Below are 128,687 nucleotides of genomic sequence, written 5' to 3'. Positions count from 1 at the left end.
ATTATTATTCTAATTTCCATTATTAACATTGTCCGTAGGATCCTGGTGTGTATATATAGATTCCTAAATGGTGGCAATGTAGCATACATCACATGGTTTGTGGTTATACCTATTTTTAGCTTAATGATACGGCGTCCGAGAATTCGGTTTGATTAAAAACCTTGAGGCATGAGATTATGAAGAACTGTAGAACGGACATTAGCGTTATGGCTTGCCGATTGGAAATTACAAAACGAAACAAGAACACTGCCTCGTACGTTTTCCTACGCAAACATGGAACTTTAAAGTAATACTACGGCTCCTATAAATTACACGCAAGCTTACAGACGCTGATCAGACACCTCGTCCTAAGAGATTACGGATGCGGCAGGAAGGATGCTAGGTCAAACGGTTCTTCTTAAGGAATAACTGACCGGGAGTATGCAATCTGAAAATAACACGGTGAGGCGGTTTCATACCCTGCGATTCGTCTGTTGCGAAAAGAGCAGGGTCTCAGGACCCAGTGGAGCCTACGCGTCGTGTCACACGTGTCTCACCTCAAAACTCGGGAATGTACATTTACGGTAAACACTGGTTTACCGTTAAAAATGCATACAAGGGCTTTGTGGTTCTTTAACCCAGGATTTTGCTGGCCTTTTATGAATTTAGAATAAGCGTTTGAAAGGAAAACGACCCCCCAAAAAAAAATATTCGCGGTCCCAGCAGTATGTTAAGTAATCCGGGCTGTCACATCACATCCCTGACTGCCTGTCTTCGAAGTGAGGCCGCTGTATCTCCCATTCACTAAAGTGGAAGTGATTTTCTGGAACGTGCATTCGTACTTATCTTCCTTATTTCAAGAAAACACAGATAGCGAAAGAGAGTAGGCACCATCTCGTTTCCCGGACTGACTCGCCAGAGACTGGGGGCCTGGGAGCAGAATGGAAGGAGGGAGGGAGGGGGCAGCTGGGTTGGAGGTCACGACCTCCTCCATCTTCAAAAGCGCTGCCGCCTCTCGGCAGCTGTCGCGGTTCGCCCTGACCAGCCCCGCGGCAGGTCAGCACAAACCAACAATGGGGCTTTATAGGTCCTGCTCTGATGGTAACCGGGCATTACTTTGACCGGCAGTGCCCATTCCTGACATTGCTGACACTTGAAAGACCCTTTAACACCACAAAGCCCCGCGGAGAGGAGAGAGAATGGGAAGAAAACTGGAGCGCTGGGAGTGAGAAAGAAGGGAGGTTTATCGCGCGTCCTCGGCCCACCCAGGAGTCGGGTCACCTCAGGCCTAAAGAAGCGCTAACGCAAGGGGGAGTCAGAAAAGACCTACTGTCAAACAGAAATATATGACATTATAAAAAGCTGCTTAAATGGATACCTTTGAGTAGTAGGAGACAACAGGTTTAAGTGCAGTTGTAAGCAAATCTGTAACCCTCCCCCCAAGTAAACATGTGCGTTATAATTAATGGGAACAAGAACGTCTTTGGTCTTTGAGGAGGACTGGAGGCAGTGTATAACCGCTGTACGCGTTATACATGGGACACTCGATCGCTCAGCGGGGGCAAAGCATGGCGTCTGTCCATTTGTCAAAGAAAAGATGAGGTCCAACATTAGATCACGTATTGCATTTTTTATTTCATACGTCGGCAAGGGCACAGCACAATTTCTCAGAACAGTTCCCTTTACAACAATTCCTCCTCTTCTTTCTTCTGGCATCGTATGATCACATTTTCAACAGGGAATGGCGCTGTGAACATCCTAGTAATTTACACATATTCTGCCTACACAGTGGTGAGATCGTGATTCGTTTGCCTCCTTGACCGCCGACAAAACACGCTTTTAAATCTAAAGCAAGCCAGCGAAGTTGTCCCCGCTGCAATTGCGCAGTTTGACCTTTCCTCCAGCAAAAACCCCACACGATTCCAAACGCCCTTCAGCGCCACACACCGACTTCACGGGACAGGAACAGCGGGAATGGAGGCAGAACGGATTACACGTATTATGATTTTTTTTTAGGGACACTTTACCAATTCGTTCATCACGTCGGAGAAACCGGTGACACGTTTCTTGTCAACACAAAAATACAATTGCACGCAAAGATATCCACACTTTTATTTCAGATCAAGGGCCTCCCCACCCCCGTCTTCTCACGAACACGCCGGGTCCCATGGTGTTCACGCTGCGGCTCGGGGGAGGAGATAGCCGTGTGTCTGACGCCCTTTCGTTATTGCACTGCTAGCTGTAGCTGTCACAGTAGTGCAACAGGGAAAGAGTCTCAGACAACACGCTCGATTCCGTCCGCTGTAGCCCAAGACAGCGCGTCACATCCAACGAAGGTTCGAGAGAAGGATTCCCAACTTCCAATTCACACAAATAACCTCAAAGGCACCTGGCGATGTATCTGCTGTTACTAGGCAGGGCCCACCGCCACCACGAACAAACCTTTAAATCTCTTTATCATGCTAAGGGTGTTTTTTTCTCTCTCTCTCATTACGAGGACTAACACCGAAACCTTTGCCATCGGGCGGAGGGTCCTGTCAAGTTAACCGTCAAAAACTGAAACAAAGTTATATTATAAGACCGACACAGACTAAATGCAATAAAAGCAGGTTTGTCGCACACCGCTCCAAACACAAAAACCATCTCCCACCACCTTAAAGCGAGCTGTTAAGCGCATTCATCATCATCCGAACTACAGCCAGCTCCAGTGCACTAATAGGGATTTCAGTTCACTGCAGTCGATCTAAAAGCATGAAACTTTCAAAGGCGTAAGCATTGTTGGTCAGCTGACCTATCGACTTTTCCCCAATTTTCCTCACGCTACAAATTTGAATTATGCCTTATTATACGTAAAACCGAAAAAAACTTAAGCAGGATATGAACATTACATTGTGAAACAAAATACACCGATTATATAAATATACTGGTCAGTATTTTAGGACAGGCTGACCGGTCCTTAGCCATAGCTAAAAAGTTTACTATATCTTCTGTCGTTTGAGAAGCAGGTCTTTGCCGGGTCGCCGTCCGGAACCAAGAGACCCTCCTTGCTGTGGTACAGGGGGGCACCCACTCCCTCTCCCTGTCGCGTCAAAGTGAGATTCCTTCTGGATCGATTCGAAGCGATCCCCAATTTCGCCGTTAACGCAAAAGAAGAAAAAAAACTAATTTGTCCTGAAACAAAACAAGCGGGGTTGTCTTTTCCTCCTACTTTGTTTTAATTAAAACTCCACAGTACACTGCCGGTTTGCTAATTTGTTGATAGACCACAATGACCCAGGACAGACCCAGGTCGAGGGGAAAAAAAAACGTTTCCTCGCACTAGAAGCAAAGTGGGCCACAATGACGACGGACAGGCACTAAAAACGGTTCCAAACGCTGCCCATCTCCCTCAAGGCAAAAATGAATCAGAAGGGACCACATTGGGGTTAAATGTCTCGTTTTTCTTTCTCCAGGGCTCTCGGGGAAGCCTTGTGAAACTTGCTGCAGTTGACTCGGTAGTTATAGTCCCAGTGGTTCCGATTTCAAATTCCCATCGCCTAAGATGAGATGCTTGTTTTTAAGCCTTTGTAACAAATTCGTGTCCAGAATTTGCGTTGTGTTGAAAACGTCTGCAAGCAACTTTCACCCAGAACCCACCGCTTAGTACTCTACATTACGAAACCCCCGTGTGATCCATTCCGCAATTTCCTCCTACAGCCACTATCTGCAAAACCCCAGTCTGACACTGTGTGTTAAAGCACGTCTGTGACGCTTCAGCTAAATGTGCGTAGCTTCGCCAAATAGCAATTTACCACTAGAGACGGATTTCTTCAGGGCGCCGTCATTCGGCGTAAGTTATTACCATGCATGCAATAATTCAGAAGCCCCCACAAAATTAACTACTGCCACACTCGGAAGACATTCCTTCGAAACCAAGACCCTATAAGCAATATTGCACTACTCCACATATGCACAAAAAGCAGAGGCAATATTGATAGGGTCTCGTCTAGAAGGTGGATCGTGGTTATGCTGGTGGGAGGCCGTCTTCTTATCTTCCCGAGACACAGGGAGCGAGAGAAGAAGAGGGGGAAACGGAACAATGATAAAATACCTACCTGTGTAGCTTCGAATGATGAAGGCGTCCAATAGAAACGCACACGTCTTCCCAGCCCCGTCACGTGCTCGCTGCGCTGACGTCCGGCGAATTCCAGGCCCTGCTGGTGGGCACGGAAATGGCGCGTGCCTGAAAATCGGCCATTAGTCTGAATTCCCCACCAATGTGCATTTTGGATCTTAAAAGGAAAAGAAAACCCCACAATCCCATTCGTATTCTCGTGAAGCCCCCACGAGCGGCCAGATAAAACTGAAGGCACGAGGCGTTTTTGACGTTGCCCAGATGAATAAACTTATTAGTCAAATAATCCCTCCAACATTATTTCGCTAACAACGATACGAACCCATCTCTAATTTACAAACGTTTTAAAAAAAAAACAAAAGCACACCACTAATATGAATAAATGCACTGCTTAGTTTTGGTTTACAAAAACAAAACTGGTCAATCCTAAGCGAACGCTAGGTTAACATCTGTAAATATTTTTTTTTTTAAATCAGTTACACAAACACTTTCTGTCATCATCCGCGGCTATCAGCGCACTGGAAGTGTATATGTAGACGAGCAAAGCAACAACAGTAGCAGAAGTAATACAAAGTAAACAAGCAGATTGTCACAAACACTCTCCCTCTCCTTTCGTTGACACACACACACAGAAACTTCCCCTGCTAAGCTTCCAAAAGGATTAAAGGAACTGGAAGTACCGAGACAATCCCTTAATTCATGGATTCCTGGCTAATTTAAGAATTCCTCATTGATCTGCTCTATGCCACTCAGATCCCTCACGCTCCGCACGGCAGTGGTAGCACATTTCCGTCCTTTGATGTCTGCGTCACGTTCGAGGTGGGAGGGGGAGATCGACCGGACCTTGAGGCAAACAGAAGCTTTTTTTTTCCAAAGGTGATTTTTTTACACGTTTGTTAAAAGCTTAATAAAACCCTTACGTCTGCCTAGTTAACAGTCCCTCTTCTATTCCTGCTCTGTGCGTCTGTTCGATTAGCCTACATCCAGTGTCCCAAGTCGAGCTTCGCTTTTAATAACCTCTTTACTTTTCCCAACTTTTTTTTTCCTTCTTCCAGTTTTGCATTGCTTCTGAAAAAAAAAACATTTTCACCAGGCAGATCACACACTGGAAGAAAGCAGCATCTACGCCTCAGCGCGGTTTTTCCTTTCTGCGTTCAGTTTGCCTCCCTCGGTTAAAAAAAATACGCAGCCTCGAATGATTTTTAAGAACTTTTAAAGGGGTGGAAAGCTAGTGTCGTTTCTGGGTTTTGCAGCTACGCGTAAGAGCTCCGTGTGTTTCGAGTGAACAAAATACACACTAGCTCGAATGCCTGACAGCTTCCTGGGATCCGTGGTTTAATTCTGGCCTTGTTGTTGTATGTACCGGTGTTCGCCTGGAAGTCACAAGCTCAATTTTTCATTTTAAAGCTGAACTGCATCAGCTATTGGGAGCGTAGAAAAAAAAAACAGTTCAAATGTAATTCCACTATTTCATACGAGGTCTTAAACTTCGCCTTTCTCCATCGCCTCCTTTTTCAGAAACTTCAATAATGCTTCAAAAACCGACAAAATAGGTTATGTAGCGAGGTTAATGCATCTCCGCCATGTTGTTCTTATTTGAGAGAATGCGAGAGGCAGTCTCCACACAAACGGCTTCCAGAGGCCCCATTATTTTCAGTGGAAGAAACTCTGAACCTTGACCCTCATTAAAATAGAAACTTTGAGACGATTGGAGAAAAAACAGATGTGAGTGATACTACTGTTTTTAATTATTTGGGGGGGGTACAGAATATTTTAAAAGAGGCTTTCGCCCTCCCTCCCACCATCCTGTGTATTTTCTTGAAATATCTTGGAAGTACCTCTTAGATGGGGAACAGCGAGATACAAACAGTGCCCTTAAGTACAATGTCATCTTCGCAAATAAAACTAGAGATTTGCAGCACCGTATACCGAAGAAACAACACGAAAGCTAATGTCCGAGTACTATCCTCCGAGTTGCGCCCAGTTATTTTCTTCTAATTTCGCTGGATTCCCAGAATTTTTTTTTTTTAAACCGAAGGCCTATAGCATGAGAGCCTTAAGAACTCGTGTAAATGCATTCAACAGCAGGGGAAACTGCCCCTAGCTGTGTGTGCCTCGTGTTATTCGAGAAACACACATTCCCAAGTGTCCTACAGTCCCATGAGCGTGTGCGAGATCCCGGGTGCTCTTGCGCTGGTGAATTAGTACGGGGTACTGCGCTTTTTAATTCTTTGCATTCCACTAACGTTTGCCTGAGAGCATTCAGCAAGCTACCACAAGCTTCGTGCCTTCCCCTCGGATTCCACGCTACCGAACAAGATTTGACCTGTCCCAGAATTTATGGCATAATTCTAAAACACTAAAATGTGTTTATTTAAAATGGCGAGCACACCAGCAATAGCACGTTAATAACAAGAACAATAAATAGCAAATGCATGACTATACCAATTACATAGACAAAGCGACGTGCTCAAGGCGGAAGCCCTATCCAATAGATTTATACGTTTTAAATTTGTCCATGAGAATTTTTCTGTAGGCCTGTTAGTTATCACACAGCCCCTACCTATGTACGTGTGCAAGCCTGAGAGGAGAGCCGGTGAGCAGCCTTCTTTACAGACTCAATTTATTGTTTTATTGTGTTAAAAAGCTCATATACCACATAAACAAAGAACTAAGTGCCATTTGAGGCTGTATTCCACGTCTCCGTACACGGCTCGTCTTATTTTCAATACATGGACGGGCATCTAGAATGCAGAGTGGTGGTGTATTATGATGGTGATCACGTACGTACTAATACGTCAGAAATACTTCAGGAAAAGATACCCAGAAGAGGAGGGACACACTGAACAGAATGCTGTAGCAAACGTGAGGGCTATGGAAGAGACAACCAAGTCCAGAAACTCCTAAGCTCACAGGCCTACCCACACACTAAACCAAGGCCGGCCTGTGGGTTGAGATTTTAAAAACGCGGTGAGGTGGGGGGTAATTATCGATATGTTGCACCTTCAGAGCAAAATCTAAGCGCGTACCCAGTGCTGCGAGTGGCAGCGCTCATTGGCAGCTGTGATTCCCGATACAGGTTTTATTGCGGCCGAAGAGTAAAAAGTTGTACCCTGGCGTCACCCCTCCCCCCGCGCCCACTGTAGGACCTGCCTCCCGACATTCCACAAAACGCGCTCCCCTCCCCCCGCGACCTGTCACAAATTGGATGCTGCCTCCGCGCACACATTTCGCCTTCAGCCCCTTCTCTCTTTCTGACATTTGAACCTTTTGGGGGGTTTTGTGGCGTTATTGGCATTTTCTGTACAGAAATCAACTCTTCACAACACCCTTAAATACGGGAGTGCACAGCTGTGGCGTTTTAGTCTGTGTGTATTTTTTTTTAAAAAAATAACAGTTCCACAAAAGGCATTTTATACTCCCAGAGTTTTTATTTTCGTCAAGCCTAAATAGCTGGAAAATGGTTTATTAAGAGCTAGCCCCTCCTGTACAAACTGGTTTTGCTTTTCATGTCCTCTTTTTTAAAAAATATTATGCAATAAGTTGTTTTCGGTGCTGGCTAATTATTTGAATCTTTTCAGCTTAAAGGATCTGTGGGGTATTGTTCGATTTCTTTTCAAATCCTACAACTATAGGCCTATAACAAAATACAACCAAAAGACATGTTTAAATAACGTTTTTCCTCTGTCCGCGTTTCAATACGTGGCTTCCCGATTCAGAGACGCAAGAATATGGTTTCTTTGAAGTCTTTAGAAATATACGGATTGAAACATTATAAAATGGTCAGACAGAATTAGCCTGTGCTATTACGTCTCTCTGCATGCAGTCAGTAAGTGTGGAAATCATTTAAACTACATTGTGCTTTTAAATCCTAATAATATCTTATAATACTAACCTCAACAACTAAAAGCTAAAAGATCTTGCTTCTCTGACCATTTTAGTATATTCCCTGAAAATCAGAAAAGCACACACTATTATTAAATACGCGCACCCCATTTAAGACCCTGGTGTTTCGCGAATTTGCAAAATGGAGACTTACGTTCCTTACGCCGCCCTTTCAATTCAGAGGACAGGCAGAATTTCTCTTGTCACAAAGTTTAATAAGAGACCATTCTCTGAGTGAAACCAATACATTGGAATTGTTAATAAATTCGTTTCTGACGTGGGCCATTTTAGAGAAATCTGAAAACGTATTGCTCATGTCAGCATTTTCTCGGTGTCAAGATCCGAATTCAAACAGAAAAGCGAATTGGATCCCCTATCTGACAGCATTGAGTCAATGCATATATGGTGTGTGTATATATATATAATTATACAACAACGCCCTTAAGAGTTTCATTTAACAGATTAAGAACACCATTTCATCATCGGTTAAAGAAAACAACTTCAGATGCGAATAACTGAGGAGCAAACATCCAACCCGCATTCCAACCAGCAGCAAAAACTTTAAAACACGTGTCAAAATGAACTCGGAAATGTGTGGAGTTAAAGGTTTTGTTCAAATGTAACTCAATCCAACACGTGGTTTACAATGCAAATCAAGACTACTGTGGTAGAACAAAATGTTCCCTTTTCACAGAGGCGGGGTCTGTGGCTGTTTTTTCCCCCCTAAGGTTAAACCTATCAAGCTAGGTTGAACGAAAGGGACGATCACATAACTCACGTTCCCCCTGCGATTCCAAAGATCACTGCGAGGTGTCACGCATCATGTGGCGGAACAGGGCGAACCCCCAAATTCGCGTTTGATGCTTCCACACTTAGTGTAGGGGACTGGGGAGGAGAGGCCAGCGAAGGGAGTTATAGATTGCTCAGGGCCCAGCGGAAAGCAGGCCCGACCCTCACGTCGTTGAAAGCGCCAGAACTTCGCCTGTATTGTGCGCTCGGCTACTCGTTTTAATTATTTAGGAATAAAAATCGTTTTAGGCGGCTTAGGAACGGCTCGACCCGGTGTCGTGCGTGTCCGCGGAGACCGCATGCTATGACAATACTATTGCACTGCTTGAGTGAGTAGTACAGTAGTGCAACATTGTCATAGCAAATGGCCACAGCATAACTCGGAAAACCCCAGTCGAGGGATAATAGCAAAATATCAGGATACGGGGACTCATAACACTAGGAGCAGCAGCAGAAGGAGCTGGGTACCTGTCAACGATATCAAATAATTCCTTCCTTTATGTGACGGAAAAGCCACCAGACCCCTAAAAATGCTCCCTAAAAACAAAAGCTGACAAATGAATATTAATTTAAAAAAAAAAAGAAAGTGTTCTTTTTCAGTTGTCCATCTGGAATGTAGTGTTCGCTGTGTGGTACAGATGTCCCTGTTCCTCGCCGATGCTGGTTCAGCACTAGCGTTCGGACCGATCGAAGAGCTTTGCTTCAAATACATTTCCAATACAACGCTGGTTTTAGTTGCGCATCAAAGGTGTGAGCTAAAAGTGTAAACACGCTACAAAAGGGGGCATCATTCTCACACGTGACCCCGTAGTCCTGTTATTTAATTGGCGACTACATGTATTTTAGAAATGAGCTAGTCTATACGTTATGCTTCCAAATCAAACCGTGGCCTGTAAGGCCTTCCAGTAAATAGGCTCAAATTAAATGCCGTTTACCGATTTTGGAATAAATGTCGTGAAATCCATTTAAAGTTTAGTTTTCTAGGTTCTGAACAGTTCCCTGATTCTTACATTCTTCGGTGTGGGCTATTGAAATCTCTGGTCACAGATAAAATGCAGTTTCCAACGGCCCAAAATGGTAAAAAAAAAAACAAAACACACCTCAAACCACCAAGCAGCCGAGAATCAAGCAATAACCAGTCCATCATTAAATTATGGCTGGGGCTAAACCCGCCCCCTGTTAAAAAAAAAACAAATTCTCCAGCCCCCGTTAATCTGACGACTCGAGGAACAATTCTTGAGTTTGATCAAATAAAGAAAGAACACTTTTTCTTTATCTCTACACGTGGACAGAATAGTAAAATCGTCAGAAATAACTTTTCAGTAGGTTTGTTTGTCAATCCGAACAGGGTGGGAGGTTTTAGGAAGTGGGGTGGGGGGGTGCAGAAGGGGAGTTTAGGAAAGGGGGGGTCGCTTTTCTGTCAGCCAATGCCCTTTTAATATTGCACTGCTCATCTGTTTTTCACAGTAGTACAACAGAAAAAGAGCCGTGGACAACAAAACAGTAAAGCCATGTCAGTTAAAATGCACGGCGAGACGAAAAATTTAAAAAAAATGGATTAGCGTCACTGTTAATACAGTATTTTTTTTTTAAAAAAAGGCTACGTTTTAGTTTTGTTAACTTTTCCTTCTAACAAAATCCTCTGGCTGCGGTCAGCGATTGCAATTTCAATTTTAACGACACGACACCACGTTCGCCTCGAAAAACTTTTCATTGTCCTGCCCGCGATACTTAACCGTCAGGACAAGTCGTCAAGGCACAACAACAACAAAACCCCAATAAGTCGCTGGCCAAAATTCATTTCTCGTTACAAGAATGAAAACTGTCGATGATCACACTGACAAACATGAAATGCGTTCCCGTGTGTTCTACCAGTGCAGAAGCTAAGAAAAACAAGCCACATTTACAGATGTCAACTAAAATCTCGTTTCATTTATCGAAAACGCATTCATGGTTTTTTTTTACTATGGAGAAGTAACGATAAAAAATGCCCTTGTGTTAGTTACATAATAGCAAACATCACTGTGTATTTAATTAAAAAAAACAGCATTTGTATACAAGGCACACCATTACGTTACATAATTATAATTACGCTTAAAACTTGAAAGAGTTCAGATATTTCAATTCAGATATCAAGATATTGAAACGCACCTTTTTCAGCAAGGTCCAAGAGACACCGTGAAAAACACGCACATGCACCTTGGTAAATTCTTCCAAAACTGCATTCCAAGTCGCTTGAACAAATACACCGAGTCACCCTCTTCACGAAAAAAAAAACACATATCCCACGTACTGTATGAAAACCGCGTTATTCAAGAACAAAACATGAAGGGGAAAAAAATGGAGCAAAGTGCACACTGCCGCGACACAATACCAGAAACTTTCATTTAATGTGTACTATCTTTATCCCCTGTGCCAAAGTGGCAACTTAAAACTCTGCTATCACTTTGGGAGAGCAGACAAGGGCGGGGTATTCCTTATTCAGTATAGTGGTACTAAGCGACACTGTAGCTGTAATTACAGAGTACAATGAAAACCTCAATACTTTCAGTGTTTTATACGGCCATGTAGCCTACTTCCTAATCTTCAGCAATTTCAGAAATGTTTTTGGGGGGATACTAGGAGGATCTTTATGTGCAACATCTGCAAAAATTGAACTGTTTGATTTTGCGCGTCTATTCCGAGATTTGCAGCCTGATGTGACTGTCCACAAAAACTTCTCTCATCAGAAAAAAAAACACAAGTCCGACTCACTATCGACTCAATCCCAAATACGCTACTTGCTAAAAAAAAATCCCAAATTCCGTCCAGCCACCGGGAGAACAAGAAACATTTTTCGTCTGTTATTGCTCAATAAATCCACGATTTCACGTAGGGTTTCCAAACGAGAAGCCTGACGCCAGTGAAAGTTGTGTGCGTCTTCTCCTTAATCCAAGCTGGTTTTAAAAATACACTTGCACTACACAGACCGATCATTTCACAAAACAAAAACACCTCAGGAAAATAACTGCCCAGATGCACAGGGAGCACAACCCAACTGGCCAGTTCACACGCCGTGGAAAAACACGAGATCTTTCTCCGGGGAATTTTTTTTCTCTCCCCTTTTTCGCGTCGGTCCAGTCGGAGGTCTGTCACAAGCTACATTTTAATAACACGGCGCACATGTCTACGAAATAATGCGTTCAGTTACGAGTTCATCAGCTCTGAGCGGTTCCGCCGTCACCTCGGGTCGGCGGCGGCTGCAGACAGCCCCGGCTTCGCGGATAGGCAGGAATTCACTGTACTCGGCACGCGTAACATTTTTAGTCTTTTCTGCAAAAATCTTTTACTTCAGCTACACTGAAATGGTCCAGCAGTCTTTTGAAGACAACAACCTGCGCCTTACAGCGCTTTGACACCCCCCAATTAAATGCCCCTTAATTGCCACGGTACCTCACTCCCCCGCAGTTGGGTTAAATGCCTCCCGTCCTGAGCGACCCCCCCAGTTTAGCCGTGAGCTCCCGCCATTTCCGCCCAGTCGCCCGGATGCTACTCACAAACAGAAAGAGGACCCCCAAATTTTCATGAATGGTACCTGGGCCAAGAGAGAGGCAATCCGTAAGGAGGAGGGGGGAAAAGGGGGAAGAAAAGGGGGAAAAAGGAGAAAAGTTGGCGAAAGGACTAGGAAAGCAGGCTTCGGGAAAAAAAAAAAACTCCAACTTTTTTTTTCTCGCTCCCCGGTATTTTACTCCGTCTGGTGTTGCAGGAATTGCGGGGTTTTGTCCCTCAGCTGGTCAGATAAATCAAATTTGCAAACCTTCCATGGTCAGACTCGCGGCCTCCGCACTCCAGACTCCATCTTTGACTAGTTGACATTCAGATCCTGCCTGAGCAGATGCCTTATTTGCATGTCCTTTTCCGATTGGCCGCTTCCTGCGCTAGTCTTTGCCACGTGATACGCCATTGGCTAAATTTTGGGGTATTTAACAATCTTACCGGAGCGCGGATTGGTCACATACCAAGGCGCGTCATAGTATACTTTTATTTTAACAATGAATACACAAACACTCTCTTCCATTCACAAATTCCATATTACCCGCCTTTTCTCTCGTAGATCTCCATTGATTTTTTTTCCCCCTTCTTTATGGAGCTCCACTCTCACGGTTAGGAGATAAATCAATTAGCACATGCATGTATACACCACACTGATAATGAGTTGATCAAAAAGAACAGACCTTTTCTGTAAGAGAGTTATTACCTCGCCAAACTCTCTGACCAAATACCGTGCAGAAACGGGCCTGTTCGGTGCCTTACCTGCTAGGGTCAGTGGAGTCGAACTGCCGGTCAGTTACCTTTTGACATACCAGGGTGCGCGGATCACAGAGCGCACCGAGTCGCCCGCGCTGGGCCGCTGTAGTTTTACAGCTGATTACCACGCTAGCAATAAAAAAAAAAAAGAAACGTTTGAAGTAGCTCGATTTCGGGACGATCCAGACGAACGGTAAAGTTATAAAGGCACTTCTCGCCTGCCAACGTTGAATGCGTCGTTAAAGTTTGTATTCGCTGTTTCATGTATGGAAAGGCGTGCATGAGGTCGATAAACGTGGTCAGGCTGCGTCGGCGGTATTCTTGGACTGGAATGTATAGGCCTGACTGTCCGGAAATACTACAGATATCGATCCCTCTGGATTGACAGTTGTTCCGAAGGGAAAACGCCTGTTTAGATTCCCCTCCCGAAGTCCACCAAACATTTCGTTGGGGGGGGGATATTTATCCAGAAGAGGCAACTAAGAGTCAATTTCCAGTTACCATAACGATTCGCTAACTCGTGTTTACAACAAAGGCATTTACTCGAGTTTAATTGGAATGACCAAGAACAGAGCCGATACAGCCAGCCCGTTTCCACCTGAACTCGGAGGCGCCTGGAGTACCCACGGGCTTACAGCCACTCGGTAAAAAATAAAACTAAAATAAAAAGGGCAAACAAACTTTTGCACTATGGGTGGTATATGAAGGATCACGAAGTGTGTGTGTTAAAAGTGAAAAGTAAAGTTACGCTTCACCGTTGGGTTTGAAGTCGAAGTTTCTCCTCCGAGCAGCGCAATGATCGCGAAATAACAAACGTTCCTAGGAATGCAGTGACGTTTCCACACCCCTAAAGTGGGACCCGAGAGTGGAGCATTACGAAATTAATTCACTCGTGTGGTTGTTGTTGTTGTTGTTTTAGAATCCTGTTGTGTTATTGTTGACGGACAGTGATTTTCTCCAGTCCCAGTCTGATCTGCACTCCTTCTTAAACAAATTACTTGATATTTTCTTGGAGGAGGCGGCGGGGTGGGGGGGGGGGTGTTTTCTGCGGTTTTAGCTAGTGCGAGGCTGGAGAGCGGAGTGAGCGCTCGGGTGGCCGCTAGGCTGCTCGGAGGCGGCCGTCCTGTGGCAGATCTGTGGTGGCGCCCGGAGTGGAGGGAGCAGCGGGCTGTGAAATCTGGCATTCCTGCCCAATGGAGCTGAAATAATGGTATTGTCCAGCGGAAAGGAGCCCGCCTTTCTCTGCCCCACTCTCCCCCTGTTCTGCGGGAACCTGATTGTGCGGTTAATCGCCAAAAAGCGTTTGATGTAAGTCAGGGCGTGAATTCAAAAGGGCTTCAGGATTTGAAGAGGAATACTTCTTGTCTGTGAAGCAGAGAGTGTCTCTCTCCTATTCTGAGCGCGGGGCTTGCTGTTAGCGTGTAGGTTACCGTTTCTTTTTTTTCTCCCCAAACAGAACACAAAGATCGGTTTTACATTATTCAACTAAAACGTGACTCTTGATAAATAAAATGCACTGTCATTCTTTTCTGCATTTTTTTGGGGGGGTTTGGCTAAAAATAACACACCGTATTCTTATCCCTAATAAAATCAAAGACATTTTCTTTGGTGGTACGTCTCGATCTGTAGAATATTAGTTATAGGGGCTTCGGACTCAAAAGGTTGTGGGTTCAAATCCCAAGTGATGCACCGCTGTCGTGGGTACTTCACCCATTTCGCTCCAGTAAAACGCCTGGCTGTATTAATGGGTAGAAACGTGACCTTGGATAAGGTACCAACCAAATAAATGAATAACAAGAGCAACAGTGATTACTTTACGTGATGGACAGGTGAGGTAAGATCTGTAGAAGATATAGGGTGTATTGTGAGTGCGCGATTGAAAGATTAACAAATACAATCTACCGAGAAAACGTGTTAAAATAACATCGATCTCTTCTAATTGTAGCCGAAATAAAGGATATAGGGCTATATCGGTTTTTTTTTTAAAATCTGGAATAGTGTGTTCAAAGGACGCAAGTGATGTGGTAAAATGCATGGCGCTCGGGACCGAGGCCTTGTGGGACAAAAATCTGTCGAAAGCGAGTTTTACGAGGGTTCTGACACTGAGGGACTTAATTTCTAGATATTTTGCACTCTAGTGATGTTCATCAAAACACCCAGGGAACCCCTTTTATTGTTTTCATTTTTAAAAGTTTGCAAGTTGTTTTTTTTTTTGCAAGTTCATTCTCTGGAGTCACGTGTTAATTCTGGAAAACAATGCGCCGAAAAGACTGCTTTGCAAGCGTTTTAATGTATATTGGGTATAATCCGTGTTTTATCTGTGTTATAAAGCTCGGAAGGCACGTATTTCTTTGTAGTTTTCTGTGTAAAGTTGTATTCCAAAACAGGATTTAACGCGCTCAACATTTTTAGCCATGGCTAAATATGAATAGAAAAAACGACTTCATAATGTTAAAATACTTATTTTAAATGAAATATTTAATCAAGCTATAAAGGATCGATAAAGCAAACATCATTCCAACATAGAGTAGTGGCTGAAAGGAATTGTCTGCTCGTTAATTAAAACACATCTTGAATTTTTTGGACACAATAAATATAGGTAATAATTAAACGTACGCTATAGAAACACGCATTTTGAGAGACTACTAAAGATTTTAAATACAGCTGCCGTGTTTGTGTAACAAAACAATGCAGAAGATCGCTTATCAATGTTTCAAATTCAATATCACTCACCGAATTTAAATAGATTTAAAATAGAACACACCCACTTCATACAAATCCTTTAGTGAAATGTTCTTAAAACACGCTAACAATACAAACGAAAGATTTCTGCACACATTAGAAACTATTCTCCAGAACAAAATCTTTTGTTGAACCGTGACGAGAAAAAAAACAACAACAAACTTAAGGTATTTTGGGCTGAATGTTGGGGTTTGTTTTTTTACCAAGTCTCTAAAAGTTAACATTGAATTAGAGCCATTTCTATAATACAATGTTCACGAAATTGATGCAATCGCTTTTCATGGCGGTTGTCTGCTTTGGAGAAGGCTGGTGGTAGGGTTGCCTGTCTGTTTTGGGGTGAGAGTTGGGGGTATTTTTTGTTGTTGTTGTTGTTACGCGGGGGGGTCAAGGAAATGTGGGGAGGCGGGACATCCGTTTTCATACTGTGGGGTACCGTGTCAGTTTGTTCTCAGACATCCTGGATTTCCTCTGTGAACAAAATGGCGCAGAGAACCATCAGTCTGCAAGGAAGCCTGAGAATCACAGGCATGAAGCAGCGTTGATGTCACCTATTGTGGAGAATGTTCGAGGACTGAATGACACTTTGTCATAAAACCTAAGCTGGCTACACTACAGCATTGTGTAGCAAAACTTAGACTACAGTTTGTCTCACCATAAAGACAACTTCAGGTCTATTTCTAGTGCTGTTTTTGACTTTAACTAATTAATTAAAGATTAAAGATTAGTTGGTTTGAAAAGATCACGAGTTTTAAGATGAAACCAATGCAGTAAGTACAGTTGTTTCCTTTTCTTAAAGGAAAACCAAAACATCTACTTTGTTTCCTGAAAGGAAGAGGAGAGCTTAACTTTCTATACAATCCCCATCTCCAGCGATGCAAGGACAAATGTTTTAAGACGTTTTAAGATTTTATCGTAGGTATACAAGGAGGAATTGTACAAGGTTGTTTGTCTTTCGAGCTTCGGCATGGTACTTTTAAAATCAACATCATTATATCGTAGAAGGTGTGATAAAGTATTGAAAAATAAAAAGCCCAGGAGCTTCTGTGCACTGTCAAGAAGACTGGGCAGAGTTTACCCAGGCTAAGGCAAAGAGCAATTCGATTAAACCTTTTAACACATTTCAAATTAGCCAGAAAATACTGTTCTGCTCTTGTCTCTAGCTTGTTTCCGGCAACTTCAACTGAAGTTCTGGTCTTGCAACACCAACGTACAACTTTTGAGTCTCTTAAAACTTAAAAACTTTTAAAAGAGCAGCGTTTCACCTTCCGAATCCGCGTTACTTCTTGTCTGGTAATTCCTAATCTAGTTTTGTGTTTGGCCAACAAAACCGTGAACATAAATTTGATGTTTGGGTTTGCATTGAGTCAAACCTCAATAAACAAAATTCAAGAAAATAAAAAAAAAAGATCCAGCAAAATTAATTTGGAGAAAGGTATTAACTATACATAAAACACAATGATTATAATGCAATTTATTATAGTATAATGAAAATCTAAACGTTAATCTACCATCTACTTGATAATGCTTAATTCATATTAATATTAACATTACCGTCATTCACAGCAACTAAATTCTTCAACTAAAACAAAGAAAATGACAGATCTGTCATAATAACAGGAAGTATTGCGTCCATGAGTTTTATACTTAAATTGTAACTCACGGTATGTTTTTTTTTTAATAATGCAACGAAAAATTATTATTTTATAATAGCCAGAGATATCTTTTAATTTAGACAGCGGGTTGGTCTGGCCCTTTCCAGCTTAAAACAAAGATCCAAACGCTTGTGTTTTTACGTGACTTCGTCTTCAGTTGTGCTGGTGTGCGGTGTGTTTTTGAGAAAAAGAGAATCATCCATAATAATTCATAATCATTTTATGGATCCATAATCCATAAGCGTAAAAATATTTTTTAAACCGTTTTTTTTTTCCCCCAGTGAGCATATATTGGTTCACTAACTCACTTATTGGTTACAGCAGGAAAATCGAATTTAACATAAAGGCTCTGTAGTAAGTGGCCTATGCAGGCCATGTTTTCATACACATGAAACAAGAACTCTTCCGCCTCGTGTATTCATTGCATTGCGGGGAAGTGCAGAATAGTAAAATCTCGTTCTTTACCGCATGATGGGTGTTCTGGAGGGGAGTACCGTGACAACCTCCCTCCCTCCCTCCGACCCCACTCCGTCTTCCTCGCTGAACCCCCAGTCCTCTGCAACTCGGCCCACCCCCCGGTTTCCACTCCCCGTCACACTGATCTCAGCTTCCAGAGAAACATCAGCAATTCACACACCTCGCGGAGCGCCGGGACAGGAGGGTCTTCCCAAAACCCGTCCCCACAGCCTATTTCGAGGGGAAAACAAAACATCTGTAAAATTGGGGAAGATATATCCGATCAAAATGACGACAAAGTGGAATGATTGTTCTAGTATCTTTCTGTTTCCAGACGTCTTCGCTGCCTATTAGAATTGCCAGTGATAATGGTTAAATTCTTAATTCGGTATCACCCAGTTTGAAGCTCGGGTGAAACCTTAATTGCAACTTTTAAGTGACAGATTGAACAGCGATACTGTAAATATTTAGTCTGAGCTGAAGACAAAACTGCCTGTTTTACGAGCTGTATATTTTTCAAGTATTTGTTTCCCAAAACTTTCCTCGATATTTTCTCACAAACTGCTAAAAACTCAATAACTCGATACCATTTCATAATGTATGCAATGCTGAGACTGATACTTTTAGGAAGAATTAACAAAACATTTTTGAAATATGACATGAAAACATAAAATGAAATATTACCCGAGGAGGGAATTGAAATGCGACTGAGTACTAAAGTTTTATTTTAAAATGTTAATTAGTGAGTGCCTTTTAAATTTTATACATCAAATTAAAGTACCATGTATAGGGGATTTTAAAGTGATGTTATTTTTATGGATTAGGTCTGAGAGTACTTACATAATTTAATGCCAAAACATGTTCTGTAGAAACTAAATTTGCTATTCCTACAAATAATGTAACGTTTTTATTAACTACAATCCAGCTAGAAATCCACATCTTGCATAAAGAGTGAATGTGTAGTTTGACGCCTACATGTCTTAATTTATTTAGAACAACTGAATTAATTTTGAAACTTTTATTACATTTAATGATGGTTTATTAACGATTTTGTATTATTTTACTGGCAACAAAATTTAATTTTTTAATTTACTTTTATTATTTAATCTACAACTTCCATGAGGAGGAACATGAAAAAATCGCTGTCACTGAATACACTTGTTTCATTTATATATTTTTGTTTTCAAATATAATAATACATGCCATGTGAGTACTTTGCACATGCGTTCCCAAAGAGTACAGTTCTCTCAAAAAGCGAAACAATGCTCCCAATCATAAGAAACTGATATACTCCATGCCACAATTTACAAATCGTATAAGAATAATCCTAAATAATCTATTTAGAGCAGGATAAAGATGTAAATGGGGAAATAATTCCAGCTAATTCTCTTAAAGCGATGAACATTCAATTCTTCCAGCTCAGAACTCTGCCAATGTTATTACATCCAGAAGAGATTTTTTATTCTATATATATTCTGAAAAAGTAACTTTTACAATTATTTAAAATAATATTATTTTGTTTTAATTTATCTTCAATAAAAAAAACAAAACAAAACAAATCTTTTTCGTGCTTTTTAGCCCGGCCAAATCCTATTAAAAAATTTTCACTTACTATTTCACTTAAAACTAAACAAATGGGTTTGTGTAGAGTGGGTTGTGCATGGGACGTTTTACGTTTCCTTTCTTATTTCAAAATATCGATGATTGAATTGCTCGTAATCTAAAACACACTAGTAAAAGCAGCACTCTTCAGTTCAGAACCTCAGACTTTCAAGAAGCTTGTTGTGAAAGCCTGTGTTAAAACTCCTGTAAAGATAATGGTTAACAAAAGGTTTATTTATTGTAACAGCTCCAATTAATCATGTTTTTTCGTTATCATAAGATTTAATAGACTTGGACTGTTAGTCTTAAGATAAGACCAAGGTAATATGGAAATATAAGGTTTTGATCTTTATTGTTTTGTGCAAACATATGGACAATAAAATAGTGATATTTGCTGAATGGGAAATTTATTTTATTGATTTGCTTGCACTACATTTGTTGCCAGTTGCTTGACATTTGTCATCATCTCTACCCCCATGTGTGCAAAAGACGCCTTCCTTGTCCTTTAGACACTCACCCTCCCGTCTTGACTTTGGAAACACAAAAACCTTTCAGTTCGGGCAGCTCATAATTAAAACAAAATGGCTGCACCCTTTCCAAATTCCCGCAGGGTTAATGTTTACTGCCGATTGGTATTTGAGCAACTAAATGCATCTACACGTCATGATTTTACAATACACGATTTTGCAGCTGAAGATATTTGTGATGTTTGTGTTTGGGGGGGCGATTATTTTATTTGTCAACTCAGGATAATCAAGGTTTTATGATGCCCTCTCATTCATTCATTTCCTTCCTCCTTTCCTTGAATTTTACAGCGGGTGGGGGGTCCCTCACCCCTCCTCTCTCCCCAGCCAGCAGGAACAGTATTGATTACAGACCTATCATCATTGATAGGTATTGATGACTTTGGAAGGGTTTAATGGATTAGTTGTTTGTGGGAGGTGTGGAGTTCCCATTCCTTTCTTTTTTCCCCAATGTGAGCTGCAGTACGTCTCCCAGCCCCCACTGTCTGCTAGAACGTCTACTAATTGCATGCATGGCATTCCTTCTGGGTGGGTGGCTTGGTCTTTTACTGGTTCTCCTTTGCACAGGGAAGGCTTTAAGAAAAAAAACACACACACACTCACTCTCTTTCATGTACCTAGAGATCAACATGACAGAAGCTCCATGCACATTCTTAAATAAATAAAGTCAGGAAAGTTATGCTTTGTCCAACCAAACTTCTGTCTTCTATCCCTTATGACGGCTTGGGAGTCATTTCATTCTCTTAAACATCCTTTTTTATGGGGGGGAGACAGAGAAGTTCCAAGCTTTCCGACGAGAAACCTCATCAGCGCAAGAGGTGTCTCCCCTCAAGAGCCACTCCCGGACATTTTCCTCTCAAACACAAGTTCCTGACTGATTTTTAATTCTCGTTTGCTTGCTTTCTTCCAAACAGCTCCCCTCAAGGGCTGGTCCTTTCTGCAACAGTTCAGACGTGCTGGTTTCTTTGTTTCCACACGATTCTCCAACCAGAATTTTGCAATGATCTATAAAAATATAAAATGGTAAGTGGGACATAGAATAAAATACTCTTTGGGGCTTCCATAGCTGTTTGGTTATTTTCCAGATCACTCTCTGGAAAAAAAAGAGCTTGAGTGGCTCAGTAGTCTACATTACTAACAAAGGTGTTCCTGAGAGTCCTGAATATATGAAGATACAGGGCCAGAACAAGTTCATGGACACCATTGGAAGTCTTTATTTTAGCAAATTGAATTGTGTTTGTTTCTGCTGTGTTTTTGTTTTTAAACAACTTGCAGCACATGGGCAACTAAAAGCTCCAGAAAACCCCTGGATGACTCACGAATTGCTTGTGAAATGTGGGCATCTTCAGTGATGTGGGAATATTGCTCTAGAATGTGCTTGGCCATGGACAGGGGGTACGATCTGGTGGATGCAAAGTGCCCTCAGGTCTTTCCAGTTACAATCTTTCTTCACTTCTCCGGACATTTTCAAGAATGTATTGATCCTACATTTAGCAGCCAAATTCTGGGAATTGTGCTCCAGTGTAAGACTGCCCGTGTTGGGTGGCTGCCTGGTGGAGTGTTTTAAACCAGAAGATGTTGCAGAGAGATAAGGCAATCATCTCACACCTGCTCTATGCGTATCTCCTGATCACACCGCAGCTTGTGAACTTTGCCCACCAAATGTTTCAACATTTTGAAGGTAACAGGGGTTCCTCAAATTCTGATATAGATTTTTTTGGGATAAATATTAATGTTTTTCTTAACATTTGCATAACAAGCAGAAAGACACATTCCGACCATATTTACACCTACTTAAATTACAGGATGGTCATGCAGAATAGTATCTTTAAAAAGGTCCAAGGTGGTAATGTGTTTTTTTCCACAGCTCACAGATGTGTTTTGGAAGTTCAAAAGCTAGGTTATGGAGTTCACTGTTTTTCATTCACTCTAAAGGGGTCAAACATTGTGACCAGATATTGTCTCTCCTTAGTTTCGGAAGGATGCACCAACTCTCGAAGCCATCTGGATCCAATGTTTTTAAGGTTTTGCATCAGAAAAGAGGGTACTCACAGTGTGGATTTCAAAGGTCTTTGCCCTGGTATATAAAGGTTTAAGGCTCCTGTGCCGACAGAAATGGATTAGAATATTGTTATCTGACGTGGAGAAAAATCGAGTCCAGCAGAAAGGAAAACATCTTCCAAAGTCATTCTGTTGTTTCTGTTTCTAAATTGAATTGCCTTCAATTTATTTTGAAAAGCCTGGAGGTTCTTGTTCGAAGAAATGCTACAAATGAGAGGGGGCCACTCAACCCATCTAGTCCATTTGCTCGTTAGTAGTTAATTGACTAGAGAATCTCTTCCACCGAGTTCTGGAAAGGAGCTAGGGTGCCAGCTTCAACAACATGTTCCACACTCCCGCAAAGCTTTGTGTACAGAAGCACCTCCCCGTCCTCATTTTGAACGCACTTCCGTCTCGTTTCCACTTGTGTCCTCTCAATTCCAATTCAGTGTTGCTTCCATTGGATGTGCGCTTCAAAAAAGGGTGCTGGAGACGGGGATGGATCTGTCTCCTGCCAGTGCCTCTCAGGTGTCTTACTGATGTGCAGGGGATGGAAGAGGCATATAGATCAAAGCCAGACAGGCTGAGCCACTGGGACAGAGTTTTAGAACTTGCCTGGAATTAGGGGACTGTGATGAGAGCCCAGAAGAGTATCCTCCCTCACTGGGGTGCTCCAGGGAAAGTACTGTTTCCTCTTGGCCTGTTCTGTGGCATTGTACTTGTGGCCACTCAGCGCTGAGCTTGGGGAGGTGGAGAGCTCTGTGAGTTGTTAATAATAATAATAATAATAATAATTGCTTACACTATATAGCGCTTTTTCTGGACACTCCACTCAAAGCGCTTTACAGGTAGTGGGGATCCCCTCCACCACCACCAGTGTGCAGCCCCACCTGGATGATGCGACGGCACCCATAGTGCGCCAGAACGCTCCCCACACACCAGCTCTCAGTGGGGAGGAGAGCAGAGTAATGAAGCCAGTTCAGAGATGAAAGAGATTGAAGAGAAAACATGCCCATGTATATTTCTCCCATTGGTGTTTAGGCAGAATTGTTTGATTAGTGTTTGTTTACAGTTCAACAGTCTCCAGTCAGACATGGTGCACTGGTCCTGTCAGGAATTCTCTGCTGTCAGCCATTGTTGACCAGAGCAGTAGGGCAGTGGGGGTGGCTGAAGTCCGAGACCATTTTGTTTTTTTTTCCAAGCCCCTGCTTCCACTGCAAGCTCTATTTTTTTTTCCTCCTTGTGCGTGAATTGCAACCCTTCAAAAGCTCTAGAAGGTTTTTGCAGAGACTAGCTAAGGTAAAAATACCCGCAAACAATCGAGGGAAATGAGGAGATCGGTTTAATCCTCCAATTTAACATATGCTTAAAAGTTCTTTTTTTAAAAAAAACTGCCATGGCCCTTTACTTAACAAAGGAGATGAAGAGGTTGAAAGGGTGGAAGATTAAAATGTAAACAGCAGAATTTATTCTAATTACAGGAGTGTTTCAAATTATTTCCCTAAACTGCAACATATTTTACCCTCAGTCAAGGTCTCTATTGGTGCTGAAAGAGGAAACTGCTTGACCTCAGCGTGACCTCTAACCCCAGGGGTCAGCACCTATGGAATTCCCAGATGTCACGGTTCAGAAGTGGTGTGCAGATTCTCAGGTCTCTCAGGCAGTGTGGCGCCAGGCCCCAGCCTGTGTCCATGTGCGTGCTCCCCTCTCGCCTGCTGCAAAAATACCTGGAGCAAACACTGCAATCACCAGCCCACACAAGACAGAGGCCAGTGCCCCTCCGCTGACTCACCCCCACCATTGACACGGCGCATTCTCTGGTCCACAACTTCCAAGTGTTTAAAATCGTTTAAAATCATTGCTATAATCACCTCCCCAGGGCTTGCTGTGCAACTGATCCCAGCACTCACGCACACTGGGACAGAGTATGATTCCATTAGCAACAAGTTTGAGTTTGGGTTCAGACAGCCTTGCAGTCTGGAGCCCAGTCTCCAGTTTGGAATGTAATAATAATAATAATAATTGCTTACACTTATGTAGCGCTTTTCGTGACACTCCACTCAAAGCGCTTTACAGGTAATGGGGACTCCCCTCCACCACCACCAATGTGCAGCCCCACCTGGATGATGTGATGGCAGCCATAGTGCGCCAGAACGCTCCCCACACACCAGCTCTCAGTGGGGAGGAGAGCAGAGTGATGAAGCCAATTCATAGATGGGGATTATTAGAAGGCCATGATTGATAGGGGCCAATGGGAAATTTGGCCGGGACGCTGGGGTTACCGGTGAATGTACACACTGGTAAAACAGTTGTCCACTTACCTTCCCAAGATGACACAGGGGAAGAACATTTTTGTATGAGATGCAAGTCCAACTGAGTCACAAAAAACAATTTGAGATTGCAACACATTAGGTGCAGCAAAGAAATAGCTTTACAATTACGGGAATTATACTGATACATGGGAGGAGTTCCGTTTTCAACTTATTTTGAGATATATATTTTTTTAATTTGCCGAGTAATTTTTAAGGTAGTTTGAAAGTATGTTTAGCATAGCGTTCACAGCAGAGGTAACATTCATTTATACGCCACCTGAAAAAGAAAATGAATTGCGATTTATGTCAAATGCTTTCTTACAATTTCTGGATGGTGTTGCTATTATTATCTTGTAATGCAGGATTTTTCACACGGGAAAAACTTGCGATTAGATTAAATGCGCATTAACTTTTGATAAGCAGTTATTATAAACTGCCTGGGAATACCGCTGTACTCTTCAGCAGGTATTTAACTCACATTGCGCTAGTATATATCCTGCAGGAGAGATGCGAGTTCTTTATTGACGTTCCTCCCGAAATAAAGGAATAAGCAAAGACGAGAGTACATAAAGTTGAAGTTAACAAGAATAAGCAAAGAAGAGAGTAAATTAAGTTAAAGTTTACACGCATAACGCACAACGTTAGAGGTCGCAGCAAGGTTACAGTTTATTTCCTGCTTCATTTCCTCTGTCTCAACCTAGTCTTCCCCTCTCTCGCTGTGTACTGCTTCTTATACGGGCATTTCTGGGCATTCTGTAAACTGACACGGACACTTGGATTATCGTCGCGGTTAATTATTAATGACCTTCCTATGCCATATTATCGTTTCCCAAGAACGGATAGAAACCATGTGCACGGATACAAGAAGAAGCGCAAACTTCAGCTCGCATGCTTTCAAAATGACAACATCACAGTCAGGAGTAGGGTTCTGGGCTCCAGTTACGTAGGATGGGGGTGGGGACGTGGTTTGCCACCGTTTGTAGGCGTGTCTTACTGCACGCAGCGTCCGTCCACCACAGTGTTTTTTAATGATTTCAGCTTTTTCTCTTAGGGAAAACCACACTTGTGTGTTTTGTTTTGTGCTTTGATTGTGTGTGTGTGTGTGTTTGCTTTGTGCGAATTACATGTTTCCCAGATCGCAGGCGGTATTCTTGCAGCGATGGGTTCTAGATTTAAACATGTAAAAATAAAAAATAATTAACACGTGTTTTTATTACTCTATACGTGTGCTTTTTATTCTGCAGTACATATCTTGAAACAATCCAGTAATTCATTAATCTTCCAGCCACAACTCAGACCCTCCTCACTCTTCCAGACTTAAAATAAATATTAATTTATTTGTAGAAAAAACGATAAACGTCCTGAATATATGTGATTGATAGTGCGATTTACAAAAAAATATTTGAAATCGAAAAACACTTAAAGGCATGGCTAAAGATGTATTATTGGTTATATTAATGTTTTAGAAACCTTATGATTACTTCGAGCAAAAATAGGCGACGGGCTAAGCACGTGATCGTTAAAAGAGTTGATTTTTATATATTACGAATAAAATAGGTACGAGACACATAAACTAATGGCGATACTCTGGCCAAAATTTACATCTGATCGATTCAGCCAATCTACGTTTACTAAGCATACAGGAACTGAAGAAAATATGAAAACAGAGTTTCGAAAACATTAAAGGATTTCTCTTGTCGCAAAGTAACCTGTCGACAAACTGAAAGATATAATTGCAATCACTTTTCGGGTTTTCTTGCTCACGTGTGCGTGTTGCTAAATGCTTTAAAATAACAGACAACTTCTAAAACAAAACACAGATTCTGTGCGTTAACACGTATACACATGCGCTCTATGTAAGTGACATTGCTTCTGTGTAATCAGGTGATTGAGCTGGATCAGCTGAATATCTGAAAATTAAATTCTGTCTTAACACACACCACAATCTCTTACATTGATGATATTAAAATCAATGCCTAATCAACTAAAATGTAACTTGATGTGCACATTATATACCGTACAGAGATAGTGATAAGAAATCAGCTAGTGATATAGTTCTGGAAGCAGGATGTTGACTATTCGCTCAGTCTGACAATGTAAGAAAAAAAAACCTTTTACTTTCGACTTATTCTAAAAAGACACCACAGCAGAACAGCCTTTTATAACATCATCAATCATCATTATAAAACCAATGGTACCATTCACATTATATCAAGAGACCTGGTTTTTCTGTACTGGACTGAAAACGCTTTTGAAAACAATGAAGAAAATCTAAGCGAGCTACGTTTTGTGTTTGCTAACAACAGAAAATATCGAATACACAAGCGGTCCGATATTCATTTCCAGCGGCATTAAAACCTGTCGCTTTAAATTTTAATAAAGGAATGGACCGCAGAACATACGTCGAGCGGGGTCTGTCTGTGTTAGGCTACTGCTTGGTTACCCCAATAGGGGTCCCCAATTACAATCCCGGTACCCCACACACCTGAGCACTCAATTAAATAACTCAACCATTTTTAGACGTAATAACAGGCTTGGTTTGAACACTTTAATCTTCAGCACTCTATAAACACGGAGGAGGTCGTCTTTTCATCCATTGCATTTCCGAGAAAAAAAAATCTCCAACTTCTGGATAGAATAAATACCCAATAAATAACCAAGCAGCTTGTGGGTTCAGTTAAGGACTGAAGTCAAGAGCTCAGCTGCAATGAAACCAGCAGGTGTGGGGGTTCCCAGCACTAAGATTGGGAGCCCCCGCGTGACATTATTTCAAAGCAGGTTGTGTCTATAATTTCGTGGCTTTATTCCTCGACCAACGTTAATTTCAGTCCACGGCGGCTGCTCTGGGAGTTTCGTCTATAGGCTAGGGCTCATAGCAGACTAGCTCAGCAGCTCGATCTGGAAGTAATTCGACTTTAACAAGTCATCTTTTTAGCAGATAATTTCCAGGGAGAAACTGTCCTACCTGGCTAATGGAATAGCTATTCAGATGAATGTCGCGTTCATAACGATACAAAATAAATAGGAGCAGGGGGACTTGGAGGTGCAGGTACTTGTTTGCTGCTGTACTTCATGTTTGCATTTTTTTTTTATCTGACGTTTTCATCCACAATTTAAGCTACTTAGTACCAACCGATTTACTGACCTCTCCACGTGTGCATCACGCTGCGTGTTTGCGTTTGCAGTTTTTTTAGATTGCTCATTTAGAAAACAGAATCGGAAAACGCAGTGAGATTTGGGTTCGTGCGAAGGGCGAAACCGAACCCGCAGTATCCGGAAACGACGACCCCGTGTCTGTTTTCGGCTTCGGAAATGGGGGGGGGAGTGATTAAAGAGTTTTCTTAATTACACGTCTTCTTCACTTGCATACAGATGTCAAAACACTAAAACCAACAGTAGTTTTAAGAATGTGGCGGCTTAACGGAAAAAGTTCCCTTTAACAGAAAGATGCCCTTGTAAATGTAGTATCAACCCACTGTCAAGTCGAGGTTTTAAAAAAAGAGAGCTGTGCTATTGACGAATTGAAGATCTTAAGTACTGCCTAAGTGCGAGATGTATGTTAAGGTTAAAAACATATTTGGCCAACAATGTGATGTGTGTAGGTAAGCAGCTGTTCTATGTGAACTGGGCATAGAAATCAATCAGTTGTGCTATGTTGTGTTATCCCATTTTAACCGGGGGATAAAAACAAAGTGAATTATTGCAAAAATGTTAAACCTTTCATTTTGAAAGCTTGGCACAGTTCTCTCCTTCTTTCCCTTGCGTGGGTGCTGCAGGCTTTTGGTACAGCCGCAGGTGAGAAAGGTGTGAGGGCTCACTCACTGCCTGGCACAGGGCAGCAGGAAACCAGTGGAGATACAGTATGAAGTCTCCCCATTCTTCTGTGATGGAGCGTTAAGAGAGTTGCGCCCTGGTACTCATTAACAGTCCAGCTTTCGGTGGGTCTCTGCAGGTCTGATCTGGCGAGGGAGGTTGTGCAGAGAGGTTGGCCAGTCGCTGTCTACTTGGGTGGGGGAGGGAGGGGGGTTGCTCTCTTTACTACAACTGGGGTTTTTTCTCATGAAAACCGGCATGCACAAAGATTGGTTGTTTAAACTTTTCTCTCATCCTCTCTCTCCCTCCTCCCTCTATCTCTTTCTCAAACTGTGTGTGTATACAAATTCGACTTCAGAGGCATTCCTGGGTTTTTTTCTTTGCTTTGCTGTCCACATACCTAATACACTGTGTGTCAAAGGGCAATTGGCCGGAGGCAATTGCATTTCCATGGCAGGCTGACCTTATTCAAACAGTTCTGGAATGCCAGGTTGGGGGGACTGAAAGGAATGCTAAAGAGACTGGACTCATGGAAGATAAAGGAGGGGAAGAGAACAGGGCTGGAGGTCCTTCCCCCACCCCAAAAAAAACACTTCACTGAAGAGAGGAGAGGACTTCAAAAATGTCTGATTGCACATGTCACTGGTTGTGGGAATATACTGCAACCGGACCCATTCAGATTGCTTTTGCAACTTTGTCTGTCCTTGTGGGTGCCTGTCGGTCCTTTTGGCTGCCTTTGAGTGGGTTATTGACCAGCATTACCATGTTTCTCAGTGGTTGTATCCTGTGGAGATTGTTTGTGCCTTTGGAGCAAATTGAGGCAAATGGAGACTCCATGTATCCCTGGCTTTCTGAAGACTTGAGTAAGCGATGGGAAAAGTACTGATACTTGACATCTTCTCATCAGAATTGAATGATCTTTCAAGTGATGTTAAAGGTGCCAGGTGTTCTCATATTTTGGAAGTCACCCTTGTGGTAGGCAGGCCATAAACCTTTTACGGGCATCGACAAAGTCAACCCACCAGATTTCTTCTGAACGTAGCTGTGGAGCGTGAATCAAAGGGCAGGAACAAGTGGAAGCCGCATCAGAGTGCATTTAAAATCAAGAATAAGGGTGGGGACTTCATTACACAAAGAGTTGTAGGGGTGTGGAACAGGCTACCCAGCCATATTGACATAACTGAAACTCTGGTTTCTTTCACGCAAGCTACCAAATGGGTCAGATTTGCCTAATGGCCTCCTCTCTCTTATAACTGTTCTTATGGTCTTAATGTCCTTACCTCCTCAAGCAGCTGGTGTTTGGTGTCTCTGGAAGGGAAGGGGGTAGAGCACACCCTGTGGGCCCAGAGCAGCATCATTTTCGGCCCATCAACGGAGCCTTGAGGCTTTGTGTGTCTGTTCACCTTTTCCACCAATACTAGTCACAATTCCTTGTGGAATTTTGCCCAGGAGCCGAGGGTGGGGCTGGCGTTGGGCTGTCTTGTGTCTTTGCTCCAAACACATCCCTTCGGGATCCACAAGCTGGTGGACAAGGACAGAACAAACATGTGCAGATCCCAGCCCTGTGCCTGTGGCATCCCTTTATGAAACACCACAATCCGAGCTAATATACTGCAGTTTCTATTTAAATAGTGGTAGGGTATGTTACAAACAGGCTTCATTGTTGTAAATTTTTAAAAAGAAACATTAAGGAGTTTCAGACAGTTCCACGTGATGCAGACAAACTCCAAATTAGACCAGAGATGTTTTTTCTTTTTGTGGAGGGGTTGTGGGAGTGAGTACAGTACACAGTATAATCTCACTGTGATTTAGCTTTTTTTCCACCATAGGTGACTTGACTGAAAACAGTGACTCAGCACTTCTGGTTCTCATTGTTTCTCATGTATATTCTGTGTTCTTTTTGCATGGTGATTTTAGATAACTCTGACTCAGCATCTTTTACGCTAGACAAGACAGCTATTTAACACATCAGCTCAAAGCCAGCATATTGTGAACTATGCACAATAAGTACCTCTGCAAGCCTGGGTATAGAGTTGAGGTTCACGGAATTAACTGAGAGCCTCAACAAAGTGCTTTTAGATATTGAAAGCATAAAGATGCATAATTAATAATACAGTGCATGCTCAGTGTAATGTTGCCTTCCTTCAAATGCAAGAATATTTTAAACAAAGGCTCATCTTCCGACTTGTACACTGCATAGTCTTATTTCAGATTTAATTAAATGTATCCAATTTATTTAGTCTGCACTGGATAACTGCATTATCATAATATTTTGTGTAAAAGTACATTAAAAACAAAAAAAGCACACTATCTACATAACTACATATATTTCAGTGGGCAGCTGTCTTAAACTGTGAGCCATGAAGGAACAAGTACAGGTGATTTCATTGCTCTGCTCTCCTCCCCCCTGAGAGCTGATGTGTGGTGAGCGTTCTGGCGCACTATGGCTGCCATCGCATCATCCAGGTGGGGCTGCACACTGGTGGTGGTGGAGGGGAGTCCCCACTACCTGTAAAGCGCTTTGAGTGGAGTGTCCAGAAAAGCGCTATATAAGTGTAAGCAATTAATAATAATAATAATAATAATAATAATAATAATAATAATAATAATATTTCCACACTGAACAATTCCAGCTGGCCTGTTCCTATCTGCTTACAGTAGTTATTTATCTAGCTGTCAACTATCCGTTTTCAGAAATCTACAGTGCTTCCCTCGAATGGGGTCAGAGCCAATTGGCATCGTGGGGAAAGACAGGGCTCAGAACATTGGAAAAGTCTTTCACTGGATGAGATCCCTCTCCTCTGCTGGGCTAATATGCACAGACAAAGCAAAATGGAACCAATTTTCTTCTTAAACCCCTTACTAACGGGACTATCCAATATATGAATTCTCACGTCACACAGCGTACACATGGTCTACCCGTGACTGTAAGTAGTGTAGGTTTTCCTGTAATCGAAGCGTGTTTCTTGAAGTTGTCCCAGTGGACAGCATGGAAGTGTGACCAGCATGAAGGACATGGTCATGTCTGTGGGCATCTTTACAGCTCAATGCTTCCTCCCTCCTTCAGCCTCACGGGCTACATTGAACCTGCCCCAGACTGCTGGAAAACCAGATACCATCAGCACCCATCAGGGGCCCGGCATCCCATAATCCCTGGCTCCCATGATCCTTTGCTCCCATAATGTCTATGCATTTTGGTCCAATCCAGTTGAGGAACATTACTCCAGCCATAAATAAGAGCATCAAGAGTTCACCCCGAGTTCATTATTTGTTAATACACAGTTCATGAAGACCAAGTGTTGTGGCACCTTTCTTGGCAAGATGCGCATTTCACATGCTCCCCAAAAACACCCACTAGGCCTCTGGGAGCCTGTGCTGAAAGAGCAGCAGAATTTAGACCACCCCCCGGAACCAGCTGCTCATGGAGGTTTATTTGGAAAACTGTTTTTTTTAATTAATGTTGTTTATGAAGCTTAACTAAAAAAAAAATATTGTTAGTTCTCTGAAGCTTAAAAACCGAGAACCACTTGAAACAAAAAACTCTTAGTTTGCAAAGGTTAATGTGGGTGTAGGCTATGTGTAGGCACTGCCAGCAGTGGGTTTGCCATTGAAACAGTTTTAATTCACACAGCCATTACAGTCTGGGTCACTAACCAGCTCCGGGATGCCTATAGGACCAAAATAGTGTTTTCAAATACACTACAGCTTTAAAAATGTGGGCAAGTAATGAGTAATATACTAATTGCTCTCACTTCGATAGTGCTTTTCTGGACACTCCACTCAAAGCGCTTTACAGGTAATGGGGATCCCGTCCACCACCACCAGTGTGCAGCCCCACCTGGATGTGGTACTGTACAGGTAAGTACAGTCCAGGTGGAGGCATGCAAGGGGTGTTGGAGACCTACTGCATCTGCGAGTGCATTGCCTGTGTAGGTGGGCCAGCTATCTCTCGAACACCTCAAAGGACATGGGCCAGTCTTTGAGAAAGACCAACGTGTCGTTTTAGCATGCTGGGCTGTCTGGGTGCGTGTGATAATGCAGGAATTCTGCCGGCGAAACAGCAGCGCTCATCGCAGGCGCTGATAAAACAAAACCTGCCAGCTGTTTCCAGTCTCTCTGCATTCCCACAGTGCAACCGCCACTCCTGACAATATCCCGTCTCGCCAGGTGTATCTCAGAAGCAGTCGTCTTCATTTTAAAACCCCTTTTCATTTCGTGGAATACGTAAAAAGCGAGTCTAATTTACAACAAGGGCATGACGAGCCATTGATAAGACGGGACACTTAGCAGTAGAAATCTGAGTTGCATTCCACCCCACTGCTTCTCTATTAGGTAAACTAGTTGGTACGGAAAAACGGTTCTTGTGGAACCAACTGGTGAAGTCTGACCTTTGAACGGGCATATGGCCACGCGTTTCTTTTCCCAACAGCGTTCTGATATTGCTAACAAATGATTTTATGACTGGTCAAGGGTAATGCGTAAAGACGTGTTCGGGACAGTCCACTCATAGGATCCATCACCACAGCGTCTGTGATGACCGAAGTACCGTGATTTTTTTTTTCTAAATATGACATTTTTTTGCTGATCTGGATTGATCCGTTCACAGCTCACCGAAAGACCGAGTGGTTCCGAGCTTCCCGCACTGCGAGAACCCTGAACTGGGAGGTCAGGGCATCTCGGCATTTGTTTTGCAGGCAGTATTTCCGTCATGACCTCTGCCCTGTGGATTCTCCAAACAAAATGCTCTTGATGCCTGCAGCACCGCGCGCTTTAGAGCGATCGGACATCAGAGGGATGATTCATGGACTTTTTTTTAGAGCGGGCACCTCTTGCACTGAGGCGCCATGGATGTTTAAGGTATTTTTGTGGGTCATGGTTTTCTGACTCACAACTTACCCCCCCCTCCAACAGAAACATATGTACATGAACACAGGCATCACATACGGTGAGCTGGCATGTCGGTTCCGCTCTCGGGGCAGTGACTCAGAGCATGGCTAGGCTGTGAGTCGCCTGGACCGGACCACACGTGCTTTAGCGGAACGAGAGAGATGTGTGTGTGAGGAAGGGTGTGATGGTAAAGATAGACAGGTTAGTCACAGTCGTTCAGGGGCATTTGGGACGTATCAGGGCTAAATTAAGGCAACATGGAAAACATTTCCTGTCATGAAACATGCCTCTGTAATGTTAGAGGCCAAGCTTATAGTGCGCATTACTTTTTTTTAAATAAAGAAAGCGGATACAAGGTTAATGCGAGAGCCGGGTTTTCAGATTTTTAAGAGAACGTGCTTACCGGAGTCCCTAAAAATATTTTTTGTTTAGTTTTTGTTTAAAAATCGCACTTTCGTCTCTTTTTTTTCGCCCCTTTTCCCCCTTAAAGGCCCCTTTAAGACTAACCCGTGCTCTTCGGGAAGAGGTTATTTAAAAAAATGAAAATGCTGAGTAGGTGATGAACCACTGGAGAGACCTGACCAGATACAGGTAACCCCCCCAAAAAAACCCAACAAACGCTCTCGTCTCGTTTTTGTTTTCTTGGTTTATTTTTGGTCTTTTTTCGCTCTTTCCTAATATCGTTGCAGGTCAAGACGAAAATCAATATCATTTCCATCACAGAGACAGACTAAGGAAACGCCTGCTTGGATTAGATCAGGAAAACGGTGTGAAGTTGACTGTTCACAATTTCACGAACACCCGTGATAGACTTGATCACACAACCGAAGAGGAAGGACTACACCTCACAGATATTTTCTGAAAACACCCCCACAGTGAAAGTATACTTTGAAGAACTATGGCAAAAGCCACGCTCAGATTTAGCAGCGCTTAATCCAAAAACACAGATATGTAAATAAACGTTAAGGTAATTAAACAGATATAGAGACGGACTAAAACTTGAGCGTTTCTATGTTAAAGATGGGGGTGACAAATTCTAAAATTAATCTAATATACACTACAAATCAGGACGAATTTCTGATACAAGTTATACAGCAACGGGTGGCAAGGGTTCTGTGTGTGTTTTTTAATAAGAGCAGGGCGTGTACACGATTTATTGGCCAAACATCATCTCTTCCTCCCAGGATTATTATGTTTCAAAAAAAGACACAAGAAGTTACTAGAACATTTCCTAATGACCTGTATCTATCAAACGGGGCGTTACATAAACAGCCGCACGCAAACAAACGGATTGAATGAGGTAGCGTGAAAAGGGTACTGAGCTGAATTGATTATGAAGGCAAAACAGGGCATCTGGGTCCCCGTCACCTGCCGGTTTGTGGGGTCATTCTGGGACCATCTGGACAAGCTGGTGACTCCCCACGCACACCCGCAGTCGCGGGGGAGGGGTGCGGATTAATTAAACGTGTAAGGCGCTTCCTACAATAGGGCGTTCTTGTGAGCAAAATCACGGGATACTTCTGTGTTTGCCGAACGGCACCAGACGAGCCACACACCTTCATACAGGACTGATTAGTCTTCTGATCCCTGAATTAAAACACATCTAGGCTTAAGCTGAACACTGTTTTTTTTCTGAGTAAATAAACGGAGGCGCTCAGTTGTCACTAAGCGTTATTAGAACGCGTCTAGAGTAGTGTTATGTGAAACAAAGTACAAAGTAAATATCTTGCATTTCGACTGTAGTTTATTTCTTGATTCGGTTTTACGGATTCAAACATTATGAACTCGGCTCTGCTCTCCGCTATTTCTGACATCTTCCTATTTCACACCGACACCTCGTAAGACGTCAGCAGTGCTGATCATCTGTTCAAATCGTCTGATCAGCGGACACCTTTATTTGCAAAAAGCGAATAACCCAGTGATATTAGTTTAGACGTTAATTTGCGGCAGTTTATAGACAGTATGTAAGGCCCGTTTTGTCTTTACGCCGTCGGTTGAAATGGAGCCAGCTCGCACTCACACACTTATTAGAACATCTTTTATTCTATTTTGACATATTGTTATTTTAACTGCGTAGATAAGAGTGCGTACACTATGTGATCCACTAATTCATTAGCTCATTTTTTCTCCATAACGCAAGTAAAACGTACAATATCTATTTTTGTATCACTGCTCTTTAACAATAAAGGCATTGTTGGTTTTTATAGTTTAAGAGCTTGTGCGTGTGTTTTGCAACATTTGCATCGTTTAACAGTGATAGATTCTATATGATTATATTAAATTGATGGAATGTAAACGCCTGCGAATAATTTGGATTCTTTATTCTAAGAGTTACATTCTGTATGGCCATCTCATGGTTATCATGTCGAAAACAAGTTCATAATTAAAAACAATCATTTCAAGGTAATATTTAATCATAAAATACCACCAGCCAACACTAACGCCCTGAATACGTATTTCGGGTTTCAACGTTTTGATGGTCAAACATTCTTGTCTCCTCATTTTAGGACAAGCAACGTTCATTCAGAAGAGGCAGCGTTCCCCGGCTGCAACAGATGAAACTTCAGACGAAGAAAATATTTTTTTATATAGAACATTTACTGCAGCCGGTCAGAGCGACAAGGGTCTGAACAAGAGCAGACTCTCCTAACATTCAGAATAGATTCCAGGGGTAAATAAAAAAAAAACAGACACCCAGAAGTGAGCAGGAAAAAACGAATGAATCAATTTGGATGCTACAGGACGGCGGTGTGCCGGGCGGGGCGAGCTATTTCAAAGTCTGTAGAGCCATCTAGCGGTGAGAAGCATGCAATGCACATTCGACCTTTTACTCTTTTCCGACACTAAAGCGTGTTGCTGTTTTTTTTTACCGAAAAGAAATATCGTGGCTCTGTTGATCACGATTTCTTAATAATAATAATAATTATAATAATTGCTTACACTTATATAGCGCTTTTCTGGACACCCCACTCAAAGCTCTTTACAGGTAATGGGGATCCCCTCCACCACCACCAGTGTGCAGCCCCACCTGGATGATGCGACAGCAGCCATAGTGCGCCAGAACGCTCACCACACACCAGCTCTCAGTGGGGAGGAGAGCAGAGTGATGAAGCCAATTCATAGATGGGGATTATTAGGAGGCCATGATTGGTAAGGGCCAATGGGAAATTTGGCCAGGACGCCGGGGTTACACCCCTACTCTTTTCGAGAAACGCCCTGGGATTTTTAATGACCACAGAGAGTCAGGACCTCGGTTTTACATCTCATCCGAAGGACGGCGCCTGTTTACAGTACAGTGTCCCCGTCACTATACTGGGGCATTAGGACCCACACAGACCGCAGGGTGAGCGCCCCCTGCTGGCCCCACTAACACCTCTTCCAGCAGCAACCTTAGTTTTTCCCAGGAAGTCTCCCATCCAGGTACTGACCAGGCTCAGGTTAGCTAATTAGCCAACGGTTGTTCCAGGTGTCTAGTGGTTGACGGAGATGGTGAAAGACGTGTATCTATAGAAATTAATTCCTTAGCGATTAAAAAAATATTTCTATTAGGGTTACTACCACTCTCCATGTTGATAATGGCGCGATGGCCCTGTAGGAACCTTGTGTCAAAGATTTAATGTTTTTTGTCACTGTTGTAGAAGTAAGAAATTGTGGCACCCAACATCAGGTTATAGTCTTTGTGAAATCTTTCCAAAACATCAACTTCCAAAATAAATACACTTTATTATATTAAAAAGAGAATATTCTCAGTCTTTCATACCCAACGGGGCGTACATCCAGTCTGCAGATTTCAGTTGTACATATATGATCTAAACATTTTCAGCGTTATTGATCAAATCACACACAAAAAAAGTTTGTCTAGTGGGAAACTGAGGAGGCTTATTAAGCGTGGTTCGCTCTCAAACAGATACAGGCCACTGTGACACTCTCCAGTGTCAGAGAAATCCGGGCGCCCCCTGTGGAGAAGATGACAGGGATCCTCAGTTTCACCTCTGCAGAGGTCATCGAGGGGTCATGCCCTCCGCTGGCGGTGCACTGGCTGTCTTGACACTCCGCCCTCTTGATCAGAAACGGAGACCTGATGGGATTCTTGTCGTCGCTAGAAACCGAACAGGCATGTGGCTTTAGACACAGTAGGTCATGTATAGTCAAGGATTGTGCAAACAAGAATCCAATATTCCTACCTTGAAGACCATGTTACAGTACACCTACAGAAAGTCCTGATTTGCACTTATCTGTTGTAATAATAATAATAATAATAATAATAATAATAATAATAATAATTGCTTACACTTATATAGGGCTTTACCGGACACTCCTCTCAAAGCTCTTTACAGGTCATGGGGATCCCCTCCACCACCACCAGTGTGCAGCCCCACCTGGATGATGCGCCACTCCGCTCCCCACACACCAGCTCTCAGTGGGGAGGAGAGCAGAGTGATGAAGCCAGTTCAGAGATGGGGATTATTAGGAGGCCATGACTGGTAAAGGCCAGGGGGAAATTTAGCCAGGTCACCAGGGTTTCCTACTCTTTTCGAGAGATGCCCTGGGATGTTTTAGTGACCACAGAGAGCCAGGACCTCGGTTTTATGTCTCATCCAAAGGACGGTGCCTGTCACCTTCTATGCTCGGTTTGAAGCCAACAACACAGAACCAGTCATCAGAACTGCACCCTCCGCAGCTGACCAGCTGCTCTCACTGTCTGCAGACGAGGTGAGGAGATCTCTGCTAAAAGTGAACACACGCAAGGCTGCAGGACCCGACGGCATACCCAGTCGCGTCCTCAGAGCCTGCGCCCATCAACTGGCGGGTGTATTCACAGACATTTTCAACATGTCTCTGGCCCAAGCCGTAGTCCCCACCTGCTTCAAGACAACCACCATCATCCCAATACCAAAGAAAACCACAGTGACATGTCTTATTGACTACCGACCAGTGGCACTAACACCTGTCATCATGAAGTGCTTCGAGAGGCTGGTCATGAAGCACATTAAGGACACCATCCCAAACACAGTGGACCCGTACCAGTTTGCCTACTGGTCCAACAGATCCACAGATGACGCAATCTCCATTGCCACACACACGGCCCTATCCCATCTGGACAAAAAGAACACATACACAAGACTAATATTCATCGACTTCAGCTCAGCTTTTAACACTATCATCCCAGAGAAACTAGTCAAGAAACTCAGTGCACTGGGTCTCAACACCACCCTCTGCAACTGGATTCGGGACTTTCTGACAGGCAGACCTCAGGCTGTCAGGCTTGGAAACCACACCTCCGGCACAGTAACTCTGAACACTGGGGTCCCCCAGGGGTGTGTGCTTAGTCCATTGCTCTACTCCCTCTATACCCACGACTGTAAGGCCAAACACAACACCAACTCCATCATCAAGTTTGCCGATGACACCACAGTTGTAGGTCTGATCACAGACAATGATGAGAGGGCCTACAGGGAGGAGGTCAATCTCCTTACAACATGGTGTGATGACAACAACCTCACCCTCAACGTCAGCAAAACCAAGGAGCTGATCGTTGATTTCAGGAAACTGCAAACCGGACATGCCCCTATCCACATCAACAGGACTGAAGTGGAAAGGGTCAGTAACTTTAAATTCCTTGGTGTCCATATCACCGAGGACCTCACATGGTCTCTCAACGCCACCTGTCTGATCAAGAAAGCGCAACAGCGCCTGTACTTCCTAAGACGGTTGAAGAAGGCTAAGATATGTCCCTAGATCCTCACTACCTTTTACAGATGCACTACAGAAAGCACACTGACAGGCTGCGTCACAGTGTGGTATGGCAACTGCAGTGCTGCTGACCGCAAAGCCCTACAGCGGGTGGTGAAAACTGCCCAGTCCATCACTGGGGTTACCCTCCCATCTATCCAGGACATTTATGACAGACGGTGCTTGAGGAAAGCTCTAAGCATAATCAAAGACCCCACACACCCCAGATACAGACTTTATGATCTGCTACCATCTGGAAAACGGTACCGGAGCACTCGGGCCCGGACTACCAGACTCAGAGACAGTTTTTACCCCCGCACTATCAAACTGTTAAATTCCCAGCCTCTCTCACTCTCATCTCACTTCTCACCTATGGTCTGAACCTCACAGTGCCTTCTTCCTTTCTTTCTTACCAAAAACCCAAACACACATTGAAAATCTACCTCTACCATACATGTCAAAAGCTCCCTCCCCATCATTTCTATCCCTTTGTTTCATTCTGTTGATGCATATTTTTGCACATAACCTGTTACCTTTTTGTTGTTTTGCACATTGCCTGTTGTTGTTTTTTTGCACATCGTCTGTTGCTGTTATTTGCACACTGCCTGTTGTCCCTGTCTTTCTTTTGCTACACAATTGTATTGTTGTTGTTTTTTTCTGTTTGTACTTCTTATGTCCGAGAGCTAGCTAAATAGCATTTCGTTATACCATATACCATGTATATGAGTGTGATGACAATAAACTTGAACTTGAACTTGATACTGGAGCATTAGGACCCACACAGACTGCAGGGTGAGCGCCCCCCTACTAGTCCCTCTCACACCTCTTCCAGCAGCAGCCTCAGCTTTCCCAGGAGTCTCCCATCCAGGTACTGACCAGGCTCACACTGCTGAGCTTCAGTGGGCTGCCAGATTTTAATTGCAGGGTGATGTAGCTGCTGGCTATGTAGGCTATTGTAAACAACCTCCATTATATGCATCAGGTCTCAACATCTGCAGGATGAAAGCTGTTCTTGGCAGCAATATTAGTAGGTTTTTAAGTAGGTCTGTTTCAGGGGTGCATGACTCCAGTACTAGAAGGTAAGTACCCCAAAATCCGTTTTTAAAAAAGAAACACTTCCTAATGTTCCAATCAAGCAATTTAATTAAATGAACACTTCAGTTAGGTAATTAAATTGGACTGGAATGAAAACCAGCAGGTGTGGGGACCTCCAGAACTATGACTGCATGACTGAGGATCCCCGTATTAATGCTTTAAAATGCCACCTTGAAGTCTTATAACTGGTCTCATGAGGCTGATGAATGAGGATCTAGACATCCCTATTTACAATGGACCACTCTGCTTGAACCAAAAGGGCTGAAGGACTAACTGGGCAGTTCTTAAATAGCAAGTGAAATTGACCTGTATAAACTGAGGCACTCACATGTATATCCAGTTGCTGGGGTTTCTGGAGTTTGCGTTCTCCGGAAGGATCAATGCGATTTGATCAATCCAGGCTTTCACTTCCTCTACTGAAAAACTGGGACCATCAGCATGGGAGGGGGGTGCTTCTGCCCGGTCCTGACCACAGACTTGGAGCAAAACAGCAACTCCCAGCCACAGCTGCACCTGAGGGTGGTAAAGGAGACCCAGGTTTTTTCCGAAATCTTCAAGAGAAGAAACATGATATGAAGAGATACTGAACTCCACTCTAGTCCTGGAGACAGGGGGTTTTCTAGCTCTGTTGAAAGAGGCTGCACCTGAAGAACTAAAAGCAATTCTTAAACTGGTCTATTTAAGACAATAATGAGTAGATAATCAGTTCAACAAGAGCTGAGCCAAAATGAAAAAACATCGGACACATAGGTCCTGCAGAACCAGGAATGCAGAACCCCTGCTGTACGAAATTTAAGAGCTACTTGAAGTATATCTTAAAGAGATCATTGTACCCAAACCCTCTGGAACACTGTCCAAAACTGTTGTCCAGTCCCTTGGTATTGTCACAGATGTTGGAAGGAACAAACTGTGGAGAGGAAGGAGAGTGGACAAAGACCCTAAGCGTAGTGGCAGAACAAGGGTTTAGCCCGGGCTCAGCAGGTCAGGGGTCATATAGAAACCAATGCCCTCAGGCAGCGGACATGGGGCGACCTGGTGCTAGGCGGGTCTTAGGACATCCAAAGGTCAATGCTGAGCAAAGGTGAATGAGTGACCCGGAAATATACAGAGAGAGAGACACCGGAAGGACAGCAAAGGACAGGAAACTAGGGACAGGACAGAGAAGGAGCGACAGGTATACTTAGATTTTCAGAAGCTCTTCAAATTTTAAGGAACTCTGTAATTGCAGATGTTAGGCATTCAGGGTAATCCATGCTCTTGGGTTAAGAGCTGATTAGTGGACAGGAAGAAGAGGTTAGGAATATGGTGTAAAAGCTCAAATTTAGGCTCTGGAATAGGATCACCACTCTTCCTAATTATATCAGAAATATCAAAGATATAAATTCTGGAATAGTTATCAAACCAGAAGGATTTGTGAACTTTATTGAAGCTGTGTAAGAAATTCAAAAAGATTTACTTTTAGATTAAGAACAGGGTTCCTCATTAAGACCCGGGCCAGCACTTGACAGAAGACATTTAATGTAGACAAGCACAAGGTGTTTCATGCAGGCAGGTTAGATTAAAGAGGTTACTTATAAAGACATCGTTTCTCTTGATCCAGATGAAGATATAGAGTTAAAAGTTTGGAAATGAAATTAAGGGGTGGTATGCTGAAAATGTATAATGCACAAGTCAAACGTCATTTACAAGATACAAGAATAATACTGCTTCTGTGGAGACAATCCAGATAAGAGCAATGAGCTGCCTTCCTGGGCTCTACAGAATGTCCTGTTCAGACTTAAATAATTACACTTCTCTCTGCTTGGACCAGAAAGGTAATGAATAAGACAATTCAAGGATTTACACAAATGCAGACTTTGGGAAAATGCATTTAAATGTGCACTTTAAATTGTAGTACAGGAGGCATCTTTACAAAAATGTTTGCAAGAGGAGGACTCAAGCTCCCCAGTCATCTTGTTAAAGCTGATACACTAACTTCTTTCCAACAATGGCTGGATGAGATTCCTTGATCCTTGATCAAGTAGCTACTGAAATACTGCACAGACAGGAGGGTCTGAATGGTGTCCTTGTCCTTATAAATCACAGGTGTTCTTTCTCTCCTGCCTTCTGTCTGGACACCAGATTTAAAGCAAATGGAGGGATTAGAGATGGTTACTGTCCGATACAAAAAGCAGAGCACCATCAGGTCTTTGAAATGTGTGTGGCTATGATGTCCTAAATGGCTGAGTTTATGACACTTGATGTGGAATAATTCCAGTTAATCCGAGAAAAAATAATTCAAGGGCTTTACAAGTTCGAAGAAACAAAAGCTTGCCATACCTTTCTCTGTGATAGAAAAGCCATTGGGACTCTTTCTTCTCTTCTTCTGCAGTTTTGCAGTCTTCCAGTTGGCTTATGAGTTGAAAGCAACTGACCATCCCTTTATATATAGTGTCTACATCACAGGAATGAAGGGGGCAGCAGCTGGGTTTCTTGTTTTCCAGTCAACAGTCCCAAGTTATCCTGGGATAAAGAGGAAATTCCCATAACTGATGAATTCGAGGTAGAGTGTGCCTCACTGCATGCTCTTTTCATTCAGCCCTCGAGATTTTGAAAGCACCTGTGTGGTGACACCTCTGTTAGTCAGAAGCAAAATGGATTGAGAAACTAGCTAATTCACACAGTGTCGAGGAGCATCAGGTTACAATATTTACTCCAAAAAGCTTGAGAGGGTGCCAATTTCCAGAGCCACCAATTATCGCATCTGCCCTGCAACAGGACATAATTATGATTTGCGTAGGAGTTATTAATTGCATCTTTTGCTTTATAGATTATATTAATCACTCACATAGTCCCTGTACCCATTTTTATTACCCTTCTACACATTATACTTTTGAGAACGTTTCTGGAAGATGAAGACACCTCTTAGGACAATGTTTCATAGTCCTAATTACAGAGGAGAGTCAAATCCTTTGACTGAACTCTTTGTTTAGAAAGACATTTTAATTTAACAATTTTCATAATCCTCAAGGTAATCCAGCTGTTTGAGTGGGGTTACTTCTGTGTTGAGCTCTGGGTTTTAGAACATTCCTTAGTAATGTGTCCTGTTTCAGTGACAGGGTTTTTGCAATTTCAGCTGTCTAACAACTGCCACATTATCATAAGTGTGTATTGCAAAATATGGTTTAATTGTTTACTTACAGGCTAGAGCAATTTGTCATTAAGAGCAACAGTTCCATGCAAATTGTGTTACTCTTGTGGCAGTATCAATATGACATTTGTCCACAACATGGAAAAATGTGTATGTGAATTAAATTAAAGCAAAAGGGGTTTTATTTAGCCAGCTCAAGGAAAGCCCCAATCCACTCACTCTTATAGATCATCTGTTTCTAAAGATTAGTAGAAATAAACAAGACTTCTGTTCAATTATCAGAACTCTGCCTTTGAAGGCTCATGGGGTTTGGTATGAGGTCACAAAGGATTATCATCACCGCAGTGTGGTGGCTCTGTGACTCAGGACCTGCAGCTGTGGCTGGAAGGTTGCCAGTTCGTATCCCGTGGCCGGCAGAGGAATCCTACTCTGTTGGACCCCTGAGCAAGGCCCTTAACTCCAACTGCTCCAGGGGCGCCGTATAAATGGCTGACCCTGCGCTCTGACCCCCAGCTTCTCTCCCTGTCTGTGTGTCTCATGATGAGCAAGCAGGGGTCTGTGAAAAGACAAATTCCTAATACAAGAAATTGTATATGGCCAATAAAGTGATCTTATTAAAATTACTGTTCTTTTGTCCTTAGAAAGTGGCGAGTTATAGAAGTTGCTGAATTGGGGCTCTACAAGGGGAGAGGATGGAGATCCCCTGATTTAGACTTCGAGATTGAACATTGTTCATGTTGACGTTATGCAGCTCAGATGAGTTGCCAGACCCTGTTTTGGATCACGGTATTGGGTTTTTAGGGGATGTGTGCAGTGTGTGGCAGGAGGAATTGACTGAAAGTCAAACATCTGGTCCCAAGCAATTTACATCATTTGCAATTGTTAAAATTGTGTAGCAAAGCATGTGCATGAGTACATTCATTCATATTGAAGCCTAATGGTAAATATATTGCATATTTGAGGCGATCAGAAGTAATTTAGATGGAGTTATACAAATTTACGATATACATTAGTTTTATCTGCAGAAGGACGTTTGCAAGTCTGTCTTGTTTATAGCTATATTGTTTATACACTGTATATTTTCTGTTCCCGCAGCACAGTTACACGTCTGGAGTCTAAAAATGTAAATGTGCCATGTTTTATAAAATTAACTTATCAATATAAGCTAAACAAACAGCCATTATTCGCCGTATCGTCCAGGCGCGATTAAAAGCAACATCTCAAAAGTATCCAAGTATTCGTGAAGTTGGTAACAATTGCTGAGGGGAAAAGGAACTTGCTGTCAGAGAATCTGCTGATCATTTCAAAATACCCACACCACGCAAAAAACTAAAAGAATCGAATTGGATTATATTTGATATTTTACTGTAAAATCAAGGAGCTGAACTCGTCGTGACCCGGAAGTGTATCAGCCAAGTCGTGGGTGTCATGGCGTCTTCCAGTATCTTCATAACCCGACTCCTGCTCTCTTCTGTAAGGTTTTGTTTGTACTATTACTGTATAATTCTAACTACTGTAGTGGCTTTGAGCGTCACTAGAATTATCTCGATTACCTTATTTATTGGTAAAATTTAATTTTCAGCTGTGAAGGAACTAATTTAGAAAGTGAAGATTCTGAAGCGAAAATTTAAGTTAGAATAGCGCAGTTTTTTATTATGTATACCATAGGACGTTTGACGTTGTTAATCTGCTTTCAGTCTAAATTTAGGCTTTTATTAATTATATTATCATCTGTGTAAGTCAGATTACACCAGAGTATTCATAAAATCATACTAATAATACAATATTCAATACTGATCAAAATTAGCCGTAGGAATCAACTTGTGATTTGTTTTTTGAATGTTGATTTGTAGGGTGTTCAATTATAACTGTGTTCAGGTCCGCCTCGGCCTATTATGAAACGTCTTCTTAATAAGTTTCAAGTTTCAAGTATGTCGTTCTTACAGTAGCAGCAGACACTGTTAGCTGATGTGAGATCGTTTTTTCTTCAGTCGCAGTGAGTAATAACTGGCCTCCAAGAGTTATCCGATTGTCTGCGTACGAAGTCGAACCTGCGACTCTCCATCTGCAATCCCGAAATGAAGACTGTCTTGATGGTAGCTGAGAAGCCCTCTTTGGCTCAGTCTATAGCGAAGATCCTTTCAAAAGGTGGGTCAATACCTCTGAGGAGGAGCACAGTGTCTGTACTGTTTCTTTCTCCCTTGGCATATGTGATATCATCAAGCTCAATGTTCGCTTACATAGACCAGTGTCACATTTATCTGAGGTCCTCATTGTGTTGAGAATGTAAAGAGCCTTAGAAAACCTGCTAGCCCCTCTCTCTCAAGGGCCAGAGCTGTGCACGTATGGACTAGTGTCTCCTGGGTTTTGTTTAGACCTGAGCGGTTAATAAAACAATCTAAATGATTTTTGAGTCATGTATAGGATGCCTCTTGAAGTCTTTTAACAATTGGTTACTCAAGGGATTCACATCATTTGCAGTCCCCTCTGAGTCCCGCCCTGGCTAGGAGTATTACTGTCCTGAAGTTACATACACTATGTAGTTGAGAGCCCAGGTTTAATGAAAAGGAGAAGAGACTGAACCCTCTTTTCGGAACTGGTTTGGGACTCCTACTTTAAATCTTGATGGAGTTGTTCTATTTCCTTTATATGCATACATTCGAGATGTAGTTTACAGTTTTAGCTATATGATGTGTTTGGTTTGTTCATTTATCCTGCGTTTTATAGCTGTGGTTTGGCTTAGTTTTGATGGTCCCGGATAAAATATATGAATTGTAAGTCTCACAAAAGCAGCCAGTGTATTTTAAATGATCAGTCAGGACACACATACACAGTTAATGTTATTCATTTTATTTTAGGATCCAACATTGAAGGCAACATTAAGCAAAACCATTAGAAAAGATAGTAACATGTTGAAAACATGACTTAGCTTACATTTTCTGACATATTCACTGTTTGTTCTGGCATTCGTGTTTAAATGGCAACTGCCATCACTTTTCTGGATTATTGCTAGATGTCTCGAATGCATATCTACCCTTTGTCACTGCTATTTCACCTTTACAGGAGATCTTATCCACGGACAATTTCTGGACTTTCAGAGTAGGCTAAACTCCGAAGGTGCTGTCCGAAACCAAATAGATTTAGCCCATTCTGACTTTGCAACTCTAAGGAAAAAAATGAAAAGCTGTTGTGACTCTGTAAAGGAATAAGAGACAGCACCTCTCCCTCTTTCTTTTGAGCTTCGACAGCCAGAATTTTACGTAACTCACCTTAAATATACCTGGATACCTCAGCTAAATATAGGTGTGTATTCATGTATTCTTCTTTCATTCTAAAAGTGTTAAGCGCATTAAGTTGTATTCAACATGTACCATTTTGCTTGTGGTCCGTGGAGTGTATTGGTTCTGTATGGATTGATAAAGTAGAATGGAAACATTAACCACTTTTTTTCCTTCCTTTTGCTTTGCCTTCAAGAGGCAATCAGTTTCCAGCATCAAAACATATAATGTCCACATATTAACATTCTAAGTTGTGCAAGCTTTGTGAACATTGGTAAAGTGCATTTTTTTAACTTTTTAAAGTATCTTTTTATTCTTAGTTAGGCTCGTATTAGTCAAGCTTACTGCTGTCTGGCTGTGGCACATATACAGGCTATCCTAATCGTTTCCTGCTCCACTGAATAGCTGGCACACTTGTCTTTTTTCTTAAGCACAGGGATTGTGATGGAAAGGGGGATGCTTTCTAAACTGGAGGCGCTGTCCTTCACTTTCTCACAGTTGTGACTGGAAGTGCAGTGGGCTTCGTGGATAACCTGGGGTATCCGGTTCACGTCCATCTTCACCCTGCAAAATAAAATGAACAGTGCTCGCCATCAGTTTGCTCGTGGTACACAGATGCACCAGAACAGAAATCTGCAACCCCAAGGTCTGGGTTTTGCCACAGGGAAAACTTCAGAAGTGCTGTGATTTTAACAAAATTGTTGATGAACTGCCAAAGGCCTGGAAGTTGAAAGGAGAGAATGCAGTAACTGTATCGACAATGACGCTTCATAAGTTAAGACTCTCTGATGTGCCTGGCTTCCAAATGAACTTTTGTACACAGCTGTGTGTTTTTACTGGAACTGCCTGCGTGAAGCACCTTGCTTTAGAGTACAGCAGCAGTTCCTATTGATCCAAATCCCTCCAGCAGTGTTAGTATATAGGTCCAACACAACTACACCCATCAGCTGACTGACGTGTGTGTCGCTTGCTAAATGAGATTTCTGAGGGCTTGTCTCAAGACTTCAGTTATTGTTAACAACACAAACGTCTTGTCTGTACAGATATAAAAAAACTTTCTGACAAGTATTGAGGGAAGTCATTTTGTGCAACTTTGATCTTTCCAAGTCAGGTCATCAATATTTTCCATGTATGTTTAACTACCACATTGCATTCTGCAGGATAGAGCTTCACTAAATGGAAGTTTGTGCTGTTATCCATCAGTTTTATACCCGATGTCATGCATGATTTCACTAAAATATTACATTCTGTACAAAACATTAAAACAGTTAAATGATCCTTAAGCCGTTGCTGTGATTAGACATGGTTTCGATGGTAAATCTAGCTAGCAATACACTGATGTCAAGTTGAAACATGAGGAATCATAGCTGAAAAACATGAGGTGTACTTACACATAGTTCCAGGGTGCCACACTCCGCTCATAGAGCCTGTCGGGCATGTCGATGATCTGGAAATCAAACTGGTCTAGAATGCCTGAGCAGAGCACAGAGGACTGATTCTGTGTATTTTCCTCGCACCTCACTGGATTGCTGCTGCCGCTGGGACTTAAAATCAGCATGGCGAGACAGCAGGCTTGGAGGAACTGGAAGAAAAGCAGTGTGCTTAGAAGCATCTTACTCCTAGTAGCCATAAGATGGCTGCTTCTAGAATGCGTGTTGCAATGCATTGGACTATAAAAATATATATGTTTGTGCTACCCTAGGGTGTGCAGGATTAACGAAAAATAATTTAAAGTAAAACATTGGAGTCTGAACAGTATTGGAGTTTTGCTCATTTGAATTATAAAGAAAACATTGCTTTTCATAGTGTTTTACTATACATTGAAATTGCTCTTCAAAGAAGGTAAATATTCCTATATTTACAGGTAACGGTGAGGTATAGCCTAATTACTTTTCTTTTTTGACATACAGAGTGTTAGGTAAGTCTTTTTAGCCACCAATATGCAAGTTGTTTGGAGGTTTATGTTCTTTTGCCAGAGAAGCAGGACATACAGGTATCAGAAATCCCAATCGCACAGTTTCTCCATTATGTGGTTTTGCATTTGCTGATGAGAACATAGCATGAATCTTTCAAAACAGTCATTCATAAAAAGAGAGGAGAAGGCTTTGCTCCAGTCTGAAATGCAGAATTAAAAAATCATTACATTTTTTTGCTCATAAATTGACAACCATAAGATTAACACTGTTATAAAATGTTAACAGATAGATCGGCCAGGAGCATTTGCAGCCTAAACTCTTTTGGTTAGCAATCCTACCGCCTTCAAAGCAAAGCAAAAATATCCTTACCTTTTTGTGAAACATTTTGTTTGCCACGATGATTCTGGATCCACTGAGATGGGACTTGTGAGGGATTTGCCCTTTTTGAAGCTTACTGTCTCCATCGTTGGAGCTGCCCTATTTATGTGTGAAAAGCTGAATGAAACAGCTAATGGAGAGGCTGAAAGAACGTCACTGGAGGACCTCAGTAGCTCTTCACAATAAAGAGTTTTATTAATGCTGGTAGCCTTGGGAAGCCGTTAGTAAGCCACGTCATGTCAGAAGTCTCTTAGGTATAGAACTGTTTGCAAAAATTATAGCCACTAATAAAGCAGAAATAGCCCATGTGAATGCCTCTGATTTTCCAAGTGCATTGCTCTTGAAAGATGAGTCAAAATCGTTATCCATGTAGTCCAAGCACAAATTGTGCAAAGTGCACTGCCAACTTTTTGCATTATGTTTAAAATAATAGGTCTTATCTAGATGAAGTGTTCAGTCTCTTTTTGAATTTATTCTTTAACTGATTGATAATCTTTCCCCATGATGAAGAGTTGCAGCATAATTCTGAAGATAGATTAAGAAGAAGAGACCAAGCAGGCCTGTAGCCTCATCAGTCTTCAGCAGGCAGGATATGAATCTCTTTTGAAGACTTAGCCTCTTGAACTGTCTGAAGCTTGCTGTTCATCGATAATACTGAAAACAAATAAAAGTATAGTAGAGTATTCCCGACTGTTTTAGTCCTTAAGTCCTAGAGTCTTTGCTCTTTTTATTGACATTTGCAACCTTATAGAAATTACTTCCTGGTGAACCAAGAAACCTCTTTTGTACATGACAGTCTCTCTTATAGCAGTATTTCATTAACAAGTCATGAATGGTCTAACAGCAGCGAAGGGCAGCCCAGGATAACGGGCAGCTGCATGTGTTCAGAGCTGCTTATCGTGTGCTGTCCTGGGGTTAAAGGATGGATACTTTAGGAAATTCTTCAGTCCCAGTGAGAGCAGCAGGGTGAAGAAACGGGGTCACAGTCCTATCATCCTTCAGAATATCTTTGGCATCCATGGAGCTTGTATAGTAAAAAACGGCTTCTGCCACATGCTCTGGAAAGAGTACACGGTCAGCCTATTCTGCATGTTGTCTGAAGGTTAAAATCTTTTCTATTGAGCTTTAAAAAAAATTTCACTTCTCCATTCTAATCACCAGTGCTTTTTCCAAGTATTCATTTGTCTTTTTCAGTCTCCGAATTTCTAAGTGGCCTTAATCACAACCTTACATAGGAATGATGTTTCATCATTATTTCAGTGGACCGTCAAATAACTTTGTGGCTGATGAATGAGAACAGCAGGAGAGCGTTAAACATCTGTTTCGGTAGATTGCTCCTGGATAGCCCAGAGGCAAGCATTGTGTCAGGGGCAGCGTGGATGAACTTCATGACTAAATCCCCCCAAACTTTTGGTAATAAGTGCTGCTTCCCACTTTTGGGCGTGGACACTTTCAATACTGAGAGGTGAGTTTAGTCACTCTTTAGTCAAGCTGCTGTAACATGAAGTCATATCCACCGAGGAACACAAAGAGAAGCAGTTTCACCCCCCTTTAATGCGACATTAAAGAACATAAGAAAGGTTACATATTAGAGGGGCTGCTTGGCCCATCTAGGGTTTTTAGTAGCTGATTGATCAAGGATCTCATCCTTCTGTTTCCTTAAAGAAGCAATTAAAAAGTTTTGGAGAGCACCTTTTTGTGCCTCATGTTCAAAATGGCCGATTGTTTTTGTTCTACCCATCTGGTTCGGAATCGTCAACTGAGTATTTTTCACATCCTGGTTCTTGGCTCTAATCTTTGTGACTGCAAGCAGGGGTGAGTAAGTCCACCCACTTTTCAGCCCCTGAAATTTTAACCTGTTTCTGGCAATACATCCCTGTACGGGAGAGGTTCGGAGCTGACTGGAGACGAGACCCATCTCTCATCAAAACCACCGCATATCTGCAAGGGTCTGGGAGGCAGTGGGGGTCACTGTGTCACTAAAGGATGAGAGGACTAATCTTTTGTACTGATCTGGTCTTTTCGAGATTCTTTATCTGTTTTCTATCCCTTAACCACTTGTCAGTCCAAGGGTGTGCATTTCCTTGAATGAGGAACTTGAGAATGATTTTTTTTTTAAATGAGGAACTTTTTGAAAATGAATTTATCATGAGCTGTGTTGATTACTGCTGTTGCAAGTTCACATAACTGTACCAGCGTAAACAGGATGTGCCCTCTCTAAATCCATGTTCTTAGAATCCAGTTGACATAGAGATGATAGTCTAGCCTAGTTCCAGCTTTCTTCTCCATAACCTTACAGGTAGTAGAAATAAGACTTGCTGATCTATGTGGACTTGGTTCTGTTATGTCACCCTTGTTCTGGGTGGACACTACACCAACAGTTCTCCAGTGCCTGGGTACTGAATACCCGGCCTTGATGTCTGCTGAAAGGACTGGTTCCTGCCTATTGCTGCAAAGAGTCAGTGCTGCTTGACAATACGTCAGGGACAGAATATTCCCGTCACACGGCAGCTGGGACCATTGTGCGTTTCTCTCTGTGCTGCAGAGCATTATTTTTTGCTTCACTGGTGCAATTCATTTAAGCTTTTAAAAAATAGAAATACTGAAATAAGCATCACCTTCATTGCACGAGAGTCTTAATTTCCATTCCTCACTATTGCACTCTGCACCATCATTTACAGGTCATTCATATCACTTTGGTGCCATTGCCCACTTTAGGGAGCTGATGTTCTTAATGCCTTCCTATGTAGCTATTTTATGTATCAAAATTAAGAAAGCCACTTGCTAGGTATCTTCAGCTTCAGTGCAATAACGAGCACACACTGAGTGCATATGTTCTCTCCTTTGAATTTGCCTCTTTCCTTCACAAAGACATTCCTTAAGCATTGTAGAGCGTCTGGTTTGTCAGACTGGTGAGCAGAAGCCTGTTAAAGTACGTTGAACCTGGAAGATGTGCTTGTCTTGTAATCCCAGTTTTTTCATCCCCCCCTGGCAGGGAGCTGTACGAGCCGCAAAGGGCTGAACGGCGCATGCTCAGTCCATGAGTACACGGGTGGCTTCATGGGACAGACCGTCCGCTTCAGGATGACCTCCGTCTGCGGTCATGTCATGACCCTGGATTTCATAGGTAGTCGTTTCGAGCTTGCTGGTTGGGTTTGTCTTTGCAACATGCAGCAGGTCTCTCAATTGCACGTCCAGCCGTGTAGAATACGGGCTGCTCAGGTGCTCCCTTTGACTGTGGCTCAGCCCTGATGTCGCTGGTCGCTCACGCTCAGGTGAACCCCGCAGGGGCTGCGTTGGGGTGGAGTCAGTCAGGAGCTCAGTTGGCCCTTCAGCAGTGACTCCTGGGATCTGCAGTGTTGGGAGAGCTAGAGTCACGCCACTCCTGCTCTGATGCTCCCTCTCCCGCTCACTGTGGAGCCCGCAGCACGTTGAATAACGAGTACCCCAGAACGACAGACAGGCCAGGAGGAGGGCCTGTGTGCAAATCGTTTACAAAAACGAAACAAAACAGCAGGTCGCTCCAAATTGTGCGGCTGCAAACTAGAAAGTAAAATGATGACTCCAAATGTTTTAAATGTGACAAACAATGCAAGATGGATATTTCCATAGATGAAGGAATTGATCTTGTAGGTTTAATTGTGTCATAATGCTACAGACAAAATCGGCCTTTTCCTCAACCCATTTTTTTGTCCCGTTATTAAACTGTATAAGGGTTTTTTTACTTGCAAATATCTAAGGTGCTATAAGCCGTCTACTGCTGTGCCACCTTTGTGAATCACAGTCTGTAACGTGGTTTATTGCTCACGAGTAAAAGTGTGTCAGTGCTGCATTTAATTGAATTCCTGAATCTTCCAAATATCACTTAATTTTTTAAACAAAATTCTAAAACAAATCCGCAGGGAAATATAACAACTGGGATAAGGTAGACCCTGCCGAACTTTTCAGCAAAGCTCCCACAGAAAAGAAAGAAGCCAACCCCAAACTCAACATGGTCAAGTTCTTACAGGTAACTGTCCAGATAAGAATACATTGTTTTCCAAGTCTTGCTGTACTGGACTGATCTCAGACAAGGGAACAGTGCTGGTCATTAACTGAATGAGCTCTGTGTCCATAATAGATCCTGCAGCTTAGTCATCACTTTTAATTAATTGATTATTCATTAGTGTATGTCTTTCTCTTTGGTTTTATTTTTGACCTGAAATGATGTGTCATGAAAGTAACAATGTTATAGCTTTGGCTCTTCTTAATGTCAACGTGGAAGATTTAGTCAGATGAGGTTTATGAATATAAAGTTAATGGACACTATTTAATTGAACCAGTATTTTAAAATATTAATCTTTAATATTTAAAGATTTGAATATTGCATTTTTATTTTGCGGTTACAGGAACTTAACTGGTGACAGTAGGGGACAGATCTCCTTTCTTCACACATGGAATGTCAGTCTTGATTTCATGTTTTTCTTATTAGGTTGAGGCAAAAGGATGTGACAGTGTTGTCCTGTGGCTGGACTGTGACAAGGAAGGTGAAAACATCTGTTTTGAGGTATGGACCTGTGACGGGCAGGTGTTGCACACAAAGGAGATGGAAATTGGCAGTGAAGTCATGGTGACAAAAATATCTAACTGCATTTTTCGGTTAGAGTGTTTCTATGGATTTCTTTTCAATGCAAAACCAGAAAAAAATGAACCACCTGAAAAGGTCTTTGTTGCTAGTTTGTACATTCTGAGTTCTTACATTCCCAGTTTACTTTCAGACTTCTTTGCAGTTTGTGAGCTCCAATCTGGCTGATTGGGTCTGGTTTCCCTTTTAAGAGCTTGATTTCAGTTTCCGGCGATACGGTGAAGCTTCTGTCTGGATCGCTCTGTTAACATGCAGGTTCTGGATAATAATAATAACAATAATAATAATAATAAAGAACTATTTTATACAGCGCCTTTAAAGGTGGCTTCTCAAAGCGCTTTACAGAATGACAACAACAATAAATAAAAAGAATACTCAAGATAAAACACAATTTCAATATACAGAGGAGACCGTGGATGGTGGTACTAAGAAAAGCAGAGGGGTGAAGAATAGAACAGTTCAGTAAAGGCTCTTCTAAAGAAGAGGGTTTTGAGTCTGGATTTGAAGGAGTTTAGAGAAGGTGACTCTGATTTCCTTGGGGAGAGAGTTCCAGAGCTTGGGGGCATAGCAGGAGAAGGCTGTTATGGATCTTAGTGGCACAGAGTCAGTGCTGCTTGACAATAAGTCGGAGACAGAATATTCCCATCACACAGCAGCTGGGGCCGTTTCTCATGGCTCTCTGTGTTGCGGAACATTTTTTTCTTGCTACTTCGGTAAGCGCCTGCAGCTTTTAGAAAAAAGAAATACTGACATAAGCATCACCGCCGTTGCACGAGTCTTAATTTCCATTCCTCACTATTGCACTTTGCACAATCATTTACAGGGCATTCTTATCACTTTGGTGCCATTGCCCACTTTGGAGGACTGATGTTCTTCATGCCTTCCTGTGTAGCCCTTTCTATATGAAAACTAAGAAGGTTTTCCACCTGCTAGTTATCTTCAGCATCAATACCTAAACAAGTTCAGATTGAGTGCATATGTTCTTTCCTTTGAATTTGCCTCTTTCCTTCACAAAGTCATTCATTAGGGGTGGAGCGGTGGCCCTGTGGCTCAGGATCTGTGCCTGTGGCTGGGAGGTTGCTGGTTCAAATCCCGCGGCCGGCAGAGGAATCCTACTCCGGTGGGCCCCTGAGCAAGGCCCTTAACCCCACCTGCTCCAGGGGCCCGTATAAATGGCTGACCCTGCGCTCTGACCCCCAGCTTCTCTCCCTGTCTGTGTGTCTCATGGAGAGCAAGCTGGGGTATTCGGAAATCCAAATTCCTAATGCAAGAAATTGCCAATAAAGTGATCTTATTAAGCCTTGTAGAGCGTCAGGTTTGTCTGACTGGCGAACATTGGTCACTCTTTTCTATGAGCAGCTCCTCCTGGTTTTACCAGCCCAGCCAGTCACAATTAATGGCTTTTAATCCCCTCCCGGGCACGTAGCACTTTGAGGGTGATGATCGTGAAGTCGGGGGCTGGGCTCGGGGTTCTCGGGGTCCGTCGCTGTAGCTGAGCGTTGTTCTGTTTACGGGCAGGTGCTGGACGCCATCACGCCGGTCATGAACAAGCCTTACGGGGGAGAGAAGACCGTGCACCGGGCCAAGTTCAGCTCCATCACAGACACGGACATCTGGAACGCTATGAACCGCCTGGGGGAGCCCAATCGGAACGAAGCCCTGTCCGTAGACGCCCGCCAGGAGCTGGACTTGAGGATCGGCTGTGCTTTCACGAGGTACCCCCCACTCCTCCGCTGCCCTTCGATGAGATGGGCAAGTCGGAACGGTGTACCCCCAGCCCCGGCTGTGGAACCTTAAACCAGCTCTGTGACAGGGATAAGCAAGGTCCTGGAATATCGGATGGACCTTGAAGGGACAGCTGGAGTCTTATTCTGCTGAAAGGGTCAGCGCTTTTCTGGTTTTAGGTGAAATAATACGTTTTAAATTGAACCTCCCTCAGGAATGATTTGCTAAGACCTGTTTGGCCTGCATTGCAAGCAAGTGTTATAGTTTGTGTGTACCTCTTAGAAATGTATTGTTGGGGACTGAAGCCCAAAGCCTTTTGTTGGTTGGGTTTAAATTAGTCCCCCCGTTGGGCATAATTGCATTCATAGCTGGGTATTGAGTGGGATTTAGCATCTTTACAGATCTTCTGCTTTATTAAACTTTTACATGCCCGTTTCAAAGATTTAGTTCTGTCATCCTAAAACAGTTTCCCTGGAAAATCCTTGTGGTGATTCACATCTTTTTTTAAACGAGACTTGGCCTCTAGAAAATAAACGCGTACCCACATGTATTAGGAAATTGGAGAGAGACTTCAAGTATGAAAGTTGGTAAGCGACCGTGACAGGGTGTAGGTGTTTTTCCATACTTCACAGTGTTAGGCGGGCGTGGAGAAGTTCATTCATGAGGCAGAGGTGCTGTAACAAGTAACAAGGGTGGGAGGAATGATGCAGGTTGCAGGAAGTGTTTATGCTCTTTCCTAGAAGAAAGCCTTGTGTGTCTTCCAGGTGCTGGCGCAGTTGGCAGGTTGGAAATCAACTTAGGCATGCTTTTCCCAGTATCACTCCTGAGTGCTGCAATTGCCTTTGTGTGCCTTACCAGTACATTTGGGTTTTAGGTTTCAGACTAAATATTTCCAAGGAAAATATGGCAATCTGGACTCCTCTCTGATCTCCTTTGGCCCCTGCCAAACCCCCACCCTTGGTTTCTGTGTGGAGCGTCACGACAAGATACAGTCTTTTAAGCCAGAGCTCTACTGGGTGCTACAAGCCAAGGTTAGTACAGACAGCACTTATTTTATTTTCATCAGACTGTTCCAGCAGCCATGTCACCCTGCAATTCACAGCTGGCAGCCCACTGAAGCTCAGCAGGTGTGAGCCTGGTCAGTACCTGGAGGGGAGACCTCCAGGGAAAGCTAAGGCAGAGGAAGAGGTGTAAGTGGGGCCAGCAGGGGGCGCTCACCCTGCGGTCCATGTGGGTCCTAATGCCCCAATATAGTGATGGGGACACTACACTGTAAACAGGCGCTGTCCTTCGGATGAGATGTAAAACCAAGGTCCTGACTCTGTGGTCGTTAAAAATCCCTGGGCGTTTCTCGAAAAGAGTAGGGGTGTTACCCCGGCGTCCTGGCCAAATTTCCCATTGGCCCTTACCAATCATGGCCTCCTAATAATCCCCCTCTATGAACTGGCTTCATCACTCTGCTCTCCTCCCCACTGAGAGCTGATGTGTGGGGAGCGTTCTGGCGCACTATGGCTGCCGTCGCATCATCCAGGTGGGGCTGCACACTGGTGCTGGTGGAGGGGATCCCCATTACCTGTAAAACGCTTTGAGTGGAGTGTCCAGAAAAGCGCTATATAAGTGTAAGCCATTATTATTATTATTATTATTATTATTATTATTAAGTACGGGTGGCTAGTTGAAGAAGGGGCTGCAGTTCACCAGCCTGCCCCTAGAGGCCACTATGCAGCCTGTAGTTACTTGTAAGTAGTCACTGAAAGTGATCAGTGTGTTATTGGTTATTTGGTAAAGGGTTTATAAATTAGAATTCTCACATGGCTGTAATTAGGCAAAGGCAAATAATTAAGCCTCCTGGACTTCACGCTTGGCCTTTGGGTGCTTTTAGTTCGTGCAGAGCCCTGAGGCTGCCCTGTTTGAGATCTGGCACACACAGCGTTCTTCTCCACCTGTCTTGTGTCAGAAGACCTCCGAGTTCTGTTAATTGTGCTTTTATAATGGCTTTACTGCATCACAGTGTAGATATGGAACTGTTGTGACACATAAGGCCTTCCCTTTAGACTAATAACCACACACCTGAGGTGTGGTGTGACATGTGAAGGACTGCAGTTGGGAAGTGATGTCTCCAGTATCTCTTTGTTATTTGCCTTTTTTTAACTTATTATTTAACAATGAAAGGATTTACAAATACCACATATACAATGTTAAGTAACTGACAACTTTCCCCTTCTAGAATTTTTGTCACAGCAAGACACCTTTCCTGGAATCTGATTCCCAAGTAGCGCTGTACTCTCTAAAGTTCTAAGTTTCAGAAAAGCAATTTTGAAATTGGTATTTCAATACAAATTGTATTTCAAAAAGTATTTCTGCGCAGTGACATGACTTTCTTTCTAAAATGAACATAATAGCGTGTGGTGTGTCCAAAGAAGCCAGTTCTTTTGCATAGCGTGTGAATGTGCGCCCACTTCTGAATTCTGGTTTCATTAAACCCTGGTGCCCCCATGGATGTATATCTGTGCATAATCAGAGTGAGGAAAACCGTTAACGTTTCCTCAGATCCTTTCAAATTGTGCTTTTCTGTTGAATTGCTCGGTTTTTCTTTGCCTTTCTCGTTTAACCAGAATTTCTCACATCCAAAAGTTGAAGCTGTACATGTCTTTCCTTTGGCAGGTCTCTAAGGGTAAAGATGGTCCCCTCACACTGGACTGGGACCGGGTGCGAGTCTTTGATAGGGAGGTGGCACAGATGTTTCTTAACATGATTAAGACTACAAGGGAAGCCCGGGTAAGACCTGGTCTCCTGCATTTTTCCTATTTTCCCTGGTTGTTTTTGCACGTGTCCTTTTTTCCCCTAAGTCATTGACGTGTCTGCAATCTAACCTGCGATATACTACCACATGCTGCTTACACCAAGGGTGGTGGGAGTGTGGAACAGGCTGCAGAGCCAGGTTGTAGAAGCTGTACCCTGACTTCTGTCATTTCTCTCATGAAACAGCTGGATGAGGTCTTCAGATTGATTAGCTTGTAGCTATCAAATGGGCAAGAGGAGCTAAATGACCTCCCCTCCTTTGCAGCCTTTCTTTCAGTGAAGGGTTCCCGTCAGGACATGGTCAGGAGTCACCACTTCAGGAACCTTCTCACAGGCACAATGCCTACTGTGATGCGGGATATGCACCGTCCTTCGGATGAGACATAAAACTGAGGCCCTGACTCTCTGTGGTCATTAAAAATCCCAGGGAGTTTCTCGAAAAGAGTAGGGGTGTAACCCCGGTGTCCTGGCCAAATACCCCATTGGCCCTTACCAATCATGGCCTCCTATTAAACCCCATCTATGAATTGGCTACATTACTCTGCTCTCCTCCCCACTGAGAGCTGGTGTGTGGGGAGCGGACTGGCGCACTATGGCTGTAGTCGCATCCTCCAGGTGGGGCTGCACACTGGTGGTGGTGGAGGGGAGACCCCATTACCTGTAAAGCACTTTGAGTGGAGTGTCCAGAAAAGCGCTATATAAGTGTAAGCAATTATTATTATTATTATTATTATTATTATTATTATTATTATTATTATTATTATTAAACTGCAAGAACTACCAACCCTATGGAGTATTGCTCACTCCATCATAGAAACAGACCAAAGCACGTGTGGAGAGCTGCTGTGCATTGTAACACTGTGAAGGCTCTTCAGTGTACTGCTGTGCAGCGTGTCTCACATGGCCCCGCTGTGATAATTGAGAAGTGATTGCACCCACCTGAGAAAGTCTGTATCGGTGTCTTCACATAACGGCTGGATCGCGACAGCAATTTTTTCTTGGTGTCCTGTGTTCAACTTCCAGGTAGAGTCTGTGACCAAAAAGGAGAAGGCCAAGCAAAGACCCCTGGCTCTGAATACAGTGGAAATGCTCCGAGTGGCTAGCTCAGCTCTGGGTATGTCACGCAGTGGACTGTCCTCGGCTTCCTTTCAGGACTGCTCCTGCAGTGCCCTCTTCTTTGAATGCTGACATGGACAGTCATGTCCAATCACGCCAGTAATGCCCCCTACATTATGTCCAATCCATAAAGCAACGGACTGTCTTTTCAAGTCCTGGAGGGAGCTCAATAGCATTTGGGCTTCGATAAACAGCTCTGTTGCAGCAGCGGGTTTAGCACTGCAGAAGGAATTGTGTGGCACTTGTGCACATTCTTTAACAGGCTTGACTGGTTGTTCTGTCTCATCCCCTCTCTTCCCTCACTCCCTTCCCCGTTGTTGTGTTTGGACAGGAATGGGGCCTCAGCACACCATGCAGGTAGCGGAGCGACTGTACACCCAGGGCTACATCAGCTACCCCCGTACCGAGACCACGCACTACCCCGAAAATTTTGACCTCAAAGGAACTTTACGACAGCAGGCTAATAACCCCTTCTGGGCAGACACGGTGAGCTCTGAACAGCTGGTGGTGAACCCTGGTCTGATGCTGCTACAGTTGAAGTGTCCTTTTCTCCGGTTGACCTGTGTTAGACTTTTCCTCGTCGATAGGCAACTTTTCATTGCTGCTTTGGGGAATATATTTATGCCGGCTTTATTATTTGGAATTTGAATCTTTGATAATTATTCATTATAATAATAAAAGCAACAGAAATCTCTATTGATCATGAAACAGTTTGCTTTCCTAAGGAGTACAGAAAGTTCGGAGGTGTTTAAGAAACCTTAACTACACGGGGGGGTCTTTATTACAGTTAAAGGAGAACTGCGGTGCTATTTTTATATTTCGGGGTTCGAAAGAATCGGCATTGACAACTGCATTTCAAACCACAATAAAAGTAAAATGTGCACAGTTACTTGTTACGCCTCCAATTTACATCACAAAATAGACAAACTTTCCAGTTTCTGTTCAAAAACGAGGCAACAAAAAATCAGGTGATGTGAAGTGGCCTTATTATATTGTAAAGAAGCTGGCTTGTGAATGCATGTCTTTTAATCCAATAGAAATATTGGTCTCAATTTTGAGAGTTTTGCTGACAAATACTACTTATTTTTTAACTCTGGATGCAGATCACGTTGGCACATTTCTGCAGTGAAATGTCTGTTGCACAACCTGTACTTACTAACTCGTAAATCACAGTACATCAGTCATTAAATTGACTAGTGAGCAGGAAGGGCCGCATCACGTTGTCATGGCAACTTACAGTGCCTTCACAAAGTCCACGATTTTGTGCTTAGTTTGAATTTTTAATATTTTTTCATAATGTCAATGAATTTATTTTGTTACCAAGATATAATAACCGGTCTGAGTAGTTGGAAAATTCATTTGACAGTTTTCCTGTTTGTTGCTTTTTTGTTTTGACGTGAGTTTTATTTCGTCACAGGTTAGGGCACTGCTGTCGGAGGGGTTGAATCATCCCAGGAAAGGGAGTGACGCAGGAGACCACCCACCTATCACCCCAATGAGGTCGGCCTCAGAGAACGAGCTAGGTAGTCAAATTAGTGCCGTCTTTGCTGACACTGTTCCTCAAACATTTCCCACTCTGGAGTTTCGCTGTTGCTCCGAGGGCGACAAATGTTGAACAGCAGTTTCTGCGATTTACACTCCATGGTATTCATTACGTGACCAAATCTCTTTTCTTTTTCTCCTTCTTTATGAGGCCTGTCCTTGTTTTGACCCAATCACTCAAGCTGCTTGGTGTAATGTCAATGAAATGTGTGTTTTCTAACTTTGCATTTTCGCTGCATCTGTCTTTTTGTCTTGTTGCGGTGGTTTCTGTTCACCTTGAGAGAGTGGCTTGTCTCCTATCAGTTTGGGCCTTTCCTCATGGTCTTTCTCATGAAACGAAGACCACCGCTCTCTGGGAGTCTCTGATCTAGTGCTGGCATACGACATGCAAAATCAAAAACTCACAAGTTACCACCAAGTGCAAATGTGCTCTTATTCACATGTCTTGTTTTAGGAGCTTTTAGAAATGTACGGGTCTTTAATCGCTTAAACCAGTGTCTGATTTTAGAAATCCCCCTAGACCTGTTCCAATTTATGAAGTGACTCATTTGTTTTTTTTAAGAAGTCAAACTTCACTGGCCTCCTCCATTTTCCCTCTGGACACATAATAACTTACAACTTTCTTTCCTCTCTGAAGAGGTTCATGATTTTTAATAATAATAATAATTGCTTACACTTATATAGCGCTATTCTGGATACTCCACTCAAAGCGCTTTACAGGTAATGGGGATCCCCTCCACCAGCACCAGTGTGCAGCCCCACCTGGATGATGTGACAGCAGCCATAGTGCGCCAGAACGCTCACCACACACCAGCTCTCAGTGGGGAGGAGAGCAGAGTAATGTAGCCAATTCATAGATGGGGATTATTAGGAGGCCATGATTGGTAAGGGCCAATGGGAAATTTGGCCAGGACGCCGGGGTTACACCCCTACTCTTTTCGAGAAACGCCCTGGGATTTTTAATGACCACAGAGAGTCAGGACCTCGGTTTTACGTCTCATCCGAAGGACGACGCCTGTTTACAGTATAGCATCCCCGTCACTATACTGGGGCATTAGGACCCACATGGACCGCAGGGTGACCGCCTCCTGCTGGCCCCACTAACACCTCTTCCAGCAGCAACCTTAGGTTTTTCCCAGGAGGTCTCCTATCCAGGTACTGACCAGGCTCACACCTGCTGAGCTTCAGTGGGTTTCCAGTTGTGAGTTGCAGAGTGATATGGCTGCTGGCATTTTTGTTGTGGTTTTCAAAATACCCTTTCCTTCTACAATTAAACAGGCATGGCAGCAGTCCGGGCCAGAATGTTTTTTGCCTGAGTTGCCCCGGGAGCTGTCTTTGTTTTTTCTGATAGTCTCTTTTCTCCTCTTCTCCTCCTTGCGCAGGAAGCGATGGCTGGCGTCTGTATGAGTACATCACCCGGCACTTCATTGCCACAGTTAGTCATGACTGCAAGTACCTCCAGACCACCATTGTCTTCAGTATCGGCACAGAGACTTTCATCTGTACTGGGAAGACGTTGATATCTGCTGGTAAGGCCTGCTTGAGTTCCTCCCACCCTACTCACACTTAACCCACGTGAATAACATGCTGCAGGATGTTAGTCACAACATTGCACTTGCACCTTAAGTTCCTGGAAGAGTCTTTGAAGACATCTGTACTTTCCTGGCAGGCTCTTGTGTTGTACAATAGTCTTTAATAAGTCATACATTTCATGAATTTCCTCTGTATTTTCACTCAGCTGCATTTCCTAAAGTCTGAATGAAGATCTGCTTTCACAGTCCGACTTAGAAATACTCACAATGATACAACGCTTTTTGTCTTTTCTCCTTTATGTTGCAGTTTCACTGAATCTGTTCTTGACATTTTCTTGGGCTGCAAGAAATAATTTTCTTTTCCTGTCCCGTTGTATGTCAGCAGTGTGTTTGGTCTGTTTGACCCGGTGAAAGATCTTTCAAATTCTCGAGCCATGCAACTCTTGTCTAGGCTTGGAGTAGATGGTATCGCAGGTTCACGCTGTTTTGTCTTACAAATCCATGTTTCCTCTTATCTATCTGTGGTTTCAGTCAGGGTAAGCTGTTAATCTGCTTAATATGTAAATATGACCTCCTAGTTGTGTGCATGCAGGACAGTGAACTCAGTGATGTTTCAGTAGGCCTGACTTAATCAGTCAAGGAGGGCTGCTTGTGGTTAGTGCTGTTGCCACACAGTTCCAGGGTCCTGCGATGGGTTTCTGCCTGAGTTGATCTCCTTATGATTATGTGGGTTAGTGTCAGCAACCCCACTTTTCTCCTGCCTCCTTCACACAGGAAAGACATAGGAAAGCCAGCTGACCGCGTTATAGGATAAGATCACTTTACTGGCCATATACAATTTCTTGCATTAGGAATGTGTCTTTTCACAGACCCCAGCTTGCTCTCCATGAGACACAGACAGGGGGTCGGAGCACAGGGTCAGCCATTTATGCAGCACCCCTGGAGCAGTTGGGGTTAAAGGCCTTGCTCAGGGGCCCAACAGAGTAGGATTCCTCTGCTGGCCGTGGGATTTGAACCAGCAACCTCCCAGCCACAGGCACAGATCCTGAGCCACAGAGCCGCCGCCGCCGACCCGCCGGGGAAATGACATGTTGAAATGACACGCCCTCACACAGTCGCCCCCGTGCTCCTGGTGAGTCCGCAGGCGTGGCACGTGTGAGGTAGCTCACCACCCCGCCTCCTCTTGCAGGGTTCACCGAGGTCATGCCCTGGCAGAGCATCCCCGAGGAGGAGAACCTGCCGGCCTGCGAGAGGGGGGACGCCTTCGCCGTGGACGACATCAAGCTCCTCGAGAAGCAGACCAGCCCCCCCGACTACCTCACCGAAGCCGAGCTCATCTCGCTCATGGAGAAGCACGGGATAGGTGAGGGCCGGGGGGGACTCAAGCGCCTGGCGAGAGGGTGGTCTGGTCCCCCCCGCGTCAGCGCCGGCCGGGAGCACGCGGGGGACCGGGCCTGAGGAGCAGGTCGGCACAATCCGCCACTTCGCTTCACGTCAGACCTCAACTGCAAATGAATTTTTAATCGCCAGCTGGGATTTCCTCTGATTTAAGTGTCTTAATCACAAAAGCTGGAAGAGGACCTGTGGGAGGCGAACTCAGAAACTCAGAAACTTGGCCAGGGAAAACTTTTGTTTTTTCCTCTCTTCTTGTGTCTCATCAGGCCACTTTCAGCGGGCATAAAAGATTGCGTTGAGCAAATGGTCATATATTAAAAAAACACATTTTAAAAAATATGCTCTGTTAAAGCCAGATTAAATCAAGCCTCCTGCCCGATGCAGATTACAAACCCAGTGATTTCACACACGGTCGTTTCTCCTCTCTGAGTGCTGAGTCAGCAGCCATATCACCCTGCAACTCACAACTGGCAGCCCACTGAAGCTCAGCAGGTGTGAGTCTGGTCAGTACCTGGATGTGAGACCTCCTGGGAAAAACTAAGGTTGCTGCTGGAAGAGGTGTTAGTGGGGCCAGCAGGGGGCGCTAACCCTGCGGTCCATGTGGGTCTTAATGCCCCAGTATAGTGATGGGGACACTACACTGTAAACAGGCGCCTTCCTTCGGATGAGACGTAAATCCGAGGTCCTGACTCTCTGTGGTCATTAAAAATCCCAGGGCGTTTCTCGAAAAGAGTAGGGGTGTAACCCCGGCGTCCTGGCCAAATTTCCCATTGGCCCTTACCAATCATGGCCTCCTAATAATCACCATCTCTAAACTGGCTTCATTACTCTGCTCTCCTCCCCACTGAGAGCTGGTGTGTGGTGAGCGTTCTGGCGCATCATCCAGGTGGGGCTGCACACTGGTGGTGGTGGAGGAGAGTCCCCATTACCTGTAAAGTGCTTTAATTGGAGTTTCCAGAAAAGCGCTATATAAGTGTAAGCAATTATTATTATTATTATTATTATTATTATTATTATTATTATTATTATTATTATTACTCCAACGGACACTGATGGTTAAGAAAGTACTGCAGTCATAAACTGCAACTGGATTATAATCTTGGAGCTGACTTTCATATTTCCAGCTGCATGCGCTTACATTCAGATAAAACATGCAGTCTCGTAGCTGTGGTGTGCATCTTTTGTTACTTATACCTGTGTCTTTTGCAGGCACTGATGCTAGTATCCCTGTGCACATCAACAATGTCTGTCAGAGGAATTATGTCACTGTGGAGAGTGGTCGCAGGCTCAAACCAACTAATCTGGGAATAGTTCTAGTGCACGGATATTACAAAATAGGTAAGTTGCTGTCTGAGGTTTGAGAAACAATGAATGGGAGAGAAAATCATGATGGCAGAAATAGCAGAGACTTCCAGTAGTGTTTACATTTTGATTGAGGGATTCCTATAAAAAAATGAACCTCAAACTCAAAGAATTAACACGTGTGTGTAACCGTGCTGCCTGTGATCCTCACTACCTCTCGCTCTGCATCATGGGCACAGGAGAATCGAAGGGTCCTGAATAAAAATTCGATCCAGCTGGCCCAGGTTTCCCAATGAACGTTATTAAATGTTGTTAAAAGAATCTTAGCTCTTTATTCAATATCCTGTTTTTAACGTTTATTTTGGAATGTCCCAAATTAAATGTTTTGGTAGACTGTAAGCAGGTGTTGTTAGTTTTAGGGTTTTAGAATAAGTTGCACTCCAGCGCTCTGGGTGGAGAGGTGCTCAGTATGGCCACTGTGTCAACGCGGTTTGGGCTGCTCTTCTGGCAAGAGGTGCTTCATGCTTTATTTCTGAAAGATCAGGCCAGGTTCTCCAGTTTCCTCCCACAGTCCAAAAACCAGGTTAATTGGCGTCTCTAAATTTTAACCCGGATTCACATGAGAATATATGTATGCCCCCCTGTGATGGACTGCTGCCCTGTCCAGCTCCTCTCCTGCCTTGTGGTCAGTGTCCACTTGGGTCCAGCTCACTGTGGCCCTGTGCTAGACTAAGTGACTATTGGATGGATGGACCAGGTGTTCGACGTTATAGCTCACAGGCAGCAGCAGCGTATAATGCCTGTGCTTTGTGCTTTCATTATATAGTAAGGATTTAAGTTTAAGCAAATAATGCATCACTTCCTTCCTATAGGGCCCACAGGCTGTTACAGTGGCAGTGAATGCCAGTTACCTGTCACACACACTGATGGATTTCATGCCACCTGTCTGGGTGCTGTAGATTCCTAGAGCTCTGTTTCGTGATTCAGATTTGGAGTTTCCATGGAAAAAAAAAAACCTCATGGGAGTCTGATGGATAGAAACCTAGGAGTCGGAACCCGAAGCCGTTCAGAAAGATGGCGGGTGCCGGGGGGGGGGGGAGGGGGCAGATTGCGCCTGGGGAAAAAGGGGGGTGACGTCGCGGCGTGTCTGTGTGCCGCAGACGCAGAGCTGGTGCTCCCCACCATCCGCAGCGCCGTGGAGAGGCAGCTGAACCTCATCGCCCAGGGCAAGGCCAACTTCCAGCAGGTCCTGCAGCACACGCTGGACATCTTCAAGAGGAAGTTCCACTACTTCGTGGACTCCATCGCTGGTGAGCCCGCCCTCCCATGCCCCTCCAGCAAACCCCCCGAACCCCCGTCCTCCCCAAGACCTTGTCGAACGATGCCAACTTCAAGGATGAGCGCTGCCAGTGTGTCCTGTCCTTCCCCGATTCCTAATGCTAATGACAATGCTGGGCGGTGGAACGCGCTGTCGTGTGGTGCTCGTGTGTGAGTGGATGTGAGATTTGTATGCGTCGATTGATCACAGCGAGTTTGTGACCGCGACGTCCCGCCCCAGGCACCTAAAGCGGCTCTCTTCCTCCCGGCAGGCATGGACGAGCTTATGGAAGTGTCCTTCTCCCCCATCGCTGCCACAGGGAAGCCTCTGTCGCGCTGTGGGAAGTGTCACCGCTTCATGAAGTACATCCAGGTGCGTCAGCGGCAGGGCGTGGCTCACTGAGCGCAGATTCAGCTCTGCGGGCGGCTAGCGACGCCTGGAGCATTTCTCTTTATTCAGTTCCGAACGCTTCCCTGCGTCGATTCGCTCCCAGGGAGATAAATCGAGGACTGGGGTCACCTGTGGTCGTTAAAACAAAACATCCCTATGTCCAGGTTAAATCCTGGTTAAACCTCAGGCCCTGGTCCGTCCGGCCTCCAGAAAACGTCCCCCCTCGGTTCAGTTGTTCAAGGAATTTGCCAGGGCTCCAGCTGATGGTGGTGTGTAGAGGCTGCTGGTGCAGAATGGCGGCTCATAAGGCCAGCAGCCAGATCACCCTGCAGCTCCCAGCTGGCAGCCCACTGAAGCCCAGCAGGGTGAGCCTGGTCAGTACCTGGAGGGGAGACTCCTGGGAAAGCTGAGGCTGCTGCTGGAAGAGGTGTTAGTGGGGTCAGTAGGGGGCGCTCACCCTGGGGCCATTGTACTGTACAAAGGCGCCTTCCTCCGGATGAGACATAAAACCGAGGTCCTGACTCATTAAAACTCCAATAAAATGACTGATCTAATGACTCCTTGGTCATTAAAACTCCCAGGGCATTTTTTTTTAAAAGAGTAGGGGTGTTACCCTGGTGTCCCGGCCAAATTTCTCTCTGGGCTGTAAAACTGTAAAACAGGCGCCGTCCTTCAGATGAGACGTAAAACCGAGGTCCTGACTCTCTGTGGTCATTAAAAATCCCAGGGTGTTTCTCAAAAAGAGTAGGGGTGTAACTCTGGCGTCTTTGCCAAATTTCCCATTGGCCCTTACCAATCATGGCCTCCTAATAACCCCCATCTCTGAACTGGCTTCATCACTCTGCTCTCCTCCCCACTGAGAGCTGGTGTGTGGGGAACGGACCGGTGCACTCTGGCTGCTTTGTGGTGGTAGAGGGGAGTCCCCATTACTTGGAAAGCACGTTGAGTGGAGTGTCCAGAAAAACGCTATATAAGTGTAAGGAATTATTATTATTATTATTATTATTATTATTATTATTATTATTATTATTATTATTAAACTGCAAGAACTACCAACCCTATGGAGTATTGCTCACTCCATCTTAGAAACAGACCAAAGCACGTGTGGAGAGCTGCTGTGCATTGTAACACTGTAAGCAGTGTAAGAGGAAGGAGCTCGGCTTGGACGGCCTCCCCCTGGCCTTATTGAGCCGGTGGGGCATTAAGACAAACGTGACTCCTGCTCTGCCCGTGTCCTTGTGTGAGTCGGTGGGATCCTCCAGGTCCGGTGAGTCACCCTGAACTGTCACGCTCCGTGTCCTCATCCTCGAGGCCGGGCACTCACGAACCCCACTCCTGAACTCGAGCGAGTACAATTCGAAAAGTGGGAAGTGCTCTGGGTGGTATGAAATGACTTTGCTGACTCCTCTACCTACTTACTTTCCTAGCTTTGTAAATTTCCATTTGGCAGGCTCTGACTATTTTTCGTACAGCGACCATTCAAAAACTACGGATTAGTGAAACTGCTGACGTAAATTCACTGTGTTCGTGGGCATCGCTGAATTGCATTAGTGTCCTTGGGTTAGTGGGTTTTTAGAAAAGATTCTAATGGATTGCGACGTCCACTGCAGGGTTGTTAAGCAGCTGTCTATGATCTGCATGCCGTTCTAAATGCTGTTACAAAACCCTACTGATTTCCACTTGCGTGCATGAATAATGAAGGCTAAAATAGTGAGGAAAAAGCCCAGTCAATTTGTACTTGCATTGTATCCTTTGAAACCATTTTAATGGGGGTCTGAGGGATAGAATCCTTTTTTAGACGCTGAGTTTGGACATTTAGAATTTTGAATTATAGTTGTACCTCTTAACATTGTACATTTCAGAACACGACCTGCGAGTATTCATTCATTTAGGACCCTGAGCTATGAGCCATTGGGTGTTTTTTTTTTTAAAGGTTGTTAATTCAGAGCAGAGACCCGTCGTGTTAAATGCTTTGTGTGGGATTTTCAAGGTTTTCATTTTACCCCAAACTGCAGATTTTGCATTATTTATAAAATGTAGTTGTCAGATAACTTTCCATCACCACAGACACATTTCAGAACCAGAAGATCCAATATATTACTTTAGTTGATTTAGAGATGAAGTAACTGTGCCCTTGAACACTACAGATCATGCAGGACTGGGGAGCCATTGAAAGTATAACGTCGGCTTTGGCCACTGGTCTTGACACTCCCTCTAGTGGACACTTCGAGGAATGACTCTTGGATCTGGGTTCTCTTTGTGAAATTCTGCTGTGGCAGGTGTCCTGAGATAATAATAATAATAATAATTGCTTACACTTATATAGCGCTTTTCTGGACACTCCACTCAAAGCGCTTTACAGGTAATGGGGATCCCCTCCACCACCACCAATGTGCAGCCCCACCTGGATGATGTGACGGCAGCCATAGTGCGCCAGAACGCTCCCCACACATCAGCTCTCAGTGGGAGGAGAGCAGAGTAATGAAGCCAATTCATAGAGGGGAATTATTAGGAGGCCATGATTGGTAAGGGCCAATGGGAAATTTGGCCAGGACACCGGGGTTACACCCCTACTGTTTTCGAGAAACACCCTGGGATTTTTAATGACCACAGAGAGTCAGGACCTCGGTTTTACGTCTCATCTGAAGGACGGCGCCTGTTTACAGTATAGTGTCCCCGTCACTATACTGGGGCATTAGGACCCACATGGACCGCAGGGTGAGCGCCCCCTGCTGGCCCCGCTAACACCTCTTCCAGCAGCAACCTTAGTTTTTCCCAGGAGGTCTCCCATCCAGGTACTGACCAGGCTCACACCTGAGATAAGCTGGTTAAAAATAAGCTTGTTTTCCAGTCTTTTAATAAAACAATTGTTTATGTCCATCGCACAAGAAGGCTTTGACTCTTCATTAAATTTTTTTTGAGGCCTCTCTCAAGTTTTCGTCTCCGTCTCTTAAAGGCAAAGCCGACTCGTCTGCACTGTTCCCACTGCGATGAGACCTACAGCCTGCCCCAGAACGGCGCCATCAAACTGTACAAAGAGCTGCGCTGCCCCCTGGACGAGTTTGAGCTGGTGCTGTGGTCATCGGGGTCCCGGGGGAAGAGCTACCCACTGTGCCCTTACTGCTACAGCAACCCCCCGTTCAGGGACATGAAGAAAGGTAAGAACGAAGTGCAGAGTGGACATGATGCCCCCATGGCGCTCTGTCGGTAGTTTATCTCATACTCTTTACAGTGAGCTGAATACATAGTGCCATATCACCCTGCAACTCACAGCTGGCAGCCCCACTGAAGCCCAGCAGGTGTGAGCCTGGTCAGTACCTGGAGGGGAGACCTCCTGGGAAAAACTAAGGCTGCTGCTGGAAGAGGTGTTAGTGGGGCCAGCAGGGGGCGCTCACCCTGCGGTCTGTGTGGGTCCTAATGCCCCAGAATAGTGACGGGGACACTACACTGTAAACAGGCGCCGTCCTTTGGATGAGACGTAAAACCGAGGTCCCGACTCTCTGTGGTCATTAAAAATTTCCCATTGGCCCTTACCAATCATGGCCTCCTAGTAATCCCCCTCTATGAACTGGCTACATTACTCTGCTCTCCTCCCCACTGATGGCTGGTGTGTGGTGAGCGTTCTGGCGCACTGTGGCTGCCTTCGCATCATCCAGGTGGGGCTGCACACTGGTGGTGGTGGAGATGAGTCCCCATTACCTGTAAAGCGCTTTGAGTGGAGTGTCCAGAAAAGCGCTATATAAGTGTAAGCAATTATTATTTTTATATCCTGCTAATACAGCAGCAGTGCTGTGCAGGTATTTTATCACACCTTTACATACTTGGATCTAACTGAGAAATTACTGGGTCCTGCGGGGCTTCTCAAATAGCACGCTCAATTCATTTTTAAGTGGGGTAGGTGGTTTAATAGTCAGCACCTGTGGGAGGGCCAGATTCAAGCCTTCAAAATGTGCAAAGGCACTGCCGGAGTCGACCCAGTGGGCCTGAGAAGCAACAGTGGAAGATGAGCCACGGGACACAAATGGAAAGACCGTGGAAGAGCATTCACAACTGAGAACGGGGGGGCACTTCTTTACGCCAAGGGTGGTGGGAGTCTGCAACACGCTCCCCAGCCATGTTGTCAAAGCCGGTATCCTGGCGTCTGCTAAGAAGCAGCTAGATGAGATCCTCAGGTCCTTTAGCTACAGGCAGACGGGCTTCATTGGGCCAAATGACCTCCTTCTCTTTTGTAACTGCCCTCATGTTCCTATAAAAGCACAAGCCCAGGTTCGGATGTGGCTGCATTCCTGTAACAGCGGTGATAAAAAGTTTGTGAACCCTTCGGCATTGTCTTTACTCCTGCATTATTTTTTCCTAAAATGTGATCTGGTCTTCATCTCTGTCATATTATAATAATGTTTCATTTTGACAGATCTCTTCTGTGGAGCCTCTGTTGGTACCTAAGCTTTGTGGGGGTTTTTACTGGGCACCTCAGACTCGCACCTGAATTTCATCTCATTAATTGAAACTCCCGACTCCCAGTTACCCCCCTTTAACTAGAGGTCATGATTCTAGAGGTTCACATACTTTATTTTTCCAGCAGAGACAGGGAATGTTCGGTCTGTCCGATATAGACTCGAGGTATAGTTGTTTGTGTGTTATTTGTTTCATCAGATTGGGTTGATCTATTATTATGACTCGCATTTTAGCAGCAGTAAATGCAGGAATACCAGGGGGTTCACAAACGTTTCCTCACCACTGTACAGGAGTGGCTCAGCTTTGGGGAGGGAGTTCTTGGGGATCCCTCAGCTGCGGCCGAGAGCCCCCCCCCCCTCTTTGTTCACTTCTCTCCTTCCTTTCTTGTTTTGGAGGAATGGGGTGCAACGAGTGCACCCACCCTTCGTGCCAGCACTCCCTCAGCTCGCTGGGGATCAGCCAGTGCGTGGAGTGCGAGAGCGGGGTGCTGGTGTTCGACCCCACCTCGGGCCCCAAGTGGAAGATGGCCTGCAACCGGTGCAACGTGGTGGTGCACTTCTTCGAGAACGCCCACAAGGTGCGGGTCTCCCCCGACAGCTGTGAGGCCTGCGAGGCCTCCCTGCTCGTGGTGGACTTCAACAAGGCCCGGTCCCCCCTGCCCGGGGACGAGACCCAGCACACCGGCTGTGCCTTCTGCGACCCCGTCTTCCAGGACCTGGTGGAGCTCAAGCACGCCACCATGAGGCACCCCATGCACCGCGCCGGGGGCGCCAGGAGGCAGGGGGGCCGGGGCCGGGGCCGCAGGCCGGGCGGCAGGGGGAACCCCAAGAAACCCAAAGACAAGATGGCGGCCCTGGCCGCCTACTTCGTGTAGCGCCAGCGCCGCCGCCGCCGTATCCAGCCCAGACGCGTTGGCTGGGGGAGTTGTTTTTTTTTTATGTGTTATTGCAAATAAATTTTTAAACAAAAGTATTTCTGGATCCTGTTGCTTGTTGGTGGGTAACAAGAATTTGCTTCACTCTTTGCCTTCCAGCTGTCTCTCTTCGGCAGGCGTCTCCTGGGGTGCCTGGTGTCCCCCAGTTTCTGTCCCCTCCGCAGTGGTCAATTAAACAATTCATCTAATTGTTTCCTTAATTGGAGACGTATGGGAGGTCTATTTAGGCTTTAACAGTCGATTCAAAACGCTCAATTCATTAATGGTACAGCTAGCTATGGGGCACAGTTTAGAAACAGGTTAGAAGTATAACAGTTTTACACCTAATTAACTAATTAGACCAACGAGGTAAAGGGGAGCTCAGGCAGAACAAGAATCATAAGTCACTGGGCCCGTGGCTCTGTTGTTCCACTTCTATAGTGTTTCAAGAAACTATGAATAAGCACCCTGCACCCTGATTATCAACCCCTGTCGCCCTGAACTGTTGACGAGCCGCAGGTCAGTCCTGCATCCGCCCGAGAATGAGGCTGAGCCTCGCGCCCCGGGAGCAGAATGCGCTTTGCCTCTTTCCCGTGACTGAAGTGGTCTCATCCAAAGGCTGGGCAGCTTGTTCCACACTCCCAGCACCCTTAGGGTAAAGAAGTGCCTCCTGTTCTCCGTTTTGAAAAGAAGCAGGACGTTCCCTGGCAGGGAGTCGAACCCAGTCCGTAGCAGTGAGAGGACGGAATCCCAGCCAACAGATCACCTTGGTTTTTGTGCCTATCCACAAGAAGCTGCACGTGTATTATATTATGCCCTGCATATTCACTAGTCCCTTCATTACAGTTGTTTTTTTTTACAATTCTCATTCAATTTTTTCTGGACGCTCTACTCAAAGAACAGTCTGTACTGGTAATGGGGATCCCCTCCACCACCACCAGCGTGCAGCCCCACCTGGATGATGATGATGATGATGATGATGATGAAGACGTCAGATTTCTTTACGACTCTCGATGCGACCTCCGTTTTCCGAGTGTTTTTACTTTTATCTCGGTCAGCAGTTTTAATCAATACCAAACCTTGAAATCTGACCGTTGAAATAATAATGGGCGGTGTCAGACAGAAATCGTGCCGGCAGGGATAAAAATAACGCACCTCTACATATTGCCACTAGAGGGCGGTGCGGTATGGTGTTGGGTAACCCGGCCCCTACTGAGCGTGCGTACTGGGGCGGACGTGATTTGACTCCTGGACTAGCCGAGACAAGAGCGCATGTCAGTATTTTTCTGGGCTGGTGTGTGTGAGTGCTGTCGGGTGTCGGGACCCGAGAGAAGGGCGTGAGGGGGTATCGGCAGGGCAGAGCAGAGCGATGAGGCTCCGCATGTTCCAGTGACCCGGGACGTCCCGTACATGCCCGCGGGGAAAAGCCGCACGTTTGAGGTTTGAGATAAATTAATTTCTGCTGGCGTGCCTTGGTGGTTGCGACGGGGTGGTATACTGTGGACACCCTTTAGTAGGGGGGAGCGCGTCTGTCTTTTCTTGCCGTTGTCTGGCGAGTGACTTCAGTACCGTAACGGGGTGACTGTCACGGAAAAGGCGCAGAAGGAGTTGCAAATGAGTCTTTGAAGTCGCACTCGGCCTCCCCTCTGCGCGTCAGATCGGGTAAAAATACAAATGTAGTGGACATGTGCTATGCTCGAGGTTTTTTTTTATTGCAAAGCTGCTCACGAGTAAAAGGAAAGGTGGAGTATGTATCATTTGTCCGCGCTCCTTGGCTGCAGATCCGCAATGCACGCATGTAACTGTTCCTTCTTGAAGGTCCAGCCTGATTTCGGACCTGTGGCCTGCGCTGCTGCGGACCATTGGATCGGCTGACGTTTTGCACGCGTTCGAGGAGACTAGGGGTTGCGTTTACAAGGGCGTGCATCTGGGGGTAAAGTTATTCTGCATGCTTCTGTGTGTGTTTTCCAGTAGCGTTGCAGGAGCGTGTTTGTTTGTTTTTTTAAGAAATCTTCTTCATTCTTGTCGAAACCCGATGCTTTTGTCTGAAAACCCAAGGTATATTAAGTGTTTTCCTTCTCACGGGCTACTGCAAACGCCGATAAAGGAGAGAAGCGTCATGTGCGAATATCGGTGTCAAAAGCTTCTTCGCTTCCTGGAGCTTTTGCGCGATTTAGTCGTTTCTGACCCCGATAGGGCGCCGAGAAAGTGAGGGATAAGGACAGGGATGTATTTTGCACCTGGCATCACTTTCTGATTTTATACGGAGTTGCTAAATCTCGAGGTGTTTTTCGGCGCTGTTCGCTGTTTATTCGTGCGATGCCACTTCTGAACCCGTTGGCTTACCGCTCAGATGCAGTACAGGGAGGCGCGCACGAAGCCTTCAGAGATTTAAAATATGCCATGTTAGATTACAGTAGAGTCCCAATACAGAGCACGGCGGTTTAACACCGCATTCTGTTTGCAAAGTGCTTTTTCCCCCCAAGTTTTTTGGAACGCTTTTCTTAATTGCCCCCATTTCAGATATAAGATTGCTCACGGCGACTTTCACTTCGGTTGCTCTCCTGCTTTGGCACAGTGGGTGGGATTTTTACCTTTTGTGTGGCGCCGAGGAACAACAAAATGCAAAGGCGGGTGTGTTCGGCGCTGTTCCCGGAGCTCCCGGCGCTGAGGAGTCAAGACCCGTCTCTCTCTCCCCCTCTCCTGCAGAATCCAGGAGCTCGCTGAAGCGCCGGTCATGGGGACGGAGGAGCAGGCGGCCCGGAGCTTCCTGGACGAGCTGGTGAAGGAGTTCCCCGGGCCCCTGGGCCCCGAGCAGCCGCTGCCCGTGAGCCCCTTAAGCGGCACTGTCAGCCAGGCTGAGATTCGCGGAGAGTGCCTGGACGTGGCCCTACGGCTGCTGAGAGCCAGGTAAGGCGACTCTGGGGTGGTGGTGGGGGGCTCACCTGACCTCTGACCCCCGCGCTCAGAGGGCAGGGCAGTGGGCAGCAGCAGCGAGTGTGCGGGCAGGAGGGCGAGGCCCAGTCCCCTTAGAGCAGGAGGCATAACCAGTTTGGGTAATCGTTCATCACGCGCCGCCCGATGCTACTTGTGTCACTGCAAGCGGGCGGACAAGGGCGGGAGTGAGGTCTGTTGGACCAGAGCGTCTCCCACTCCAGCCACAGACGCCAAGGGCAGACCCTTCCCACCCTGGAGACGAGCTGCAGCAGCAGCAGCAGCCTCTGGGTTGTGGATGGGAGCCTGAGGGCTGAGGAAGCTGAATCGCACCGAGACTCGACTGAAGGGTAGCAGGTTCCTTACACAAAAGGTCAACCGCTGATGTGTGAGGTTTTGGAGCCTCGTCGTGCGAGTGTTAGAAACGGGAAACGGGCAGGGCTGTGTCTCTCACTGTCCGAGCCTGAGCTGAGGTCGTGGTAGATACCTCAGGGATTCGCAGCAGTGCCTTTCCTGTCCACCTGCGTGTTTAGGCACAGGGTGGTGAATAATTCTCTTCTGCTTACCTGGAGTTCCTGCCCTACAGCGCCCAGCAGTGTCTGACGGTGCCCACTGCCCTGAAACAATACGGTTTCCAACACCTGCAACGCCATTTTATATATACAGTATATAAACATGTCTATGCTGGTATGTTAGCAATAGAAATGTCTTCCTTTGTGTGCAGCTTGCTCAAATGGGATATTCTGCACAGGTTTTGAAGTCTGCAAGCTTCCTCAGACCCTTTTCCAGGGGAAGGTTTGGTTAAGACATGTCTCCACTGCTCTGCAGGTCTGGTGTGGACTCCAGGTTTCAAGCAGCGCGTTGTTGCCGTTGGTAACCGAGTTGACCTTTGACCCCCCTCCTCCCGGGCTCTCTGGAAGTTGGCGCTGGCTTCCTGTGAGGGGGCGGGCCATTGTTCTCGCTTCCTGTTTCTCGGCCCACTTCCTCTCTCAGTGCAGCGGTGCAGACTCCCGGCCCCCCCTCCTCTATCTTTCTCTTGTGCCCTGAACGGGGGGGAGTTTCCGGCCCTTTCCTCTCAGAGGAAGGGATGGGCAGATGTGACTCTTTTTTTTTTTTCTGCCTTTCAGAAGTTTCTATTCTTCTGTTCCTTTCCGTTTCCTCCTTTCATTTTAAGCCGCGCAGAAATCTTACAGGGAGGCAGTGGGAACAGCGCCTTCGTGTGTGTTCGAGTGTCAGGAGTCGGGAGCCTGGTGTCTGTACAGTGGGGGGAGGTTCCCTGGTGAAGCCAGTGTAGTGGGGCGTCCTTCCTGTCTGTGCTGGGGGGGGTGACTGGCAGGAGTGGGGGGGTCCACCATGTCCACCTGAGAAAATGCAGGTGTTCGTGAATGTGGAGAGTTATTTTAACACACTGTATTAATCAATCAGTTCATTGATCTGATTTGGCTTAAAGCATGTACGACTGGGAATTTAACAGTGATTTTTGTTTTGACAGCACTTTTGCTTCATAACCAGTATAAAATAGAATAGTAGCAGTTGTAGAAAAATATACCGAGGTGCAGTAATAGCACAACACACACTCTTGGTTCCAATACTGCCTATTTAGTGTCTCTCAGAACGTTCGTCTTTATTTTCTGAACCACGTTGTAACCAAGGCGCAGTTTGTCGTCTGCTGTTTCCTGTGAAGCCCTAACCCTGAGTTTCCGTTGCTCAGACCTGGTGAAAGACGCCTGGCCCTCTGAGCCAGGGAGTGTGTCCGCTGCTGCGGTCCGCCAGTAACTGCTCCGCCTCTGGGTGGGCTGGCGCTCCGGGAGGGCGCTGCTCCCCACGTGATGGGAGATGAGGGTGAGCCTTTGGAATTCCGGAAATGCCGGGAATCCAAGCACCGTGGTTCCTGCCTGCTTGCCCGAGCCTGTCCGGGCTGTCCGGGCAGGAAGACGCGGCGAATCCTATTTCCTCATGTCATGTTGGACTTGGAGATTCTCTCTGCACACATCCCAAAACAAACCAGCACGAGGGCAAGACTTCTGCTTTTCTGTTTCTACTGAACACAGTTTCCCTCATAACACCTCAAATCTGTGTACAAGAAAAAAAAAACAATAAGACCCTTTTTCATGTTATAGGTGCATATTCGTTTAGTCAGGTATGGAAAACTGCATGCTCTGAGTTTTGTGCCAGCAGTCTCCACTGGTCTCGGGTCCTTCAGGTGTTCCCCAAGTCGTCTCCCACTCCCTCAGAGCCCCCCGTGTGAGAGGTCAGAGTGCAGACTCTGTGGACATGGGCTCCCCAGAGCCCCAGAGGAGAGCCCCTGCCCCCGGTCAGCCTCCTGCTCTGGGAGCGCGCAGTGCTGGGCTCAGAGGATTCCTGGGTTCTGGCACCTGCTGATTAAGCCCCCGGTGTGTTTGCTGCCCCCTACAGGAATGCCCCGGAAGGGCTCAGTGCGGCCCTGTCCCACGCGGCCGTTGCAGAGCTGCTGAAGAGTGACCTGTCGGCTTTCGCCCAGGAGCAGGAGCAGGCAGCCCCCTGTGAGTGCCCCGCGGCCCCCCTGTGGGGTATTCTAGTCCTCAGAGAGGTTACAGTCGAACCATTCTGCCCTCTGAGCCTGTCCAGGCCGGAGTGTCCTGTGTTCCTGTCGGGTGCGCTGGACTGGGAGGGAGGGAAGACTCCCATCACGCACAGCAGTGGGATCCAGTTCACGTTTCGCCAGCTGCGGGCTTTTTTTACCGACGCCTGCTCCAGGCTGGTGACCGTTTCAGGCCCCGTTTGCGAGAAGATGAGAGAGGCTCCCGACGAGAGGCTGTCTTTCAGCCCTCGTGACCCGTGTGGCGTGGGAGCCTGGAGCCAGGAAAGCCTGCAGCGGGGCCACTGGCCGCCACCAGCAAGTCCTCCCCGCCCCCCAGTCAGAGCTTGAGTGGCAGCACTGGCTTCATTCGCTTCTCCAAGAGCACAGTCGCCTCCGAAGAGGGGCGTGACTGGACTCCTAGGCGCTCCATCACTGAGACTGCTGCTTTAGCCATTTTCAGACATGGTTGGTAATTGCCTTATTTGTTGTGGAAATGTAAGCAGCGATAAGCAGTTGAAGAGCAGGGGGCCAGATGCCTCTTTTAGTGATTGTCGGGCAGATCTGGAAGGGAGGGAGAGGGGCAGGAGCAGCCCGATCTCTGATTTGAATCCTGTCTATGTGGCCCAGATTGAGGTAGAATGATCTTTGCTTTGCAGCATTTGTCCAGGGGAGGGAGAGGGATGGGGCAGTGGTTTTATCTTGTCCGTGGCTCCTGTCCCATCGCGGTGGGCAGCGCCAGCGCTGGCGGCCCAGGGCTCATCACGAGTGCGCTGGCGGGGGGGGGAGGGCGAGCAGCACATTCGAGACCCATTCCCGTTAGAGCAGGATCTAATTAGCATCATTAACTTTGTTATTGTGCAGCCAGATTATCCATGGGCTGACCACAACCACAGAGGAACAAAGTAGTGTCGTCCCCCCCCCCCCACCAGGCACTGAGCAGGGCACTGTACCCCCTCTGGGCGCAGCCCCTGTCTCCCACTTTGCATTGAAAACTGGAAGGGTGGAGCTGATCGGTCCTGTACCCCCCCAGCAGGGAAAGCTCAGCACCTCTGCTCCTCTGTGCAGATCGCCGAGTGTTGGGGGAGGGGCAGTGTGAGCAAGCCTTGGCTAACAGGAGGCGCTGTGTGGCGCTCAAGAGCCTGTCCTTGCGCCAGTCTGCCAGGCACTGTAGCTTTACGGCCGCAGTGCTGCACAGCGTGGGCTGCAGATCCTGGCTCCATTTAGAGAAACGACCTGCTGCCCTGCCTGTACCTGGTCCTTCAGTCTCAGCAGGTGTCGCCAATAGGGAGACGGGACACCTCGAGAGCTAAAGGCTGAAAGTGCTGATCGTAATTAGCTCCTTAAGCGCGGCCAGTTTTTTTTCTTCCCTTTCTAAATGCTAAGGATAAAAATACATTACACACTCATTCTTAATTGACATTGCAAAACAAGAATTCCATCTTGATCTCTTCTGACATTATCCGTCAGCTTTTAGTTTTCTGTAGTGCACAGAGCTCTGAATGCGCTGTCTGTGTGTTGTTAATTCAGTTTACTCGTGGCAGCCGTGAACAGCAAATGAGACCATTTTTTAGGCTGTCTTTGATCTCTTCCCCCGTGCATCACGCAAAGGGTCATTCTCGTCTGGACTGAATGGCTGTACAAAATGCAATTTCATGTTGCATTTAACATGCATTGTCCCATCAGCCTATAATAATACTTTTCTGTGCAGTCAGAAAATTCAGCTTGTGCCTTGTGGGAAACTTGTGCCTCTGTCCCAGACGTCGCACTTTATTAGTGCTAAGACACAGTTAGCTGCTGAGAAGTGCGCTGAATAGCAGCTGGCAGGCAGTGTGGTTGTGTCTGTAACCAAGAGCAACATGGCCAGCAGCCATATCACCCTGCAGCTCACAACTAACAACCCACTGAAGCTCAGCAGTGTGAGCCTGGCCAGTACCTGGATAGGAGAGACCTCCTGGGGAAAAACTAAGGTTACTGCTGGAAGAGGTGTTAGTGGGGCCAGCAGGGGGCGCTCAACCCGAGGTCCATGTGGGTCTTAATGCCCCAGTAAAGTGATGGGGACACTATACTGTAAACGGGCGCTGTCCTTCGGATGAGATGTAAAACCAAGGTCCTGACTCTCTGTGGTTGTTAAACATCCTAGGGCGTTTCTCGAAAAGAGTAGGGGTGTAACCCCGGCATCCTGGCCAAATTTCCCATTGGCCCTTACCAATCATGGCCTCCTAATAATCCCCATCTCTGAACTGGCTTCATCACTCTGCTCTCCTCCCCACTGAGAGCTGATGTGTGGATGAGCGTTCTGGCGCACTATGGCTGCCGTCACATCATCCAGGTGGGGCTGCACATTGGTGGTGGTGGAGGGGATCCCCATTACCTGTAAAGCGCTTTGAGTGGAGTGTCCAGAAAAGCGCTATATAAGTGTAAGCAATTATTATTATGATTATACCAGAGTGTAGTGAGCAGCTCTCTTACGACCCCTGCTGGCCACAAAGGGAATTTCAGTTGTAAGTGCTAAGTGAACGCTTGTCGCGGTTTTCATTCTTCATTTTCGCGCTCATTCTGTACTGTAGGCTTCTGGTCAATCGGGGGCTGAACGGGGCTGGGGAGCCTGTCAGGGGGGGTCAGCTCTCACGCTGTCTTGCTTCTCCGCTGTCGTGTCTCCCAGTGATGCGCTCGGAGCCCCTGCAGCGCCGCTTCCTGAACGAGCTGCTGGAGGTGTGCCGGGCCAGGCAGCAGAGCCGCGAGCCCCCCCCGGCGGGCCGGCGCTTCCTCCGCGCCTCGGCCCACGCCATCCGCAACGCCCGCAGGAAGATGGAGGACCGCCACGTGGTGCTGACCCACTTCAACCAGCTCTTCGGCCTGGAGGTGAGCTGGCCACCAGTCACGGGGGGTCTGCGTGGGCCGCCCAGGGCTTGAAACCCGAGCACACTACCCCCGAAACTAGTGAAGCTTTTCTTCCTGGGTTTGCACTTTCTAACTGCTTTCAGAAATCAGGTGTCGTCCTGGACCACAAGTCTTAGAATAGCCTCTTGGTACTGTGCTTAATAATAATAATAATAATCATTCTTTACACTTATATAGATCTTTCTGGACAGTTCACTTAGAGCACTTTACAGGTCATGGGGATCCCCTCCACCACCACCAGTGTGCAGCCCCACCTGGATGATGCGCCAGTCCTCTCCCCACACACCAGCTCTCAGTGGGGAGGAGAGCAGAGTGATGAAGCCAGTTCAGAGATGGGGATTATTAGGAGGCCATGATTGGGGAAAAGCCAGGGGGAAATTTGGCCTGGGGTAACACCCTTACTCTTTTCGAGAAAAAGTGCCATTTGAATGGTAGTTAAAAGCTGCGTCTTCATAAATTGTAATGCACAGAGTCTCGTACATTAATTTGATCTCCCTGTAAGACGTGGGATGGACAAGTCTTTGGCAGCCCTCTGCATGGTGCACAAGGCCCCGATACTGCTGTGTTAGTGTCTGCTCCGTTTTATGCCCAGTGTTGGGCGACAACAGGGACACGAGGCAAAGGAAGAGACGCACACACACAAAAGCACCAGAGAGCGGGGTTGGAGGACGAAGAGGGAGGTCGAAGCAGCTGACGCCGAGCTCGGGGGACTCCGAGGCAGGAGTCTTCAGGAACAAACAAAAAAATTCACGAATTTCACTGAAGAACTGAATCCAACAGATATGGGGGCAGACGAGGCAGAAGAGTGGGTTGAGCGCAGCGAGGCGTGGGGCGCGGACACAGGGGAGCAGGGGTCACTGAAGACTCGCGTCAGACACGGAGACAGATTAAACTGAAGGATACTCTGGAGGGGAATCAAGGAGAGAAAACCTGAAAGTTTAAGGACTTCCAGACGAAAGTGAGCTGAGTTTTGCGAAAAACTCATCAAAGAACAGCTCAGACTCCCCCTGAACTTGACTTACAGATTGAAAGAGCCCATGGAGCTCTGGGTCCAATTCCCAGCAGGCCAAGCCCAGATGTTCGAGATACAGGACCAGAGAGAAAATCCTGGCCGAAGCAGATCCTTCCTTTTCATCGTGTGCTTTTTTCTTGCGGGCAATCAGTCATGACTATGCACCCAGCATTCGACAAAACGTCTGGAATATAAGGAAATAACCGCATTTTTTTTTCAAAATAAAAATTTAAGGCGCCCTTCCCCATCAAATTGAGGGTGATTTTCGACGTGGGAGCTCGGCTGTATTCTGTCGCAGACGGCGCACAAGGCCTAACTCTCAGATGCCTCGGTGTCCGGAGCAAGCAGAGCCCACAGACAGCTGTGTATTAGGAATTCTCCTATCCGCTAGTGAAAAAGCAAATCGTGAGAGAATGGTGTGTTCAAGATCCTCCAACACCTGTATGGTGGATTAATACTGTATCGTGAATGAGATGTATATTGGGGAAAAGATAACGTTTGTTCTCAATCTGCAAGCAGAAAGGTTTAGGAAATACAGATTAACCGTGACAGTCCATTTCCCAATTAAGACCCAGTTTCACTTTTTGAAGTAAGATGTCATTTTTGTCTCAACGTTTATAGTTTTCTATGTTGCTCAAGTAGTTATGTTTCTATATTAAACCTCCTGTCTCTGCCTGATAATTCGAAAAAATGTCGTCTTAACTAAGAAAGGGAAAAAAGCACACGTACATTTTACAGGTAGACTGTTTCTTTAATAAATTAAAAGTTAACAAACAAAAGAAAATCGTGGGAATTCCAGAAGAGAGTGTCAGTACTGTAGTGCTCTTGTCTGTCCAGCTTCGGACGCTCTGGTGCTTGTTGTTGGAAATGCTCAGTGGCTCAGTGCTCCTCTGATCCACCACTTCGCGCACAGACCCTGCGGAGGGTCAACGGCCCGTCGCTGATAACAGGGGGCTCAGAGGGGGGGGGCGTTGTCCTGCGTAATGGCAACTGGAGTGCCAAGTGCATGATAAAATGGCTGACACCCGATGGGGTGACTTTCTCCTCTCCTCTCCCAGGACCAGACCGAGCGCAGTTACTTCGCGGTCTTCGACGGGCACGGCGGAGTGGACGCGGCGACGTACGCAGCCACGCACTTGCACGTCAACGTCGGCCAGCATGAGGCGCTGCTGAGCGACCCAGCCTTGGCCCTGAAGAGCGCCTTCACCCAGACGGACGACATGTTCCGGGAGAAAGCCAGCAGAGAGGTGAGCGTGCTTTCGTCTGTTGTTTCCTCTGTGGAAATCCCACCTGGCCCCGGGACAGTTTTCGCAGAAGCGGGCCTGTGAACCAGGTCCCAGAAACTGGCTTCGCTGGGCTCCGCAGTCGTTAATTCGAGTTCATGCTGCGGACGGACTGGGCTGTGGGCGGAGGTTGTCTTTGGCTCAGCTGGTATAGGCGCAGGCTGAGCTCTGTGATCGCTTGCCCAGCCTGAGCCGACAGGCCGCAGCTCGATTAGGTTCCCTCGGCTGTCGCGGTGATGTCCGCGGCCACTGGGCATGTGCAGGCTATCTGTGAGTGAAATGCCTCTCGTCCAGTCAGAGCTGATCCTCCAGTGAGGGGGCGGTGCTGCCTGCGACGTGCTGGAAGATGATTGGCTCGGAAAGCGAATGGGAGGCGGAGTCTGCCTGCCCTTCCTCACCTTAGCGTACAGCTGTGCAGTTCGCTACCATGGAGACGAAAAGGCACTGGTGGCGATTCCACAATCGCATGGGCGTGACCAAAACAATGGCCTTGTTCCAGTGGTGCAGCAAGGAGGGGGGACAGAGTGTTTCGCAGTCCTGACTGTGATGAAATGAGAAGGTTTTGTTGCCCAAAAGAAGGGAGTGTGAATTCCTACTGCAGCCTCAAACAAGAAAAGTCGCGTTACGCCAGTATGACGCACAATAATAGTAAAGGCTGGTTCCTGTCTCTTAAAAAGCACTGTGCTAGTGGTTTTTCTTTGGCGTGACAACCGTACTGTCCTGTGTGTGTAAGAGGCCCCTCTGACAGCTGTGTGTGCTGCTTGGCAGCGTCTGCGCAGTGGGAGTACTGGGGTGGCGGTGCTGCTGGCGGGAGACTGCCTTCACGTGGCCTGGCTGGGCGACTCGCAGGCCATGCTGGTGAGAGAAGGACAAGTGGTCACTCTGATGGAGCCCCACAAGCCTGAGAGAGAGGTAAGGGCCGGTGGCCAGTGGACAAAGACACCACTCTGGAATCAAGCTAGGGAAAAGTATTCGTATACATTCCTGGTCTGATAGCACCGAAAGCCTACAAAAACTGAAGCTTTTCCGTTTTGAACAGACTAAAAGTTAGTTTTGAGAAGGAGGGGAAGGACCTGATCCAACTTCTCAAAACCCTCCAAGGTATTGACAAAATCAGCCAAGGGGGTGAGCAAGAACCAGAGGCCACAACTGGAAGCTGTGGGGATTCAAAGCTGAGAATAAGAGGCAATCATTTACACAAAGAGTGGTGATGGTGTGGAACAAGTCACCCAGGCATGTTGTTAAAGTGGATAGCCTGGGTGCTTTCAGGAAACAGCCGGATGAGACCCTGAGATCAATTAATTACTCCCAGGACAGGTTGGATGGTCTGAGTGGCCCTCTTTCGTTTGGTCTTATGGACAAAAAAAAAGGACCAGCTGATCCTGTGATCCAGCTGTGGCTGAGGCGTGGCCACTTGATTTTCAAACCCAGAGCCGTGTGTAACTCTGCAGTGTTAGTGCACGGCTGTCGGCTCAGCTGGGTCCCAGTTGGACAAGCATCCAAGTGTCCATCAGATTGACAGGAGTCACACAGGTGTGAAACGGTTAACCGTGCCAGCTGTTAATCCATCCTGTTGAGACTCAAGTGTCCTTCTGAAGCTGTTGTACTTTCTTGATCAGCTGCGTGTACAGCCCCTGAAACGGACTGTCAAGTTGTTTGTCATTCTCATTTCAGGGACCCTGTGAAGAATTCCATTTATAAAAACACCCCCACTAAACAAAGGGCTGGTTTTGTATTAATGGATTGGCAGATGTGTAGGCCAGGCGAATGCTTTAGGGAGGCCCATTCTTCAGTGCACGCAAAAGAAGAAACTCACCCACTATGAGATCTGACTCTCAAAATGTACCAAAAATAAAAAGCGAAGAGGTGCTAGGTGCACCTAATTGAAACCGCTGGTCAGACCGTGCCTGGGGTGTGAAAACAGACATGCGGCCCAGCTCAGCAGCTGAAAGGTTTGACCTTCAGATGAGGGGGGAATCTGGGGTTTGGTCATGATCGGGTGTCCCTCCCTCCCCAGGATGAGAAGAAGCGGATCGAGGATCTGGGAGGGTGTATTGCCTTCATGGGCTGCTGGAGAGTGAACGGCACCTACGCGGTCTCTCGAGCCATAGGTGGGTGACGTCTGGCGAAACCGCGTGGAGGCTGGGATTGCACTGGGATACTAACCGAGCGCACTGGATGTCTCGTGCAGTATTGAATCGTTTCCGAGCTGCGACCGGAGGGGACGTTGTCAAGGCACGCTCCTCTTCTCTGGTTTCACATCCGCTCGGAACAAAGCGCACCATTTCCGTGTGTGTGTGGCGAGATCTCGGCAGGCTCACAGTGAAGGAGTATCGGTTTACGGGCAAGTGCAGTGAGTTGTTCTGTGCAAGAATGAAGGGGGTGTTGTGCAATTAAAGGCTTTTCGAGCGCCTGTGGGTGGAGTAAACTTACAGGTTCGGGGAAGCTGTGTGGTTTCCTGTAGGAGTGATGTGTAATGACTGTGTTATGGATTGACGCTTTTATGTAATAGTTTTAATATTTATATGCACCGTGTTTTTGGTCAGTCTCTGTATGTGCCAAACATAGCTGCTCAGATGCAAGAGAAGCAGCGAGAAATGGGGCTGTAAAGTATTTTCGGATCACGTCTGGGTCCTGCAAGGCTCCCGTCCTGCGGCCCTGTTCTCGTTATGGGTCTCTGACCCAGCAGGGTTCTGTAATGGCCCCAGTGGAAGGTGGCCTCACGTGTCCCCTCCCCTCTCCCCCCGGCCTCCAGGCGACTTCGACCAGAAGCCCTACGTCTCCGGAGAGCCCGACGGCGCCTCCTTCCCCCTGGGCGGCGCTGAGGACTTCCTGCTGCTGGCCTGCGACGGCTTCTTCGACGCGGTGCAGCCGCGGGAGGCGGCGGGGGCGGTGCTGGAGCACCTGCGGCAGGCCGGCGGGGCGGCGGCGGGGGCGGCCGAGGGGCTGGTGGCCCTGGCCAGGGGCCGCGGCTCCACGGACAACATCACCGTGCTGCTGGTCTTCCTGCGGGAGCCCCGGGAGGTCCTGCGGGGGGCCGGCCGGCGGCCGGACGAGCCCCCCGCCGAGTTCGTCTTCTTCCGGGACGACGGCGGCCGGGACGAGGCCCAGTGAGGGGGCGGGAGGCGCGGGTAACCCCCTCGTTGGGCCGATGGGTCAGCTCTGCGCGAACGACCTGGAGAAGCGGCCAGAGTCGTGCCCACCGGTTTGCCTCCCCCTGGTCCCGAGGCTCGGACCCCGTCAGCGTCACGAGTTCTGGATCTGTACCGCCTCGATGTGTGAGGGCTGTCCTGTCGTGGTGTGTACATGTTTATATCTTGATCCAGTATATCTGTTTTAGGGAATATTAAGGCTCTTGTTCGTAATACACACATTCCTATTTATATGGGATATTACCCATCCAAAGCTTTGCAGTCAGTATAACTCTCCGTTTCTGACTGTTCCCGTGAAAACGCCGATCTTGAATACGTGGAGTTTCCGAGAGCACTCTTATGTTGCAGTATTCTGAAGAAGGCTTCCTGTTCTCTTTCGTCCCACTTCCTGTGCCTCAGGAAGCTCTAAGAGATCAAAATCAGTGTTAAAAAAAGAGCTCTTCTTTAGAGGAACCAAAGATAATCTCGACGTGATGGGCCTAACCTCCTCCTGATCCGTATTTCCGCCATTTTTCAGAGCGACACACTGAGGTTTGAGGTTTAAGGATGTCATCTTTTTGCTTTTTCTGAACGTTTCATTTGCCACTTCTTCAGAACAGCGGATCTCAGCCCTGGGCCCAGGGGGATCCTGTGTCTTGCTCCAGTCCAAGTTTAAATCGCTGAATAACTGATTTCAGCTTTCTGTTAAAAAAGGTTGTTTAAAGTTATTTTCCGAATTTTGATTCGGAGTCCGCTGTGCTGAAGAGTGGGTTTCCGGACAGCGCTCGTGCAGTGGGTCAAGCAGAACAAGCACTCGGTCTGGAGTGTCGGTGTCGCCCCTACCTGCGTCTGGCCTTTGTAAACTACTTGCCCAAAATAAGGGAGCCGATTCTTCATTCGCGAGTTGGGGAGAGACTGCATGAAGTTAGGTAGGCCGCGGTTGTTGCCGATCATGTACTTTGGCCAAAGTGTTTTTGGAATGAAAGCCTGAGTGCAGAAGTCTGATCAAGTAAGCACCAAGAAGAGCCCAGCAGGCACAGCAGAGCCGGGTGGACGACTGTTGCTATAGATGCTGTTAAAGCCACAGTGCCACTAGTTCCATAAGGCCGCTGGAATGCAACAATTTTGAGAGCTTTAGTAAAAAAGAAGCGCATCTTGCAGTCATCAGCAACGGTGCGCTCTAAAAGACCGAAGTGTCAGGACATTTTTCGAATACAGTTGGATCACTGCGTTCCCACTGACCGTTGTGCTGTCACTGCAGCTGACGTGACTTGTTGGTCGGACCTCCCTCGCCCCATTCCTTCCATCCCATCTAGGATGTGGGAGCAAGCCTGCAGGGCACGTTTTCCCCCTTCGGATACTTGGCCTTGCAGAGCAGTGCTTCACTCGGCGACCTGCGCCAGAGTCCTGGGGATTTGCCGGCTCCTCCCCAGGAGGGATCTAATCCGAGAAGGAACGCGCTCCTTCCTCGCCCGCGGTGCCGCTACTCCGTGATCGGCGGGGGTGGAGAACACTGGAGCTCTCCCGGGAACAGTCTCTTCCAGGGAGCCGCGATTCGGCTCTCCTGCCGCTGGCTCTTGGTACTCCGGCCAAGACGAGACTTGGAATGTCGTGGGCGCCGGGCTTGTGCCAGCGTTTTCCCTGCGCCTGTAAGGGATGGAAGCAGGGCACACACTCCAGTGCTCCTAACGTGGGACGTGCTCTTCCTTTTGAGACTGGAGTCATTGCCCATTTCAAGAGCCGGTGGCCCCGGCGCAGCATGGCCAACCTGTAGTCCTTGTCCCCTAGGTCAGGGTGGGGAGCTCTCGCCAGTGTAGAGCAGCTCGAGGAGAGGCTTGTTGCAGCGCTCTGCAGCTCGTTGGGTTGACAGCCTGCAGATGAAATGGTTTTCAGCAGTTTTTGACCTCGGAGCACTGGTGGAAGTTTGTGTGGTCGACTGTATTCTGCCTCTCCGTTCTTTTGAGCTGTGGGCCAGCAAACAGCTGCCTTATGGAAATGAGTCGTCCCACCCAGCAGTTTTGAAAGTTAAAGTCTAGGGGAAAAAAACCTCATTGATGTGCTTTTATTCACACAGCGGCTTCTCTCCTTTTTACGACTTGGGGCGATGCACACCAGAAAATGACACACTATGTCGACCTGCCTTGAAGTGGAGGGGGTGGGGTTTCTACAGTATTAAACTTTGTATTACTTGTGTGTTAGTGTGAATGTGTGGTGTGGTTTGTGGTCTCAGTTATTGACATCATGGAAAATGGTCTTAATAATATCTTTGCAGTAGTTTACCACTGTCATCATTTACTTTTTGGTCGTGTTCCAGCCTGCAGGCTGTTTTGTTGATTCGTGTCGGCACGGGCTGCCTACACTGCTGCCTCGCGATCACTGGTTCTGCCCCTCTCCTGCACTTTTGTGTCTGCAGGACGGAACTGGTCCAGACTCATCGGTTTCTGAGTGTCCCAACGGCGTGGTTCTCTTTACTTCTCCTCCCCTGCCCGTTATCAATTTGCTGGGCTCCCCGGGGCTCCACTTAAGGTCTCTGCCATGCTCGGGACCCTTAAGGTGTACCCCAGTTTCAGCACTAAGATTAGCGGTCTGCCATGTTTCGGGATGGCACCAGTCTCTGGCTCTGATTTCTCGATCCATTGCAGAATCCCACTGCTGACACCAGCGTCGCATCGGCCCTTTTCTTTGTGGTGTTAACAAGGTGGCACAGAACAGAGGTGCAGTTTTAATGGTTTCTGAACCGCAGGCAGCAACTGTAGAACTTCAGAACTACAAGCACACAACTGGCACACACATATACCAAACACAACCGACAGTTATTGCTACAGGGGTCACTACAGTATTGTTTTGATAATGCATTTATTGACATTGGAGGAAAGGTTTTGTATGTGTATTTAAACTTAGCCTAGCTGATATTGTTTTAATATATACTGTTTCTACAGAATTTAAGCTGAGTATTTACCGATTTTGTTACAAGCCATTTTAATCCAGGTCATCTTTAAGTGCCTTATTCCACTTTCTTAATAGTTATTTAGGTGTTACACTTTTTTCATTCGGACAGATACTAGCGGAACATTGATGGGTAAAAAACAACAAAAAATAGTAAATTCTTTGAAAGTGTAACCGTTTATTTAAGTTCTTTTGAAATCTTCTGGTGTTGAGCAAGTTAAGTTTTGAATATTTTGTTTATACTGATTTGGGTGTGGTTTTGATATACAGCATTAACATACAACTGCCTACTGTATTTTTTCTGTGGTCAGAGGTGCGGACAGCTCTTACTCGTCCGCAGCTCTGGGTTTATTGGAACAATCAATATCGAGTAATCTCAAACTCATGCTTTTTCCTGGAAATATTCACAGGGTGTTTGCAACTTTTTGTGCATGTGCTCTTTCATTCCAGCCTCTGAATCTGCCACAGTGCTTCGTAAGAATCATTGTGACGTAGTTCTGCAAAAAAAGAAATCTCTTTCCAGTTTTATAAATGCTGATTTTCTAGGATCTTGTGGTTCTGTGGTCAATAAATTGCTTGAATGACCACATGACTTAAGAGTTCAGGGCCCAAAGCAGACCAGTTCTTTTTTTATCACCTCCATATTAACTACACCTAGGTTTGGATTAAATGAGGCCATCTCTCCAATATCTCCAGAATCAAATGAGTATAACTGCAGCTGAATTCATAGAGCGCCGTTTATATAGGAGTACATGAGGCTCCTATAGAGTCAGGTGTCACAAAGTTGCTCATGATGATTTTGGGAACACAATAAAAAAGACATTTGATGCAGCATTTTTGTGCACAGTAAATAATTATAATAATAATAATTGCTTACACTTATATAGCGTTTTTCTGGACACTCCACTCAAAGCGCTTTACAGGTAATGGGGACTCCCCTCCACCACCACCAATGTGCAGCATCCACCTGGATGCCTAAATGAGTTTTGGGGTTGGACTCTGTCTGGGAGAGGTGTCTATTCGAATAAAGACTTCCTGTAAGGTTGCTGGTGTCCCACAGTGGGGGTCTTGAACTACACAGCAGTAAGTCACTGGTCTTAAACCGCAATGTGGTGAAGTGTGCTCAAAGAGTGCGTTTCATTCTGCAGGCAGACACCAGGCATTAAACAATTCACTTTTATGATTACCATTCATTTTCTTTACCCATTTGTATCCATCTATAACCTTTCATAACTGTGCTAAATTTCATGAATAGTGCCATGTACTTGCCTTTGAAATTATAACGTGGTGTTTAAGTGCTTAATAAAGTTTGGTTTCCTGTTTATTCTGGAGTCTGTATTTTATGTTTTCCTTCCACCCACTCCAGCAGGAGAACTTTAATCCAAGCCCTAACAGCTCCATGTGTCTGGACAGGTTTGCTGTCTGCAGAAAGTGCAACACCCTAAATCTGGAGTCTTCGAAACTGTCAACATTCTGTCCCATAACAGGCGGTTGTGCTGGAAAACAATTCTAATAAAAAGCCACGTTTGAAATGAAAAGGGCATGCCAAAGAGTGCCCTACCACACGCACACTGTGATGAGTGCAGAGATGTGTTCAGAGGTTTGCTGTGCTTTAGCATGCACTTGCTTAACTTGCAGGTATATAAGTGTAAGTTATATATATCGTATGTAGCTTTTTTCTGGACACTCCACTCAAAGCGCATTACAGGTAATGGGGATCCCCTCAACCACCACCAGTGTGCAGCCCCACCTGGATGATGCGCCAGTCTGCCCCCCACACACCAGCTCTCAGTGGGAAGGAGAGCAGAGAGATGAACCAGTTCAGAGATGGGGATTATTAGGAGGCCACGATTGGTAAAGGCCAGGGGGTAATTTGGCCAGGACGCCAGGGTTACACCCCTACTCTTTTCAAGAAACGCCCTGAGATGTTTAATGACCACAGAGAGTCAGGACCTCGGTTTTACATCTCGTCTGAAAGACGGTGCCTTTTTATAGTATAGTGTCCCTGTCACTACACTGGGGCATTAGGACCCACACAGACCGCAGGATGAGCACTAACACCTCTTCCAGTAGAAACCTTAGCTTGAAAAGGAGTCTCCCTTCCAGGTACTGGCCAGGCTCACACCTGCTGAGCTCCAGTGGGCTGCCAGCTGTGAGCTGCAGGATGATATTACAACGCCAGGCAGCTGTAGATCATGTGTTGCTCTCCATCCATCTTCGAACCACTTGATCCAGTCCAGGGTCACAGGGGAGCTGGGGTTTATCCCGATAAGCAACAGGTGCAAGGCAGGATACACCCGAGATGAGATGCCGGTCCATCGCGGGGCAGACAGACGCAAATGGACATGCACACACACCAGGGCCACGTTTCCCAAAACCCAATTTACTTTTCAGGTTAATTTGGACTGTGAGAGAAAAAAAAGTGTGTGCACATGGAGAGAACATACAAACTCCCAGCTGATGGTATCCCAGCCTGGAATGACAGAAGGAGGAACTGAACCCAGGGTCCACCATAGCCAGGCAGCAGTGCTGACCACTGTACCTATGGTTAAACAATTCAATGTGCTTTCACCATGCTGTACCTCACTCATTCACTAAGCATCACCACAAACCAACAGACACAAGTGGAAACTAACAGGGAGTACATTTACAATTAAGAACTGGAGGCACTGTACACCAAGGATGGTGGGGGTCTGGAACAAACTACCCACACGTTGTGCTGAAGCCAATGCCCTGGCTTCATAGATAAGAAATGGATGAGTTCATCAGCGCAATTAGCTTTGTCAAATCAAACTAGATGGGTCAAATTGTGCCCCCTTCTTTCTGTCCTTACAGTTTAAGGGATACCACCATTTACGATTTGTAAGAGTCAGTAACCTTCACCAGCAGTTCTCTAGTTCTGTCCCCAGCAGCAGCTTTCTAGTGGTTAATTAGGTCTCTTTCAAATGTCCAAGTCAGAGAAGTTGCTTTTGGTATAAAATAATGAAATTTTGTGAATCACCTCAGGAAACTAAAAAAAAAGTGGTGCACAGTGGAGTAATAAGACACAAATCATGACAAATTCACCCAGTGACTCAGAGAGTACAACCACATTCCACAACACAAGCTTTAACAGCGGGATAGGTCTTTAAATAAGTTCTGAAATGGGCAGTCTCTGATGGATTTGGGCAGTGCCTTTTACTGATGCAGAGCATCATGTACTGTGGGGAGCCTGGATTTGAGCAGAGTAAGAATCTCAAATTAAGATGAAGGATTGTGGCAAATGTTTCAGATAACCTGGAGTCATCTGTCTAAGATTTGAGTGGGAGAATAAGATAACATAAGATCATTTTTTTTTAGCCATCTACAATTTCTTGCATTAGGAATTTGTCTTTTCAGAAACCCCAGCTTGCTCTCCATGAGACACACAGACAGGGAGAGAAGCTTGGGGTCAGAGCGCAGGGTCAGCCATTTATACGCCACCCCAGGAGCAGTTGGGGTTAAGGGCCTTGCTCGGGCACCCAACACAGTGGGATTTCTCTGCCAGCCATAGGATTTGAGCCAGCAAGCACAGCTACAAGCACAGATCCTTCACCACAAAGCCACCACTCCACGCCTAAAGAAATCTCAGTTTGACAGCTGGGTTCGAACCCCCAACCTGAGGCATAAAAGGCACATGCTTAAGCCAGATTTCTGAGAATACTGTAGCCTATTCAATACTTTCAAAGATATTTCATTTGGTGAGGCACGACATTAGTCACTGATCGTGACTAAAAGGTAAGAATATTTCAGCTTCAGACAGTGTCTTAAATAACGTTACACGAGTGGAAGAAAGTTACGGTAATAATTATCCATAATTGGTCATCTTGATTGTTTAGCTCAGGTCTTCTGGTGAAACGACTTCGGTTCAAGAGGTCGTTTTGCGTCTTTCACACACGTAACCTTTTGACGGGGTCATTGAGATGTTATTACGAAGTTAAACCACAAGGTGGCAGTAAATGAGACAGCAGTAATCGCCTACTCCGAATATCCGTGAGTATCCGCGCATCCTCATCAGTTTTAAGAAACTCCACTTAAAGCACTTTACAGGTAACTCCACCACCAGTGTGCAGCCCCACCCGGATGATGCGACAGCAGCCAGAGTGCACCAGTACACTCCCCACACACAGGAGCTAAATTGGGAGGAGAGCAGAGTGATGGAGCCAGTTCAGAGATGGGGATTATTAAGAGGCCATGATGGGTAAAGGCCAGGGGGAAATTTGGCCAGGACACAAGGGTAACACCCCTACTCTTTTCGAGAAACACCCTGGGATATTTAATGACCACAGAGAGTTGGGACCTGGGTTTTATGTCTCATCTTAAGGACGGTGGCTTTTTTCAGTAGATTGTCCCCGTCACTGTACTGGGGCATTAGGACACACACAGACCGCAGGGTGAGCGCCCCCTACTGCTCCCACTAACACCTCTTCCAGCCTCAGCTTTCCCAGGAGTCTCCCCTCTATAAGAAAAGACAAATCAAACGGCTTCAAGGAGCCACTTTTCAAAGTGAACTTCTTTGGCACAAATGCGCTTATAGTTTCACTGCCACGGCGCAAGTAATAGTTAAATTATATACTTTAGTAACGCTTTTCATTTTAAATAACGAGGTAAATCCCAGGCATGATAAAACACGAAACATACTAAATTCTCTACTGGTTTCCTTCTCTAAGTTAGATTCTTACTAGCAACCAACTGCTACAGGGCTGAACTGGCCATTCCAGACAAAACCGAGAACGACAGAGGAAACGCTCCCCGATTTTTTTTATGCCTTCTGATGTCTTTTTTGCAGATCTCTCCGTCCGACAGGCGGGTGGCGGCGGTGTGTAGGAACCAGCTCGTGTTTACAGGCTCCGAAAGGGCCGTGTAATCATTTTCTCTGAGTCACGTTTCCTGCGACTTCGGGCAAAGCAGATCCTCTTGTGTCACTCTGGGGGGATGACGAACTGGGGGAAATCTCTGCAGTGGGCTCTGTTGCATTTCCATCGGTGCCAAACGACAGGATTTTCTTGGCCTTTTTTTTTAGATATCATTGACCGCTCCCGCAGGTCTTGCGGTTGATCTCACTGTGTATCATCGGCGGCTTGACTCCGCCCTGCCCAGATCTGACAGATTAAAAAGTGGCGTTATCAGATTGAATCACATCTTCTTTTTTTTTTACGCTGTATTATCGTTTCTCACTGGCGAAAACCATCACCCGCTGTACGCGTAAAGATAACTACAAAATGCAGTGTTCGTGCAGTCCATCTCCAAATGAAAACAATTCTAACAGAAATCATTAATTCGGATATACGAACGGAATTCTCATATGCAATATGATTTCAGGGAAACAGAAAATAAAAGCGATACAAAAACATAGTTGTCAAAGAGACTCCGGGACAGTTTAAATGCACTTTTGTACAGCAACTCTGCTCTTCCATGAATTAAATCTTGAACTCTGGATTGGGCCATCAATTAGAATCGGCTCCTGTCCAGTTGCAAAAAAAAAACAATAATTGATTCAGCTCCTGGTTGCTCCAGAGCCGAGCAGTCCCTTGCTGTCTGTCCGAGAAGACCAGAGACCCCCAGCCGGCGTGACAGGCTCCCCCGTCCCCGCGGCGCAAGCGCACCCCCCTCACGTGACCGAGTCCTCGCTCTCGCCCCTGCGCTCCCCGGTCACATGACCAGCCCGTTATTTCCTGCAGTGGAGCTGCCTGCCTGCCGCAGTCTGCGGGCGAGTCTACAAGGTTGCTAGACTGTAGCAAAGTAATCCACGGCTCGTCTCCCCCTCCCTCTCACCATCCTGACAGGCGATCAACAGGCCGTACGGTTTCTTCGGCTCCTGGGACTGAAAGCTCGTTTGTTCAGGTTTTTTTTTTCCGGCCCCTTCCCCTTCCTCGTAGCTAGGACTTTTTCTTCCCAGATTTTCTGTTTTTTTTCCTCTTCTCCCACCCATCCTTCTGCGTGTGTGTGTGGGCAGCTAGTTAACAATGGCGACAGCCGCGGTATCTGGTGCTGCAGGCGGCGCCCCCAACACCGGATCGGGAGCCGAGCTGGTCCGTGGACAGGCCTTCGATGTGGGTCCCCGCTACAGCAACCTGTCCTATATCGGCGAGGGGGCCTACGGCATGGTGTGGTAAGTTGTGTTCGGGGGCCGGGGGGGCTGGACGCCACGGCCGCGGTGTCTTGAGTCTCTCGGCGCTGGGTGCTGTGTGCACGGCCGGGCGAGAGAGGCTCCAGACCTGCCGGCGGAGGAGAGGGGGGAAACTCAGTTCGTGCTACACATGCATGCAAAGTTTTTTTTTTTACGGTTTTTCTCCGTCCGCGCTGTCGGGGAAGCTCGCTCGGTGTCGGGACTCGCCGCCGTCGTACTTGTTGATGGAGCCGTGAGGCTGACGGACCCCGAGAGTGAGAGAGAGAGAGGTCTGCGAGAGCCGGATTGGGAATGTTGGGTTTTTTTTTGTTCCGATGTGTCATTGATTTTCACTTTTCAATGCAGAGAAGGGCAACACCCTTTGCCGTAAGGGGTGTAGCTAGCGGATTACAACTCGGAGCCGCCTGTGCTTGGAGCCGGCTCGAACTCTCGGGTGCTATATCATTGCTGCTTGTGTCCGCCGTGTTGTTTATTAAACAACAACATCTTTATTAAACAACAAATGCTGAAATGTTACTTGACGACGTCGCGTTTCCCGGTAAACGCGCATTATTGATATCCGTTAGCGGCTTGAAGCCCAATACCTATGGAAAGCACACCCCAAGTTTTGACAGCCGGGCAGTGGGCGATCCAGTCGGGGGGGGGGGGGGGGGGGTAGTTTTATCCAGATGTGCGCCGTTTCTGGGAACGAGCATCTCCCCGTGTCCCGCCTTATCAATCAGTGTGTTCAGTTGATAGCGCATAAATCGCTGCCTCTTTCCCCCTTGGAGGAGGGCGAGGCTCGTCGTTTGCTGCGTCGCTGTGGGGTATAGGGTGTCACACTTGGCGGCATCCCCTCGTTGGGGCATCTAAGAGTTGAATCCCACCCCCCCTCGGAGAGATCGCTTGTTGCATTTTCCGAGTTGCAGGTAAGGCGATCTCCAGCGCGAGCGGCAATTCATGGGAATGGGAAGGTGCTGATTGGCGGCCCGGCGTCACGAGCTGCGGGGAGCTCTCGCGCGGAGCGCGGCGGAATGTCCGCCCGTGTCCGCGGGGCGTGTGCGTGTGCGCGCCGGTGCCCCCGGCTGCCCACCCGAACCCAGAGGGGTCTCGGCGCAGCTCGGCTTCCTGTGCCGGAGTCGAGACGGCCGCCGGGGTCACAGCGATGCCGGTTCCGGGCGAATTTTGTTTTTGTTTTTATTTTTTACAAAAACTGTTCACCCTAGTGATTTGGAAGAAGGGGCTGGGTTTATCGAGAACGCCTTTGAAACAAGTCCCTTTTCCCGGAGTGAGTGCAGATCGCCACAAGCGATATCACTCTGTACCACGCAGTTAAGCCACGCCTAGCGATATTTATAGGAAGAGGGACGGGCCTACCTAGTTCAGCAGACAGGAGCGCGATTTATACCCCCACAAACTGAATGAATCAAAGCAGACCCGTCAGGTAATAATGTTTTGGTCCTTCGCAGCTGTGTTGCAATCGGTTCCTAGTGAATAGAAGGGTAGGAGAATGTGTCAGCGGTTTTGCTTTGTGAAAGGGGAAGGGTGCGGTTTGTGGAGTTCGTGCATCGTGCCACAGGTGTGGCGTTGTGTGAGAATGCTCTGGCCTCTTCATTAGTCCGGCCGTCACAGGTGTTCCCGAAGTTCAGATTCCTTTTCCTGATGCAGTGCGTATGCATATTCTGTGCAGCACAGTAGAGTCCCCAATAAGATGCAAGAGCCTCAAAATTTTAAAATTAAAAAAAATTCGGGACTTAGATGACCAGTTCTGCCTTGAAATGAGATTTTCACTTTTTGTCCTTTCAGGTGCGTAATATCAATTTTATCTTCGCTCCTTAACTCTTCTGAGTGATGCGTTAGAAACCGCTGGTGTGCAGGGTGCTGCTCAGTGGTTAAAGAAACCAGGATTTATCAGATGTAGAGACAGGAAATTAAGCAATGATCCTATTATACACAGCCTTGTTTGAACCTTTCTGTCGTCCAGTGGGTTTTATTTACCAGCTGCCTGCTGTACATCTAAGTTGCTGAGAGCGTCCATCTTTGGTGGCATTTATGAGGAGGCTCAGCGTTAAAAGCAAATGAGATATCGACTGCCTGAACTGATACCTCCCTCCTTTTGATGAAGATAATTGCATCTTAGGACGTAAAGAGACTCCAGAGGTTTTGTCTGCCTTCTGTGTGCAAATGCCCATGACCTGTGCGGTCTCGCAGCCTGCTTTGCCAGATCTCTTTTCGTTAGACCTTACTTTGCATCCAAGCGGAAGAAAATGAGAGATCCAACTAGCTAAGAGAGCACTGGCAGGCGCAGTGCATGTGTTATCTGAGCAGGAAGCTGAGGGTGTTGATAGAATGCATGCTTCACTGCAACAAAAACAAAGGGATATACAGTGTGGGGGGTTGTCAAATGAGTAATCTTGAAGTGATGGAGGTTCTGTGAAATGTGCTCGCAGGAAGTACGCAGGTCCTTCATTGCTGTGGATGCTGGGGAACGTTTCTCGTTGATGCTCTGCAGAGATGCAATCTGGGAGCATCTTGGATAGGAGTATGAAAATCGCGAAATGATTGATCTGAAGCGTGGAGGCGCCACACGGCGATTCTATGTTCTTGGTGAGGCCTTGCAGGGGCCCTGTAGTCGGTGAGGAGACTGTAAAACAAACGAGCGAAGGGAAAGACAAGGGGCAGCCAGTTGCCAGTCAGGCGCAGAAGGGGTCCGTCCTTCTGCCTGGGCTGTAGAGGCCGGTCTCGCCCAACAGTCGCGCGGGCCTTCGTCGGCCAGCCGGCGCCTGGAGAGACCGCGCAGAGGTCCTCCGAGGCGAGCCCCTGCCCCCTGGGGCGACAACCGGTGGGGAAAACCTGCCGTTTCTCTTCACCTGCCACCTCCCCCATTTCCCTGATAGTCCGGCGGCCTGCTGGGGAAAGGGTGGTCACTTTTTCTAAAATAAAATAAAACCGGATCATCCCTTAAGCAGGTTTATAACATCGAGCACATTCTTTTACAGTGTTGTGTTTTAGGGATGCGGGCATATGGTTTTTAACTATCTAGATTTCTTTACCAGAGAGAGAGGGGAAAAAAAACGTGCCCATTATGCAGAGTTCTTAAATGCTAACAATTATGGACAGGTTTGGAGTCCAGTGTAGCTGTCCCAGTGCACGTCACTTCAGCTTGCTTAATGAGAAGTACAGTGCATTGCTGTCCGTGTGGTACACTATACTTTTGCCAAATAAAGGTTTGTCGCTGGATAATTTGCTTCACCAGGGCCTCGCAGAGCAGAACTGTCCTGCTTTGTTGATGTAGAGCAATATGGTCTTAATATTCAGTCTCCCTGGAGGAGCTCGGCCCTCTCTGGAAGTCGCGGTTGAGGTCTGGATGTTTGGCCCCTGTGCAAGTCGGGGCTGCGCACTGCCTGCCTGTCTGTGGAGTAGTGTGTGCCTGCTGTGCGGGGGTCTGGGGGGGGGGCGACGGGCCTGAGAGACTCTCGGCGTCCGCCGTTGGGTCGCTCTCCTCTTCCTCCTTGCGTTTGCTCGCCCGTTGCCTTTTCCGGAGACGGAATTGAATCGGAGGGCGACGTTCGGGCCGGGCGGCGAAGCCGGGCCGCTGGGGTCGAAACCTGCGACTGGGCTCTGTGTGCCGTCTGGAGTGACCGGGGTGCGTGCAGACCGGGGTGTGAGGCGAGGGCTGCCGATCAGCCCTGGAAGGCTCTCTGCCTCTCTGAAAGCACAGCCTGCTCCGATGGCCCTCTTCAAAGGGCACGAAGCAGCCCTCGGCCGCCTTCTGAGCTTCTTGCAGAGACCTGCTGACCTCGTTTCTTAACGAGGCCCAAACGTGTCTGGGCCGTAGCGCTCTGCTGCTTCCTGGGAGACGGCAGAGCCGAGCGTGTGCACCAGCACCCCGATCTCCTGGCCGTCCCGCACTGGGAGTGAGCCTGAGAGGGGCGGGGCGGTGAGGGAGCTGTGGAATGCGCCGTCAAGCCTGTGCAAGTTGGAATGGGTCCCACAGGACCGTAATCCCGTTAGGAATGATGGGGCCGGCGTGCTCTTTTTCCTTCTTTCCTTCATTTTTCCTGGTTTAATGCTTATTTCTTATCCGGCCTCATCCAAAGCTGTCGCAGGATCCCGCAAGGCGCGTTGCGTGTTCGTCCTGGAAAACACGGGGAAAGTTAGTTCCACACTGGAATTCACATGGGTTTTTTTTGGAAATGTTAGGAAGCGCAGCCGTGCAGTAATACCCAGGAAGCTGTAAAAGCAGCCATGTCACTCTGCAGCTCCCAGCTGGCAGCCCACTGAAGCTCAGCAGTGTGAGCCTGGTCAGTACCTGGATGTGAGACCTCCTGGGAAAAACTAAGGTTGCTGCTGGAAGAGGTGTTAGTGGGGCCAGCAGGGGGCGCTCACCCTGTGGTCTGTGTGGGTCATTATGCCCCAGTATAGTGATGTGGACACTACACTGTAAACGGGCGCTGTCCTTCGGATGAGACGTAAAACCAAGGTCCTGACTCTCTGTGGTCATTAAAAATCCCAGGGTGCCTCTTGAAAAGAGTAGGGGTGTAACCCCGGCGTCCTGGCCAAATTTCCCCTTGGCCCTTACCAATCATGGCCTCCTAATAATCCCCCTCTATGAATTGGCTACATTACTCTGCTCTCCTCCCCACTGAGAGCTGGTGTGTGGGGAGAGGACTGGCGCATCATCCAGGTGGGGCTGCACACTGGTGGTGGTGGAGGGATCCCCATTACCTGTAAAGAGTGGAGTGTCCAGAAAAGCGCTATATAATTGTAAGCAATTATTATTATTATTATTATTATTATTATTATTATTATTATTATTATTATTATTATTATTACTTAGTAAAGGCTTTTCTAAAGAGGGTTTTGAGTCTGGATTTGAAGGAGTTTAGAGAAGGTGACTCTCTGATATCCTTGGTCAAAGAGTTCCAGAGCTTGGGGGCATAGCAGGAGAAGGCCCTGTCACCCATAGACTGTAGACGGGCTTGGGGGACAGTAAGGAGGGCAGAATTAGAAGAGCGAAGGTTGTGAGGTGGGGAGTAGGGCGATAATAGTTCAGACAGTTACTGAGGTGCCAAGCCATGCAGAGCCTTATAAGGGAGCATGAGGATTTTAAAGTCCACACGGAATGTGACCGGAAGTCAGTGCAGGGACTCCAGGATAGGAGTAATGTGAACACTTGCACTAGACCTGGTCAGGATTCTGGCTGCTGAATTTTGGACATACTGCAGTTTGTTCAGAGTAGATTTAGGTTCCCCAGCGAGTGGAGCATTACAGTAGATGTAGATGTTTAAATCGTAGCTAGCCTGTGGACGCTACAGTCTGACATGCATCTCATCGCCAAGGTGCCCGTCTGTGGCGGCCATCGTCAAGCACCCTGCTCTGTGCCGCTGCCTTGACCTTCTCTGAAAAGCTGGGATTATTCCATGCCATAGGAATGCAAACGCGAACTGGTCTCTAAAGAAGCTGTCGGCAACAGGGGTTTAGATATAAATCCCTCAAATAAAGCAATCTGCTGCCGTTCCCAGACAGGAGAACCCCGTTAACTTCTGGCCTGTCTGGCCGAAGCGCTCTGAAGCTTTTTTTTTAGTTCACACTCCACTGTTTCAGCTGCAGTGCTGCTGACGGGTGTTTTCATTGGTGCGAGTCTGGGGCAGTACTGTCTGTGGCTCGCTCTCCTTCAGCAGGGTGTGCGTGTGTTTGTTTTGCACTGTGTAACTGCGGTACAGTAGATGCCTCTTATCTTATCAGTGAAGAGAACAAATTGGCCCTGCTCTTGTAGTTTTTTTTTTCCTGCTCTTGCAGTACCTGTTGCTGACGTCTGACTTCTGCGGCCCAGGGTGTAGCCTCCTCTGGGGCTCGAGGAGCTGGCGGTCAATCATTAATCCCTGACGCGGCGTGTTGGTTGAAGGTGTTTTCTGGGAACCTGAGCTGGTAGCCTTTCTTGAAAAGAGCCGTTGCTTGAGGCGTTTTCTTTCCCTCCAGGCAGACATCTTGGTTGGCCAGACTTTCAGTTTAGTCCCTCATCCTTTCCTTTAGAGGGGTGTTCTGTGATGCAGATCATCACTGGGGGGGCCTGCCTGTCACCTGTGTTGTCTGGGGCCGTGGGTGATGTTGTATCCCTGCCTTTTGTCCGATTGTCACAGCTGTTTACAGCCAAGTTAGGGCCCCAGAATTGGGGGCTGAGGACACATCGGATGAGATGTTAACTTGTTGCCTGGACTGTGTCGACCGTAAAGGTCCCTTAGTAGGGGGTGTTAATGCTGTTGTCCTGCCTAAATTCCACTCTGGGCTTGGGCAGTCTGCCCACCCCCCCTCAAGTTCTTCTCTGAATCGCCTGGTGAGGCCTGCGCCTCAGAGTTTCTCTCTGCTCCCCCAGGCCTGCTGTGTGCTGCCCAGGTGGGTGGGGGGAGGCAGGCCGCTGTGTGCTTCAGAGATGCGCAAAGTGGGTTGATTTGAGACGGCTCGTGCTGGCCGAGCTCCCCACTGGTTCTTTTCCTCCGATGACCTTGCCGAAACCAGTAGGCCCGTCGGCGCCCTGCCACGGTAGCTCTCGCTGGGCGTTGTGGTGAGGGCAGTGGTCTTGTAAGAGGCACGTGGTTGTGGTTTCATGCAGGAGGATGTTTGTTTGCCCTTGATAGCCACTTCAGGCTTAGGGTGTTCAGATGGAATGAAAAGATACCTTTGCAAAAGAAGTTCCCTCCTGGTGTAAAACCTGTCGGGTGCAGGAGGAAAGGATCTGTAGCTCTGATTATTGATGGTGAGGCAGCGCAGCCTCATCTGCTTCATTTACACTAAAATCCATGGATGCAGACCACCTTGCAAGATGCATGCTTTGTACCCGAACCTGCTAAATATAAAAGCTCTTTTTGTAGTAAAATGGGGCGTGTTTCTTGTTTCTATGTGCTGTCACTGCAGAAGTGGCTACGGCATCTCGAACCTCAGCCTGTAGCCCATATCGACAGGTGCCTGGCGTAGAAGTTCCCAGCCAAGCCCCGTGATGTCTGTGATGAGTATCTGCCCCTCCAGGCTTGTCACCCGGTCAGATTTTCATCTCCAGTTTGCAGAAGACGAGAGGGCTTGGAACGTGTTCAGAATTACTGTAACTAGGTCCCTCATGCACACCGTACATGGGAGTCGGGCTTGTCCAGAGAACGTTTAACATCAGTTTGTTATACAGCAGGAGCCCACCGAGTGCTGTACATAAATGCCAGACTGAATTTTGACTGGAATGTTTGAAAACCCCTGAGCAGATGTGGCTCTTGAAGACCGAGTCGTGGTGTCCAGAACCGAGCCACACTGGTTGAAAGTGCGCTCCAGCTGAGAGTAACGCAGAGTCTGGCTCTTCTAACGGATATGAAGGGCCTCGTCTGTGCAGAGTCCTGCTTCAGGGTGCCCCCTCCTGACCCTGTTCACCCCTCCCGCTCCTCGTACGGGCGGCCCACTGCGAAGCCCAGGCTTGCTTCCAAGCCCCGGCGCAGGCCCCGTTGCCGCGGCAACCCCAGCCCCGCTGACGTCGGCTCTCCGCGGGCGGGGGCTCGGACAGTGGGCAGGGCTGGCCGCGCGGCCAGGGGGCAGGTCTTCGCAAGCCAGCCCAACCCCCCCCCCCCCCCCCCTTGCGTGAGCCAGACATGGGGCCAAGATATTTCTGATGTTTGTGGATAGGTTTTTTTTTTTCTTCCTTTCGCTCACTGAACAGATTTCAGTTTCCGTGCAGCACAGAAAGGCCTTAAACCCAGCTGCCCTTCTCCTCTCTTGGAGTCTCCTTGTGCTTTAATGCAGGGCCTTCCCACACTGTCTTCAGTGTGTGTGCCACCTCCGCCCTCATTAATTCGTTAATTCACCTTATTAGTTAATGACCTGTATAATTGTAATGCTTTTAAGGCTCCCGGCTGTTTTATAGGTAGCTGTATCTTTTAACGAAGTGGGTGTTTTGAGTGCTCCGTTGTAAGGGACCTTAAGAAATATTGTCTAAAATATAATGAGAGTGATTGACTTTTTCTGTTCGAACCTGAGAGGGACCAGGAGTTGGGTTTAAGTTTCCTGTTGTAACGAAAGCCATGCAGCTGTTGCCATCTCTTCTGTGTGTTCTTTATTTTTCTCTTAACGAATGTAGGCTTTTTTTTTAATTCTGTAATTCGCAAGCAAGCAGGTGACCTCTAGGAAAAAGACCAAAAGAGTCTGGATTCCCTCTGGGGGGAGGGGACTCACCTGGGGGCAGGTTAGGACGCGATTTGTGACCTTCAGGCCCGGCTGGAATGACCCCAGAGAACGGTTTCTGGAATGAATCGCTTACTTCCCAGCGCTTAATGAAATATCCGACCGTTTTGTGTCATCGTGGAAGGCCCGTTTGGGTTCTTGAAGATTCATTTCTTTTGACATCCAGGTCAAGCAGACGGTGCCGAAACCGGGGAACTTCTCAAACGCCAAGATAACATTAAGATGAAGCCTTTGCAGTCGGTGAAGAAACAGCTTTTTCAGTTTTGCCCAGCTCTTGACATCAAGGCGTAACTGCGGTTCTTTTAGGAGTTCGGTGAGCTGTGGAAACACGATTATACAAAGGAAACCTTTTGGTAGTGTGCTCTGCAAAAGAAAAAGAAACTAACATTCTCAACCCCCACCACCTCCATCTTTTGCCAGTCCTGTTTCATGTTTAAGAGGAGTGCTGCTTTAAATTCTCCCAGGTATTCCAGCTCTGAATTTTCTCACATTCTGTGATGCCAAGCAGCCCCAAAACTCCCTCTCGGCGGTTCACACAGGAACCAGCAGCAGAGTGCAGCTGCCCAGTTTGGAGGTTTTAGAACGGTTTTGCAGAGAAACCATTCATTGCATGTCTTGGATTGTACGTCGGAGAAAAGCAGGAGTCTTCTATAAGACCTAACGCAGAATCTGGATCTGTGCAGCCGGGTGTAATCAGAGGTGCAGGTTGGCTCTCTCGACAGCTCGACAGCTTGCATAATCGCCCTCCTACACCCCCACCCCCCCCCCACGCAGTGCAGGCCCGAAGCCTTGAAGCCAGTTTCCGCGGAAACAGAGCTGTTCCTGTCTCTAACCGCCGCCGCTGAGGCTGCCTGACCAGACCGGGCCCGTGCTGATGGACGGCGCTGCTCGAGCCAGGAGGCCCAGTCCTCTGCTCCCCCTCGAAATGCGCTCATGTGGCGGATTTCTTTAAAGCTAAGGAATGCAGAAGAAGCCTGACTCTTTTTTTAAAACGGGACCTGTTCTGTGAGGACAGTTCTCCAGATGTGTTTTTAAAAAAACAATTCCCGGCTCTTTTCAAAGGTTTCATTTGAGGCTCGTCCCTCAGACGGTGTAATTTCGAGTTTGAACCCCACAGAGCTCCCTAAGCTGTCTGATTGCCCGCTGACGTAGCCCTGCCGATGGGAAAAATCTCTCTCTGGCTGTTGTTTGGGCACCTGACAGTGGAGCCCTGCGTTGTTGATTATAAGGTGTTGCGTTCTTTGACATTTCCTCTTCCCAAAGCCTGGACCAGCGCACCGTTTGCTAATTAATCTCCCGTTTGCGGTGGGGTTCGGCGTAAGTGACCTCTCTAGGGTTAAGATGTCCCTTGGGTGCAGAATTTGAAACGGCTCGGTGCCTGGGGTTTGGAGAGGCATTGTGACCTGACCTGCACATTGCTCTTCTCCTGCACTGAGCTAGCAGGCACCAGCACTTGTGCAGTACGTGCCGATAATTAGTAGATGCTTCAAATGGTGGCTATTCATAGAGACGTTTAGCTTTTTTTTTTTTATGTAATGCCTTTTAAATCATAGCTCTGTCCCTGGCTGCTGGTTGCCCTGGTAACGCAGCGGCTCACGGGGAAAATGTGGAAGTGGAGCACAAAGAGCGACTCCGGCATCCTCTCATCCCCCCCCCACCCCCCCGAAAGGCAGAAACGGTACCTTCCTCTCCCCTTAGCCTCAGCAAGAGGGGTTAGGTTAGGCCCTGCGTGTCCTGCAGCCCATGTCATTAAAATCTGCCACCTGTGTTCACTCCCTGACTGACGGAGCTGTTCTGCAGGCACGCTGCGCTCGGGCAACCAGGGCTGGAGTCCGCGTGCAGCCCGTGGATCCTGCGAGCTGCCGAGCCTCTGAACATGGCCACCTGCTCACGTGTGCCGCCTCTCTCCGAGGCGCAAGGAATGGCAGCGTCTCTGCTTGCGGGGAAGTGGTGGGCGCACTACGGGGCAGTAGCTCTTGACCCACGGCTCCTGGGGGGCGCTGTCGCTCGGTCAGGACTCGAGCAGGGCAGGGGAGCGGGCAGCCATCTCCCCGACTTCAACAGACGGCTCCCCTTTTTTTCCACGGCACGGCGTGGAGGAAAGATGAATAAATATATATACGTTATACGGCTTTAATTGAACGTTTCCTTAGGGTCGGGGAAGAAAAGCAAACGTCTCCCGACCCGGGTTCCACCTCGGGTCGTTGTTGCTGATGCTGACAGGTTGGGGGGGTCCCCCCCCGTGTGTGTGTGTGTGTGGGGGGGGGGGTCCCCATTTCTGAAGCACTTGATTTAATGGGGATGATGCACCTCGCTCGTAGTAGAGCAGAAGTCGAGCGCGGTTCACGGACAGGAGCCGAGACGAAGGAGCTCAAACCGTTTGGCGTGGGGGGAGGTCTTGTTTTCATAAACGTTATCCACAAACAGCTGAGTCAGAGTCTCCCTCCGCGGAGCCCCGGCCTGGGTGAGGTTTTGCACTCCCGTCAGGCTTGTGCAACGTCTTGAAACTTCCTCCTGCTGAGCTGAAATGTGGCGCTTCAGTCTGACAGCGCAAGCGAGATGGAGTCCCTCTCGCTGTCCTGGTTTCTTCGCCCAGATCCGGTGAAAAGGTGTCAAAAGCAATTGATTTCACCCCTGTGTGTTCCCCGACTGCGCTGCCTCTTCTGGACACTTCAGCGGGTTCTGAACTCTAAACCCGTTTCCAAATTGTTTGGAAATTGCTTTTTTTGTTGTTGTTACATTTAAGCAGCTTGAATTGAATGACAGAAAGAGACAGGATATTTCTGTGGTTTACATAAAACCTTCACGCCTACACAATGCACTCGAGTTTAACCTACTCGAGCAAATGTGATTCAGTCCGCTGCAGCCCAACAGATGCTGTCGGTTTCAGCATGCTGTATGCTGGAATCAAACATGTCGGTTCTCGTTCGAAATGCAATTTCTGCGATACGAGTCCTGTCTTTTCCCCTTTCTCCTTTTCGAGTTCTAAACAGCTGGCTGGAAAGGAGTCCTGAACTTGTCTGCAGTAAGCTCGCTGTTCAGACAAAAGCCATCTTGTTGGTTTGTACCGTTTAGTCGGGCAGATTCTGGAAAGTATGACTGCTTTCCTTTCTGAGTTTGACTGGTTGCTGTTTTGTTTTTTTTATTCATGCACCAGTTGGCCATCGCACAAATTCTCACTAGTTTCTCGCTCCCCTTGACCTTTTTCTGCTTACTGTAAATCAGATGGAAACTTCCTGTGCTCTCCACATCCCTTGAAGAAGCTCGAGATCAAGCACTCTGCGAAGAAATGGAGGTTACGTTTATAAATTGTAGCCCACTTTTTTTTTGCTTTTGCTTTGTACAAGTCCCATGCGTCTCTGCCCCCTTCAAACTCTCGCACCAGTGCATTTATGGACTATTTTTATATAGCGCCTTTAAGAACAGTGCCAAAGCCCCTGATGGTTCATTAAACGTTTGAAGTCTATTTTCTGTGCTTTGCAAAAGCAGATTGTTTCCGAATGAGTGCGTTTTATTTTTTTTTCCCCCTGCCCTCACCGAGAGGCGGCAGCTTTCCGATCACGGAATGATTTTGAGTCCGGGGTTTAAGAGCTGAAGGCAAAATCATTGAAATGAAGTAAAAATTCAGGTGATCCCTGGTACGCTAATGCAAAGAACAGTCCTGCTGCCTCTCGGATTCAGGCCCAAGTGCGACTTTTAAAGGTGCCGTATTAAACAGTTTATTCCGCTGCAGGAGCTCAGGGGTTGGGTGTACTGGTTTAGGGATTAACTGTTGCAAATTGTGAGTTACAGCATGCCTCAGGAGGAGCAGATGTGTGGGACTCTGGAGAGAGAGAGAGAAGCCTCCTAGCTTTTAGTAGTGACCACCAGTACACTCCTGTCCAGATTACAGTAGGGTCAGGAGGAATTCCTAAAGAGCTGTGGGATCGGTGCAGGAAGGGCAGTCCCAGGGGTTGTGCTGTGCTCCCTGTGGAATGTGCTCTCCAGAGACTGGCCCTGTCCAGTCCCGATGTCCAGCCTCTTCACCGGCGCTGCAGGATTTGAAGTAACGTCTCGGGTTGTGATCTCCCTGCGTGCGGGGAGACTTGTGACAGCCTTGTGTGACGTAGGAGGTGTGAATGTTTTGGAAGAGTTGCCGCGCTCCGCTGTATGGGCTCGGGTTATGACCGGCCGTTGCCATGGGGGGCCTTGCACGGTCCTCTCTTTCTGGGGCAGGGCGCTGCCGAAATCTCCCGAGGGAGAAAGTTTGAGTTGGAAGGGTGGCCAGGGAGCCTGTTCCACGCTCCCACCACCCTTTGTGTAAAGAAGTGCTTTTCATGCTCTGTTTGAAATACACTTCTCTGTAGCATCAGCTTGCGTCCTTTGGTTCGGGTTTCAGTGTTAATTCTGTATAATTCTACTGGGTTGATATCCCCAATGCCTTTGAGGATTTTGAGTCCTTGGATCAAACGCCCGCTTAGTCATCTCTGATCAAGACTAGAAATGCTCAGCTCTTTTGTACTGTCAGTGTAAGACATTCCCTTAAGCCCAGGAATGCATCTGGCTGCTCTTCTCTTGAAGAAGAGAATATCTTTTTGTGACGCAGCGACCACAGTCGCACACAGTATTCTGAATTATCTAATACATTTTGAATATTCCCTGGTTTCATTTTTGCACTTTAAACTAGACTCCAGCATTTGTCTTATTTAATGCTTCCCCACAGTGTCTAGAAGACGTAAACGGTATGTCAACATTAACGTCAGTCTTTCTCATTATTAGCCTGTGTTGTTGTTTACTATTTTATATCTGTTGATATTTTTGATGCCTGTGTATCATACATTGAACATCTTCTGCCAGGTGTTTGTCTAGTCTTGAACTTGGGGTCTTTTATTTTTACAAGCTTCAAGGGTGTTTGCAGGTCTTCGTATTATCTGCCTTTGTGAGTAGTTTCCCAAGTCTACCAGAATCTGTATCATTGATGGACGTTAGGAAGGTATCAATGATCTAAATAAGTGACAATAAGACACAGGGCTGCAGTTCATAAACATGTAAATCCTTTTTTTGAAACACTGATACAATACGTGTAGAGTTCTTTGTTTGTTCCTTTGAAAAATGGCTCTGAATGGAAATACTATAGCTGTTTATTGATGCTTTGAAAATACGCTGCACTACAGACTCATAATGTCTGTTCCTTCGTGCATTGTGACTTTTTTTTTTGACTGGGTGACTTCTGTTCAGTTCGCTGCGGGGGCGTCAATGGAAGCCGCAGTTGAAAAATGACAAGGAAAAGAAAAGAGGTGGAGGAAGAATCGGATGAATAAAAACAGCAGATTAAGAGGAGCGCTGTAGTCGTGCACTTGCCCAGCCCTGCAGCAGCGATGGCAGAACAGAAGAGTGAGGGGGAGTGTGAGAGGGGCTGCAGCTGGGACACACACACACACACGCCAACACAACACTGACTGCAACGCCAAGACAACACTGACTGCAACGCCAAGACAACCCACTGGCCCAGTATCTGACCAGCCTGACAGACGAGGAGAAACAGGTCCTGATACAGTACAGGCTCTGTGACAACAGCCTGGCCGTAGACAATGGACACAGGCAGACCTGGCTGCCCAGAGAGGACAGGCTCAGTGACCACATCCTGGCCGTAGACAATGGACACAGGCAGACCTGCCTGCCCAGAGAGGACAGGCTCTGTGACAACAGCCTGGCTGTAGACACTGGACATGGGCAGACCTGGCTGCCCAGAGAGGACAGGCTCTGTGACAACAGCCTGGCCGTAGACACTGGACACAGGCAGACCTGGCTGCCCAGAGAGGACAGGCTCTGTGACAACAGCCTGGCCGTAGACACTGGACACAGGCAGACCTGGCTGCCCAGAGAGGACAGGCTCTGTGACAACAGCCTGGCCGTAGACACTGGACACAGGCAGACCTGGCTGCCCAGAGAGGACAGGCTCAGTGACCACAGCCTGGACACAGAATCTGGACACAGGCAGACCTGGCTGTCCAGAGAGGCCAGGCTGTGCTTCCACTGCTGGCGGGGATAAGCCAGAAACTGAGATTCGCTCTAGGCTACGGTTTAAGAAATATCCTGGGTAGGATTGGACAGCCAGGTCTAATTCTGTCCAGATTTCTTCCAAAGTCCAGGTCCAAATACTTCCCCAGAACAAGTCGAAAACCCCCACACCTGCCAGAATCGGAACGGTTTCCAATCCTGCTGGGGGCGCAAGTTCAAAAGAGCTGGTGCCCATCTCTCGTCCCAGCCTGAGGAAAAGACACTGTGCCTCTCGTATTACGCCATTACCCTCAGCATACCCTACTGCCTTATGCAGTAGTTCGCTGGTCACGCCAGTAACACCCTTAGCAAGGGAGTAAAGGGGGGTGTGTGAGAGCACAGGGGGGTGCCAGCCCCCCAGCCCCCCACACTACAGAGGGGCACCAGCTACAGGCCTGGCTCCAGCCCTCTGACTCCTCTTTAAGTGTGGGCCAGTAAAGCCCCAGTCCTGGAAATGACTCAACTCTGAGGAACTTCAGCTTTGGCACAATCAAGGCCACTGTGCCCTCACTCCTCTGGCACGGACTGCTCGGGGATTCTAATCGTGGCTTTATTTCAGCACAAACTGCCAGGCCTGGACAGGTGGCCGTAACCTTAAAGCCCAGGACAGAGCATGATGGTGGAAGAGGGGGAGAATCTGGCCTTTTCCAAAAGGCGTATCTCCACTGTATTCTGACAGCCTACTGGCGCTGCACAGCATCAGCCACCATCGGCTTTTTCTTGTTGCCCTCATTTGTTTCTAGGCTTAAAGCTCGTCCCTCTTACGTCCGATCGCTGGCGAATTGCAGATTTTCATGACGGTTCTAACACTCTGTGGCAACATGCTGTTGATAGTGGCCCCTGTCCAGGCCTGAGCTCATCTTCTATTTGAGTAGCACTCAAAATGGAACGTAGTCCAATGCACACAATTTGTAAAGAGTTAGAAATACAGTAAAAACATAAGGAAAAGGCAGTTCTTGATTAATATTTTTTGACCGCAAAAAACACAGCCTTGACCATGATGAATTGCCATGCCATGAAGGGATTTTTAGGCAACCTAAAAAAAAAAACGTAAGAGCTTTCAGATTCTTGAATTGCCTGGGTGAGATCATTTCACATTCTAGCTCCAAAATGACTCGTCACTCTTCGAAGAGACGTAGAGCATGATCAGTGACACACAGGAGTGTTCTTCTGTTACAGTTGGGTGATGCAGCCAGGCGCTAGGTCACTAACAAATATATATGTTAGCAGTACGTTTTTGAAATCAGTCTTGCTTTTACCTGGCAGCCAGTGCGGAGTGGCCAGAGCTGGAGTCCGAGCAAGTTTCTCATCTAGAGCTGATCAATCCATAGGCAGCGCTTTCAGAAAAGCGGCCAGCATCATCCACAGGAACACACCTGGATTCCCGATCTCCGAGCTAGTTTTAGCTGTGCTTCTGCCAGCTATCAGCCGAGAGTAGGATGACCCTTTTAAAAAAAATTAAGTGAATAAAGAGGAAAGGCACCTGAGCACAAGTGCTTAGTTAATGCATAATGTCTGAATTTTATTACGGGGTGCAGAAGAAGGGTTTTGGGTTAATGTATTTATAGTGACCCTTAATGGCTGAACCAAGCCTACGTGTGCAAACCAGAAACCTGATGAGCCAGTAAAAATACTGATTTTTCTTTGTTCTAGTCCAAGGGAGGAGGCAGGATGGCGCAGCACTGCTTACTGGCAGCGCTGTGGCCCGGGGTTCAATTCTGGGCCTGGGTGCTGTCTGTGTGGAGTTTGTATGTTCTCCCCGTGTTCATGTGGGTGTCCTCTGGGCGCTCTGGTTTCCTTCTACAGTTCAAAACATGTTGCTAGGTTATCTGGATTAGGGGGAAATTGTGTGTGCGCTCTGCGATGGACTGGCGTCCTGTCCAGGGTGTACCCTGCCTTGCGCCTGTGGAGTGCTGGGATAGACTCGGGCTCCTCCGAGACCCTGAACTGGAGGAGCAGTTAGAAAGTGGATGGGATGAAATTGCAAAGGACTTGGAAGTTACTTCGGTAGCCAATTAATGATCTTGAAAGGAAGCAATTTAAAACCTGGAAAGAAAGTGAAAAAGATGCATTTTGAAGTGCATGCCAAGCAGAATAATGTATGAAATGCCAGGTTTTCAGCACAGGTCTTCCAGGGCTTATTTTCAGCTGGGAGATCACTTATCTGCAGTTTCACGTGTTCTGCCATACATACCGCCTTTGTTTTTTGCAACAAGGCATTCTTCTGTTTTGCAAAAAAAAAACAAAGGATGATATTTGTGTTATTAGCTCTTCCCAAATCTTGAACGTTTCTGTATTTCTAGTTTATTAGAACGGACTTTATTGACTTGATAGACTTGGCCTCTGAAAGGTCAATCGCCCCTCTTCTCGGATACACGCAGGTCCGGTGGCGGCGGCTGTTGAAGTCTCCACCCCCTGCCACCGGGAGCCGACTGTTGCCGCGACACGTGTGGGGCGAGCCCCCTCCCACCTCCCCCTTTGTCCTTTTCCTTTCCAGCTCGGCGTACGACAAGGAGAACAAGGTGCGGGTGGCCATCAAGAAGATCAGCCCGTTCGAGCACCAGACGTACTGCCAGCGGACCCTGCGCGAGATCAAGATCCTGCTGCGCTTCAAGCACGAGAACATCATCGGCATCAACGACATCATCCGCGCCCCGTCCATCGACCAGATGAAAGATGTGTATCCTTTTGGGGTGCCCCCCGCCCCCTGCTGTCCTGAAGGTGTCTTCGTTCTCCTGATGGGCAGCTGGAACTTCAGGGAGGATCCCGGGGTCGCATAAAGGTTACCAGCAGCCATGTCATTCTGCAAGTCACAACTGGCAGCCCACTGAAGCTCAGCAGGTGTGAGGCTGGTCAGTACCTGGATGGGAGACCTCCTGGGAAAAACCAAGGTTGCTGCTGGAAGAGGTGTTAGTGGGGCCAGCAGGGGGTGCTCAACCCGAGGTCCATATGGGTCCTAATGCCCCAGTATAGTGACGGGGACACTACACTGTAAACAAGCGCCATCCTTCAGATGAGACATAAAACCGAGGTCCTGACTCCCTGTGGTCATTAAAAATCCCAGTGTGTTTCTCGAAAAGAGTAGGGGTGTAACCCCGGCGTCCTGGCCAAATTTCCCATTGGCCCTTACCAATCATGGCCTCCTAATAATCCCCATCTCTGAACTGGCTACATCACTCTGCTCTCCTCCCCACTGAGAGCTGATGTGTGGGGAGCGTTCTGGCGCACTATGGCTGCCGTCGCATCATCCAGGTGGGGCTGCACATTGGTGCTGGTGGAGGGGATCCCCATTAACTGTAAAGCGCTTTGAGTGGAGTGTCCAGAAAAGCGCTATATAAGTGTAAGAAATCATTATTATTATTAATTATAAAGGGCAGTCCGGGATGCAGCCCGGGAACCTGTTGTAATAGCGAGCGTTTAGCCGGAGCGAAAGTGGGCACCCGCAGGGTTTCATTTCTGCGGCGCGGGAGGGCGAGGGGTGGGTTGTCAGGTTGCGAGATTTTGAACTCCGTCCCCGCCGAACCACCCCTGAGCTTTCTCGAGTGAAGGGCCCTCGTTTATTGAGGCCCACGTCGAAGGAGAGGAAGGTCGTCGTTCGTTGCCGTTGACAACGTGGGTCTGGTGATTGGTGAGCAGTGTGGTGGTCACTTGCGTTGTGAAGGTAACCCCTCTTCAGGAGACGAGGAAAAGAGTCCAGACCACAGAGGAGAAGAGATCACTCCTCCTTTATTTCAGTTAAGGCACCACGCAGCCCTGCCCTGGCAGAGCTCTCTCTACAGCCAGATAACAGTGTTCCAGCCCCCCTCTTCCAGCAGCTGGGTGACTTTCCTCTCTCGCCTTCCTGTTATCAAAAGCTTGTAGCTGCCTGCAGTCTAGGCATCATGTCAGAATCGCAAGGACGCAGTGTTCACGAAAGCAGCTTTTAAACAAACAACTTTATACAGCTGCGACGTCATTGGTGCCTCAAGTCCAGACAGAAGAATTACAAGTGTTGTGATTGCAGTCCTTTTTGGGATTATCAGGGGGTTCTAGAAAAGATATGGCCGAAAAACAATCCTTCGGTTGATCCGCTAATCGGCGGGTCTAGAGAACGGTCAGCCTGTCGCTGTTGCTCGGAGTCGGCATCGGTAACCTCGCCGATTTCGTGAGGTTTAGTGAAAGAGCTCGGCGGCCTCTTAGCTTGCATCGCTGTTGGCAGAGAATCACCACGCGCGTTTGGTGTTTTCTCAACTTCCTGTAGGCGTTTTTTTTTTCGCTTGCCAGCTCAGGCTGTTGCTGAAACTGGGCCACGGCAATTTTGAATAGCACTTTTGAACATAACAGCAGCTACCGCATGATCTAATTTGTACTACTGCAGCCTCTTTTGTGTCCATTTCAATACAATACCAGATAGGAGGCTCAGGAAGAAAATGCAATTTCTTGCTTCAAAAATTGTTGTTTTTTTTCCATGATGTCCGAGTTGGAGCTTGGGTGCGGGGAATGATGATGAGGGCTATCTGTGGGCTCCTGAGTTTCAGGGGGACATGTGGGAGCCTAAGTGTGTTTCAGGTGTTAGCGTGGTTTTCAGGGTGTGGAGATTTCCTAAGCCAGGGGTAAATAATTTCCTGCTCAGGGGTTTGTTCCAAAACATGGTGGAGCCTCCAGTTACTGTTATAGAAGTGAGTCTTGCGCAACCCGGGAACATAGAAGTATTCCAAAGACCTCCTTAGATTACAAAAAAAGAGGAAAAGACATTTTTGTTGTGCAATTTGCAGCAGCATCACAAACCTAAAAATAGGGTTTTGTTTCTTGGTGAATACCAGTGTTGCCATCTTAGAAGCAATTACAGCAGCTTCACTGCGGAGAGAAAGTTAATTTTGTACAGTTACCTGCTGCCCATATCTAGTGAAAGCCTTTTTAAATTTTTTTTTTGCCACTTTAGAACATGGGGGGTGGGAGCTGACGAAAATCGCTGCTGTAAACGAACATCGATTTGTCTCTGATTGCACTGAAGTCTTTGTGCTTAACTGGCGTGCTCTCACAGATATATTGTCCAGGATCTGATGGAGACCGACCTCTACAAGCTCTTGAAGACGCAACACCTAAGCAACGACCACATCTGTTACTTCTTATACCAGATCCTGAGAGGGCTCAAATACATCCACTCTGCCAATGTCTTGCATCGCGACCTTAAACCCTCCAACCTGTTGCTTAACACTACCTGCGACCTGAAGGTCTGCTTCCTGCTCTTTCTGTTAAAGTGATCAGCTGTTTTGTGCAGGTGTTCTCTGTACCCTTTCTTCCGCAGGTGGACCTCAGACTTAAGGTCTTTATAAAAACGAGACTGCAGGGGGTTCATTTTTTTTTGGGGGGGTCCAAGGCAGAAATATTTGTTCAGATCAAGCCTTCAGATAAAAGTGCTGCTTCTCCACATTTGGGCAAATGCTGCCTTGTAAAGGTTCAAGCTTATATACGAATGTGGATGAGCGGTTTCACAATCCGATTTGAAACGCCAGAAAAAAATGGATCAGGCCTGATCCTTTCCCGTTAAGCCTGGATTCAGCGTTGGAGGGATTTCTCCCTGTGCCGACCTGGGTTCTTGCTGGCATTCGGAGCGTTTCCGCTGCTCTGTTCCCTGTGCGCTGGATGGACAGGCGCTTGGGGGGAGAGAAGCCTAACTGTGATGTGTTTCCCCGGCAGATCTGTGACTTCGGCCTGGCCCGTGTCGCCGATCCCGATCACGACCACACTGGCTTCCTCACGGAGTATGTGGCCACGCGCTGGTACAGGGCACCAGAAATCATGCTCAATTCCAAGGTGGGCTCCTCGCCTGTTTTTTTTTTTTGCTGTGAAGGGCTCCATGTCGTAGTGGGGAATTGCCACTCCCTCCACTGCCATCGCGACTGGTTCCAGTGTTGTCAGCTGCTTAGAGTTCGGCAACCCCAGCATCATCCACGTCCAGGAACATTAGTTTCAAATGAGAGGAGCATCTGGTCCGTTTGGAATTCGGTAGTTAATTGATCTAAGGGATCTCATGCACCTGTATCTTAGAAAGTAGCCGAAGTTTCAATAACATGGCTTGTTCTGGATTCCCACAACTCTTTGTGCATAGAAGTGCCTCCTAATATCAGTTTTACATTCACTTCCTCATCATCCCCACTTGTTTGTTACATTGCGTTTCGCTGTCGAGCAGTTAAAAACTGTGGGGCTGATTTTTGCCCACGGAAAGTTGACTTGCCCTTATAGCTGCTATTTTTCGTCTTTCAGTCTTTGATGATAATGCTATTTTGTAGGCTTAAGCTGTGATATCGCTCGTGTTGGACGTCACTGGGTCTCCAAACTCTGTCCCCGTTAAGCAGATGTTTGTTTGGGTGGTAACTGGCATTTCCCATCATACACCGAGCGCGAGAGAAAATGTGCAGTTTGTTGTCCACAGGGTTACAAGTTTATTTCCTCCCGACCGTAAAATTGTTTTAAGGTAGCTGCTCCGGTCCTGTGGATCTTAGTGTCGAGACGCCTGAACCTGTAAAATGGTTTTTGCGCTTCAAAGTTCGAGGAATTCTGCAGATATTGGTGAAAGTTGCTATTCAGCAGCATCTCTGACTACAGAGTGGTAGTGATGTTATCAAGGGAAGAGTTCCTGTTGCAGCAGGTTTTTTTGGATCAGCAGTACTATGCCCAGTATCTTGGTCTGCATCAGTCCAGAATGCATTCGGCTGTATTTAACAACTGGGAGGTAGTAATGAGCCCATTACCTGCCTATTCGCTAATATAGCCATCATGAATGATGGTTGCAAGTATTTTTATTTTCGATTTGTTTGTTTTTTTTCAGTAAGGTTCTGTGGATGCACAGTCACATTGCAGTAGCGGTCTGGCGATTTTGTTACGAGAGAGCACTGGGGAAAGTGGCGCAGTGTCTCGGTTTGCATCGCCCGCTTGTTGGCTTGGCTGTAACAGCTGCGTTTGTGCCTGCAGGGTTACACCAAATCCATCGATATCTGGTCCGTGGGATGTATCCTAGCTGAAATGCTGTCCAACAGGCCCATCTTCCCTGGAAAACACTATCTGGATCAGCTCAACCACATTCTCGGTAAACGGCTTGTTGTCATCTTTTCTTTCCCCTTCGCATGCAGGATGATGAACAAAAAAATCCCCTGTTGCATAGCAGGAATACCGCTGATGAAGCGAGACGCGCATTATGTTTCATGTTTTGACTGCGTCCCTTCGTTCCTGTGCAAAGGCGAGTTGATTTTGAACTTACCAGCATCGGGTTGCTAGACTGGATGATAGTCTGCAGCTTTTAAAACCCGAAATGGATCAATCTGCACTGGATTTGGAGTGCAGCCCATTCTGCTGTCGCCTTCGTCAAGCAGGGGACCCCACGGCCCACACTCTGGGGTCCCTGGCTTGCTGGGTGCCGTTTGGCTGCATACCGTGCTGCGTGTTCTCATCTCCCTCGGTCTGTTAGTGGTATCAGGTTTCCTGTGGGTAGACTGTGAGCAAAAACATTTCTTTCCAGGTTGAAATACTTGTTGATATATTGCCTGTGTGCCGGAAATATAGTATCAGTCTATATATTTTGTTTTACGTTGTAAAAACCTTTAGTGTTTTGTGCGAATTGTTAGCAGCTACGGAGAATGTTTTTCGTGGCATCGGGGTTTGATCCTGAACTGCAGTCTCGATAACGAGCGCACAGGGTGCTTTTCTGTCTGTGAACCCGATGCTGCTAAGTAGACATTCTCGTAATTGATGGCTTATATCCGGCTGTATTTTAATTAAGTCGTGTTTTAAGCGCTACAGAACTGGCCATCTGGGGAGCCAGAACTGTATCGAAGATGCCACAAGCTCTGCGCGCAACATGCTTGGAAGTTCTTGGTTTTTGTAGTCGAGAAACGTTTCCTTTATTTCCTCCTCGCCAGCAAACAACAACAACAAAAAAAACTGTTGCACTGTGTTTAGCTAAAGAGTATATGATGGAAAAAAATGTATGTGGGCTTCCTGAGCGAACCAGGCTTGTTCAGAGCCAAGGCTGATGATCCACTCCTCCGTCTGCTGCCTTTTCCATTTCATGCGTGGAAATGGCACCGAAAGGAGGAGTCGCCCTTTGATGTTCTGAGGTTTGACCGTGAGCTCCCGTCTCTTCTCATCCGCTGCTCCTACAGGAATTCTGGGCTCTCCTTCTCAGGAGGACCTCAACTGCATCATCAACATTAAGGCCAGAAATTACTTGCTGTCCCTGCCGCTCAGGAACAAGGTCCCCTGGAACCGACTGTTCCCCAACGCGGATCCCAAAGGTCAGCATCTTGACGTCCCGTCGAGCCGCGGCGCGGCGTAGGAAACGGTCTTGTTGAGCTTCCCCGCCGTGAGGCCGAGGCATTTGTGTTTCCTTCTGATAGGGTCACAGACGTCCAGATAAAAGACGCGTACTGCGTGACCAACTTCCTTTGTACAATAAAAAAAACGACATGGAAGAGCTGTAACACTTGTGGCCACTGCCTAGCACATAAGAGCATAAGAAAAATTACAAAACGAGGAGGGTAAATGAATAATATAAAGGCCCAGTGGTCAGTTTAATCTGATCTAGATGCATCCATCAGCAAGTGTAAGGCAGGACACACCCTGGACAGGATACCAGTTTGTCGCAGGGCTGACACAGGAAGAAAAACACAGACACTCAGACCAGGGCTGATTTTCCCGGAAGTAAGTTAACCTACCAGCACTGTGGGAGGAAACCAGAGCACCTGGAGGAAATCCACATGAACATGAGGAGAACATGAACTCCACACAGACAGCACCCCAGGTCCGGATTCGAACCCAGGGCTGTGAGCCAGCAAAACTAAACACTGCGTCACCCCTCTATGCGTACAGCCATGAGTAAAATGGAGGAACACCATTTAAAAGGGATGTTAAATATTCTGTTGACAGCAAGATTCTTCAATCTTTTCAGTAGTATTTGGAGTCATGGGACTCATCCTTAAAAGTGTGAGCTCCCTGCCTCATTTAGTAGTTGGAAACTAGTTGATCCCCTAGAGAGGAAGAGGAGTTTATCTGCCGTATGCACATGTACAGGAAGATTCTTATTCTCTCTGGACGTGCACAGTACAATAGACGCACAATAGATCTCTGAACTGGCTCCATCACTCTGCTCTCCTCCCCACTGAGAGCTGGTGTGTGGGGAGGGGATCCCCATTACCTGGAAAGCGCTTTGAGTGGAGTGTCCAGAAAAGCACTATATAAGTGTAAGCAATTAATAATAATAATAATAATATAATTGCTCTCGGTTTGAAATGCACTGCTGCGTTTCAGAAACAAGCCCCCGTTTCGTTTTTGAATCAATGACTTTTCCGCGCGACTCGGGTTGCGGCGTTTCCTGGGATGGTGTGACGAGGGGTTGTGAGAGCAGGTCTCAGCAAGTCGCTTCCCGCGCCCGTGACGAGCGCTGTGGCGTTTGTGCGGTACTTGCCGTGCGTCGAGTCTGCTCGGTGGGCTGGGTTTGTTTTGGCAAGTTTCAAGTTGCAGATTCTTCCCTTTCCCTCCGTCCTAGCTTTGGATCTGCTGGATAAGATGTTGACCTTCAACCCCCACAAGAGGATTGAGGTGGAGGAGGCTTTGGCCCACCCCTATCTGGAGCAGTATTATGACCCAACAGACGAGGTAGGGTGGATTTCTGTGGCTTCATGCTTAATTTGCGGGTGTGAGGTTCTGGAAATGCGATACAGGTATGCAAGATGGAGCACGGATTGCCAGATCCTAATCTAAACCGTGCTGGCTTCTGTTAACTACTTGACTGTTGGAGAATCCAGACAAATAGATTAATAGAAAATCTACTCTTGAACTTGAGCGTCTGGGCAAGACGGGTTTTATTCATGCAGATCTAGCACTTGGAAGATGTAACCCCGGCGTCCTGGCCAAATTACCCCCTGGCCTTTACCAGTCATGGCCTCCTAATAACTCCCATCTCTGAACTGGCTCCATCACTCTGCTCTCCTCCCCACTGAGAGCTGGTGTGTGGGGAGAGGACTGGGGCATCATCCAGGTGGGGCTGCACACTGGTGGTGGTGGAGGGGATCCCCATGACCTGTAAAGAGCTCCGAGTGGAGTGTCCAGAAAAGAGCTATAGAAGTTTAAGGAATGAATTAAGATAAACAGTATCTGCACCCTCTCTCTCTCTCTCCATGTCATTCCCCTGGCCTGGGAGGCCCTCAGACGGGCCTATTTTTGTCTGTAAGAATATGTGGGGAGGCTCAGGCCCTGTTCCGAGCCATCGCGGATTTTCAGTGCCGAATCTCGGAGACGGGACGCGCTCGGAATCTGAGTCTTTTCTCCTCTCCCTCCTCCAGCCTGTGGCAGAGGCGCCATTCAAGTTTGACATGGAGCTGGACGACCTGCCCAAAGAGACCTTGAAGGAGCTGATCTTTGAAGAAACAGCCAGGTTCCAGCCCGGCTACCGGTCCTAATTCTCAAACAGGTACATTGTGCCACAGTCCGTGTGTGAGTGTTCCAGAAGACTTCCCACTCTATCCGTTGTAGAGCCATTTTCTCTGTGACACAAGACACTCCTTCCACCCCTGAAGACCGCAGGGTGGAGCAGTGGTCAGGGTTCCAACCCACTACACTAGACCACAGGGCACAAGTACCACAACATGTAGCATCGAACTATCCATCAGCCTCTACTGCTCCCAATCCCTGTGCCCCCCCCTTGTCGCCTGGTTACATTGCCTTACACTGAGGTCAGAATTGAAAGTCGGAGGTGCAGTTTCTTTTTCTCTCCACCCTACCACCTGCAGGATCGCTCCAGCATCCTGGAAGGGGAGATCCAGTGAAAGAGCATCGTGCTTCATGACAGACCACGGAATATCTCCAGCCCCGAGTTTCCCCTCCCCGCCTGAATCCCAGGACACTAACAGTGCTCCCGTCTCTCTCTCCTCTCTCTCTCTCTCTCCCCTGCAGCCTTTCCCGGAGTGCTCTTGTCACAAAGCTGTTGTTCCTCCTTCCAGCTTCTCCTCAACGATGTGCTGTGGCTTCGTCTTGGCTTGCCCATCCAGCCTCCCCCCCCAACCACCCCCCCCGAAAGAGCGCCGGCGTCTGTCCAGCAGAGTGGGGCCCTGCCCTACGTCCCTTCCCTTCTTCTCACTTTCCTCCGCTGTGTGTGGACTTCAGACTGCCGCCGCCGCCCCTGCTGCTGCTGGTGTCCCCTTGCATGGCCACGGTTTTGTTACAGAAGCGCGTTTCGCCGAAAGCCTGTGTCGAGCGTCGCCGGGTTCTCTCCCCGCCGGTTTCCGGACGCGGCGGGCGCCCGAGGAGGTGTTGTGGGGTTTGCGGAGGTCGGGGGGTGGGGTGAGGGGGCTCGGGGAGTGACGGAAACTCCCCGTCGGGCTGGGAGTGGACTTCCTCAAGTAACGTTCGGGGAAACGGGGGCACCCTTTTGGATCTGAAAGCGAATCGGGGGGGGCAGGCGAGACTTTTCGCAGGCGAGGCGTCTTTCCCCCGCTGCGTCTGGGAGCAGCGCGTTCGGTAAACGCCTCGTCTCCCGTGTTAAAGACGCAAAGGGCTCGAGCGCTGTTAGAGCTGTGCAGGGCAGGCTTGTGGCCCAGCGGTCTCGAAGAACCTGGTCAGAAAGCCCTTGCTAATCAAGCGCTGAATTATCAACACTGATTTGTTTTCCCAAAGCTCCTTGCATTCATCTCCATGTAGTCCTAGTACAGGACAGGTTTTTTTTCTCCCCCTCTTAGTCCCAAACACGAGTGCATTTCTTTCCTCAATTTTTTAACAACCGAAAACCCATGACTTCAAGTCCAAGAAAATAGCCAAGGCTGTGATGAGTGTGCGCTTCTTTCTCACTCTGGTCAATGCAAAGAAGGTTGCTTCTGAAGTTGTTGTCCCCCCTCCCCCCCTCAAAGGGGGCATGCTCAATCTAGCACCTTTCATACCCCAGTTTCAGATGTTAAATCCCCCCCATCCCCCGACCGTGTCCTGCAAGCTCCTTCGATTTCATGTCTCTGTCCTGGTCTTTGCATCTGATCTTTTCCCACAAATAATGATTTGCCACCATTTTTTTTTTTTTAAATACACCAAAAAAACTGCCGCCTGAATGTGTCTCATCAGAACCCGGTGATTGTGTCGGGTTCAACGTCAGACTCTCAAATCCCAAGTGTTGTTATGCAGCCTGGAAGTCCTCATTTCTTGTCAGTCTAACAGCACAGATATCTTCACCCAGCACTGAACAGGAAGGGTCCTTCTTGCGTCTGTGCTGCAGGCTTTCCGAAGCTCGACTGAGCCTGTCTCCTTCAGTGTATTGCCCTGTCAGACGCAATCTTTTTGTATAACTTCCAGTTTAGCAAAGCTGAAAGAAAATGACCTAACCACTAGCACACGATCATGCGTTAACTACGATGTGTTCTCTCTCTCTCTCTTTCTTGCGGCTCAGGCCTAGTATCTGTGGATTTGGTTTGTGCAGTTTGGAGTTGGCTTAGACATTCTTGTCTTTCAAATCTTTTTTTTCCGGTGCAGTGCCTCCTCTCTTTCTCCCTTTGTGGTGAGTTTTTTCTCTTGCCTTGTAACAAAAGACTGTGCCCTCGCATGACTGTTAAAAGCTCTCGATACAAAGACTGTGTAAGTGCCACACTCCTCTGAGCTTTCCACTGGGCGAATTCTGGGATGTGTCTCCCTACCTTGTGCATTGTAGATGTAATAGTGGAGGGTGGGTTTTTTTTTCGCATCTTTCAGATTTGTATCCGATGTTCTGTGGTTTAAAAACGGAAATTAAAGCTCCTGTAACAAAAAAAAAAATTAAATGTCAAGGACTCGCAAAGATAACTGATTTTAATATGTGTGTTTTATGCTCCACAATTTATTTTTTCGGGGTGGGGGGGAGTGGAAAGTTGATTTTTATATATGTATTAGCCACTCGGTAATCGGTTAAGTGGAGTTTTACATCACTGGATATGGGAGAAATATCTCGCATTTGACAAGCGGCAAGAGTCGGCATGCTGTTCCGCTATAATGGTTGTCAGAAATGTGTGCTTATCGGGTCTGTGCTGCAGTTCACCGTGTATTGAACAAGCTGGGCAGCGCCCGCCCACGTTATTCAGGTGAGGCAGGAAGTCCTCAGTTTTTCCCGAGGGGCACTTCCTGTACTGCGGAAGGAAGCGTATTTTTGATGAACTGTTCGTGCGCTGTTCTTTCTTGACACCAGAGGGCGCTGCTCTGCGCTGTGCTGTGTGGAATGCGCTCACGTCTCTGTCGGTGCCGAGTTAGTGACCGCTGCTCTGTTTGGGTCTGAATGTTGGAATCCTTTAGGGACGGACAGGGTGGATATCCGAGTCCCATGGGGACATTGCAAATACTGTTGATAGCTTCTGCAGACTTCTCGTGCAAACCCGTCTGTTTTTGTGCCTTTCTTAGTCTTGTATAACAAGATTTCTCGCGCAGCTTTGTTTAGGTGGGGATCAGTTGTGATTGCAAGTTATTCCTTTTAAAATTAATCTTTATTCTCACAGATATGTAATTAAAAAAAATATTGCCACAGCTTTGTGATTGTTCTATATTGAAAAGGTGAAAAGATTTAGCTTTTTTTTTGGTTTTGTTTTGTTTTTTAATTATTGTTTTTGGCCTTATTTCTTTTGGATGTTTTATGTAAGCCTTTTTTTTATTGTTCAATGAATGTTATGTTCCTAGTGAATATTAATCTTGTTTAAAAAAAATAAATTGTTTCCATGTATTAAACTAATACTATGTAAGTATGTTTCAAATATCTTTTTATTGTGAATTCACTAAGAAAAAAAACAACGGCTCTCCTGGGTTTTGTTCTGGGTGTAGGATTGTACAAGTAGCTGGAAATGGATCCTATTTTATTTTTAAAACCGCATGCGGGGGTTGGTTTCTCAGATCAGATCTTTTTTTTTTTTACAGCAGTCAAACTAATGGCTGTATAGGGTAACAGAATTAACTTTCAAGGTCTTTTCTTCTACCACAATGGCAGATTTCACTCCTCTGCTGTGGTGGCCTACAGCCAAGCCCCGTTGAATCGCTGATGTCAGTCTGTAGTGTTTTCATCTCCGCAAGGACATGTAACCCAGGGAAGCCCCAATAAATAAACACTGTACCCCAGTTTTGTTTGATGCGTTATTGCGATTCCTTTTTTCCCCTCCCACACAGATTTTTTTTTTTAAAGGTGCTCCTAGTCTCTTCATCACAATAAACAAGACATAACAGCTGGAAACAAGAGACAAGAGTTTTAGCCCATCTAGCACAGCGGGTAGTTTGCCAATACATCCAAGGACATCCTACCTTGGCTTCTTCCAAGCAATGAGGGCATCAGCTTCGGTCCCGTGACGGCTTGTTCCAGACCCCCACAACCCTTTGCGTAAAGAACTGCATCTGCTTCTCAGTTTAAACTGTGCTGCCAGCTATTTTCATCTGTGTCCCCCGGTTTGAGTTTCACTTTAGACTGTGGGGAAAAGCCAGTGGGGTCTATTGTGTCAGCGGGGCTTCTTATCTTGCACAGAGAATACTACTCTGCTCAAGGTTGAGCTCTTTAATGACCATCAGGAAGTCCAGTTGGTATAGCTGTGGGTCAGACACTAGCACAGTTTCATTGTAATGGAGGAACAGCCTTATTGTGTTCAACAACTCATGGAATCAAGTTCCCCCTCCCCTCCTTGAACGAGCTCTTCCTGCTTTTTCTCCTAATCTATACTTACAAGACGGGGATATCGCGCACACTGACATCTCAAGCCATCATTTGCATGTGGAGGAAATATAAAAGGAGGAGGAGTTCTTTTCAAGTGACAACTCTTTTTTTTAAAGATGTTAATTTGATGCTGTGCAGGAGAAAATAAGAGTAGAGCTGCCGAAAGAGAAGACATTCCAAATTATAAATGCTGTCATTCTGGTTACAGAACAATTAGCCAAGGCAGGTTTTGTATGCAGAATTAAAGGGGAAGAAATCTCAAAATGCAGGCTAATAGCCAATAAGGCTGCCTGAGAGATAATGGCAGTTACAAAGCGAGAAGAAATGGCTGCTGGTGGTTCTGTGAGCGATTGCTCTTGCCAAGCAGACTCGAGCAATCAATCGCCTGCATGTGTAGCCCTGCTGTGGAAGAGAAGTACAAGGGAAGTCTTGTTTCTGTACAAAGCGATGTGGTTGTCATTGCCTAAAACAGCTGTATTTAAAAAACAAAACGGTTTCATGCATGCAGCCTGTGACCAAAATAAGAATAATAAGAAATAGCCACAATCCAATGCAGGGTTTCCAAGTCCTGGTCCTGGCGGCTGCCGCCTGCTGCTTTTTATTCCAGCTGAGCTTAATTACTTCGTTGAAGCCTTAATTAAATTAATAAGCTGCTTTTTCATTTTCATTTGATTCCGTTTAAATTGGGGAACATAGTTAAAAGGCTGCCTCCAGTCGGTTTCAAATCTGAAAACAGCCACACAGTTCAAATTAATCCTTTTAAGTCCCATTAAGTCAATTACAGATTCAATGGTGCAGCTGACAACTTTGCTGGACCAAGAGTTGACAGGTGTGTGGGTCTCCAGTACCAGGACTGGAACCACAACTAACTCCTCAGACCTCAGCAAGCACCAAGATCAGGGTGTGAGCATATATTACTGCTGTTCTGCATGTTCAGTACATCCTGAAATATTTCACCTTTGTGCGCTATCCGTACCCCAGCTCCATCTCCTTCCTGAAGCTTCAGCTGAGGCTGTGGTGAGTGTGTGTGGGTCTGAAAGGAGAGCTGCGACTTTTCTTCTATTTCGGGGTTAGAAAGAGTCAGCATGGACGAGTGCATTTCAAACCACAATAAAACTAAAACTGTAACGTGCCAAATCACATTAAAAAGCCTCCGATTTACACCACGAAATAAACTACATTTCCAGATATGCATAGCGCCATGTTCTGTCAATCAGATTGAGGCAACAAAACATCAGCTGACCTGAAGCAGCCCAATTACACTGTAAACAAGCAGGCTGGTGAATAAAGCGCTTTTAATCCAATAGAGATATTGCTCTTAGTTGTAAAACCCATAAAACCATATTTAATGCACATCTCAACTTAGGTCTTAAACATAATTTTGGGGCGGAGCAGTGGCTCTGTGGCTCTAAGGATCTGCGCCTGTGGCTGGAAGGTTGCCGGTTCAAATCCCGCAGCTGCCAAAAGAATCCTCCTCTGTTGGGCCCCTGAGCAAGGCCCTGAACCCCAACTGCTCCAGGGGCGCTGTATAAATGCGCTCTGACCCCAGGCTCTCTCCATTTCTTTAAAAAATTAAAAAATTCCCCTTTTAAGTGATGCTTTCTTAGAATTTATTACATCGGTTATTAAATCTTGGTCACAAAATAAATTAACTGATGGCATCGCATAATGTTACACATTCTGAATTAAGCATAAAATTGTGAACTTTGTACTGCAAGTCGTCGTGTTAATAATAATAATAATAATAATAATAATAATAATAATAATTGCTTACACTTATATAGCTCTTTTCTGGACACTCCACTCAAAGCGCTTTACAGGTAATGGGGATCCCCTCCACCACCACCAATTGTTGCCATGGGCGAGAGTTTTGCAAAAATCGTGTCGTGAGGCTGCCCTTCCTGCTCGCTAGTCACTATAATGACTAACCTCGTGCCATGTGCTGTCGTAAGCTAATGAATGTACGATGTCTGTTTGTCTGACTTTGATTTCCTGGTACTTGTGCGAGGGAATGTAGAGCTAGGTTTCCAGAACCTCTTTTTAATAAATGAGTGAATCACTGTTTTCAGAAGGATATCCTGAATGATACGAATCCTACTTCAGTTACAAAATTAAAAGCAATGTTCTTTTGCAGCTTGTGTTATTGGGGTAATAGCTTTCTATAAAAAGCTCTGTTCTGATGTTGACAGGTAATATACAGACGGTCTTGAGCTCTGTGTGTGGCATTGCTGCTGACTCCTTCACATAGCAGAAACAACACTTCCTACGATTCCAACGCACAATGAGAGCTTTTGGACATCCAAATAGCTCATTTGTCCAAGAAGGCATGCCACTGTTGGACTAGACAACTGCATACAGCCTCTGGCCAAAATATTAGAAACAATCGAATGTATTGGGCGACTAAGATCGGTCTGATCAGGATGTGAATATGCATTATGTAGCATGTCTTCCAGCATGCATTCCACATGTTTTCTGCTATGACTTTTATCCTGAGGCACCAAGAAGCACGAAGCAGCAAGCACAAGACGGAGCAAGAGTGCACTTGGGGTGGGGTGTCGGTCTTACAGAAGTACACATTCACTTAGGCCCATGATGGCATGTCTTCAGACCATGGAAGGAAAACCAATGGACAGAGGGGAACATGCAAACTCCACACACAGGGTGCTGTGACACAGCAGTACTAAGCGCCATGCCCCCCTGCAATGCCTAGTGTGCTAACTGTAGTATACAGTATATACTTTATGTATGCACTGTTTGCATTGAATCCCCAATGGAGCTCAATGGCTCATCCAGAAAACGTACCAGTCGTTACATATTTTTTACCCTGAAAAAAAACAGGTAACATTAAATGAGAAAAATCAGTAGATTTGTTTTCCAGATGTAATTAGTGCAGTACCGCAGGGATCTGGGCAGCAGCCAAATCACCCTGCAGCTCTCAACTGGCTTTCCACTGAAGATAAGCAAAATGCATTGAGCCTGGTCAGTACCTGGATGGGAGACCTCCTGGGAAGCTATGGTTGCTGCTGGAATTGGTGTTAGTGGGACCAGTGGGGGGCACCCACCCTGTGGTCTATGTGGGTCCTAATGCCCTGGTATACTGGTGGGGAACACTTTATACTGTAATGGGCACCATCTTTCGGATGAGATTAAACTGTGGTCCTGACTCTCAGTGGTCATTAAAGATTCCCGGGCATTTCTCGAGAAGAGTAGGGAGTTATCCTGGTGTCCGGGCCAAATTTACTGTGGCCTCCAAATTGTCCCCATGTGTGACTGGCTTGCACTTGCCCTGCGATGGACTGGCGCCCCCTCCAGGGTGAACCCTGCCTTGCGCTTGTTGCTTGCCCAGTAGGCTCCGGCTTCCCGCGACACCGTAGGGTATAAAGCGGTTTGGCGAATGACATGACATGACCTCAGGGACTTGAGGACAACTGCTCTTCCTAATCTATATCAGTGATCATCTAGATGCTGATATAGTTAGTAGGTTTGCAGACGATTCATTCTTACAAAGAACATAACCTACCCAAAGCCCCAGGCGTCTCAGGCTTTGACGATCTTTTCTGCAAAAGGTACACGTTCTTCCTTCACAGCCAAAATAAGAGGATTATCAAACACTGTAGAAGTGTTCAAGAAAAATGTATTCGATATATAACGAACGTGTCTGTCCAGGCTCCTGAATATTAGTCTCATTAGAACATGATAAAGATTAGAAACGACCCTGTTTGGTAATTGATCCCAGGATCTCATCCAGCTGTTTCTTGAATGAATTCTGGCGATCAGCTTCAGCAGCATGGCTGCGTCGCTTGTTCCACACTCCCACCACTCTTTGGGGAAAGAAGTGCCTCCTGTTCTCCGTTTAAAATGCTCTTCTACGTAATATCCACTTGTACCCCACCCATATAATAAAAGCTGAAGATACACTCAGTGAACGTGTTCTGGTTCTATATAATGGCCCAGATAGCTTGTTAGATTGGTATGAGCTAAGAACTAATAAGAAAAAAGGCAGCCTGTCCACATGTAAGTCAGGGTTGGCTGACTTTTAAACCCTACTTTCCTCTTCTGCTTCTGTCTTTGTACCAAAGTTCAAAACCTATGTCTAAATAACAGTAAAACAGCTTGGGAGTGCAGTGCCTGTTCGTAGGGGCTGTTCCCTTACATATCAGATTGTGTGATGTCTTCCAAGGAGGAAGTATGTAATGTGGAACACAGTGTGTTTCTTCAAAGCGTCTCTGACGAGGGCCAAGACGAGCTGGTGCAGCAGACAGACCGATCACGCCAGCCTGCTCTCTACCTCAAGGTCGAAGATGACGTCGCGGTTCACGGGCTTCGGAGATTCATTCTTGCACAGAACGCAGACTACCTGAAGTCCTCGGGCTTCATCAGGCTTTGATATCTGCTCTGCTGAGCTCCTTCACAGACATGAAAGTGAACTGGAGAGCCACTGGGCAGTGCGCAGCCGGAGGTCAAACTGCATTGCAGCTGTGAGCGCCAGCACTTTAAAAACCCCCGGGTCTTCAAAGGAGATGGACCATTGATTTCGCCGATTGAACTGCCTCAGGTTCTGCCCCATGGGCCAGCAAGCTCAGCTCCTGGGAGGGGGGGGGGCAGGACGTGAGGCTTTGGTATTCTGGTTTCAGAAACAATCTCATAAACAAGCTTGAAAACGAGAGGAGACCCTTTGGATCACTTTATAATTAATAATAATTGCTTATAAGCGCTTTTCTGGACACTCCACTCAAAGCACTTTACAGGTAATGGGGATCCCCTCCACCACCACCAGTGTGAAGCCCCACCTGGATGATGCGCCAGTCCTCTCCCCACACACCAGCTCTCAGTGGGGAGGAGAGCAGAATGATTGAGCCAGTTCAGAGATGGGGATGATTAGGAGGCCATGATTGGTAAAGGCCAGGGGGTAATTTGGCCAGGACACCGGGGTAACACCCCTACTCTTTTCAAGAGGCACCCTGGGATTTTTAACAGAGACAGGACCTCGGTTTTATGTCTCATCCGAAGGACGGCGCTTTTTTACAGGACAGTGTCCCCATCACTATACTGGGGAATTAGGACCCACACAGACCACAGGGTGAGCGCCCCCTACTGGCTCCACTAACACCTCCTCCAGCAGCAGCCTCAGCTTTCCCAG

The 128,687-nt window shown here is 46.7% G+C and overlaps 3 protein-coding genes across 7 annotated transcripts; all 3 read left to right on the top strand.

The window, feature by feature from the left end:
- The first annotated feature begins 44,437 nt into the window (after positions 1–44,437).
- top3b (DNA topoisomerase III beta) lies at positions 44,438–71,785 on the top strand. Its single transcript, XM_069182125.1, has 18 exons — positions 44,438–44,513; positions 45,032–45,188; positions 51,608–51,739; positions 52,515–52,621; positions 53,084–53,158; positions 54,755–54,951; positions 55,836–55,992; positions 57,626–57,739; positions 58,787–58,877; positions 59,211–59,365; positions 60,297–60,402; positions 61,804–61,950; positions 63,143–63,316; positions 64,558–64,686; positions 65,811–65,960; positions 66,240–66,340; positions 69,315–69,516; positions 71,209–71,785. Exons 2-18 carry the CDS (start codon positions 45,119–45,121, stop codon positions 71,685–71,687), a joined length of 2,586 nt encoding a protein of 861 aa, XP_069038226.1. The 5' UTR covers positions 44,438–44,513; positions 45,032–45,118; the 3' UTR covers positions 71,688–71,785.
- A 1,206-nt stretch (positions 71,786–72,991) lies between these two features.
- Positions 72,992–89,817, top strand: ppm1f (protein phosphatase, Mg2+/Mn2+ dependent, 1F). 3 transcript variants are annotated; one of them, XM_069182214.1, is made up of 9 exons: positions 72,992–73,166; positions 73,545–73,659; positions 74,436–74,636; positions 77,076–77,182; positions 79,883–80,082; positions 82,192–82,380; positions 83,185–83,328; positions 84,434–84,527; positions 85,172–89,817. In XM_069182214.1, exons 3-9 carry the CDS (start codon positions 74,464–74,466, stop codon positions 85,528–85,530), a joined length of 1,266 nt encoding a protein of 421 aa, XP_069038315.1. In that variant the 5' UTR covers positions 72,992–73,166; positions 73,545–73,659; positions 74,436–74,463; the 3' UTR covers positions 85,531–89,817. The 3 variants fall into 3 exon arrangements, with proteins under 3 accessions (XP_069038315.1, XP_069038314.1, XP_069038316.1); XM_069182213.1 differs by lacking the exon at positions 73,545–73,659; XM_069182215.1 differs by lacking the exons at positions 72,992–73,166; positions 73,545–73,659 and adding an exon at positions 73,264–73,388.
- A 4,357-nt stretch (positions 89,818–94,174) lies between these two features.
- On the top strand, positions 94,175–122,964 carry mapk1 (mitogen-activated protein kinase 1). 3 transcript variants are annotated; one of them, XM_006640106.3, is made up of 9 exons: positions 94,175–94,623; positions 111,374–111,556; positions 113,900–114,089; positions 114,556–114,672; positions 115,831–115,945; positions 117,018–117,149; positions 118,400–118,509; positions 119,196–119,323; positions 119,806–122,964. In XM_006640106.3, exons 1-8 carry the CDS (start codon positions 94,478–94,480, stop codon positions 119,310–119,312), a joined length of 1,110 nt encoding a protein of 369 aa, XP_006640169.1. In that variant the 5' UTR covers positions 94,175–94,477; the 3' UTR covers positions 119,313–119,323; positions 119,806–122,964. The 3 variants fall into 3 exon arrangements, with proteins under 3 accessions (XP_006640169.1, XP_015221418.1, XP_069038317.1); XM_015365932.2 differs by having other exon boundaries at positions 119,643–122,964; XM_069182216.1 differs by lacking the exon at positions 94,175–94,623 and adding an exon at positions 95,755–96,064.
- Positions 122,965–128,687: the final 5,723 nt, after the last annotated feature.

Source organism: Lepisosteus oculatus, chromosome 22 (genome assembly GCF_040954835.1).
Source record: "Lepisosteus oculatus isolate fLepOcu1 chromosome 22, fLepOcu1.hap2, whole genome shotgun sequence".
Classification (NCBI taxonomy): domain Eukaryota; kingdom Metazoa; phylum Chordata; class Actinopteri; order Semionotiformes; family Lepisosteidae; genus Lepisosteus; species Lepisosteus oculatus.
Note: the sequence above shows the minus strand (reverse complement) of the source record. Positions and strands in the feature narration are given on the sequence as shown.

Bases quoted from the DNA above. Each gene is read 5' to 3' on its own strand.
- top3b (XM_069182125.1), top strand. From the start codon at position 45,119: ATGAAGACTGTCTTGATGGTAGCTGAGAAGCCCTCTTTGGCTCAGTCT. The intron at 52,622-53,083 runs GTAACTGTCCAG...TTTTCTTATTAG, and splicing joins ACATGGTCAAGTTCTTACAG to GTTGAGGCAAAAGGATGTGA. The intron at 64,687-65,810 runs GTAAGTTGCTGT...TGTGTGCCGCAG, and splicing joins GCACGGATATTACAAAATAG to ACGCAGAGCTGGTGCTCCCC.
- ppm1f (XM_069182213.1), top strand. From the start codon at position 74,464: ATGGGGACGGAGGAGCAGGCGGCCCGGAGCTTCCTGGACGAGCTGGTG. The intron at 74,637-77,075 runs GTAAGGCGACTC...TGCCCCCTACAG, and splicing joins CTACGGCTGCTGAGAGCCAG to GAATGCCCCGGAAGGGCTCA. The intron at 82,381-83,184 runs GTGAGCGTGCTT...GCTGCTTGGCAG, and splicing joins GGGAGAAAGCCAGCAGAGAG to CGTCTGCGCAGTGGGAGTAC.
- mapk1 (XM_006640106.3), top strand. From the start codon at position 94,478: ATGGCGACAGCCGCGGTATCTGGTGCTGCAGGCGGCGCCCCCAACACC. The intron at 94,624-111,373 runs GTAAGTTGTGTT...TTTCCTTTCCAG, and splicing joins GGGGCCTACGGCATGGTGTG to CTCGGCGTACGACAAGGAGA. The intron at 117,150-118,399 runs GTCAGCATCTTG...CCTCCGTCCTAG, and splicing joins CCCCAACGCGGATCCCAAAG to CTTTGGATCTGCTGGATAAG.